Here is a 118,326-nt window from a genome sequence, read left to right as displayed (position 1 = left end):
GGTTAGAGAGAGGGGAAATCAGCCAGGGTTCCTGCTCCTGATCACTGCCCAGTGACTCCTGGGTTAGACAGAGGGGAAATCAGCCAGGGTTCCTGCTCCTGATCACTGCCCAGTGACCCCTGGGTTAGTGAGTGGGGAAATCAGCCAGGGTTCCTGCTCCTGATCACTTTCCAGTGACCCCTGGGTTAGAGAGAGGGGAAATCAGCCAGGGTTCCTGCTCCTGATCACTGCCCAGTGACCCCTGGGTTAGAGAGAGGGGAAATCAGCCAGGGTTCCTGCTCCTGATCACTGCCCAGTGACCCCTGGGTTAGAGAGAGCGGAAATCAGCCAGGATTCCTGCTCCCGATCACTGCCCAGTGACCTCTGGGTTAGAGAGAGAGGGGAAATCAGCGAGGGTTCCTGCTCCTGATCACTGTCCAGTGACCCTGGGGTTAGAGAGAGAGGGGAAATCAGCCAGGGTTCCTGCTCCTGATCACTGCCCAGTGACCCCTGGGTTAGAGAGGGAGGGGAAATCAGCCAGGGTTCCTGCTCCTGATCACTGTCCAGTGACCCTGGGGTTAGAGAGAGAGGGGAAATCAGCCAGGGTTCCTGCTCCTGATCACTGTCCAGTGACCCTGGGGTTAGAGAGAGAGGGGAAATCAGCCAGGGTTCCTGCTCCTGATCACTGTCCAGTGAGCCCTGGGTTAGAGAGGGGAAATCAGCCAGGGTTCCTGCTCCTGATCACTGCCCAGTGACCCTGGGGTTAGAGAGAGAGGGGAAATCAGCCAGGGTCCTGCTCCTGATCACTGCCCAGTGACCCTGGGTTAGAGAGAGAGAGGAAATCAGCCAGGGTTCCTGCTCCTAATCACTGCCCAGTGACCCCTGGGTTAGAGAGAGGGGGGAAATCAGCCAGGGTTCCTGCTCCTGATCACTGCCCAGTGACCTTGGGTTAGAGAGAGAGAGGAAATCAGCCAGGGTTCCTGCTCCTAATCACTGCCCAGTGACTCCTGGGTTAGAGAGAGGGGGGAAATCAGCCAGGGTTCCTGCTCCTGATCCCTGTCCAGTGACCCTGGGTTAGAGAGAGAGAGGAAATCAGCCAGGGTTCCTGCTCCTAATCACTGCCCAGTGACCCTGGGTTAGAGAGAGGGGGAAATCAGCCAGGGTTCCTGCTCCTGATCACTGCCCAGTGACCCCTGGGTTAGAGAGGGGAAATCAGCCAGGGTTCCTGCTCCTGATCAGTGCCCAGTGACCCCTGGGTTAGAGAGGGGAAATCAGCCAGGGTTCCTGCTCCTGATCACTGCCCAGTGACCCCTGGGTTAGAGAGAGGGGAAATCAGCCAGGGTTCCTGCTCCTGATCACTGCCCAGTGACCCCTGGGTTAGTGAATGGGGAAATCAGCCAGGGTTCCTGCTCCTGATCACTGCCCAGTGACCCCTGGGTTAGAGAGAGGGGAAATCAGCCAGGGTTCCTGCTCCCGATCACTGCCCAGTGACCCCTGGGTTAGAGAGAGAGGGGAAATCAGCCAGGGTTCCTGCTCCTAATCACTGTCCAGTGATCCCTGGGTTAGAGAGAGGGGAAATCAGCCAGGGTTCCTGCTCCTGATCACTGTCCAGTGACCCCTGGGTTAGAGAGAGAGGGGAAATCAGCGAGGGTTCCTGCTCCTAATCACTGTCCAGTGATCCCTGGGTTAGAGAGAGAGGGGAAATCAGCCAGGGTTCCTGTTCCTGATCACTGCCCAATGATCCCTGGGTTAGAGAGAGGGGAAATCAGCCAGGGTTCCTGCTCCTGATCACTGCCCATTGAACCCTGGGTTAGAGAATGGGGAAATCAGCCAGGGTTCCTGCTCCTGATCACTGCCCAGTGAGCCCTGGGTTAGAGAGGGGAAATCAGCCAGGGTTCCTGCTCCTGATCACTGCCCAGTGACCCTGGGGTTAGAGAGAGAGGGGAAATCAGCCAGGGTTCCTGCTCCTGATCACTGTCCAGTGACCCCTAGGTTAGAGAGAGAGGAAATCAGCCAACATTCCTTCTCCTGATCACTGCCCAGTGACCCCTGGGTTCGAGAGAGGGGAAATCAGCCAGGGTTCCTGCTCCTGATCACTGCCCAGTGACCCCTGGGTTAGAGAGAGGGGAAATCAGCCAGGGTTCCTGCTCCTGGTCACTGCCCAGTGACCCCGGGGTTAGAGAGAGAGAGGAAATCAGCCAGGGTTCCTGCTCCTGATCACTGCCCAGTGACCCCCGGGTTAGAGAGAGGGTGAAATCAGCCAGGGTTCCTGCTCCTGATCACTGCCCAGTGACCCCTGGGTTAGAGAGAGGGGAAATCAGCCAGGGTTCCTGCTCCTGATCACTGCCCAGTGACCCCTGGGTTAGAGAGAGAGGGGAAATCAGCCAGGGTTCCTGCTCCTGATCACTGCCCAGTGACCCCTGGGTTCGAGTGAGAGAGGAAATGCAGGGAGACAGAGGGGAACAAAATGGAGACAGAAGCAAAGGACAGAAAGGAGATGTGTAAAAGTGGAGCGCAGAGAAACCCAAGGCAAAAAACAAAACGGGCCAATGTATTGCAAAATTCTAAAGGATCAAAGTGTAATAAAAAGGCAAGCCTGAAAGCTCGGTGCCTCAATGCGAGGAGTATTCGGAACCCAGGAGAGGGCTCTGAGCTAGTTAGAGTGGGTGAGAGCGCAGATGAACACGACCCCAAGAAAGAATGCAAAAGGCAGGAGGCAACAGAGTAGAGTAGCACTGGGGTAAGTGTAAACCACAAGGTGATAGGAAGGGACAATATGTATGAATATAAAGGGGCTGCAGGAGGGGTCAAAACTAAAAATCAAGGTTTAAAAGCTAGTATTAAAACACTCTACCTAAACGCTAAGACCTTAAACAATTATTTTGCTTTGGTCTTCACAGTGGAAGACACAAAAACCATGCCAAAAATTGCTGGTCACGGGAATGTGGGAAGGGAGGACCTTGAGACAATCACTATCACTAGGGGGGTAGTGCTGGACAGGCTAATGGGACTCAAGGTAGACAAGTCCCCTGGACCTGATGAAATGCATCCCAGGGTATTAAAAGAGATGGCGGAAGTTATAGCAGATGCATTCGTTATAATCAACCAAAATTCTCTGGACTCTGGGGAGGTACCAGCGGATTGGAAAGCAGCTAATGTAACGCCTCTGTTTAAAAAAGGGGGCAGACAAAAGGCAGGTAACTATAGGCCGGTTAGTTTAACATCTGTAGTGGGGAAAATGCTTGAAACTATCATTAAGGAAGAAATAGCGGGACATCTAGATAGGAATAGTGCAATCAAGCAGACGGAACATGGATTCATGAAGGGGAAATCATGTTTAACTAATTTACTGGAATTCTTTGAGGATATAACGAGCATGGTGGATAGAGGTGTACCGATGGATGTGGTGTATTTAGATTTCCAAAAGGCATTCGATAAGGTGCCACACAAAAGGATACTGCAGAAGATAAAGGTACGCGGAGTCAGAGGAAATGTATTAGCATGGATAGAGAATTGGCTGGCTAACAGAAAGCAGAGTCGGGATAAATGGGTCCTTTTCGGGTTGGAAATCGGTGGTTAGTGGTGTGCCACAGGGATCGGTGCTGGGACCACAACTGTTTACAATATACATAGATGATCTGGAAGAGGGGACAGAGTGTAGTGTAACAAAATTTGCAGATGACACAAAGATTAGTGGGAAAGCGGGTTGTGTAGAGGACACAGAGAGGCTGCAAAGAGATTTAGATAGGTTAAGCGAATGGGCTAAGGTTTGGCAGATGGAATACAATGTCGGAAAATGTGAGGTCATCCACCTTGGAAAAAAAAACAGTAAAAGGGAATATTATTTGAATGGGGAGAAATTACAACAAGCTGCGGTGCAGAGGGACCTGGGGGTCCTTGTGCATGAATCCCAAAAAGTTAGTTTGCAGGTGCAGCAGGTAATCAGGAAGGTGAATGGAATGTTGGCCTTCATTGCGAGAGGGATGGAGTACAAAAGCAGGGAGGTCCTGCTGCAACTGTATAGAGTATTGGTAAGGCCGCACCTGGAGTACTGCGTGCAGTTTTGGTCACCTTACTCTAGGAAAGATATACTAGTCTTGGAGGGGGTACAGAGACGATTCACGAGGCTGATTCCGGAGATGAGGGGGTTACCTTATTGAGTAGACTGGGTCTTTACTCGTTGGAGTTCAGAAGGATGAGGAGTGATCTTATAGAAACATTTAAAATAATGAAAGGGATAGACAAGATAGAGGCAGAGAGGTTGTTTCCACTGGTCGGGGAGACTAGAACTAGGGGGCACAGCCTCAAAATACGGGGGAGCCAATTTAAAACCGAGTTGAGAAGGAATTTCTTCTCCCAGAGGGTTGTGAATCTGTGGAATTCTCTGCCCAGGGAAGCAGTTGAGACTAGCTCATTGAATGTATTCAAATCACAGATAGATAGATTTTTAACCAATAAGGGAATTAAGAATTACGGGGAGCGGGCGGGTAAGTGGAGCTGAGTCCACGGCCAGATCAGCCATGAACTTTTTAAATGGCGGAGCAGGCTCGAGGGGCTAGATGGCCTACTCATGTTCCTAATTCTTATGTTCTTATGTTCTATGAAATCAGCCAGGGTTCCTGCTCCTGATCACTGCCCAGTGAGCCCTGGGTTGGAGAGAGGGGAAATCAGCCAGGGTTCCTGCTCCTGATCACTGCCCAGTGACCCCTGGGTTAGAGAGAGGGGAAATCAGCCAGGGTTCCTGCTCCTGATCACTGTCCAGTGACTTCTGGGTTAGAGAGAGAGGGGAAATCAGCCAGTGTTCCAGCTCCTGATCACTGTCCAGTGACTCCTGGGTTAGAGAGAGAGGGGAAATCAGCCAGGGTTCCTGCTCCTGATCAGTGCCCAGTGACCCCTGGATTAGAGAGAGGGGAAATCAGCCAGGGTTCCTGCTCCTGATCACTGTCCAGTGACTCCTGGGTTAGAAAGAGAGGGAAATCAGCCAGGGTTCCCGCTCCTGATCACTGTTCTGTGATCCTGGGTTAGAGAGAGAGGGGAAATCAGCCAGCGTTCCTGTTCCTGATCACTGTCCAGTGACTTCTGGGTTAGAGAGAGAGGGGAAATAAGCCAGTGTTCCAGCTCCTGATCACTGTCCAGTGATCCCTGGGTTAGAGAGAGAGGGGGAAATCAGCCAGGGTTCCTGCTCCTGATCACTGTCCAGTGATCCCTGGGTTAGAGAGAGAGGGGGAAATCAGCCTGGGTTCCTGCTCCTGATCACTGCCCAGTGACCCCTGGGTTAGAGAGAGGGGAAATCAGCCAGGGTTCCTGCTCCTGATCACTGTCCAGTGACTTCTGGGTTAGAGAGAGAGGGGAAATCAGCCAGTGTTCCAGCTCCTGATCACTGTCCAGTGACTCCTGGGTTAGAGAGGGGAAATCAGCCAGGGTTCCTGCTCCTGATCAGTGCCCAGTGTCCCCTGGATTAGAGAGAGGGGAAATCAGCCAGGGTTCCTGCTCCTGATCACTGTCCAGTGATCCCTGGGTTAGAGAGAGAGGGGGAAATCAGCCAGCGTTCCTGTTCCTGATCACTGCCCAGTGACCCCTGGGTTAGAGAGAGGGGAAGTCAGCCAGGGTTCCTGCTCCTGATCACTGCCCAGTGACCCCTGGGATAGAGAGAGAGGGGAAATCAGCCAGGGTTCCTGCTCCTGGTCACTGTCCTGTGATCCCTGCTGGCAAGTATATGTGTGAGTGTGTGGACAATATGTGAGGGTATGTTCGGGGACAGTGTAATCCCCTCCAGGTCAAACATTGCACTTACCCCTCCTCGGCTGACATGTCGAATGTCCGATTGGTAAGGTTTCCGAGGGCTACTGCTGCCTGAAGATTCAGATCCCAGGAAGAAACGGCACACTCGGGGAGAAAAGAGAAAAGTATCAAAATTTCTCTGCACTTCCCCTGATAAAGATGGCAGGTTCTCTCTCTGTCCCTCCTGTCAGTTGGATGGTTAATCTTCACTTTTATTTACTTCATCTAAGGACAACCGCTCCTGTTTTTGGCTAGTTTGCTCTTTTTCCCTCTTTACTGTGCACAGTTTGGTCTCTTTACCCAAGGAAGGATATACTTACCTTTGAGGGGCTGCAACAGAGGTTCACTGGATTGATTCCACAGATGAGAGGATGAGGAGAGACGGCGTAGAATGGGCCTATATTGAAACGTTGCTGTCAGAGTTGAGCCACTACATTGTTAGCTTCACGAAAATGGCATAAGAACATAAGAAATAGGAGCAGGAGTGGGCCATTTTGGCCCCTCGAGCCTGCTCCACCATTTAATACGATCATGGCCGATCTGATCATGGACTCAGCTCCACTTCCCCGCCCGCTCCCCATAACCCTTCACTCCCTTATCGCTCAGCCTCCACAGCTCTCTGAGGCAGAGAATTCCACAGATTTACAACCCTCTGAGTGAAGAAATTCCTCATCTCAGTTTTAAATGGGCGGCCCCTTATTCTAAGACTACGTCCCCGAGTTTTAGTTTCCCCTATGAGTGGATTTACCCTCTCTGTATCTACCTTGTCGAGCCCCCTCATTATCTTATGTTTCAATAAGATCACCTTCTGAACTCCAATGTGTATAGGCCCAACCTTTCTTATAAGTTAACCCCCTCTTCTCCGGAATCAACCGAGTGAACATTCTCTGAACAGCCTCCAATGCAAGTATATCCTTCCTTAAATACGGAGACCAAAACTGTACGCAGTACTCCAGGTGTGGCCTCACCAATACCCTGTACAGGTGTAGCAGGACTTCTCTGCTTTTATACTCTATCCCCCCGGCAATAAAGGCCAACATTCCATTTCCCTTCCTGATCACTTGCTGGACCTGCATACTAACTTTTTGTGTTTCATGCACAAGGACCCCCAGGTCCCTCTGTACTGCAGCACTTTGCAATTTTTCTCCATTTAAATTATAATTAGCTTTTCTATTTTTTCTGCCCAAGTGGATAACCTCACATTTTCCCACATTATACTCCATCTGCCAAATGTTTGCCCACTCACTTAGCCTGTCTATATCCCTTTGCAGATTTTTTGTGTCCTCCTCACAATTTGCTTTCCCGCCCATCTTTATATCATCAGTAAACTTGATTCCATTACACTCGGTCCCTTCATCCAAGTCATTAATATAAATTGTATGTAGTTGAGGCCCCAGCACCGATCCCCGCGGCACCCCACTAGTCACTGTTTGCCTGGCTCATTAATCAAGATGTGGATTTCTATAGTGCCATTCACGACCACCAGATGTCTCAAAGCGCTTTACAGCCAATGAAGTACTTTTGGAGTGTAGTCATTGTTGTAACATGGGCAACCCGGCAGCCAATTTGCGCACAGCAAGCTCCCACAAACAGCTATGTGATAATGACGAGATAATCTGTTTTTGTTGTGTTGATTGAGGGATAAATATTGTCCCTAGAACACTGGGGATAACTCTTCTTCAGTAAGGTTCCTCACACTCTGGGGATCCATGGGATCTTTTATGTCCACCTGCGAGGGCAGACGGGGCCTCGGTTTAATGTCTCATCTGAAAGACGGCCCCTCTGACAGTACAGTGCAGCGCTCCCTCTGTACTGCACTGGAGTTTCAGCCGAGATTTTTTGTGCTCAAGTCCCTGGAGTGGGACTTGAACCCACAACCTTCTGACTCAGAGTTGAGTCTGCTATACACGAGCCACAGCTGACCCTAGATCGGAACTAAACTCACCACAGAAAGTTAAGACACGATCTATTACAGCCAGAGTGATCTCCTGGACTAGTTTCAATCGCCCAGATGAGTCGGAGAGGAATTTTCCCAGATTTTTCCCCGCAATTGGTGTGGGTTTTTAACTGTTTTTTGGCTTCTCCCAGGAGATCGCATGGCTCCGGGTGGGGTGGAGTGTAAAATGTTCCGATACAAGGGGTGTCGCAGTTGTGTGGAGTGGACTGGTTGGGCCGGGTGCTCTTTACCTTTCCGCCATTGTTCATTGTTCATGGGTTTATATGTAACCTTCAGGGCTGCTGACCCAGGGCCGTGCGGCTCTTTGTCGGCCGGTGGGACACAATGGGCTGAAATGGCCTCCTTCTGCGCCGTAAATTTCTATGTCATTTCATTTTAACGATGTGATGAGTGTCACCCTCTCTGGCACTGAAAATGAACTATTACAAGCGTGGAGTCTCATTCCTTCAGGATTTAATTGTTGTTGGAGATTTTTAAAAATTACTTTTCCTTTCTCTCTTTCTTAATCCAATCTTTCTTTCCCTCTCTTTATTTCTCTATCTGGACCCGATTGTTTAAAGAGACACCAGTTTATTGCCCTGTAGAAGGCAGGCCATGCTGCTTCCATCTCACGGTGACAGCGACTTCCAGGGCACAATATCGTCGACATTAAACGGGCACGGTGAGTCGAACTAGCCATGGCCGCTGTTCGCTGGCCTGCCACAGGATGCTCTGAGGTGATATATTTTACATGACATTATTCACAATAACATTTCCAATTTCTTCAAGCAACATATTTATTTAACCACCATGTTCCATTCATGTTCTTACAGAGAATCGAGAGATGAATAAGCTCAGAAGCACTACACAAAACAAACGGTTTGAGAAGCACCAGCCTCTGATGCCTGCCACAAGCAAGAAAGCAGCTTCCTTCATTAAACCCAGAACGCGAGACACAAACACATGTAACTCATTTCTTAATCTAATTCTAAAACATCTTTAAATTTAACTTTCCCCACAATGGTTGCTTCCAGGGACACAGACATTCACTACTGCTCTTTATCACAGTGGTGCTCACAGGACGACCTGTGGGCGATGTCTCTGGCCTTCAGTCGACCTGTTGCTCTGCACATTTCTGGCCTCCATTCATGCTTTGTCTGGCTGGGGATGCTGGCACAGTTTGAACTCAGCTTTATTCCATCTCTCTAGACCGTGACCTTTTACAGGTTGGGGTTTCCAGTGTTTGGGGTTTCCAGTGTTTGGGGTTTCCAGTGTTGGGGTTTCCAGTGTTTGGGGTTTCCAGCGTTGGGGTTTCCAGTGTTTGGGGTTTCCAGTGTTGGGGTTTCCAGTGTTGGGGTTTCCAGTGTTGGGGTTTCCAGTGTTTGGGGTTTCCAGTGTTGGGGTTTCCAGTGTTTGGGGTTTCCAGATTTTGGGGTTTCCAGTGTTGGGGTTTCCAGTGTAGGGGTTTCCAGTGTTTGAGGTTTACCGTGTTGGGGTTTCCAGTGTTTGGGGTTTCCAGTGTTGGGGTTTCCAGTGTTTGGGGTTTCCAGTGTTGGGGTTTCCAGTGTTTGAGGTTTCCAGTGTTGGGGTTTCCAGTGTTGGGGTTTCCAGTATTTGGGGTTTCCAGTGTTTGGGGTTTCCAGTGTTTGGGGGTTCCAGTGTTCGTGGTTTCCAGTGTTGGGGTTTCCAGTGTTGGGTTTTCCAGTGTTTGGGGTTTCCAGTGTTTGGGGTTTCCAGTGTTGGGGTTTCCAGTGTTGGGTTTTCCAGTGTTTGGGGTTTCCCGTGTTTGGGGGTTCCAGTGTTTGTGGTTTCCAGTGTTTGGGGTTTCCAGTGTTGGGGTTTCCAGTGTTTGGAGTTTCCAGTGTTTTGGGTTTCCAGTGTTGGTGTTTCGAGTGTTTGGGGTTTCCAGTGTTGGAGTTTCCAGTGTTTGGGGGTTCCCGTGTTGGGGTTTCCAGTGTTTGGGGTTTCCAGTGTTGGGATTTCCAGTGTTTGGGGTTTCCCGTGTTGGGTTTTCCAGTGTTTGAGGTTTACCGTGTTGGGATTTCCAGTGTTTGGTGTTTCCAGTGTTGGGTTTTCCAGTGTTTGAGGTTTCCAGTGTTTGGGGTTTCCAGTGTTGGGGTTTCCAGTGTTTGGGGTTTCCAGTGTTGGGGTTTCCAGTGTTTGGGGTTTCCAGTGTTGGGGTTTCCAGTGTTTGGAGTTTCCAGTGTTTTGGGTTTCCAGTGTTAGTGTTTCCAGTGTTGGAGTTTCCAGTGTTTGGGGTTCCCGTGTTGGGATTTCCAGTGTTTGGGGTTTCCAGTGTTGGGGTTTCCAGTGTTGGGATTTCCAGTGTTTGGGGTTCCCGTGTTGGGATTTCCAGTGTTTGGGGTTTCCCGTGTTGGGATTTCCAGTGTTTGGGGTTTCCCGTGTTGGGGTTTCCAGTGTTTGGGGTTTCCAGTGTTGGGGTTCCAGTGTTGGGGGTTCCAGTGTTTGGGGTTTCCAGTGTTGGGGGTTCCAATGTTTGGGGTTTCCTGTGTTGGGGTTTCCAGTGTTGGGGCTTCCAGTGTTGGGGTTTCCAGTGTTGGGGTTTCCAGTGTTGGGGCTTCCAGTGTTGGGGTTTCCAGTGTTGGGGCTTCCAGTGTTGGGGTTTCCAGTGTTTGGGGTTTCCAGTGTTGGGGTTTCCAGTGTTGGGGTTTCCAGTGTTGGGGTTTCCAGTGTTTGGGGTTTCCTGTGTTGGAGTTTCCTGTGTTTGGGGTTTCCCGTGTTGGAGTTTCCTGTGTTTCTCTTCACCCTTTGGTGTCCGTATAACTGAGAAACCCACTTTACTCAGGCTGATGTTTTGATTAACATCGATGAATAGTTTTTGTGGGAGTGCTTGACCATCACCCGCACATATTGGAGCAAACTTGTGGGGGAGGTTCGCAGGCACAGACCCCCATCCCGTGAGTATGGGGGCAGCGTATTGCTGCGTTCCTGGGAGTGGTCTTTGCGGAAGACACTGCCTGGGATCGTAGACCTTGACAGAAACAAAGAGTGAACGTTCCTGTTTTGCTGCTCTGTATTAACTCTGTGGACAGACGAGTCAATCTGGTATCACTGTGGCTCCCTCTGTCAATAATTATCGGCAAATTAAGTATTGTGGAAAAGCAACGCTCAGGTGCAGCATCCAGCCCCTGTAACACCAATATGGTAATTGAATGATCAATGTGCCATTGGTTTGGATGCACATGTACTCCAGATATTATTACCCCGCCCTCATTCGCGGTACGACAAAGACACCAATAAAAGAGGCCAGTAATAGTGAGCAGAGTAATCCCGTGCAGAAAACAAAGGAACTGCAGGGGGCAGAGGGCTGGCACTAAACAAAGTAAGTAACATAAGGAAAGGTTCAATCCAGCTCCACAGAGCGGAAGTAACAACAGGCACCCAGAAATTGCTGACACCTTATCCGATTGGACGGGTGTGTCTGCTGTCGGTGTGATTTGAGTAATACCCATTGTTCAGCAGGGTGTGGGGAATCTCACCGGCCCCCCGCCCCTCTCACAGGCACTCAGTGACGCCCCACTCCCACACTGAGGGGGGGACGGACGGGCAGGGGGTGCTGTTGAACTGAACAAAGCCGAGTTTATTTATTACCTCCTTTTCCACCTCTGCTGAAGACACCATGCTTGCTGGGGCACCGGATTCTAGGGGCACAGGCCACACTCGGTATCTCAGCCGTCTCAACAACCTTGAAGGAGCCTGGAGGAGTAGGCTATTTGACCATGGAGGTATCACTGCCATTCGCTGCTCATATCTACATACAGTTACTAGCAGGGGTATCTGGGCATGGTACTGTACTGGTCCAGCAATCCAGAGCAATAATAATAATCCAGAGAATTTCAGTACTTTTCAATTTGAATTCAGTTTTTAAAGAATCTGGAAATAAAAATCTGGGCTCAGTAACAGGGACCATGAAGCTGTCAGATTGTGGTAAAAACCCAACTGGTTCACTGATGTCCCTTTAAGGGAGGGAAACCTGCTCCCTTACCCAGTCTGGGCCTATAGGTGACTCCAGACCCACACCAGTGTGGCTGACTCGTACTGCCCTCTGAGCTGACTGAGCGACACATTCGGTCGTATCAAACTAGAGATGGATAACCAATGCCGGTCTTGCCAGCAATGCACACACCCTGGGAATGAGTGAAAAGAAGCAGCCTGGAGCAGGAACCCTGACTGATTCCCCCCTCACTCCCCACCGCCCCACAACATTTTAGGGGGTATTAAACTATGGCAAGGGAGATCAGCCTGTCAGTACTGCAGGCTCACTGAGCAGGAAGGCCCCAGGCTCCAGTCCCATTCCATGCTGTGGGACAGCTGCAGGAGAGGGATGAGGGCCCCTGGGATTGGTAAGTGAAAATCCAGCCAGCGTTCCCACTCCTTGTTGCTATCCAGTGAATCTGGAAAGAGCGCAGATGTTGGGGAGAATATCCAGCTCGGCTGTGAAGCCCCACAAGGTCGAACATCCTGCTAATATCCGCTGTCTCAGCTCACACAGGAAGAATGGTCACTTGAGGTACTGAAGGGCAATGGAACTCATGTAGAACCCGTACCCCAGTGAGAGTCAGTGTGTGTGGACCCGTACCCCAGTGAGAGTCAGTGTGTGTGGGACCCGTACCCCAGTGAGAGTCAGTGTGTGTGGGACCTGTACCCCAGTGAGAGTCAGTGTGTGTGGGACCTGTACCCCAGTGAGAGTCAGTGTGTGTGGGACCCGTACCCCAGTGAGACTCAGTGTGTGTGGAACCCGTAGCCCAGTGAGAGTCAGTGTGTGTGGGACCCTTACCCCAGTAAGAGTCAGTGTGTGTGGGACTGTACCCCAGTGAGAGTCAGTGTGTGTGGAACCCGTACCCCAGTGAGAGTCAGTGTGTGTGGGACTGTACCCCAGTGAGAGTCAGTGTGTGTGGGACTGTACCCCAGTGAGAGTCAGTGTGTGTGGGACCCATACCCCAGTGAGACTCAGTGTGTGTGGGACCTGTACCCCAGTGAGAGTCAGTGTGTGTGGGACTGTACCCCAGTGAGAGTCAGTGTGTGTGGGACCCATACCCCAGTGAGAGCCAGTGTGTGTGGGACCCATACCCCAGTGAGAGTCAGTGTGTGTGGGACCCGTACCCCAGTGACAGTCAGTGTGTGTGGGACCCGTACCCCAGTGAGAGTCAGTGTGTGTGGGACCCGTACCCCAGTGAGAGTCAGTGTGTGTGGGACCTGTACCCCAGTGAGAGTCAGTTTGTGTAGAAAGCAGGAGGGAGGGCAGTGAAACGCAGCCATCTTACTGATGTTTCAGTTGCTGCACTCGCTGTTGAGGATTTCCGGTGGGGTTGTGGCCGTGAGCAGTTTGTCACAAGGACACAGCTTTGTTTGCAGCTGCGAACATTGACTGTTGAACGACTCACTGTGCGGTGACATCCCTCCTTTAGCCTGTCGGAATGCCCTCTGATCCCCCCGGCCCCTCACTCCCCCAGCACTCACATCAATCACCACGGTCCAGGTTACTTTCTTGTCTTTCACACACAATTAACGGGGTGGGGACTGAGTCTGATTACAGCCCATGTGGGCGCGCTTGCTTCTTCTGATCTGCCCTCGGCTCCTCTGGGTCCGTTTGACTCTTTAATTGTTTCCACACTGAATTTCAGGCAAACAAAAAATTGAACAAAGTTATTGATAAACACCGAGAGATGGATCACGAGCACAAAGTGATGGACAGATTTTTGAGCAATAAGGGAGTGAAGGATTATGGGAAGGGGCGGGGAAGTGGAGCTGAGCCCAAGATCAGAACAGCCATGATCTCATTGAATGGCAGAGCAGGCTCGAGGGGCCGAATGGCCGACTCCGGGGTGTTTTTTATGTTCTTATGCAAGTGCGACAGCCAGCATCGTCATGTTATAACCAGGAGCAGCGTGGAGGCCCCGATCTGCGGGAGAACACCAGCGGCAGGACGGGGCCATATAAGGAGCGGTGAGCAGCAGCCTGGGAGCAGCCAGGAGGCATGCCACCTCAGGGAACAACAAGATCGGTGATTGGAGTGTGGGCAGATACAGCAGGTCGGGGCGGAGGAGCGGCGAGAGACTGTGGAGTGCCGTGATCGGGGCCCAGGGGAGGTGTGAGTGCGGGGCCAGGGGCCCAGGGGCAGCACGGGCCCAGCCCACACTGTGATATGTGAGCGCACTAGGTCCGTGCAGCAGAGCAGGTCTCCAGTCGTCCTGGTTAACCCTCGCCCCTGGACCAAGACCTAGCTCTGTCAAGCCCCGTGTGGTGACTGGTGTACAACGGTCACCCCACGTTAAAACAATCCACCCACAGGCATCTTCCACCCTTCAACATGCAGTTCAGGATCCAGAATATTAGGTCCTTCATTGGAACACCTGTGAACTTATCCTTTTTTGGCGTGGAAGTAAGTCATCCTCGATACGAGGGGCCACTTATGATGATGGTTATAATCAGGAACACAGCATGCTATTAGATAATACTGCTACATCAGCTGGAGCTCTGGTCGTGGGCAGCCCGCTGAGAGATTGTTTGGGTGGAGTGGAGCATTAGACGGAACAATGGAGAATGTGAGTTGTAGAATTATAACAAGATACATGTAAGCAATTGAAAATTGTGATAAAATTATAAGGTTTCTGTTGTGTATGAAGAAAGAGTCAGACTGAACACTGTGAGCTCAAAGTAAAGTGTGACCTTAGTCTTTTATTGCAGGTCTCCAGAGTACCTCTCCAACCTGTGAAGCCTCCTTAAATACCTGTGCTCCCAAGGGATTATGGGATCCCTTGGGACTCCAGGGGATGAGCCCTCTGGTGGCTGTACAGAGTAAATACAAGTATACATATATAACACTACCCCCCCCACCCCCCACAAAGTCAATAGTGTAACTATTTACAATGTGAGTCGATCTGGGGCCCTTCTTGCCCTGGTTGATCGTCTCGGTGTGAAAGCTGGTGTTGTTGAATCATTTGTTGGGCCCTCGCTGGGCTGCTGTGCAGCTGGCCTTGCTGGGCTGCCTGGTGTGTTGGGCTCTGCTGGTCTGCTGTGGATGATGGGTTTTGCTCCGTGGTCAACCGTGGTGTTGGTTGCCACTGGTGTGTATGTTGGGGGATCCAAAAAGGTCGGGCCCAAGGTGGGTTGCTCAGGGTAGTCCGTGAATCTGAGTTTGATTTGGTTCAAATGTTTCCGGTGAATGAGTCCATTTGAAAGTTTGACCCGAAACACCCTGCTCCCCTCTTTGGCCACGACAGTGCCGGGAAGCCACTTGGGACCTTGTCCATAATTTAATACAAATACTGAATCATTGACTTCAATCTCGCGTGACACATTTGCACTATCATGGTATGCACTTTGTTGAAACCGCCTGCTCTCTGCCTGTTCGTGTAGATCAGGGTTGAACTAACGAGAGCCTTGTCTTAAGTGCACTTTTCATGAACAGTTCAGCAGGTGGGATCCCAGTGAGTGAGTGGGGTCTCGTGCGGTAGCTAAGCAGGACTCGGGATAGGTGAGCCTGCAGTGAGCCTTCAGTTACCCTCTTCAAGCCTTGCTTGATGGTTTGCACTGCTCTCTCTGCCTGACCATTGAACGCTGGTTTAAACGGGGCAGATGTGACATGTTTGAACCCGTTACGGGTCATGAATTCTTTGAACTCAGCACTGGTAAAACATGGCCCGTTGTCGCTCACCAGGACATCGGGTAGGCCGTGTGTGGCAAACATGGCCCGCAGGCTTTCAGTAGCGGCAGCGGACGTGCTAGCCGATATTATCTCACATTCAATCCACTTGGAGTACGCGTCTACAACCACAAGGAACATTTTACCCAAGAACGGGCCTGCATAGTCGACGTGTACCCTCGACCACGGTTTGGAGGGCCCAGACCATAAACTTAGCAGCACCTCCCTGGGTACATTGCTTAACTGTGAACATGTATTACATCTGTGAACACAGGACTCTAAGTCCACATTGATACCGGGCCACCACACATGGGATCTGGCTATCGCTTTCATCATTACGATGCCTGGGTGGGTACTGTGGAGGTCATTGATGAAGGTGTCTCTGCCCTTCTTGGGGACCACTATTCGATTGCCCCACAGAAGGCAGTCTGCCTGTATAGACATTTCATCTTTGCGCCGCTGGAACAGCTTTATCTCTTCCTACATTTCCACTGGGACACTGGACCAGCTCCCGTAAAGCACACAGCTTTTGACTAGAGATAATAAGGGGCCCTGACTTGTCCAGGTTTTGATCTGCCGGGCAGTGATGGGTGATTGCTCACTCTCAAATGCTTCCATAACCATGGCTAGATCTGCGGGCTGCGGTATTTCCACTCCCGTGGTGGGCAATGGCAGCCTACTGAGAGCATCGGCGCAGTTTTCTGTGCCTGGCCTGTGGCGGATGGCCTAGTTGTATGCGGACAACGTGAGCGCCCATCTCTGGATGCGGGCAGATGCGTTGGTATTTATCCCTTTACTCTCGGAGAACAGGGATATAAGTGGCTTATGGTCAATTTCCAATTTGAATTTTAGCCCAAACGGGTATTGATGCATTTTCTTTACCCCATAAACACACGCTAATCCTTTTTTTTCAATCATGCTGTACGCTCTTTCGGCCTTAGACAGACTCCTGGATGCATAAGCAACCGGTTACAGTTTCCCGAAATCATTAGCTTGTTGCAATACACATATGACGATGCATCACATGCTAGTACCAAACGCTTACATGGATCATACAACACAAGCAATTTGTTTGAGCATAACAATTTTCTCGCTTTTACAAAGGCATTTTCTTGGCTTTTGCCCCAAACCTATTCGTCCCCTTTTCGGAGTAAGACAGGCAGTGGTTCCAGCAGTGTGCTGAGACCTGGTAAGAAGTTACCAAAGTAGTTCAGGAGTCCCAGAAACGACCGCAGCTCCGTCACGTTCTGTGGCCTCGGTGTGTTATCGATTGCCTCCGTCTTCACGTTGGTGGGCCTGATGCCGTCCGCCGCAATCCTCCTTCCCAGGAACTCCACTTCAGGCACCAAGAAAATGCACTTTGAGTGTTTTAACTTGAGCCTCACGCAGTTGAGTCAACTAAGAACCTCCTCCAGGTTCTGCAGGTGCTCGACTGTGTTCCGACCTGTGACCAAGATGTCGTCCTGGAAGACCATGGTGTGCGGGACTGACTTCAGTAAACTTTCCATGTTTCTCTGGAATATCGCCGCCGCTGATCGGATTCCAAACAGGCATCTGTTATAAACAAAAAGACCTTTGTGCGTGTTGATGCAGGTGAGGGCCTTCGATGATTCCTCCAGTTCCTGCGTCATGTAGGCTGAAGTCAGATCCAGCTTCATGAACATCTTTCCTCCCACCAGCATTGCATAGAGGTCGTCGGCCTTTGGTAGCGGGTATTGGTCCTGCAGGGAGAAATGATTGATAGTTACTTTATAATCACCACAGATTCTGACGGTGCCGTCTCCCTTGAGGACTGGGACGATAGGACTGGCCCACTCGCTGAACTCGATCGGGGAAATGATGCCCTCTCTTTGCAGCCGGTCTAGCTCGATCTCTACCCTTTCTCTCATCATGTACGGTACTGCTCTCGCCTTGTGATGGATGGGTCGTGCCCCCAGAATTAGGTGGATCTGCACTTTTGCTCCTTGGAATTTCCCGATGCCTGGTTCGAACAGCGAAGGAAATTTGTTTAAGACCTGGGCACACGAAGTGTTGTCAGCGGGCGATAGCGCTCGGACACTGTCCCAGTTCCAGCGTATATTCCCCAGCCAGCTCCTGCCGAGCAGCGTGGGACCATCACCCGGTACCACCCAGAGTGGTAGCTTGTGCACCGCTCCATCGTAGGAGACCTTTACAGTAGCACTGCCCATTACAGGAATCAGTTCTTTCATGTAAGTTATTCGTTTTGTGCGAACTAGAGTAAAGACTGGCCTTGAGGCCTTGTTGCACCACAACCATTCGAAAGTCTTTTTGCCCATGATGGACCGGCCTGTGTCCAGCTCCATTGACACCGGGAGTCCATTTAGTTCAACATTCAGCATTATCGGGGGACAATTCATGGTGAATGTGTGCACCCCATGTACCTCTGCCTCCTCTATCTGAGGCTCTGGTTCGTCGTGATCCTCCGTGGATCTGTCCTCCTCTGCAACATGGTGGTTTGCAGGTTTAACAGGCTTTGCAGCTCGCCTGCACACTCGTTGGAGGTGTCCCATTTTGAATCGGCATGAATGGAAATGATGATCACCCCCCTTGCATTCATCACCCTTGATGGTGTACTCTGAGACATCTGCGGACGTGTAGTTGCAGTTATGTGTGACCTGCCCTGTACCTTACGATTCGAAAACAACATCACTTTGTTCACAGTACTTGTAGCAACACTTGTGTGCTGAGAAATTTGCTTTATATTGTCACTGGTGGCAATGAACACCTGGGCTATCGCTATGGCCTTCTTCAAGGTTGGGGTCTCTACAGTCAAAAGTTTGCGAACTATGGTTTTGTGGCCAATGCCAAGTACGAAAAAGTCTCTGAGCATGTGCTCCATATATCCTTCAAATTCACAATGTCCTGCAAGGCATCTTAGCTCGGCGACATAACTCGCCACTTCCTGGCTTGCAGACCTTTTGTAGGTGTAGAACCGGTACCTCGCCATCAGAACGCTTTCCTTCGGGTTCAAATGCTCTCGGACTAGTGTGCACAAATCATCGTACGATTTCTCCGTGGGTTTCGCTGGAGTGAGCAGATTCTTCATGAGGCCATACGTTGGTGCCCCACAGACGGTGAGGAGGATCGCTCTGCGTTTGGCAGCGTTCTCTTCCCCATCTAGCTCATTGGCCACGAAGTATTGGTCGAGTCGCTCCACAAAAGTTTCCCAATCATCTCCCTCCGAGAATTTCTCCAGGATTCCCACTGTTCTCTGCATCTTTGGGTTTGCTACCTGTATCTCGTCGCCAGTTGTAGTGTATGGAGAAAGAGTCAGACTGAACACTGTGAGCTCAAAGTAAAGTGTGACCTTAGTCTTTTATTGCAGGTCTCCAGAGTACTTCTCCAACCTGTGAAGCCTCTTTAAATATCTGTGCTCCCAAGGGATTATGGGATCCCTTGCGACTCCAGGGGATGAGCCCTCTGGTGGCTGTACAGAGTAAATACAAGTAAACATATATAACAGTTTCTATATACGATAGCTCACATTTATATAGCACCTTTAACTTAGTAAAAATTCACAAGGTGCTTCACAAGAGCGTAATCAGACAAAATTTGACTCCAAGCGACATATTAGGATAGAAGACCAAAAACTTCATCAAAGAGGTATGTTTTAAGCAGCACCTCTGACAGTGCAGCGCTCCCTCAGTACTGCCCCTGACAGTGCAGCGCTCCCCTCAGTATTGCCCCTCCGACAGTGCAGCACTCCCTCAGTACTGCCCCTCCGACAGTGCAGCACTCCTTCAGTACTGCCCCTCCAACAGTGCAGTGTTCCCTCAGTACTGCCCCTCCAACAGTGCAGTGTTCCCTCAGTACTGCCCCTCCAACAGTGCAGTGTTCCCTCAGTACTGCCCCTCCAACAGTGCAGCGCTCCCTCAGTACTGGCCCTCCGACAGTGCAGCACTCCCTCAGTACTGCCCCTCTGACAGTGCAGCACTCCCTCAGTACTGTCCCTCCAACAGTGCAGCACTCCCTCAGTACTGTCCCTCCAACAGTGCAGCGCTCCCTCAGTACTGGCCCTCCGACAGTGCAGCACTCCCTCAGTACTGTCCCTCCGACAGTGCAGAACTCCCTCAGTACTGCCCCTCCGGCAGTGCAGTGTTCCCTCAGTACTGCCCCTCCGGCAGTGCAGTGTTCCCTCAGTACTGCACTGGTGTGTCAGTCTAGATTTTGTGCTCGAGTCTTTGGGGGGGGCTTGAACCCACGACCTTCTGACTCACAGTGGAGAGTGACACCTATTGAGCCATGGCTGTCACTCGGCTAGGGAGGAGATATAATTAGCTGGGATCCCCATGCCTGAATTTGTCTTACCTTTAAATAGCGATGGATCCCTCACTCCCACTCTGCTTGTGAAAGCATGTGTTGTGGATGGTGGATCCTGGGCGGACTGGGAGGTTGATTCTGAGCTGCTGACACAGCTCCGTGTACAGAGAATCCCATGGAGCTCCAGAGATTCTCCCAGGCACGAGCTTCTATTAAACAAAGCAATGTAGGCAGTGAGTGCCTGTCTCAAAGATTAGAACAAAAATACTTTCGACAGCTTTCGTGCTATTTACTGGCCGCTCTGCTGCCTCGTGTCCTAACTCACACCCAGTCCCGCTCACCCATCACCCCCTGTGCTCACTGCCCCGTGTCCTAACTCACACCCAGTCCCGCTCACCCATCACCCCCTGTGCTCACTGCCCCGTGTCCTAACTCACACCCAGTCCCACTCACCCATCACCCCCTGTGCTCACTGACCCCGTGTCCTAACTCACACCGAGTCCCACTCACCCATCACCCCCTGTGCTCACTGCCGTGTCCTAACTCACACCCAGTCCCACTCACCCATCACCCTCTGTGCTCACTGACCCCGTGTCCTAACTCACACCCAGTCCCACTCACCCATCACCCCCTCTGCTCACTGCCCCGTGTCCTAACTCACACCCAGTCCCACTCACCCATCACCCCCTGTGCTCACTGCCCCGTGTCCTAACTCACACCCAGTCCCACTCACCCATCACCCCCTGTGCTCACTGCCCCCGTGTCCTAACTCACACCCAGTCCCACTCACCCATCACCCCCTGTGCTCACTGACCCCGTGTCCTAACTCACACCGAGTCCCACTCACCCATCACCCCCTGTGCTCACTGCCCCGTGTCCTAACTCACACCCAGTCCCACTCACCCATCACCCCCTGTGCTCACTGCCCCCGTGTCCTAACTCACACCCAGTCCCACTCACCCATCACCCCCTGTGCTCACTGACCCCGTGTCCTAACTCACACCGAGTCCCACTCACCCATCACCCTCTGTGCTCACTGACCCCGTGTCCTAACTCACACCCAGTCCCACTCACCCATCACCCCCTGTGCTCACTGACCCCGTGTCCTAACTCACACCGAGTCCCACTCACCCATCACCCTCTGTGCTCACTGACCCCGTGTCCTAACTCACACCCAGTCCCACTCACCCATCACCCCCTGTGCTCACTGACCCCGTGTCCTAACTCACACCCAGTCCCACTCACCCATCACCCTCTGTGCTCACTGACCCCGTGTCCTAACTCACACCCAGTCCTACTCACCCATCACCCCCTGTGCTCACTGACCCCGTGTCCTAACTCGCACCCAGTCCCGCTCACCCATCACCCCCTGTGCTCACTGCCCCGTGTCCTAACTCGCACCGAGTCCCACTCACCCATCACCCTCTGTGCTCACTGACCCCGTGTCCTAACTCACACCCAGTCCCGCTCACCCATCACCCCCTGTGCCCACTGCCCCGTGTCCTAACTCGCACCAAGTCCCACTCACCCATCACCCCCTGTGCTCACTGCCCCGTGTCCTAACTCACACCCAGTCCCACTCACCCATCACCCCCTGTGCTCACTGCCCCGTGTCCTAACTCACACCCAGTCCCACTCACCCATCACCCCCTGTGCTCACTGACCCCGTGTCCTAACTCGCACCGAGTCCCACTCACCCATCACCCCCTGTGCTCACTGACCCGTGTCCTAACTCGCACCGAATCCCACTCACCCTTCACCCCCTGTGCTCACTGACCCCGTGTCCTAACTCACACCCAGTCCCACTCACCCATCACCCCCTGTGCTCACTGACCCCGTGTCCTAACTCGCACCGAGTCCCACTCACCCATCACCCCCTGTGCTCACTGCCCCCGTGTCCTAACTCACACCTAGTCCCACTCACCCATCACCCCCTGTGCTCACTGCCCCCGTGTCCTAACTCGCACCAAGTCCCGCTCACCCATCACCCCCTGTGCTCACTGCCCCGTGTCCTAACTCGCACCGAGTCCCACTCACCCATCACCCGCTGTGCTCACTGCCCCCCTGTCCTAACGCACACCAAGTCCCGCTCACCCATCACCCCCTGTGCTCACTGCCCCGTGTCCTAACTCACACCAAGTCCCGCTCACCCATCACCCCCTGTGCTCACTGACCCCGTGTCCTAACTCACACCAAGTCCCGCTCACCCATCACCCCCTGTGCTCACTGACCCCGTGTCCTAACTCGCACCGAGTCCCACTCACCCATCACCCCCTGTGCTCACTGCCCCGTGTCCTAACTCGCACCGAGTCCCACTCACCCATCACCCCCTGTGCTCACTGACCCTGTGTCCTAACTCACACCCAGTCGCACTCACCCATCACCCACTGTGCTCACTGCCCCGTGTCCTAACTCGCACTGAGTCCCACTCACCTATCACCCCATGTGCTCACTGCCCCGTGTCCTAACTCGCACCGAGTCCCACTCACCCATCACCCACTGTGCTCACTGCCCCGTGTCCTAACTCGCACCGATTCCCGCTCACCCATCATCCTCTGTGCTCACTGACCCCGTGTCCTAACTCACACCCAGTCCCGCTCACCCATCACCCACTGTGCTCACTGCCCCGTGTCCTAACTCACACCCAGTCCCACTCACCCATCACCCCCTGTGCTCCCGGTCCGGCAACACCTCGATTTCAAAATTCCCATCCTTGTTTTGAAGTACCTCCATGGCCTCGCCCCTCCCTATCTCTGTAATCCCCTACACCCTCCCTATCTCTGTAACCTCCTCCAGCCCCTACACCCCTCCCTATCTCTGTCACCCCCTCCAGCCCCACAATCCCCCCGAGATCTCTGCGCTCCTCTAATCCTCGCACATGCCCGACTTTTATCGTTCCATCATCAGTGGCCGTGCCTTCAGCTGCCTGGGCCACAAGCTCTGGAATTCCCTCCCTAAGCCTCTCCACCTCTCTCTCCTCCTTTAAGATGCTCCTTAAAACTTACCTCTTCCTGCCCTAATGTCTGCTTATGTGGCACGGTGTCACATTCTCACTGATTTACGCCCCTGTGAAGCGCCTTGCGACATTTTGCTGCGTTAAAGGAGCTGTATTAATACAAGTTGTTGCTGCTCTGATGGCTCGGGAACTATATGCACTGCCTGACGTGGGATAGAGTCGCATGGATCTGAAAGATGCTGGCTTCAATTCAACGTCCGTGCTGTTAGACGGCCTCCGATCGGTACATAGGTAGTGGCACTATATCGGGCTCAGTGCCCGGGATCAGGGAGAGAACATCAGTCAGGCGTCTGACTCCTGATCACTATCCGGCAGCTATGATGGACACTGCAGGTGTGTGGATGTCCAGGACAGGATCTCTTGTTATAAAATAACAAATTGAGATTGAGATTTTGCATTTGGTTTTCCAAACTTACGTCTCACTTTTTGAACTGCGCGCCAGATGAGATAAGCTGTGACAGTGAACTTGCACAATTCGATGAAATCCATGACACAGTGGCTCAGTGGGATCATTACTCTCGCCTCTGAGTCAAAAGGCCATGGGTTCAAGCCCCATTCCTGAGACTCAAGCACATAATCCAGACCGACACTCCCAGTGCAGTACTGAGGGAGTGCCACACTGTCTACTCCATTAAAACCCATCATAATATTGAACGCCTCGATCAAATCTTCCCATAACCTTCTCTGCTCTGAGGGTAACAACCCCCGATTGTTCCCAGAGAAAGAAAGAAGACTTGCATTTATATAGTGCCTTTCATAACCACCATACATCTCAAAGCGCTTTACAGTTAATAAAGTACTTTTGGAGTGTAGTCCCTGTTGTAATATGGGAAACGCGGCAGCCAATTTGCGCACAGCAAGCTCCCACAAACAGCAATATGATAATGACCAGATCATGTTTTGTTATGTTGATTGAGGGATAAATATTGGCCAGGACAACGGGGATAACTCCCCTGCTCTTCTTCGAAATAGTGCCGTAGAATCTTTTATGTCCACCTGAGAGGGCAGACGGGGCCTCGGTTTAACGTCTCATCCGAAAGAAGGTACATCCAACAGTGCGGCACTCCCTCAGTACTGCCCCGTCCACAGTGCGGCTTTCCCTCAGCACTGCCCCTCCGACAGTGCAGCACTCCCTCAGTACTGCCCCTCCGACAGTGCGGCACTCCCTCAGCACTGCCCCTCCGACAGTGCAGCACTCCCTCAGTACTGCCCCTCCGACAGTGCAGCACTCCCTCAGTACTGCCCCTCCGACAGTGCGGCACTCCCTCAGCACTGCCCCTCCGACAGTGCGGCACTCCCTCAGTACTGCCCCTCCGACAGTGCGGCACTCCCTCAGTACTGCCCCTCCGACAGTGCAGCACTCCCTCAGTACTGCCCCTCCGACAGTGCGGTACTCCCTCAGTACTGCCCCTCCGACAGTGCGGCGCTCCCTCAGTACTGCCCCTCCCACAGTGCGGCACTCCCTCAGTACTGCCCCTCCCACAGTGCGGCACTCCCTCAGTACTGCCCCTCCCACAGTGCGGCGCTCCCTCAGTACTGCCCAAGGCGTGCCTCAACTCATTGTTGCACGCGTTTTACGCCTGAAAATGGGGCCCTGTACCTAGTTTCGTGTCCCCCTAGTCTCATAACTTCGAGCCTAATTCAGAACTGGGACAGCCCCATCCTGTAGCAACAGCCGCGGTCTTTATCTGTGACACTGTGTGGTTACCTGGCCGCTTCCTGCTTTCCTCTGTGAATATCGGGCTGGGCGTTTGCAGAGTAGCTTTTCAGGGCTCAGAATAATGTATGGCTCAATGTTCAATCCGGGATCAATGCACGAAGACAGATGCATCCTGTTGCAAAAGTGTAGCAAAATACAGATTATTGACCAGTTGATAAGGCTGTTCAAAAAAGACGTATGGCACTTTGGGCTTTATAGAGTACAAAAGCCAGGAAGTTAAACCTCTCCGCCTCTCTCGCTCTTTAAAACCTGCCTCTTTGACCAAGCCTTTGGTCACCTGTCCTAGTATCTTCTTATGTGGCTCGAGGTCAAATTTTGTCTGATAACGCTCCTGTGAAGCACCTTGGGATGTTTAACTACGTCATGTGGGCTATATAAATGCAAGCTGTTGTAATTATGCGAAACCTTTTATAAAACCCTGGTTAGGCAACAGCTGGAGTATTGTGGACGATGGAGAAGAGGCGTTGGAGGAGGATGGTGAGGTCAACTGTGTCAAAGGTCACAGACAGGTCGAGAAAGAATAGTTTACCAAGGTCACAGTAACTTTGATAAGGGCTGTTCAGTGCTGTGGCAGGGGCGGAAACCTGATTGGAGGGGTTCGAACATGGAATTGTGGGAAAGGTGGCACGGATTTGGGAGGTAACGACACATTCAAGGATTTTGGAGAGGGAACTGAGTGGAAGATGGATGGTAGTTTGCAAGGAGAGAAGGGTCAAGGGTTGAGTTTTTTGAGGAGGGGTGATGAAGATTTGAAGGGGTGGGGGCCAGTACCTGAGGAGAGACCGTTAACAATATCAGCCAACATAGGGGACAGGAAGGGAAACTGAGAGAGTGTTATAACAGATCCTTATAACTGAGAGTGGGATGTAACAGAGAGAATGAATCATAGAAACTTACAGCACAGAAGTCGTGCCTGTGCTGGCTCTTTGTGAGAGCAGTGGTGCTCAGTCCCACATCACCGCTTTTTGTCTGTAATCCTGTCAGTTCCTCATCCTCAAGTACCTCTCCAACTCCCTTTGAAAATGATCAATGGAATCAGCTTTCACCGCCTTTTCAAGGCAGAGCGTTCCAGATCCCGACAATCTCTGAGTGAAGAAAGTTCTCCTGATCTCCCCTCCAGATCTTTTGGCAATGATTTTAAACCTAGGACCTCTGGTTATTGACCCAGTCGCCAGAGGGAATAGTTGCTAATACGGAGACCCTTCTAATGAGGGTGGATGTAAGAGAGATGTTATTGATGCACTTTAATGCCACATTCTCATCATCTGCTGCTGAAGCCCTCATTCATGCCTTTGTTAATTCTAGACCGACTATTCCAACACACTCCTGGCTGGCCTCCCACATTCTACCCTACGCAAACTAGAGGTGATCCAAAACTCGGCTGCCCTGTGTCCTAACTTGCACCAAGTCCGGCTCACACATCAACCCTGTGCTCACTGACCTACATTGGCTCCCAGTTAAGCAATGCCTCGATTATCAAAATTCTCATCCTTGTTTTCAAATCCCTCCCTGGCCTCGTCTCCCTATCTCTGCAATCTCTTTTGGCCTCACAACTCCAATGAGATGTCTGCACTCCTCTAATTCTGCCCTCCTGACCATCCCTGATTATAATCGCTCCACCATCGGTGGCCGTGCCTTCTGTTGCCTGGGCCCCAAGCTCTGGAACTCCCTCCCTAAACCTCTCCACCTCTCTATCCTCCTTCAAGACATTTCTTAAAACCTACCTCTTTGATCAAGTTTTTGGTCACCTGCTCTCATTTCTCCTTATGCGGCTTGGTGTAAAATCTTTTGTCTCATAATACTCCTGTGAAGCGCCTTGGGACATTTCACTATTTTAAAGGCGCTATATAAATACATGTTGTTGTAACAATAGCTGGCTAAACGTCTGTTTATTTCAATGCTATTCCTGACCCCCAGCCGAGATTTGAGCTGAGGTTCAGAGCTGGCTTTTTTTGTGCTCGAATCCCCCATTGTGACGACTGAATTTTCCCGAATGCTGCCCGACAGATTCAGTTCTGCGCTGTGTCTGCACGGTGCTGAGAAATGATTTTGTGCATCATGTGTGGAGAGGGAGAATCAGAAAGCAAGGTGCAGTACTGAGTTAGTTAGTGAGGCATTTAATAAAGTGTCATATGAGAGACTTGTTGCAAAAGTTAAATAAACATGGGAATGTAGTCACGTGGATGGCGGGATGGCTAGGCACAGAAAGCATAAAGACATGCATTTCTATAGTGCCTTTCACGTCCTCAGGATGTCCTAAAGGACTTCACAGCCAATGAAGTACTTTTGAAGTGTAGTCACGGTCGTAAAGTAGGGATACATGAATGTTTTTTTTTGATTGGTGGATAAGAGTATCAAGGGATTTGGATCAAAGGCGGATAAATGGGGTTGAGGTGCAGATCAGCCATGTCTGGATTGAATGCCGGAGCTGGCTCGAGGGGTCTCCTCCTGTTCCAATGTACCCAACACAGGCATGGTGATGCCGTCCATGAATTAAATGAAAGCAGAAAGGAACAGGCTGTATTAGGTTGGGGGCGCGTAAGATTCCAAACCTGGACATTTTGGAATTCGGTGATGAGTTATGTCATAAGAACATAAGAATTAGGAGCAGGAGTCCACCATTCAATTAGATCATGGCTGATCTTCTACCTCAACTCCACTTTCCTGCACTATCCTCATATCCCTTGATTCACTTAATATCCAAAAATCTATCAATCTCTGTCTTGAATATACTCAAAGACTGAGCCTCCACAGCCCTCTGGGGTAGAGAATTCCAAAAATTCACCACTCTGAGTGAAGAAGTTTCTCCTCATCTCAGTCCCAAATGGCTGACCCCTTATCCTGAGACTGTGACCCCTGGTTCTAGACTCCCCAGCCCGGGGGGAACACCATCCCTGTATCTACCCTGTCAAGCCCTGTAAGAATTTTGTACGTTTCAATGAGATCACCTCTCATTCTTCTAAACTCTAGAGAATATCGACCAAGTCTACTCAATCTCTCCTCATAGGACAATCCCCCCATCCCAGGAATCAGTCTGGTGAACCTTCGTTGCTCTCCCTCTATGGCAAGTATATCCTTCCGTAGGCAAGGAGACCAAAACTGTGCTCAATACTCCAGGTGTGGTCTCACCAGGGTCCGATATAATTGCAGTAAGACGTCTTTACTCTTATACTCAAATCCTCTTGTAATAAAGGCCAACATACCATTTGCTTTCTTAATTGCTTGCTGTACCTGCATGTTAACTTTCAGTGATTTGTGTACAAGGACACCCAGGTCCCTCTGAACACCAACATTCCCATAACTCTCAGCATCATGCGGTTGCGAGATGTGAAGTGATGACAGGACAGGAAGCGATCGATAGGCAAGAAGCTCTGGGATTACCTGGAGCATCCAAGATTATTGGGACTCGTGCTCATGGACATGCATATTTCTGCAGGTATGCAATTACTTGGACAGGTGTGTGTTTGTGCACATGTGTGAAGGTGTGTGCATGTGTACATAAATTTTGACATTTGAACACGTATGTATGCATATCAAAAGAAATAAGGAAAGAACTTGTATTTATATTGCACCATTCACTATGTTGTGACGCAGGAAAAGCAGCAGCAAATTTGCGCACAGCAAGATCCCACAAACAGCAATGTGATAATGAGCAGATAACCGGATTTAGTGATTAGGTTTGAGGAATAAATATTGACCTCAGGAGTACTCGCCTACTCTTCATCGAAATAGCGCCATGGGATCTTTTACATCCACCTGAGAGAGCAGACGAGACCTCAGTTTAATGTCTCATCCGAAAGACGGCACCAACAGTGCAGTGCTCCCTCAGTACTGCCCCTCCGACAGTGCGGCACTCCCTCAGTACTGCCCCTCCGACAGTGCGGCACTCCCTCAGTACTGCCCCTCCGACAGTGCGGCACTCCTTCAGTACTGCCCCTCCGACAGTGCAGCGCTCCCTCAGTACTGCCCCTCCGACAGTGCGGCACTCCCTCAGTACTGCCCCTCCGACAGTGCGGCACTCCCTCAGTACTGCCCCTCCGACAGTACGGCACTCCCTCAGTACTGCCCCTCCGACAGTGCGGCACTCCCTCAGTACTGCCCCTCCGACAGTGCGGCACTCCCTCAGTACTGCCCCTCCGACAGTGCGGCACTCCCTCAGTACTGCCCCTCCGACAGTGCGGCGCTCCCTCAGTACTGCCCCTCCGACAGTGCGGCGCTCCCTCAGTACTGCCCCTCCGACAGTGCGGCGCTCCCTCAGTACTGCCCCTCCGACAGTGCAACACTCCCTCAGTACTGCCCCTCCGACAGTGCAGTGCTCCCTCAGTACTGCCCCTCCGACAGTGCGGCGCTCCCTCAGTACGGCCCCTCCGACAGTGCAGTGCTCCCTCAGTACGGCTCCTCCGACAGTGCAGTGCTCCCTCAGTACGGCCCCTCCGACAGTGCACCCTCAGTACTGCCCCTCCGACAGTGCAGTGCTCCCTCAGTACTGCCCCTCCGACAATGCAGTGCTCCCTCAGTACTGTCCCTCCGACAGTGCAGTGCTCCCTCAGTACTGCCCCTCCGACAGTGCGGCGCTCCCTCAGTACTGCACCTCCGACAGTGCGGCGCTCCCTCAGTACTGCCCCTGCGACAGTGCAGCACTCTCTCAGTACGGCCCCTGCGACAGCGCAGCACTCCCTCATTACTGCCTCTCCGACAGTGCGGCGCTCCCTCAGTACTGCCCCTCCGACAGTGCGGCGCTCCCTCAGTACTGCCTCTCCGACAGTGCGGCGCTCCCTCAGTACTGCCCCTCCGACAGTGCGGCGCTCCCTCAGTACTGCCCCTGCGACAGTACAGTGCTCCCTCAGTACTGCCCCTGCGACAGTGCGGCACTCCCTCAGTACTGCCCCTGCGACAGTACAGTGCTCCCTCAGTACTGCCCCTGCGACAGTGCGGCACTCCCTCAGTACTGCCCCTGTGACAGTGCAGCACTCCCTCAGTACTGCCCCTGCGACAGTGCAGTGCTCCCTCAGTACTGCCTCTCCGACAGTGCGGCGCTCCCTCAGTACTGCCCCTCCGACAGTGCGGCGCTCCCTCAGTACTGCCCCTGCGACAGTGCAGCACTCCCTCAGTACTGCCCCTGCGACAGTACAGCGCTCCCTCAGTACTGCCCCTGCGACAGTGCGGCACTCCCTCAGTACTGCCCCTCCAACAGTGCGGCACTCCCTCAGTACTGCCCCTCCGACAGTGCAGCACTCCCTCAGTACCGCCCCTCCGACAGTGCGGCACTCCCTCAGTACTGCCCCTGTGACAGTGCAGCACTCCCTCAGTACTGCCCCTCCAACAGTGCGGCACTCCCTCAGTACTGCCCCTCCGACAGTGCAGCACTCCCTCAGTACCGCCCCTCCGACAGTGCGGCGCTCCCTCAGTATTGCCCCTGCGACAGTGCGGCACTCCCTCAGTACTGCCCCTCCGACAGTGCGGCACTCCCTCAGTACTGCCCCTCCGACAGTGCGGCACTCCCTCAGTACTGCCCCTCCGACAGTGCGCCACTCCCTCAGTACTGCAGTGGAGTGTCAGCCTGAATTGTGTGCTCAAATCCTGGAGGGAACCTTGAACTCATGACCTTCTGACACAGAAACAAGAGTACCCACTGTGTCACACCTAATTGTAAAAAGGCTTGAAAGTGTGGCTAGTCCCCGGGGGTGGGTGGGAGTCTGAGACCTGACCCACGGACTCCTGACTGCATCCATCTGCCGAGACATGCACACACCGGCGCCCCCTGGCTGCAGTGGGCACCATCTACAAGATGCACTGCAGCAACTCGCCAAGGCTTTTTCAGCAACACCTCCCAAACCCGCGACCTCTACCCCCTAGAAGGACAAGGGCAGCAGGTGCATGGGAACACCACCACCTCCACGTTCCCCTCCGAGTCACACACCATCCTGACTTGGAAATATATCGGTTGTTCCTTCATTGTCGATGGTTCAAAATTCTAGGTCTCCCTCCCTAACAGCACTGTGGGAGCATCTTAACCACACGGACTGCAGTGGTTCAAGAAGGCGGCTCACCACCACCTTCTCAAGGGCAATAAATGGCCTTGCCAGCGATGCCCACATCCCCAGAATGAATATAACATTTTGAAAAAAGCACACCTGCACACAGCAGCTGGATGCTCCCGGTTTTCTGCAATCCACTTATTCCATCGAAAATGTCATTTTCTGGCCCTGCACCTTGCCTGTTGGGTGCTGGTAGGTTGCTGTGTGTGTGGGCGGACGTCACTACAAGCCAGCAATGCAAATATTGCGCCATGGGGACAAAGACATGGAACAGAAAGATGGGCAGGCACCCTGCAGCACAACTACACGGCAAACATTCACCTCCACTGACGCACCGGAAAAGCACCTCGTGGGGGCCGCTGTGGCCCATTAGTTCCACCTTATTTATATCACAGCTTCACTGCCAGAGTCACGACCACCGTCAGTAATACAGCTTAACATAAATACAGCGAATGACGTGACGTGGGCGTCCTGTCTATTTATACAGGCGAGACTGCGGGCTGTATATTCACTGCCCGAGATGTAGGCTCACTGCCTGTGTAATTAACGGCCACCCGCAATTTTAACCCAGCAGCAGAAGATGCCCAAACGACAAAGGATGGACAGATTGAGACACGACTTTGTCCACAAGGAGGCTTGGTCGCTGATCAGCGGGCTATCTGTCACAACTATCAAATTCTATTTAGTGACAAACAGCGCAGTGTGAGGAGAGGACTGAATCTGACAGTGTGAAGTTGAGCTGCTGTCAAAACTTCACAGATTAAAAACAGAAATGATTAACCCCTTGAGCAGGATAGTTGTGTGGAGTTCAAAAAAGACTTGCATTTATATAGCGTCTTTCACGACCATCGTCATCATATGCAGTCCCTTGAAAGCGAGGAAGACTTGCTTCCACTTTAAAAGTGAGTTCCCAGGTACAGTCCAATACAGGAATTACAGTCTCTGTCACAGGTGGGGCAGGCAGTGGTTGAAGGAAAGGGTGGGTGGGACTGGTTTGCCGCACGCTCCTTCTGCTGTCTAGGCTTGTTTTCTGCATGCTCTCGGTGATCTCGAGGTGCTCAGTGCCCTCCCGGATGCTCTTCCTCCACTTGGGGCGGTATTGGGCCAGGGACTCCCTGGTGCCGGTGAGGCTGTTGCACTTTTATCAAGGAGGCTTTGAGAGTGTCCTTGAAACGTTTCCTCTGCCCACCTGGAGCTCGCTTGCTGTGTAGGAGTTCCGAGTAGAGCGCTTGCTTTGGGAGTCTCGTGTCGGGCATGCGGATGACGTGGCCCTGCCCAGCGGAGCTGGTCGAGTGTGGTCAGTGCTTCAATGCTGGGGATGTTGGTCTGATCGAGAACACTGACGTTGGTGCATCTGTCCTCCCAGTGGATTTGCAGGATCTTACGGAGGCAGAGCTGGTGCTACTCCAGCGCTTTGAGGTGTCCACTGTATATGGACCACGTCTCTGAGCCAGAAAGGAGGCGGATATCGCTACTGCCCTGTAGACCATAAGCTTGGTGCTTTCATGACCACCGGATGTATCAAAGCGCTCTACAGCCAACAAAGTACTTTTGGAGTGTAGTTACTGTTGTAATGTGGGAAACGCGGCAGCCAACTTACGCACAGCAAGCTCCCACAAACAGCAATGTGATAATGACCAGATAATCTGTTTTTGTTATGTTGATTGAGGGATATATATTGGCCCCAGGACACTGGGGATAACTCCCCTGCTCTTGTTCGAAATAGTGCCATGGGATCTTTCATGTCCACCTGAGAGGGCAGACGGGGCCTCAGTTTAACGTTTCATCCAAAAGACAGCACCTCCGACAGTGCAGCACTCCCTCAGCATTGGAATGTCAACCTACATTTTTCGTGCTCAATTTCCTGGAGTGGGATATGAACCCACTACCTTCTGACTCAGAGGCGAGGGTGTTGCCCACTGAGCCACGGCTGACACATTAGTGTGCGAAGTGTGACAGCTATCAGGACAGACCCGGGATTGACCCTGCTCTGTGTGACTCAGTACTGCACTGGCTGGTGTCTTTATTTTGTAAATCATTCAGACAGCTTGAATAGGCCGATCTTCAACGGGCATGATGACTCGTTATGTACTGACGAAAGCTCCTGAAACCATACCCACTCCTACACTATATCTATACAAGGTTTCACGAGTGATATTTATTCCACGTTCTCATCTCCATCTACCGTAGGGTGGAATTCTACTCGGGCTCTGCTTCTGATTCATTCTTTCTGACTTGGAATCCAGTAAAGGAGAATTAGAGAGCGAGGGAGCAGCAGACTAAGGGACAGCTGGCAGATGGACTGGGGAGAATCTGCCCCAGCAAGCACAGGAATAGCATTTAACAGCGGCCGACTGCATCATCCTCAGCATATTTAGCATCATCCCTGCTGATTGGATGGCGTCACTGCATTCCAACAGCAACGCCCACTTACTGTGCAGTGTCATTCCAACCCACAGGAAGTTGCTCAGATATCACAAACAGCCAGCTGTGTATACACCAGGTACAGTATCGGCCTCAGCTGCAGTCTGACCAGAACTGGACACAGGGCTCAAGGTGGGTCTGACCAGAACTGGACACAGAGCTCAAGGTGGCTCTGACCAGAACTGGACACAGAGCTCAAGGTGGGTCTGACCAGCACTGGACACAGTGCTCAAGGTGGCTCTGACCAGAACTGGACACAGTGCTCAAGGTGGCTCTGACCAGAACTGGACACAGTGCTCAAGGTGGGTCTGACCAGCACTGGACACAGTGCTCAAGGTGGCTCTGACCAGAACTGGACACAGTGCTCAAGGTGGCTCTGACCAGAACTGGACACAGAGCTCAAGGTGGGTCTGACCAGCACTGGACACAGTGCTCAAGGTGGGTCTGACCAGAACTGGACACAGTGCTCAAGGTGGCTCTGACCAGCACTGGACACAGTGCTCAAGGTGGCTCTGACCAGAACTGGACACAGTGCTCAAGGTGGCTCTGACCAGAACTGGACACAGTGCTCAAGGTGGCTCTGACCAGAACTGGACACACTGCTCAAGGTGGCTCTGACCAGCACTGGACACAGTGCTCAAGGTGGGTCTGACCAGCACTGGACACAGTGCTCAAGGTGGGCTGTGACCAGGAAACTAGAATTTAGTTATGACTTTCTCTGACTCGTATTCTACATTTTTATCTGTAGAGCTGAAATCTATCGGCTTGGTTGATTATGGCTCTGTGTTGATTGGACCAGTTGAATGTCAAGTTCACTAAGATTCCCAAGTCTTTTTCGGCCTCTCTTAGTTCACAGAGTATGTGTGTTGCTTATTTCTTCTGCCTTCAGTAGATCGAGTAGAATGGGACTATACTCTCTGAGGTTTAGAAGAATGAGAGGTGATCTCATTGAAACATGTAAGATTCTGAGGGTAGAGGTTGTTTTCCCTCGTGGTGGAATCTAGAACTAGGGGGCTTAGTCTCAGGATAAGGGGTCTTCCATTTAGGACTGAGATGAGGAGGAATTTCTTCAAAGGGTGGTGAATCTTTGGAATTCTCTATCCCAGAGGGCTGTGGATGCTGTCTTTGAGTATATTCAAGATAGAGATCGATAGATTTTTAGATTCTAAGGGAATCAAGGGATATGGAGATTGGCAGGAAAATGGAGTTGAGGTAGATCGACCATGATCTTATTGAATAACGGAGCAGCTCAAGGGGCTGTATGACCGACTCATGCTCCTTTTTCTTGTGTTCTTATGGCCCTATGCGTAGTGCTGTACAATTATACACACCTGTCCTTCATCTCGGGGGCAGGCAAGGAAAAAATAATCAGCCAGGGTTCCCGCTCCTGATCGTTGTCCAGGTGAGCCCTGCTGGAAAGTGAGGATATATGGAGATTGGGATTGGCTGTGGTTTCTTTCGTATTAGTGCCCACAGGATGAGCGGTCATTCGCGTAAGGTACTGGACATCACCCAGCACTTATGAAACCATGCTGGATTCAATCAATGAACGTCTGTCCTGACCTATATATGCAAAGTCTTTTTGTTCCCTCTTGTGGTTAGAATCATACGACACAGGCCTTTTGGCCCATGGTGCCTGTGCCAGCTCTTTGAAAGAGCGATCCAGTTAGTCCCACTTCCTGCTCTTTGCCCTTAGCCCTTCTCGGTCTGTGTTTTTCTTTACAGTCAGTGGCTATTGCAGAGCAGGAGATTAAAGAGAAAGAAAATTGCATTTTGCAATCTGTATGACTACCGATAGACCAGGCCAGAATAGCAAATGGGAAATCTTCATACACATTCAGAGAGGGGGAGAAGGAGGGAGGGGGAGAAGGAGGGAGGGAGAGAAGGAGGGAGGGAGAGAAGGAGGGAGGGAGAGAAGGAGGGAGGGAGAGAAGGAGGGAGGGAGAGAAGGAGGGAGGGAGAGAAGGAGGGAGGGAGAGAAGGAGGGAGGGAGAGAAGGAAGGGGGGGGGGTGGGGAAAGAGGGAGCAAACACAATGAACAAGTCTCCATAAGCTGCTAGGCCCAGGAGCAGCATCGACAAAGAACAGCCAACGTCACCGGTCCCAGTCTGTGCTATTTATTAGATAAATGCCATGAAGATGTGGAACTGTATAATTTAAATAATTTTCACAAATTTGTTAAAAAGTATGTGCATCAATATACCCCTCAGGCAAAAACGGAGGAGCAATTTCAACATCACAAGAAAATTTCACAAAACGCAAAAAATATTTGGCAACATATACACCAAAATGGAAGAATGATTAAAAACAGAAGATCGGAACAATTTTGCGCTGTCTGGGTTGGTGATGAAGAATGATAAGGAATTGGCGGTATCAGTGTTGTCACAGGTTTATGTCGAGTGTTTAGATCTTGATCAATGACGGGAGAATAGTCGCTCTCAGGACAATACACCAACGTTGCTGCAGGGTCGGTCTTACATCAGCCCCTTAAAATTGCTCCCGCTGCCAGTAACTGTCCCACAACCACCAGTACTTCATCCCGGTCCAACGTGGGGTCTCTGATCAGTGGGGGGGGGGTGGCAGGGCCCAGGAGATCCCTGAGTTGAACAGGTTTTCTGACTGTCTGTCTGTCACCTACAAGCACCTTGCTTCTGCTGCTGCACATTAACAGAAAACGATAGCGTTGTTTTGCTGTGTGTAGCTGTCGGGGTCTGCTGCATGTTTGGACGGGATAGGAGGGTCCCGGGAGTACGCTGATATTTCTCTGGGAGGGTCCCAAGAAGCGTGTCAATAGTTTCAGGGGAAATATACCCCCAAAAAATGTTTGAAATCACTACCCTAAATGTAAAACTGAAAATACTTTCTTCAGACACAATCAGAGTAGTGCTGCTGAGTATTCTTCAGCCTTTGGGCAATTACTGTATGTCACAAATCTTCTACCTGCCCACTGTCTCAGAACAATCCACACGCTTTACAAAATCTACTGTAGAAAGCACTTTCAGACAGTCTGGCGTGCGAAGGTGCTTTTTTAAGGCAAGTATTATTTAGTATTTTGCCTTACTGAAACCCTAGTGACAACACTGGAATAGAATGTATATAAGCAGGGGGAGGGCCTGGGATTTAGCAGAATAAAATGTGTCAGGCTTCACATACACAAGGAGCTAAGAAATAAAAAAAAAACCCTTGTTAAAATCAATGCCATCCTGTACTCTTAGAGTATGAACAGTCTGTACAGATTTCACATTTCAATATAAAATACACAGAAAAGGCAAAGAATTGTTTCCAGTGCATGCTTGTTCTGAGCCGGGAGCTGACATTCCCCTTAAAATCAAAAAATGTGTTTCACGCCTCTCCAATGTTCCCTCCAATTTTTTGGGGGTGTGCGGCCCATTCAAATGTCCCCACATTCACGGTTTCTCCATTGATAAGTCGGTGAGTGGCCTGTGCGGGACCCCCAGAGCGCTGTGCAGCTGAAGGGAAGTGTCGCTCCCCATCCCTCCCAAAGGGGGCTCTTTGCCGAGGTACTTTTCCCACTTCACACAGCGAGTGTCAGCAGGCTATTTTACTGCGGAGCGCACCACGGCCAAGCACAAGCCTGCCCTCAGCTGATGCCCGCCCAAGTGTCGCTGGACAGTGATCAGGAAAAAGTTCCCCAGCTGATATCCTGCCCCCCCCTCCCCCTTTCCCTGAGACAAACTGCAATGCCCCCCACCCCTTGCCCGAGCTCAGCGGACTCAGTACAAGCTGCGGAAAGACGGGGATTGTGTTCTTTAAAAACTACTTCCCCGCCGCTGCATATTGGAAAGCTCTCCGGGGTAACTTTTATAAAGTCAGATCTTCACTTCCCCAGAGACCCAGCATCTGGCTTCCTGAACTCAGCTGGATGCCGATTGTCTCCGTGGGCAGTTGTGGACCCTGTTCTTTTCCTAATGGAGTGACTCGAGGATACCCAGGACTGCATTGCAGAGGGTAAACGAGACCCAACTTCACACGCCAGCTGCAGGTAACATTCTTTAAAAAAAAAGGGCTGTACTTTAAATACAAATGATCAGAGCCCCCAGAATTCCCTCTTTAATGGCTGACCACAAATGATAATTCTACGAGGGCAAATCCTAGTGCACTGCACAGGGAAGACGGAGCAGAATGTGACTGGTAACGCTCCCTCTGGAACCGGGGATCAAATCCAGACGGATGGGATGCGAGTCAAATAAATTCCAGGCACCGACTGCCCTCAATCCGGCCAGAGAATCAGCAATCTCAACCCTGAGAGTCCACAAAGGATGCTGCTGTGTGGGAGATGGGAAGATCCCACAACTGGTCCGGTGGGTGAAAACATGAGGTTGGGGATTAAGGCACATTGTTGGGGACAATGTAGAAGGAGCTTTACCCTGTGTCTGGTTGTGCTGTACGTGACCTGGGAGCACTCTAGGCGCGGGAACCACAGGCTTAAAACTAAGGGGGGCAGGGGGGGGGGGGGGAATAAATGTTTTTTTTCTCCAGCATCAATATCCCTAACCTGAACGGACACACACACAAATAAATCCCCCTTGTCAGGGCCTGTCACACCAGTCCTTTCACCCCACCTCCCGGGGGCTGAAATCACTATTTGCTCCTAGTTTCAAATTAGAAATGCCATCTGTGCACCTCCTCGCCAGACAGACGGAGAAGGAAGGCCTGAATGCAGCATTCACCATCAGGGACCTATTGTGTGGGTCTGTGCAAGTGAGTTTAAAGTCTACGGGGCGTATTTTCTGTTCAAAGTATATTCCTCTATTGTCATTGCAAAAAAATATTTTATTCCCATGCACCACTCCACCCCCGTGTCTAGGCTTTCAATCCTTGCTGGATTATGGTCGCCCACCAGTACCGCACCCAACTGACTGTCATTCATATGCGAATCCACAAAGCTATTCAACCATGAGGGCCATCAGGAGCAGAGCCCACACCCCCCCCCCCCCCCCCATCCTGTCCCTTGAACAGGCTCTATAGCCATCAGGAGTGGAATCCCTGTCAGGAGCGGTGGCTGTGGATGATTTCCCCCCCCCCCCTCCCGCCCGTCTGACGTGCTCAGAGGTGCCGAGGCTGATCTGCGTCGCCCCAGCTCTGAGCAGACAACTCGGCAAAGACCAGGAATCGAACCCAGTGCGCCTCGCTGGTCCTGGTGGTGTACTGAGGTCGTGCCTGGGAGCGGGGCGTGTGCTGCAGTGGGCTTGATAACTGCAACGTGTGTTTGGGCAGGGACTGGGGGTGGGAGGGGGAAGTGCTGTAACTTCAGATCGAGCTGGGAGCAGGACAGAACTCTGCACCCTCCGGTAAACACACGGTGACTGGATTCCCCGGGGCGTGTCTCAGCTCTGGCAATGAAACACCTTTAAACAAAAGAACCGTGTTTTTGTTCGACCCATTTGCTTTGAATAGAGAATAAAGGGCATACTTTCAACAAAAGAAACATCTTCCCTTCACCTAGCATAACCTCCCCACCCCCCACCATCCCCCGAATTAACTTAAGCCACTTGTCACTATCCCAGTGTCTGCAACGTTGTGACTGCATCTTAAATAATGAAGAGGGAAGCTACTGTACAATGCCATACTTACACCTCAGCCTGTCCCTGGAGTCCTGCCCTGCCAGTGTCCACTCTACCTTCGTCCTCTGATTGCTCGCTAGAGTCATCGTAAAAGGCATCGGGACCTTTCCCCTCAGCTGCCTCTCCTGTTCCTGTGCCCCTGCTGCCTGGCTCCACATTCTCAGCTCCTGACAAAGCCTGGCTCAGCGACTGCCACTGAGGGGCTGGGGGAGTCTCACTGCCCGCTCTACCCGTGCTCTGGCTGCCGGCCTCCCCCGCAGGAACTCCCTCCGCACGCTCCATCTCTGCAGCGGTCTCGGGTCCTACACTGCGGCCCCTCTGCTCTATCCTGCCGGCCCCCTCCTCGTGGGGGGAGGGCGAGGGTCCCGTCACCTCGCACAGACGCTGTGTCGCGCCGCCGGGGCGCGACAGTCTAGCATCACGCTGCTCCCTCGCCTCGCTCCTCATTCCGCTCTGGTAATTGTGGTCGCTCTGCTCCTGCCTCGCCGTGCAGGGCAGGCCCCGTGCCCCGCCGGGGTAGGGACCGAGACTGACTGGCGGCACCAGAGACCCTAAAGGTTGGCCTGGATCCCCACCCGCCTTGCACCTCGTTTTATCGCTGCCTGTCCGGCCTACGTGGGAGTGAGCATTATCCGCGGCACGCGAGCTTGGGTCTGTACTGCACCAGAGACCTGACTGGCTGTCTCTGGGACACTCAGCCTCCCTGCAGGTCCCTTCCCCCCCATCTATGGGCACAGTGTCGCCGAACGGCTCAGCTGGAAAGTCACTCCACAGTTTCAATCTGTGCACAGTTTTCTCGGACAAGCTGCCGCGGACTGGTTTCAGGAGAAGCTGTCCTGTGCCCAGCAGTCCTGGGTCGGTGTATTGCACACTTTGCTCCCGAACCCAGGGTCGTGTTGTTTCTAAAGCACCGGCTGCCCCTTTCCCCTGGGCGAGGCAGCTGTCCGGGAGAGTGTTGACCCCTTTGTCCTGTGGGATATCACCAGGCCAGCCCGACGGGCAATTATCAGTCCCTTTCCCCGGACAGTCGGTGCTGCCAACTTGCAAGCGCTCCTCAAGGACTCCAGCTCTGGTTTCTGTTTGGGACGCTGCCAGTGATTCCCCAACCACCTGTCTCCGATCAGTCTGGTGCTGTGTGCGACAGGCACTGTGAACGTCCTGAAGCAAATCCTGCCCGTTAAACTCGGCCTTGCTTTCGGCGCCGGCCCACTCTGTACCTCTCCGCGAATATCCAGCTGTGGCCTCCTCTGCCAGGCGGCGTGACCCCTTCGTACCAGCGCTGCGAGACCCCCCAGCTTGCTGAGTGACGGGAGCCACCGTCCTGCCCTGGGCTGCTACTTCCGACAATCTGCTTTCTCCCCCTTGTTCTGTAAAACCTTGCACCTCGTCCTGATCTCTCAAGCGCTCTTCCGACCCGCTATTCACTCTGGCCTTTTCCGCCAGAAACCTCAGGATTTCCTGCTCGATCCCGTCGTCACTGTCCGCGGAGCTGCTGTCGCCCGCCCGCGCGGTTCGCCCAGTCGGACCCCGAGCAACGCTGGACGGAGCAGCGCCCGACAAACCCGCCTTGGGCTTTCCAATTCTGGCCACTTTGCCGCTGCTCTCACTTTCCGACGACTCCCCCGCCCTCTTGTTCCCTTTGCTCTTGAAGTCCAAGTAACTCCTGCAAGCTGCCTTGCTGCTTTTTGACAGGCAGCTTTTGAGCGGGCCGTGGCTCGCGGCGAGACCTTCCCCGGCGGCCCTGGGGGCTTGGTCGCCAATCCCCGTGCTTTGCTCGGAGTAAGTCAGCACCTCGGCTCCTGTGAACCGTACTCGCTTCTTGCACCGGTTCTTTGGATCCCGCGGCCTTTTCCCCAGTTTCTTTCGGGTTTTCAAGAGGTCCTTTGTGGCCGTGTCTAGGTCCTCGTCACTGTCCAGTGAGCTGCTCTTCTCATCTGTCTGCCAGGCATCACGGACAGGCTTTGCGCGGGACAGCTCCTTGGCAGCCCAACTGGTGGGAGGCGATGCCTCTCCGTCTCGGTTCACAGTCCTGCCGAGCCAGACGTTACCTACGTGAAAGGTGCCTTGATCCGACAAGCCAGCTTTAGGTTTAATCTTCAGGGCAACGGTGCCATTGTTAGCCGCTGCAACGGGGGGCCCAGTCGTCTCCTGCGGTTGGCTTCCTCTCAACTCCTCCTTTCCAAGCTCATGATCCGTGCCGACATTATTCTTCTGACTTCCTTTCTGCGACAACAACGAAGATGAAGACGAAGAAGAGAACAAGGACGGAGAGTCATTCAGACTGTTCAGTTCTGGGGGCAAGGTTCTGTCCGGCTCCCCCCTGGCTCTGCCCCCCTCTGGTTTCCCACCGCTTTGGTTTGCCTTCAGAGCCAAGTATCTCTGAATCTCTTTCTCAATGCTGTCGCTGCTGTCCACAGAACTGTTCTCGCTGTCTGACGACGATGCAGCTTGCCTGGAGTCAGCAGTGGGGCACTCGCTGGCTGCTTGGCTGCTGCTGCCTGTGTGCTCCTTCCTCCCCGAGGGAGCCACACCGACTGTGCCGTCTGCAGCAGGCTGCGCTTTGGCCGCAAGAGGCCCTTCCCGCTTTGGGGAAGATCCTGACGGGGTCTCAGCTTGAAAGCGTTTCTTCCCACTACATCTGGAGTCCGTGGTCTTTCTCTCCCTTTGCGTTACAAAGTCGTCGCTGGACTGGTCACTGGAGTCAGTATCGGAAAGGTTGAGGGGGCAAGGCGCCTTGAACTCTCCCGATCCGATCCCGCAGTGTTTCCCCTTCCTGCTCAGAGTTGCCTGCAGCGTCTCCTTCTGCGTGCTCTTCGCTCCACAGAGGCATGGGTCCGAAGCGGAATCGGCACATTTCTGGGTACAGGGCGGCTTGTGAGGCAACAAGCTGAGGACGAGGGCGTTGTCCTCGGTTTTCCCTTTCTTCTGTTCTAACTGGTAACGTTGAATGGCTTCCTCAATGCCGTCATCACTGCTGGAATCGGAGAGTTCAGCCCCTGCAGTGATGGGGTGAGTTCTTGGGTCGGAGAACGCTTGGTCGACGCTGCACTGGACATTGCTGCTTTTGTAGATCTCCTTAAAGCTCTGCATTGCTGTTGGTCTCTTCTCACTGGCCAGCTTTTTATTACCCTTGGGATTCCCTTCGCTGCCTTTCTCGGTCCTGCAGAGGGCCCTGGATTCCCTCAGCTGGGCGGGTTTAGAGCTGCCAACCTGAGTGTCCGCATTTATCAGCGCTGGTTTGCCGGGGTGTGCTTGGTTCCCCGTGCTGGGCTTGAGGCCCCTCTTCCTGACCTTTGGTCTCACCTTCACCAGATTGTCTCTCCGCTCCGGCCTCCCCCCGGGAGCGGGCTTGTTATCGGGGCCGCCGGTCCCCTTATCCCGCTTGTCCTGCAAGAACCGTTCGATCTCGGCCTGGATACTTAGCTCAAAGGAATCGTTGCTGCTCACGCTGGAGGGAGAAGAGCATCGGGTGGCTGCAGTGGCCTCCGGACCGACACCCCGAGGGTCAATGTTCACAAAGCCGAGTCCAAGCTGGGCGGGAACCGCCTCCCCTCCGAGCGCTGCACCATTACTGACTGTTGGAGCAGGGTCTTCGGAGGCTGGGCGTGACCCCGGGGGAGCTGTCTCCTTGTGGCCGCCCTTTGGTATCAAGCAACTATCTTCCGTCTTCTTCTTCAGGTATTCCTGAATTGCCTCTTCGATATCTCGGTCGATGGACTCGTCGCTGTCAGAGTCCGCAACGCAGCGGCCCGAGTTGGGTTCCTGTGCACCAAGCGCGCAGCCCGGATATCCGGTCTTCAGCTCCTCCACGGCCGGCCCTTTCAACACCCTGACGGAGGCGCCGTCCAGCGTGGCCTTGCTCGGCCGTTTCTCCACCGCGTTCGTCTGCGCGTTAGCGCCGGGGTCATTGTTCATGGCACAGGGCGAGTCATGGGGCTGCAGGTTCTCGATGATCATTTGCACATTCACGTTGACGGCGCGGCCCACGGCGGAGAACTCCTCGCCGGGGTCAGAGAAGCTGATGGGCAGGCTGAAGCTCTGGGACGCACCAAAGGGCTGCCAATCCGTCTGTACCGCAGAGACAGGAGCCAAATTCATTAAGAACATTATAGCAGAAAGGCGACAGCTCGGACATGTGACCCGTGTTGCTGCTCCACTCACATCCTGAAAATAAACCAGCACAGAACAAAAAAAGTCAAAATGGCTGCAGCAAAAACTGAACCAATCCTTGTATTTACAGAAACAATCTGCTTCTCCCACATGGTTTTCAGAAGAACTTACATTTATATAGCGCCTTTCACAACCTCAGGACGTCCCAAAGAGCTTTACAGCCAATGAAATACTTTTGAACTGTTGTAACGTAGGAAATGCAGCAGCCAATTTGCGCACAGCAAGCTCCCACAAACAACAGTGAATTAAATTGCCTCATCATGTTTTGGATGTTGATTGAGGGATAAATATTGGCCCCAGGACACCGGGGAGAACTCCCCTGCTCTTCTTCAAAATAGTGCCCTGGGATCTTTTACATCCACCTGAGAGGGCCTTGGATTAATATCTCATCCAAAAGGTAACATCTCCGACAGTGCGGTGTTCCCTCAGTACCACCCCTCTGACAGTTCAGCACACCCCCCTCCCCCACCACTGCCCCCAGTACTGCCCCTCCCGATAGTGCAGCACTCCCTCAGTACTGCCCCTCCGACAGTGCAGCACTCCCTCAGTACTGCCCCTCCGACAGTGCGGCACTCCCTCAGTACTGCCCCTCTGACAGTGCAGCACTCCCTCAGTACTGCACCTCCGACAGTGCAGCACTCCCTCAGTATTGCCCCTCCGACAGTGCAGCACTCCCTCAGTACTGCCCCTCCGACAGTGCAGCACTCCCTCAGTACTGCACCTCCGACAGTGCGGCACTCCCTCAGTACTGCACTGGGAGTGTCAGCCTAGTGCTCAAGTCTCTGGAGTGGGACTTGAACCTACGACCTTCAGAGGCCAGAGTTCTATCATTGATCCTTGGTGAGGGACAGCGGCCTTGTGGCAATTGTTCATGTGTGCTTTGACAGTGAGTGCCTGCACAATATTTGACCAGGGAGGGCATCACCAAGCTCGACGATGTCTCACCTGCTCTCTACACACATGCACTTTAGGGCAGAAGCCACTACATACAGTCACTGCAATCAGGAGGGGGAACATTGGCTGATTTTTTTCCTGGCAAGATCACCTGTCAGATCAGCAGCAGCTCGAAGAAATAGATGTCTGCACTCGCCCACTTTGCAGAAACCCAGCCACACAATCGCACTTTGCTGACATGAGCAAGTTAGTATCGCACATCTCGCACAAGCGGAGACATTAACGCAGAAACTGGGGACGGCTGCACATCACCAACCAATCTGCCGATTACCTCCAGCACCGCTAAACTAATTCACAAGTCTACAAACAGTTCCACATGACTCCTCACTCCCTCCAAACCCCCCACCCCCGATAACTGCTGCCCGTGTCCTAACTCACACCAAGTCCCGCTCACCCATCACCTCTATGCTCGCTCACCTACATCGGCTCCCGGTCCGGCAACACCTCAATTTAAAAATTCTCATACCTAGCTTTATAATCTCCTCCAGCTGTACAACCCTCCGATCTCCGCATTCCTCCAATTCTGGCCTCTTGAACATCCCTGATTATAATCGTTCCAGCATTGGTGGCCGAGCCTTCAGCTGCCTGGGCCCTAAGCTCTGAAATTCCTTCTCTAAACCTCTCCGCCTCTCTTGCCTCCTTAACACCAAAGCTTTTGGTCACCTGTCCTAATATCTCTTTATGTGGCTTGGTGTTAAATTTTGTTTTATAGCACTCCTGTGAAGCGCCTTGGGACGTTTTATTACGTTAAAGGCACTATATAAATGCAAGTTGTCGTTGAAAATAAAACTTCTGGTAATTTTGCATCAATCATCTCACAGAATAATTCTAAAGTGCGGACACACCTGGATGTCAATACTGGTTCTGGCATATGCTGCTTAAAACAATGACCTTTAACTCAATAATAAAACAGGAGAGATAAGCTCATTTTAAAAATAGTACCACGTAAATACTCTCTCCCTGCTCCCATGGTCACAGTGGGTAACTGCGTTGCCCGGTGTGGTACTGACCCATTCCCAGGGTCTGTGCAGGTTTAAAATAAATTGCAAACTAGTTTAAAGGCAAGTTTAAGACGGATATCAGGAGGTTCTCCACTCAAATGGAACATCCAATGTAACGAAGTGGCGGTTCAACCATGGAACCAGTTAAGAACCAACTGGAGGGTATGAGAGTGGGGAAAGTAGATGGGCCTAATGGTCATGCTCGTCCCCGATTCAGGGCAACAACTGGACGCTGCATCCCCAGCTTAAGGAGGGGGATATTCAGCCGGGCTTCCTGCTCGCTATCCCGGGACCCCCGTGTGTGCACCGGAGAGGGGGGTGGGGGCAGCAATGGGGCAGTCTGTGAAGCCCCACACAGTTAAATTGCTGACTGGCACTCACTGCTGGGACATGAGCCGGGCACGGTGCCTTGACCCCTGGAGGTCAGTGTCCGTGGTGCCCGCACTGCCCAGTGAGGGTCAGTGCCATCGGTGACGGTCAGTGCCCACAGTGAGGGTCAGTGCCCACGGTGCCCAGTGACGGTCAGTGCCCGCGGTGACAGTCAGTGCCTGGTGACAGTGTCTGCGGTGCCCGGTGAGGGTCAGTGCCCGCGATGACGGTCAGTGCCCGGTGAGGGTCAGTGCCCGGTGACGGTCAGTGCCCGCGGTGAGGGCCAGTGCCCGGTGACAGTGTCTGCGGTGCCCGGTGAGGGTCAGTGCCCGCGGTGACAGTCAGTGCCCGGTGAGGGTCAGTGCCCGCGGTGACGGTCAGTGCCCGGTGACGGCCAGTGCCCAGTAACGGTCAGTGCCCGCGGTGACGGTCAGTGCCCGGTGATGGTCAGTGCCCGCGGTGAGGGCCAGTGCCCGGTGACGGTCAGTGCCCGGGGTGACGGTCAGTGCCCGGGGTGACGGTCAGTGCCCGCAGTGAGGGTCAGTGCCTGGTGAGGGTCAGTGCTCACGGTGACGGTCAGTGCCCGGTGACGGTCAGTGCCCGGGGTGACGGTCAGTGCCCGCGGTGAGGGTCAGTGCTCACGGTGAGGGTCAGTGCCCGGTGACGGTCAGTGCCCGCGGTGAGGGTCAGTGCTCATGGTGAGGGTCAGTGCTCACGGTGAGGGTCAGTGCTCACGGTGAGGGTCAGTGCCCGGTGACGGTCAGTGCCTGGTGAGGGTCAGTGCCCGCGGTGAGGGTTTGTGCCCGGTGATGGTCAGTGCCTGGTGACGGTCAGTGCCCGCTGTGAGGGTCTGTGCCCGCGGTGATGGTCAGTGCCCACGGTGACGGTCAGTGCCCGCGGTGAGGGTCAGTGCTCACGGTGAGGGTCAGTGCTCACGGTGAGGGTCAGTGCCCGGTGACGGTCAGTGCCCGCGGTGAGGGTTTGTGCCCGGTGATGGTCAGTGCCCGGTGACGGTCAGTGCCCGCGGTGAGGGTTTGTGCTCGGTGACGGTCAGTGCCCGGTGTGGGTCTGTGCCCGGTGATGGTCAGTGCCCGGTGACGGTCAGTGCCTGGTGAGGGTCAGTGCCCGGTGACGGTCAGTGCCCGGGGTGAGGGTCAGTGCCCGGGGTGAGGGTCAGTGCTCGCGGTGAGGGTCAGTGCCTGGTGAGGGTCAGTGCTCACGGTGAGGGTCAGTGCCCGGTGACGGTCAGTGCCCGCGGTGAGGGTTTGTGCCCGGTGATGGTCAGTGCCCGGTGACGGTCAGTGCCCGCGGTGAGGGTCAGTGCCCGGTGATGGTCAGTGCCCGCGGTGAGGGTTTGTGCCCGGTGATGGTCAGTGCCCGGTGACGGTCAGTGCCCGCGGTGAGGGTTTGTGCCCGGTGATGGTCAGTGCCCGGTGATGGTCAGTGCCCGCGGTGAGGGTCAGTGCCCGGTGACGGTCAGTGCCCGCGGTGAGGGTCAGTGCCCGGTGAGGGTCTGTGCCCGCGGTGAGGGTCTGTGCCCGGTGAGGGTCAGTGCTCACGGTGAGGGTCAGTGCCCACGGTGACGGTCAGTGCCTGGTGAGGGTCAGTGCCTGGTGAGGGTCAGTGCCCGGTGAGGGTCAGTGCCTGGTGACGGTCAGTGCCCGGTGACGGTCAGTGCCTGGTGAGGGTCAGTGCCCGGTGACGGTCAGTGCTCGCGGTGAGGGTCAGTGCCCGCGGTGACGGTCAGTGCCTGGTGAGGGTCAGTGCCTGGTGACGGTCAGTGCCCGGTGACGGTCAGTGCCCGCGGTGAGGGTCAGTGCCTGGTGACGGTCAGTGCCCGCGGTGACGGTCAGTGCCTGGTGAGGGTCAGTGCCCGCGGTGAGGGTCAGTGCCCGGTGACGGTCAGTGCCTGCGGTGACGGTCAGTGCCTGGTGAGGGTCAGTGCCTGGTGACGGTCAGTGCCCGCGGTGACGGTCAGTGCCTGGTGAGGGTCAGTGCCTGGTGACGGTCAGTGCCCGCGGTGAGGGTCAGTGCCTGGTGACGGTCAGTGCCCGCGGTGAGGGTCAGTGCCTGGTGACGGTCAGTGCCCGTGGTGAGGGTCAGTGCCTGGTGACGGTCAGTGCCCGCGGTGAGGGTCAGTGCCCGGTGACGGTCAGTGCCCGCGGTGAGGGTCAGTGCCCGGTGACGGTCAGTGCCCGCGGTGAGGGTCAGTGCCTGGTGACGGTCAGTGCCCGCGGTGAGGGTCAGTGGTCAGACTCCGCCCTCTGCCCTCAGCAGCCGCCCGCTCGCCTCCAAACCTGAGCCCGGGGCCCAGGCCTCTCCCCGCGCCTCCCCATCCCCGGCCTGCCGCACGGTGGCGGCCCGGGACTGAGTGAGGGGAAGCCGGGGCCGGGGGCCGGGGGCCGGGGGCCGGGGGCCGGTCACTTCACTCACACCCCCCCCCCCCCTTCAGGCCACTCATCCCCGATGAAACGGGAAAGCGGGGACGGGAAATAATAAAAATCCAGCGGCGGCGACTAGGCCCGGAGCCTGAGGCCTCGGGTTGGAGGCCGCCGGACAGCCGCCGGAGCGCGGGCGCCAAAGCCCGGCTTTGATTGACAGCTGGCGGGGTCCCCGGGTTTGATTGGCAGCTGAGACCCCTCGTGGGTTTGATTGACAGCTGGGGACCCCTCGTGGGTTTGATTGACAACCGAGTCCCCCCATGGCTTTGATTGACAGCTCTGTCCCCGGGCCCCCGGGCTCGCTGCCTACCTGCTGCACCGCCGCTCCCTGTCTCCGACTGCAGCCCCGCACCGCTGCGGCCCCGCTCGCTCACTGACTCCCCTCCCACCCTCTCACCGGCTGCAGGCAAAGTTCAGCAGCAGCGGCGAGGAGGAGCCGGCAGGAAGCCCCCAGAAAGAAAAGAAATAAAACGTGTGCAGATCCGGCCAGCGGTCCGCCAGACATTGGAACCCAAAACACACAGAGAGGGGGAGAGAGCGCGCCCCAAATGCACTGGTCACCAGTTGTGCTTTTTGCAAAAAGAATAAAGGCAACATGGTGCGGGGGAAGAGGCTGCAAGTCTGGCTCGGTGCAGCCTGGACTCGAAATGCTGCAGGTCTGCACGAGAGCGGGAGCGAGCAACAAGCAACAATATTTAAACACTTGGTGCACAACCACAGAGAGTTTGCAGACAAGTGCTGATGGAGATCAGAGCTCGCTCGGTGCTAACTGCTTTCTGATTTAGCCTCCACTCATTGGTGATTCCCCACCTCCTCTTGACAGATTTCTGCTCTCCTGAAAGTGCTGCTACTTGCTTGGGTATCACCAACAGGCACCACCCACTGCAACCCACCCCAGTGCCAGCCCTGGTTCATTCCGTGTCTCTCACACGCCTCTGAGTGGCAAGGTGGTGTGGTCAAATCCTGCTCCAGAGACTTGAACATTTAACCAAGGCTGACACTCCGGTGCAGTACTGTGAGAGTGCTGCACTGTCGGAGGGGCAGTACTGAGGGAGTGCCGCACTGTCGGAGGGGCAGTACTGAGGGAGTGCTGCACTGTCGGAGGGGCAGTACTGAGGGAGTGCCGCACTGTCGGAGGGGCAGTACTGAGGGAGTGCCGCACTGTTGGAGGGGCAGTACTGAGGGAGTGCTGCACTGTCGGAGGGGCAGTACTGAGGGAGTGCCGCACTGTCGGAGGGGCAGTACTGAGGGAGTGCCGCACTGTCAGAGGGGCAGTACTGAGGGAGTGCTGCACTGTCGGAGGGGCAGTACTGAGGGAGTGCTGCACTGTCGGAGGGGCAGTACTGAGGGAGAGCTGCATTGTCAGAGCTGCAGTACTGAGGGATCATTGCATAATCGGGGGGTTGGGCAGTACTGAGGGAGCACTGCACTGTCGGAGGGGCAGTCATCGTCATCATTGGCAGTCCCTCGAAATTGAGGGAGACTTGCTTCCACTCTAAAAATGAGTTCTCAGGTGGCTGAATAGTCCAATACGCGAATTACAGTCCCCGTCACAGGTGGGACAGACAGTGGTTGAGGGAAGGGGAGGGTGGGACTGGTTTGCCGCACGCTCCTTCCGCTGCCTGCGCTTAGTTTCTGCATGCTCTCGGCGACGAGACTCGAGGTGCTCAGCGCCCTCCCGGATGCTCTTCCTCCACTTAGGGCGGTCTTTGGCCAGGGACTCCCAGGTGTCAGTGGGGATGTTGCACTTTATCAGGGAAGTTTTGAGGGCGTTACAGACAGCTCAAGGCTGAGGTCCAACAAAAAACCCGGGACCTAAAGAACAGGTGGTGGATGGAGAAAGCGCAGGAGATACAACAACTGGCCGACAGCCACGATATGTGAGGATTCTTCACTGCAGTCATGGCCACCTACGGTCCAAACTCCCAAAGCCCCATCCCACTGCTGGCCAAGAACGGGGAAACACTCATCAAGGACACTGAGGCTGTCAGGGCCCGATGGAAGGAGCACTTTGAAGATCTCCTCAATCGAGACTCTGCCTTTGACTCGAGTGTTCTCGACTCCATCCCACAGCATGCGACCCACCACCACCTCAGTGAGACCCCAACACTGCACCAGGTAGAAAAAGCCATAAAACAGCTCAAGAATAACAAGGCTATGGGAGCGGACGGAATCCCCGCTGAGGCATTGAAGTATAGCGGAGAGGCACTGTTGGCGCGAATACACGACCTCATCGCTCTCATCTGGAGGGAGGAGAGTATGCCGGAGATCTCAGAGATGCAGTGATTGTGACCATCTTTAAAAAAGGGGACAAGTCTGACTGTGGCAACTACAGACTTCCCGTGGCGAGGAGCTCCTCCCGGAGTCACAGTGTGGATTTCGTCCCCTCTGGGGCACAACGGACATGATTTTTGCAGCGCGACAGCTGCAGGAAAAATGCAGGGAACAGCACCAGCCCTTATACATGGCCTTCTTTGACCTTTGACACTGTCAACCGCGAGGGTCTATGGAGCGTCCTCCTCCATTTCAGATGCCGGCAAAAGTTCGTCACCTCCGCCTGCTCCACGACAACATGCAGGCCGTGATCCTTACCAACGGATCCATCACAGACCCAATCCGGACCGGGGTCAAACAGGGCTGCGTCATCGCCCCAACCCTCTTCTCAATCTCCCTCGCTGCCCTGCTCCACCTCACAGTCAACAAGCTCCCCGCTGGAGTGGAACTAAACTACAGAACCAGTGGGAAGCTGTTCAACCTTCGCCATCTCCAGGCCAGGTCCAAGATCACCCCAACCTCTGTCGTCGAGCTACAGTACGTGGACAACGCCTGCGTCTGTGTACATACAGAGGCTGAACTCCAGGACATAGTCGACGTATTTACTGAGGTGTACGAAAGTATGGGCCTTACACTAAACATCCATAAGACAAAGGTCCTCCACCAGCCTGACCTCACCGCACAGCACTGCCCTCCCAGTCATCAAGATCCACGGCCTGGCCCTGGACACCGTGGACCACTTCCCACACCTCGGGAGCCTCTTATCAACAAGAGCAGGCATTGACAATGAGATCCAACACCGCCTCCAGTGCGCCAGTGCAGCCTTCGGCCACCTGAGGAAAAGAGTGTTTGAAGACCAGGCCCTCAAATCCACCACCAAGCTCATGGTCTACAGGGCTGTAGTGATACCCGCCCTCCTGTATGGCTCAGAGACATGGACCATGTACAATAGACACCTCAAGTCGCTGGAGAAATACCACCAGCGATGTCTCCGCAAGATCCTACAAATCCCCTGGGAGGACAGACGTACCAACATTAGTGTCCTCGCCCAGGCCAACATCCCCAGCATCGAAGCACTGACCACACTCGATCAGCTCCGTTGGGCAGGGCCACATTGTTCACATGCCCGACTCGAGACTCCCAAAGCAAGCGCTCTACTCAGAACTCCTTCACGGCAAACGAGCCCCAGGTGGACAGAGGAAACGTTACAGGGACCACCCTCAAAGCCTCCCTGATAAAGTGCAACATCCCCACTGACACCTGGGAGTCCCTGGCCAAAGACCGCCCTAAGTGGAGGAAGTGCATCCGGGAGGGCGCTGAGCACCTCGAGTCTCGTCGCCGAGAGCATGCAGAAACCAAGCGCAGGCAGCGGGAGGAGCGTGCGGCAAACCAGTCCCACCCTCCCCTTCCCTCAACCACTGTCTGTCCCACCTGTGACAGGGACTGTGGCTCTCGTATTGGACTGTTCAGTCACCTAAGGACTCATTTTAAGAGTGGAAGCAGGTCTTGCTCGATTCCGAGGGACTGCCTGTGATGATGATGATGATTTGAGGGTGTCATTGAAACATTTCTTCTGTTACCTGGAGCTCGCTTGCTGTGTAGGAGTTCTGAGTAGAGTGCTTGCTTAGGGAGTCTCGTGTCGGGTATGCGGACAATGTGGTCCACCCAACGGAGCTGATCGAGTGTGGTCAGTGCTTCAATGCTGGGGATGTTGGCCTGAGCGAGAACACTGACGTTGGTGCGTCTGTCCTCCCGGGGGATTTGCAGGATCTTGCGGAGACATCGCTGGTGGTATTTCTCCAGCACTTTGAGGTGTCTGCTGTACATGGTCCATGTCTCTGAGTCATACAGGAGGGCGGGTATCACTACAGCCCTGTAGACCATAAGCTTGGTGCCGGGTTTGAGGTCCTGGTCTTCAAACACTCTCATCCTCAGGCGACCGAAGGCTGAACTGGTGCACTGGAGGCAGTGTTGGATCTTGTCGTCGATGTCTGCCCTTGCTGATAGTAGGCTCCCGAGGTATGGGAAATGGTCCACGTTGTCCAGGGCCGCGCCGTGGATCTTGATAATCGGGGGGCAGTGCTGTGTGGTGGGGTCAGGTTGGTGGGGGACCTTTATCTTACGGATGTTTAGTGTAAGGCCCATGCTCTCGTACGCCTCGGTGAAGATGTTAACGATGGCTTGGAGTTTAGCCTCTGAGTGTACACAGACGCAAGCGTTGTCTGCGTACTGTAGTTCAACGACAGAGGATGGGACGGTCTTGGGTCCAGCCTGGAGGCGACGAAGGTTGAACAGGTTCCCATTGGTTCGATAGTTTAGTTCCACTCCAGCGGGGAGCTTGTTGAGAGCGAGATGAAGCATTGCAGCGAGGAAGATCGAGAAAAGCGTTGGTGCGATGACCCTGGTCCGGGCGTGGATTGGGTCTGTGATGGATCCGTTGCTCAGGATCACGGCCTGCATGTTGTCGTGGAGCAGGCGGAGGTTGGTAACAAACTTTTGAGGGCAGCTGAAACAGAGGAGGACGCTCCATAGTCCCTCGCGGTTGACGGTCTCTAAGACCTTTGTGAGGTCAAAGAAGGCCATGTACAAGGGTTGGTGCTGTTCCCTGCATTTCTCTTGTAGTTGTCGTGCGGTGAAGATAATGACCGTTGTACCCATAGTGGACGGAATCCGCACTGTGACTCCGGAGGAGCTCCTCAGCCACAGGGAGAAGACGCTTGAGGAGGATTTTAGCGATGACTTTCCCAGTGGCCGACAGCAGGGAGATTCCTCTGTAGTTGCTGCAGTAAGACTTGTCCCCTTTTTTGAAGATGGTCACGATTACTGCATCTCTGAGATCTCCCGGCATGTTCTCCTCCTTCCAGAGAAGAGAGATGAGGTCATATATTCATGCCAATAGTGCTTCTCCGCCATACTTCAGTGCCTCAGTGGGGATTCCATCTGCTCCTGATGCTTTGTTATTCTTGAGCTGACAGAGTACTGAGGGAGTGCTGCACTGTCGGAGGGGCAGTACTGAGGGAGTGCCGCACTGTCGGAGGGGCAGTACTGAGGGAGTGCTGCACTGTCGGAGGGGCAGTACTGAGGGAGTGCTGCACTGTCGGAGGGGCAGTACTGAGGGAGTGCTGCACTGTCAGAGGGTCAGTACTGAGGGAGTGCCGCACTGTCGGAGGGGCAGTACTGAGGGAGTGCCGCACTGTCGGAGGGGCAGTACTGAGGGAGCCCCGCACTGTCGGAGGGGCAGTACTGAGGGAGTGCCGCACTGTCAGAGGGGCAGTACTGAGGGAGTGCCGCACTGTCGGAGGGGCAGTAATGAGGGAGTGCCGCACTGTCGGAGGGGCAGTACTGAGGGAGTGCCGCACTGTCGGAGGGGCAGTACTGAGGGAGCGCCGCACTGTCGGAGGGGCAGTACTGAGGGAGCCCCGCACTGTCGGAGGGGCAGTACTGAGGGAGTGCCGCACTGTCGGAGGGGCAGTACTGAGGGAGTGCCGCACTGTCGGAGGGGCAGTACTGAGGGAGTGCCGCACTGTCGGAGGGGCAGTACTGAGGGAGTGCTGCACTGTCAGAGGGTCAGTACTGAGGGAGTGCCGCACTGTCAGAGGGTCAGTACTGAGGGAGTGCCGCACTGTCGGAGGGGCAGTACTAAGGGAGTGCCGCACTGTCGGAGGGGCAGTACTGAGGGAGTGCCGCACTGTCAGAGGGTCAGTACTGAGGGAGTGCTGCACTGTCGGAGGGGCAGTACTGAGGGAGTGCAGCACTGTCGGAGGTGCAGTACTGAGGGACAGCTGCACTGTCGGAGGTGCCGTCATTCAGATGAGACGTTAAACCGAGGCCCCGTCTGCTCTCTCGGGTTTATGTAAAGTTCCCACTGCTGCTATTTGGAAGAAGAGCAGGGGGAGTTCTCCCCGGTGTCCTGACCACTATTTATCCCTCAACCAACATCACTAAAATGGGTTGTTTATCTCATTGCTGTTTGTGGGAGCTTGCTGTGTGCAAACTTGTTGCCGTGTGATTTACTTTACAACAGTGACTGCACTTTGACAGTAATTCGATGGTTGTCAAGTGCTCTGGGGCATCCCAAGGTGGTGAAAGGCTCTATTGAAATGTAAGTGGGGATGAAAGGTTGAAAACAGGTGTTAAATGGGTGCTGTGTAAATACAACAGTCTGATTTTAGCCCACAATCTTGGCCCGAATGACCAAGATTTGAAATGTCTCGGAGGTGCTGTATCAGACAGCTGCAGGTTTGGCTCGAGTGCTGGTTGGATGCAGTGTTCAGGGGGCAGTATCTGTGGGCTCCTCCCACACACTGGCACTGACGGTGTGGTGTGTGCAGGCTGGCACCGAGTGTGAGGGCCCACAGCTTCTGGGACGCGACACTGGGGGTCCTGGGGAGGGGGGACAGAGGAGGAGGGAGGACCTGTACTTGCAGGGGAGGAATAGTCCACCTCACCCTCCTGTCCCTCGCTCCTGCAGCAGCTGGTGCTGTGCCGGCCTCCTGTCTGTTTTGTATACATGTCAATGGTGTACGGGCTCCCGGCGGTGGGTCTCTACTTCCCCCGCAGCGCTCCAGGCGTGGTCTAGCCAGGGCTTTGTACATCGTGGGAGTGCATTCAGCACTCCGGGTCACCTCAACCAGCCTCGCACTCCGGGTCTCCTCAACCAGCCTCGCACTCCAGGTCTCCTCAACCAGCCTCGCACTCCAGGTCACCTCAACCAGCCTCGCACTCCAGGTCCAGGTCTCCTCAACCAGCCGGCCCAGCCCAGCCTCGCACTGCGGGTCACCTCAACCAGCCTCGCACTCCAGGTCTCCTCAACCAGCCTCGCACTCCAGGTCTCCTCAACCAGCCTCGCACTCCGGGTCACCTCAACCAGCCTCGCACTCCGGGTCACCTCAACCAGCCTCGCACTCCGGGTCACCTCAACCAGCCTCGCACTCCAGGTCTCCTCAACCAGCCTCGCACTCCAGGTCTCCTCAACCAGCCTCGCACTCCAGGTCTCCTCAACCAGCCGGCCCGGCCCAGCCTCGCACTCCAGGTCTCCTCAACCAGCCTCGCACTCCGGGTCACCTCAACCAGCCGGCCCGGCCCAGCCTCGCACTCCAGGTCTCCTCAACCAGCCGGCCCGGCCCAGCCTCGCACTCCAGGTCTCCTCAACCAGCCTCGCACTCCAGGTCTCCTCAACCAGCCGGCCCGGCCCAGCCTCGCACTCCAGGTCTCCTCAACCAGCCTCGCACTCCGGGTCACCTCAACCAGCCTCGCACTCCGGGTCACCTCAACCAGCCGGCCCGGCCCAGCCTCGCACTCTGGGTCACCTCAACCAGCCGGCCCGGCCCAGCCTCGCACTCCAGGTCACCTCAACCAGCCTCGCACTCTGGGTCACCTCAACCAGCCTCGCACTCTGGGTCACCTCAACCAGCCTCGCACTCTGGGTCACCTCAACCAGCCTCGCACTCCAGGTCACCTCAACCAGCCTCGCACTCTGGGTCACCTCAACCAGCCTCGCACTCCAGGTCTCCTCAACCAGCCTCGCACTCCAGGTCTCCTCAATCAGCCTCGCACTCTGGGTCACCTCAACCAGCCTCGCACTCTGGGTCACCTCAACCAGCCTCGCACTCTGGGTCACCTCAACCAGCCTCGCACTCTGGGTCACCTCAACCAGCCTCGCACTCCAGGTCTCCTCAACCAGCCTCGCACTCCAGGTCTCCTCAACCAGCCTCGCACTCTGGGTCACCTCAACCAGCCTCGCACTCCAGGTCTCCTCAACCAGCCGGCCCGGCCCAACGACGGGCTGTACCTGCCCTGGGTCACTAGCGGTGAACACTAACTTTTAAACAACTTGATTTACATTTTAGACTTTCTACATCTTTTACTTTTTAACAACCTTTAGAAACTTTTAAAATAAATTGCGAATTTTTATCAACTCTTAGTCAACTCTTAATCTTTTTAAACAATTTGGAAATAATTTTAAACTTCTGAAATACATCTTAGACTTTTTAACAACTCTTAGAAACTTTTTAAACAAATTGGGAATCTTTATTAACTTTTAACTCTTAAAATAACTTTGGAAGTGACCTTCCTAAGGCCTGCCCCCAACCCAGCCTCGGGCCATCTACCACCAATGGCACTACACGCCGCCGAACTTGCGACCAACACCTCGCCGGAGGCAATTAGGTTTATCGAGCGGTGCCTGGTCTCCAGGTGTCTTGGACCCCTTGGCCACTGGACCAAGACCTTGCTCGGCTAAGCCCGTGTGGTCGTGGGTGTGCAGCGGCCACCACATGTTAAAAGAACTCACGCACAGGCATCTTCCACTTGGTCAGTATGAAGTTCTGGACCTGGAACGTCAGGACCCTCATGGACAATCCCAACAGCGACAGGCCGGAACGCCGCACTGCCATAGTTGCCCGGGAACTCAGACGTTTTGACATTGACATCGCCGCCCTAAGCGAGACCCGGTGGGCAAGGGAAGGCCAGCTCAAGGAACAAGGTGGAGGTTACACCTTCTTCTGGAAAGGGAAACCAGAGACAGAACGCCGCCTTCATGGAGTCGGCTTTGCCGTCAAGAATGAGCTGGTCGAACGCCTCATGACTCTCCGTATTACCCTATCCCGGAACCAATGTGCCACAGTCATCAGTGCATACGCCCCTACACTCGATGCAACGGATGAGGTTAAAGAGGGTTTTTATTCCAACCTCGAGACATCCTTGTCCCATGTCCCCACGGGCGATAAATTGATCCTCCTGGGTGACTTTAATGCCAGGGTCGGCAAAGACACAGCCCTCTGGGGAGGTGTGATTGGCAGAGAGGGGGTAGAGAAAGCCAACTCCAGCGGTACCCTACTCCTGACAAAATGTCTAGAACATGAGCTCCTCATCACCAACACCCTGTTCCTCCAGAGGGACAAATACAAGGCATCGTGGCAACACCCTCGCTCCAAACACTGGCACCTGCTCGACTATGTCATCGTCCGAGCCAGGGATCGCAAGGATGTGCGCATCACCCGCGCCATGACAGGAGCTGACGACTGCTGGATGGACCACCGCCTAATCCCATCCATCATCGACATCAACATTGCCCCAAAGCAGGGGGGACAGCAGAAGCAGTGCCGCAAAAAAATTAATGCCGGAGCACTTAGAGACCCAGCTAAGGGAGCCCTATACAGTCAGCGCCTCACAGCTAACCTGGCGTGTCTTGATGACCCTGAGATGCTGAATCCCCACAGTGCTTGGTCTGCCCTCCAGGCCTCTATAACCAGTGCCTGTGAAGAGACACTTGGTCACTCAACCAGGAAACACCAGGACTGGTTTGATGAAACTGATCAGGAGATCGAAGAACTAATAGATCGCAAGCGCAAAGCATTTCTGAGCCTCAAGCAACAACCCAACTCGGGAGCAGCAAGGCAGCATTACAGACAGCTCAAGACTGAGGTCCAACAAAAAACCCGGGACCTAAAGAACAGGTGGTGGATGGAGAAAGCGCAGGAGATACAACAACTGGCCGACAGCCACGATATGTGAGGATTCTTCACTGCAGTCATGGCCACCTACGGTCCAAACTCCCAAGGCCCCACCCCACTGCTGGCCAAGAACGGGGAAACACTCATCAAGGACACCGAGGCTGTCAGGGCCCGATGGAAGGAGCACTTTGAAGATCTCCTCAATCGAGACTCTGCCTTTGACTCGAGTATTCTCGATTCTATCCCGCAGCATGTGACCTGCCACCACCTCAGTGAGACCCCAACACTGCACCAGGTAGAAAAGCCAAAAAACAGCTGAAGAATAACAAGGCTACGGGAGCGGATGGAATCCTTTCTGAGGCATTAAAGTATGGTGGAGAGGCGCTGTTGGCGTGAATACACAACCTCATCTCTCTCATCTGGAGGGAGGAGAGCATGCCGGAGATCTGAGAGATGCAGTGATCGTGACCATCTTTAAAAAGGGGGACAAGTCTGACTGCGGCAACTACAGGGGAATCTCCCTGCTATCAACCACTGGGAAAGTTGTCGCTAGAGTTCTCCTCAACCGTCTTCTCCCTGTGGCCGAGGAGCTCCTCCCGGAGTCACAGTGTGGATTTCGTCCCCTACGGGACACAACAGACATGATCTTTGCAGTGCGACAGCTGCAGGAAAAATGCAGGGAGCAGCGCCAGCCCTTATACATGGCCGCCTTCGATCTTACAAAGGCCTTTGACACTGTCAACCGCGAGGGTCTATGGAGCGTCCTCCTCCGTTTCCGATGCCCCCAAAAGTTCGTCACCATCCTCCGTCTGCTCCACGACAACACGCAGGCCGTGATCCTTACCAACGGATCCATTACAGACCCAATCCACATCCGGACCGGGGTCAAGCAGAGCTGTGTCATCGCTCCAACCCTCTTCTCAATCTTCCTCGCTGCCATGCTCCACCTCACAGTCAACAAGCTCCCCGCTGGAGTGGAACTAAACTACAGAACCAGTGGGAAGCTGTTTAACCTTCGCCGTCTCCAGGCCAGGTCCAAGATCACCCTAACCTCTGTGGTCGAGCTACAGTACGCGGACAACGCCTGCGTCTGTGTACATACAGAGACTGAACTCCAGGATATAGTTAATGTATTCACTGAGGCGTACGAAAGCATGGGCCTTACGCTTGTCCCTGCCGCACAGCACTGCCCTCCAATCATCAAGATCCACGGCGCGGCCCTGGACAACGTGGACCATTTCCCACACCTCGGGAGCCTCTTATCAACAAAGACAGACAGTGATGCGGAGAGCCAATATCACCTCCAGTGCGCTAGTACAGCCTTCGGCCGTCTGAGGAAAAGAGTGTTTGAAGACCAGGCCCTCAAATCTATCACCAAGCTCATGGTCTACAGGGCTGTAGTAATACCCGCCCTCCTGTATGGGTCTGAGGCATGGACGATGTATAGAAGGCACCTCAAGTCGCTGGAGATATATCACCAACGATGTCTCCGCAAGATCCTGCAAATCCCCTGGGAGGACAGACGCACCAACATCTGTGTCCTCGATCAGGCCAACATCCCCAGTATTGAAACACTGACCACACTCGATCAGCTCCGCTGGGCAGGCCACATAGTTCGCATGCCAGACACGAGACTCCCTAAGCAAATGCTTTATGTGGAGCTCCTTCATGGTAAACGAGCCAAAGGTGGGCAGCGGTAACGTTATAAGGACACCCTCAAAGCCTCCCTGGTAAAGTGCGACATCACCACTGACACCTGGGAGACCCTGGCCGCAGACCGCCCGAGGTGGAGAAAGTCCATCCGGGAGGGCGTTGAGCTCTGAGTCTCAACGCAAAAAGCGTGAAGAGGTCAGACGCAGGCAGCGGAAGGAGCGCGCGGCAAACCAGTCCCACCCACCCCTTCCCCCAATGAATGTCTGTCCCACCTGTGACAGGGTCTGTGGCTCTCGTATCGGACGGTTCAGCCACCAGAGAACTCACTTTGGGAGTGGAAGCAAGTCTTCCTCGATTCCGAGGGACTGCCTATGATGATGATGATGTAACACTAGACCTGAATGTGTCTTCACCCTGTATATACCCTACCTGTACACCAGAGGGTGCTGCTGCTGGAGACCTAAGGTAACCCAGTATAAAAGGGAGCTCACCTCTTGGTGTCCTCACTCTAGGAGCTGCGATAAAGGACTCCAGTCTGTACAGTTCAGTGCCATACCCCTGCCTGGTGGAGTCATTAACAGAGTGCCTACATACACAATAACTGGTGATGAGGTCACGAGTCCCACTCACAACATGTCTAACCTCAGCAACTTCCAACAATTCACTGATGGGGAAGATTGGGACGCCTTCGTGGAAAGGCTAGAACACTTCTTCATCGCGAACGACCTGGATGGGAACTCACCGGCCACACTGGCGAACAAGCGCAGGGCCATCCTGCTCAGAGGTTGTGGGCCCACTATCCACGGCCTCGTCAGGGACCTGCTAGCCCCAGCGAAGACAACAACCAAGAGCTATGTGGAGCTTGTAACTTTGATACAAGAGCGACTGAAACCCAAAGAGAGCATCCTCACAGCCGGGCACCGGTTTTACACTCACCGGCGGCCCGAAGGCCAAGAAATTGCTAAGTATGCTGCAGACCTGAGAAGATTGGCTGCACCGTGTGATCTTGGCGACCACCTCACTGAAGCCCTAAGGGACATTTTCGTTATTGGGATCGGTCACGAGGGCCTCCTCCACAAACTGCTCTCTGCAGACATCACAGTCACCCTGCAGAAGGCAATCAAAGTGAGCCAGGCCGACATGATTTTGGTCTGCGACTCCAAACCCACACCCAGGACACTAAACCGACGAGCACAGTGAACAGAATGGCTACTTCTAAAGGCAGAAATGCTGCCCCGAGTCCCGCCACATGGGGCCAACTGGCTAGCCCCGTGCTGGCGCTGTGGAGGAAACCACAGGGCCCACCAGTGCCGCTACAAAGACTATACCTGCAAAGGCTGCAACGCGAAAGGTCACCTTCAGAGAATGTGCAGAAAAAGCTTTACTCACCGCGTTGCTGAAGAGTTGGCTGATCACCGGGGCTCCGACAATGATGAAGGCCAAGCTGCTCAGCCCCTGGAAGAAGAGTACGGAATATATACCTGCTCCAGCGAGAGTTCCCCGTGGAAGATGGAAGTGGATATCAGCGGGGTTCCAGTTTTGATGGAGATCGACACCGGGGCGAGCCAGTCGCTGATGAACCAGACGACCTTTGAAAAACTCTGGAACAATCCCGCCGAACGACTAAAACTGTCTCCTATCCAGACAAAGCTGCTCACCATCGCAGTCATTGGCAGTGTGGAGGCCCAGGTGTCTCAGGGCACCGCGATGAACAAGCTCCCCTTGTGGAGCGTTGCTGGTGATGGTCCAATGCTGCTGGGAAGAAGTTGGATGAAGCAGGTCCAAATCGGTGGGAGTGACGACGGCCTCCGGGCCCCGGCGATCGACATCCCACGCGGCCCCAAACTTGGATCCATCGCAGCACCGACAAATCCTACCGTCCAGCTCGACCGCGTGGTGATGACACAGACTGCACAACACCTCGGCAAGATCATCCAATCCGGGACGTGGCAGGACTCCGAGGGAAGAAGATCGGTGAAAAAGGTGGATTCCCGGCATCCGTGGCCGAACCTGGGAAAAAAAGGATCACCACAGCCGACCTCGAGGAGGGGGAGAAGATGGCGGCCACATCACGAGGTGAAGAACCTGGAATCAAAATGGCCGCGACCAGACCACGAGGGGCAGCGTTGGAGGAGCGACACGTGGCACCGAGCGGCCAATCGGATTGGAAGGCCCTCTTAAAGGAGACTGGAAACCCAAGGCAATTAAAGGGACAGTTCCACACGATGCACAGCGCTGCCAAGGACATTAAAGTTAAAAGTGCAGTAAGCGAATGCAGGTATGCAAATGTAATATTTAATGGTGATGCCGGAAAAACTAATGAAAAAATGTAATGAATGCTTTTAAAAGTGATGTAAGTAACAAGTTTGTACTGTTAAATAATGATGCCAGAAATGCTAATATGATAAATGTAACCCTGTATGGAGACACTGATACACAAGGAAGTGTTGTAAGTGCTAAATGTGATAATGTGAAGAGAGATAACAGTGTTGAGTCGACCAGTTGCGATCGGAGCCAATGTGAAATGCATATAAAAAGCAAAGGACACCGGGTTCCACAGGGACAATGTAAATGCCAGAGGAAACCCCCAGTGGGAGACCCCCAGGTCCAGCGGGCTACCTGACCATGTAGCCTGGACTTTTGGGACAAATGTGATGTCCCAGGAAGGGCTCACACACACCCAGTGGGAGCAGACCCACTGCAGGGACAGTGGTCAATGGGCAGCCCAGCCAACACCACTGGCAACCTGCCCCAGACCAGCCCTACACCCGCTGACCACCAGGGCCAGCACCAGGAGTGAGAGGCCAGTACCCTCCAGCTTTCCCGACGGACCCTGGGATGACCAGACTCCCATCACCAATGGAGGACAAGGAGCCCACACAGCCCTGTGGCCCTGCCCACCACCAAATACCACCACCTACCCATTCTACAGAGTGTGTACCCTACCCATTGCACTGGCTCCACCACTGAGGAATCCTCCAACAGTGACACCCACACGGTCTGTATGTGAGAGAGGGGGGGGGGGAATGGATGAGGGCAACCTCAAGTACAGGGGTCACACCTGGCACCCACACAACCCTCACCACGACCTCCCACAGCCCCCTACTGATCACCTCCCCAGGTCATGGTAATAAGGACTTGGGAAAGGCTTAGGGGAGAGTGTTGTTAGGTATGCATGTCAATGATGTACTGTAACACTAGACCTGAGTGTACCTTCACATTGTATATACCTTACCTGTACACCAGAGGGTGCTGCTGCTGGAGACCTAAGGGTCGCCTGCACACTGCAGGTAACCCAGTATAAAAGGGAGCTCACCTCTTGGTGTCCTCACTCTAGGAGCTGCAATAAAGGACTCCAGTCTGTACAGTTCAAGTGTCATACCCTGCCTCGTGGAGTCATTAACAGAGTGCCGACATATACAATAATGTCTTCATCCCATTTCTCATCCAGACCGAGGGGGCCCCGAACGAGATGCTGATGACCCTTTCTCTGGATGACTTCTATTAGGTATCCAATAAGGTGGAGTAGCACAGCACTTATTCTTTTTAAGTGAAGTCCTTATAGAATTTCCGGAATAAATGTTGATAGAGCGTTGGTGAAGTCTTGACAAAGTGTCCCAGAAAGTCTCTCGATGTGTTTCAAAAGTCCGCTTCAAACTGTGAACAGGGAAAGGTGACAGAACAACAACAACAACTTGTAGTTATATAGCGCCTTTGATGTAGTGAAACGTCCCAAGGTGCTTCACAGGAGGATTATGAGATAAAACAACCTGATACCGAGCCACATAAGTCGAAATTAGGGCAGGTGACCAAAAACTGGGTCAAAGAGGTTGGTTTTAAGGAGCGTCTTGAAGGAGGAAAGAGAGGTAGAGAGGCGGAGAGGTTTAGGGAGGGAGTTCCAGAGCTTGGGGCCCAGGCAACAGAAGGCACGGCCACCGATGGTGGAGCGATTATAATCAGGGATGGTCAGGAGGGCAGAATTAGAGGAGCGCAGACATCTCGGGGGGTTGTGGGGCTGGAGGAGATTACAGAGATAGGGAGGGGCGAGGGCCATGGAGGGATTTGATAATAAGGATGAGAATTTTGAAATCGAGGCGTTGTTTAACCGGGAGCCAATGTAGGTCAGCGAGCACAGGGGATGATGGGTGAGTGGGACTCGGTGCGAGTTAGGACACGGGGCAGTGAGCACAGGGGGTGATGGGTGAGCGGGACTTGGTGTGAGTTAGGACACAGTCAGCGAGCACAGGGGGTGATGGGTGAGTGGGACTTGGTGCTAGTTGGGACACGGGTCAGCGAGCACAGGGGGTGATGGGTGAGCGGGACTCGGTGCGAGTTAGGACACGGGTCAGCGAGCACAGGGGGTGATGGGTGAGCGGGACTCGGTGCGAGTTAGGACACGGGTCAGCGAGCACAGGGGGTGATGGGTGAGCGGGACTTGGTGCTAGTTAGGACGGGGCAGTGGGTACAGGGGGTGATGGGTGAGTGGGACTTGGTGCTAGTTAGGACACGGGGCAGTGAGCACAAGGGGTGATGGGTGAGTGGGACTGGGTGTGAGTTAGGACACGGGGCAGTGAGCACAGTGGGTGATGGGTGAGTGGGACTGGGTGTGAGTTAGGACACGGGGCAGTGAGCACAGTGGGTGATGGGTGAGTGGGACTGGGTGTGAGTTAGGACACGGGGCAGTGAGCACAGGGGGTGATGGGTGAGTGGGACTGGGTGTGAGTTAGGACACGGGGCAGTGAGCACAGGGGGTGATGGGTGAGTGGGACTTGGTGCTAGTTAGGACACGGGGCAGTGAGCACAGGGGGTGATGGGTGAGTGGGACTCGGTGCGAGTTAGGACACGGGGTCAGTGAGCACAGGGGGTGATGGGTGAGTGGGACTTGGTGCTAGTTAGGACACGGGGCAGTGAGCACAGGGGGTGATGGGTAAGTGGGACTTGGTGCTAGTTAGGACACGGGGCAGTGAGCACAGGGGGTGATGGGTGAGTGGGACTTGGTGCTAGTTAGGACACGGGGCAGTGAGCACAGGGGGTGATGGGTAAGTGGGACTTGGTGCTAGTTAGGACACGGGGCAGTGAGCACAGGGGGTGATGGGTGAGCGGGACTGGGTGTGAGTTAGGACACGGGTCAGTGAGCACAGGGGGTGATGGGTGAGTGGGACTCAGTGTGAGTTAGGACACGGGGCAGCGAGCACAGGGGGTGATGAGTGAGCGAGACTCGGTGTGAGTTAGGACACGGGGCAGTGAGCACAGGGGGTGATGGGTGAGCGGGACTGGGTGCTAGTTAGGACACGGGGCAGTGAGCACGGGGGGTGATGGGTGAGTGGGACTTGGTGCTAGTTAGGACACGGGGCTGCCGAGTGTTGGATCACCTCAAGTTTACATCTGAGAAGGTTAAAAACAACAGGTTAAAGTGTCAGATGAACAGTGCTCGGCACACAAGCCCGTCTGAAACATTCACCTTTCACACACTGTTATGTGACTGTCCCTCCCTCCATCTTATACACACAGCACTGCGTGCAGTTCTGGTCACATTACAGGAGAGATGTGATTGCACTAGAGAGGGTGCAGAGGAGATTTACGAGGATGTTGCCTGCACTGCAGACATGGGCAGCCGAGTTTTGGATCATCTCCAGTTCGCGCAGTTTACTCAATATACCTTTATGTATCGCTCAAAAAAGTCTGCAATGCCTGGGACTCCTGTTCAGCTGGTTGCTGTTACGAGAGGGCGTTGGGTCAAGTGTTAGCTTCCAAAATGCCGTGCAGCCTGTTTAATGAGCGATAGTTTATTGATGTCCTTTAGGGAAGGAAATCTGCAGCCCTTACCCGGTCTGGCCAATATGTGACTCCAGACCCACAGCAATGTGATTGACTCTTAACTTCCCTCTGAAATGGCCCAACGGACTGCAGTGGTTCAAGAAGGCGGCTCACCACCACCTTCTCAAGGCCAATTAAGGATGGGCATTGATACGTCCTTACTACCCAGTATAAATGCACACGAGGCCCATGCTTGAGAGAAGGTCAGTCTGTGACTTGTCCTTTATTCCTTAGCACTCAAGTGATGAAGGTGGGTGGAGCTTCCCCTTTTATACCTGAAGGTCCAGGTTAGGAGTGTCTCCCACAAGTTCACCACCTAGTGGTCAGTGTTCTCACGGTGTACAACTTAGGTCAGTTTATACATGGGTTACAATGCTGGTTGAATACATGACATCACCTCCCCCCAAAGACTTATTGGGATCACAGGTTGAGTCTCTCTGGTGGTTTACGCTCCCTTGTAGAGCGCCTGAGTTGGGGCTCCGGTTGTTGGGCGCTGGCCTGAGTGTCTGCTGTTTGCGGTGCCTCAGGCCTGTCCGGACTGCCCACAGTGACTGGGCTCTCCTCCCTTTGGTTCCGGTGTTCGGTCACCTGTGGTGGAGTGAACTCTACATCGTGTTCTTCCTCTGCTTCTTCTATGGGGTTGCTGAACCTCCTTTTAGTTTGATCCACGTGTTTGCGGCAGATTTATCCATTGGTAAGTTTAACTACCAGAATCCTATTTCCCTCTTTGACAACCACAGTGCCTGCGAGCCATTTGGACCCTGCAGCGTAGTTGAGGACAAAAACAGGGTCATTTACATCAATACATCGCGCCCTCGCATTCCTGTCATGGTAGTCACATTGTGACTGGCGCCTGCTCTCAACAATTTCTTTCATGGTGGGGTGTATAAGGGATAACCTGGTTTTGAGCGTCCTTTTCATTAGCAGCTCTGTGGGTGGAACCCCTGTGAGTGAGTGTGGTCGGGATCTATAGGCCAACAGGAGGCGTGATAAGTGGGTTTGTAGGGAACCCCCTTGGATTCTGAGCATCCCCTGTTTGATTATCTGCACTGCTTGTTCTGCCTGGCCGTTTGAGGCCGGCTTGAACGGTGCCGTTCTGACATGGTTAATTCCATTGCCTGCCATGAAGTCCTGGAATTCAGTGCTTGTGAAGCACGGGCCATTGTCGCTGACCAAGATGTCCGGTAGACCGTGGGCGGCGAACATTGCCCGTAGACTTTCTACCGTGGCAGAGGATGTGCTTGAATTTAAAATGTCACACTCAATCCATTTGGAGTAGGCGTCTACTACAACCAAAAACATTTTCCCATGAAAGGACCTGCGTAGTCCACATGGATGCGTGACCATGGCTTGGCGGGCCAGGACCAGGGGCTAAAGGGGGGCTTCCCTGGGCGCATTGCCCAGCTGAGCACACGTGTTGCACCTGCGAACACAAAGTTCCAGATCTGCGTCTATCCCTGGCCACCAAATGTGTGACCTGGCAATTGCCTTCATCGTGACAATGCCCGGGTGCCCATTGTGGAGTTCTCTGATGAACACCTCTCTGCCCATCTGGGGCATGACTACGCGGTTTCCCCACAGTAGGCAATCGGCCTGAATCGAGAGTTCATCCCTGCGCCTGTGAAATGGTTTAAGTTTCTCAGGGCATGCCCTGTACGTGGCTGCCCAGTCCCCATTCAGGACACATTTCTTGACGAGAGACAATAGCGGGTCTCTATTTGTCCAGACTTTAATCTGACGGGCTGTCACGGGTGAGCCTTCACTTCCGAAAGCTTCAACAGCCATGACCATCTCAGCACCATGCTCGGTAGCCCCTTCAGTGGTGGCTAGTGGGAGCCTGCTGAGTGCATCGGCGCAGTTTTCGGTGCCCGGTCTGTGCCGAATTGTGTAGTCATAGGCAGCTAACGTGAGTGCCCACCTCTGTATGTGGGCCGATGCGTTTGCATTTATGGCCTTGTTGTCGGCCAAAAGGGACGTTAGGGGTTTGTGATCTGTCTCCAGCTCAAATTTCCTGCCAAACGGGTACTGGTGCATTTTCTTTACCGCATACACACATGCGAGCGCCTCCTTTTCTACCATCCCGTAGCCCCTTTCTGCCTGGGACAGACTTCTGGAGGCATAAGCTTCCTGCTGTAACTGACCCTTGGCATTAACATGCTGCAACACACACCCGACACCATAGGACGACGCATCGCACGTTAACACAAGTTTCTTACATGGGTCATATAGCGTTAACAGATTGTTGGAACATAACAAATTGCGTGCTCTATTAAAAGCCCTTTCCTGGCTGTCCCCCCAGACCCATTCACGACCTTTGCGTAGGAGCACGTGTAGCGGCTCTAGCAGCGTGCTCAATTTGGGAAGAAAGTTACCAAAATAGTTCAGGAGCCCCAGGAATGAACGCAGCTCCGTCATGTTACGGGGTCTGGGTGCTCTCTGGATCGCTTCCGTCTTGGATGCAGTAGGTCTGATCCCGTCTGCTGCTACCCTCATCCCAGGAATTCTACCTCTGGAGCTAGGAAGACGCACTTTGCCTTTTTCAGTCACAGCCCTACCCGGTCCAGTCTGCGTAGCACCTCCTCCAGGTTGTGGAGGTGTTCTTCAGTATCGTAACCCGTAATGAGGATGTCGTCCTGAAAAACCACCGTCCCTGGAATCGACTTGAGGAGGCTTTCCATATTTCGTTGGAAGATCGCGGCGGCCGAGTGAATCCCGAACGGACACCTGTTGTACTCAAACAACCCCTTGTGTGTCGTGATGGTGGTCAGCTTCTTCGACTCACTCGCCAGCTCCTGGGTCATGTAAGCTGAGGTCAGGTCCAATTTTGAAAAAAAAGTTTGCCACCGGATAGCGTCACAAAGAGGTCCTCCGCTCTCGGTAGCGGGTACTGGTCTTGGAGTGACACCCGATTGATGGTGGCCTTGTAATCACCACATATCCTGACCGACCCATCCGCCTTGAGCACCGGCACAATCGGGCTCGCCCAGTCACTGAATTCGACTGGCGAGATGATGCCTTCCCTCAGCAGGCGATTCAATTCGCATTCTATCTTTTCCCGCATCACGTACAGCACCGCTCTGGCCTTGTGGTGTACTGGCCTGGCGTCCGGGTTTATGTGAATCACTACCTTGGTCCCCATGAAAGTGCCAATGCCGGGTTGAAATAATGAGTCAAATTTGTCCAGGACCTGTGAGCATGATACTCGCTCCACAGAGGAAATTGCATTGACATCGCCCCATTTCCAGTTAATGACAGCAAGCCAACTCCTCCCCAGTAGTGCGGGACCGTCCCCCGGGACAATCCAGAGTGGCAACCTGTTCTCCGAATCTTTGTGGGTCAGGACTACCGTGGCACTGCCTAGCACCGGAATGATCTGCTTTGTGTAAGTCCATAGCTGTGCGTCAATCAGCGATAATTTTGGCCTCCTGGCCTTGGATGCCCACAACCTTTCAAACTGTTTGATACCCATCAGGGACTGGCTGGCCCCCGTGTCTAACTCCATTGATACTGGGATGCCATTGAGGAGCACTTTCATCATTATCGGTGGCGTCCTGGTGTATGAACTGTATACGTGCTCCACATGAACTCGCTGAACTTCAGCTTCCAGCGATTTCCCCCAGAGTCCATTTCTGCAATTTCTGCAGGTATTTTGCTCATCTCTGCAAACTCCGGCTGAGTGTGTGCCTCCACGCCTCCAGCATGAGTTGCGGTTTGAAACAAAAGGTCCCTTGCCAGTCGATCGTCCCTGACTGCCCCTGTTATTGTCCTTGAGTGCGCCATTAACAGGTGTTGATGGCCCCATTACTGGCCGCATTGTCCCTTGCAATGGCGTGAATCGCTGTTCAGCTTGCCATTGTCTCTGCCGAACTCCCCCTCTGGGTTCGACTACATGTTGGGGCATGCCTGACTGCCCTTGTCTGCCTGGAGAACTGTGTGCTGCTTTAACAATGTTGAATCTCTGTCCCAACTATTCCTTAACACAGTACCTCTCGTCTGTTCTGCTAGTGGCCATGCTCGCGTGATTTAAATCCCAGTTTCTCGTCGCCATTGATACGTCCTTACTACACAGTATAAATGCACACGAGGCCCATGCTCGAGACAAAGTCAGTCTGTGACCTGTCCTTTATTCCTTAGCACTCAAGTGCAGGAAGTGGGTGGAGCTTCCCCTTTTATACCTGAAGGTCCAGGTTAGGAGTGTCTCCCACAAGTTCACCACCTAGTGGTCAGTGTTCTCACGGTGTACAACATGGGTCAGATTATACATGGGTTCCAATGCTGGTTGAATACATGACAGGCAATAAATGCTGGAATGTATTTGCTTCACGGGTTCTTTGCTCCAGGATTCACAGCAACACATGGCTGTTAAGAACTAGTTGGTTTATTAGCAAAGGTTTAACAATCACACCACACATTACCAGTTCAACTATTCTAGTTGTGCACTTTAAACAAATGCCTCCTGCAGGGGGAGGAGGAGGGGGCACACTCCAAAATACATTTTTTTCCAGTGACCCTTTTTTATTTTGTGTTTTTTTTGAGGGCACCAACACACAAATTATACAAGTGCCCCCTGGTTAAAAGGGGGGGGGGGGGCACTAAAACCAGAAAATTAAACAAATTAAACTTTAAACTTAAATGAACAAATTAAAATGTGGTTGCCGGGGGCGATGAAGCACTCCAGTCCCTCCGGTGCCCACCTCTCGCGGAAGGCCGCGAGCGTACCGGTGGACACCGCGTGCTCCATCTCCAGGGACACCCTGGCCCGGATGTAACCGCGGAAGAGAGGCAGGCAGTCAGGCTGAACGACCCCCTCGACCGCCCGCTGCCTGGACCGGCTGATGACACCCTTGGCCAGGCCCAGGAGCAGTCCTACGAGGAGGCCTTCGGACCTACCCGCTCCCCTCCGCACAGGGTGCCCAAAGATCAGGAGTGTGGGACTGAAGTGCAGCCAGAAATTGAGGAGCAGCCCCTTCAAATATTGAAACAGGGGGCTGCAACCTCACACACTGAACATAGACGTGGAACATGGACTCCTCCAGACCGCAGAAATTACAGGCGGCCTGAGAGCCCTTGAACCGAATTAAAAAACGATTGCACGGGACTGCTCCATGCACCACCCTCCAGGCCAAGTCCCTGATAAACAGTGGGAGGACTCCCGCGTAGAGTGCCCTCCATCAGGGACCCCCGCCTCCTCCGGACGGCAAGATGGTGCGCCATGGTGTGTCCGGACGGTAAACGAGAATGGTAAAGTGGAGAGTGTGCAGGAACAGCCCGTACAGGAAGCCCCTCTGTGCAGAACCGAAAGGCACGGAGGGGATCTCCTGCAGGAGGCTCAAGTTGTGAGGCGCGGCTCCCAAGAGAGATTTTGGGGCTTGGCACCGATGAGAAAATTCCGTCCAGATGGAGGTCTGTTTGGATGGGATCGCCCCACGTGCTCTACAAACCTGTGAGCATACTCACAGGGGCATACTTTACACGGGCCTTGCCAGCGACGCCCACATTCCGTGAAGAAATTAAAAAATAAAGAATTAACCAGCCCTTAACCAGTGAGCAGCAGGGAGTCCGGGTTCGGAGGTCGGAGGTCAGCCGGTGCAGCTGCAGCAGGGAGTTCGGAGGTCAGAGGTCGGAGGCCAGCCGGTGCAGCTGCAGCAGGAAGTCCGGAGGTCGGAGGCCAGCCGGTGCAGCTGCAGCAGGGAGTTCGGAGGTCGGAGGTCGGAGGCCAGCCGGTGCAGCTGCAGCAGGGAGTCCGGAGGTCGGAGGTCGGAGGCCAGCCGGTGCAGCTGCAGCAGGGAGGTCGGAGGCCAGCCGGTGCAGCTACAGCAGGGAGTCCGGAGGTCGGAGGTCGGAGGTCGGAGGCCAGCCGGTGCAGCTGCAGCAGGGAGGCAAAAAGAAGTAGAAAGAAATCGAAAGGTGACGTCACAGCCAAGGGGGTAAGTGATTGGCAGGTGATTGGTGAGTAGTTTTTCTTTTTCTCTTCTATATCGGTAAGTAACATTTAACATTGTTGTTGCCAATTTAAGTGTATCTAAGGTTTAAAACATGGCAGGAGAGCTCAGACACGTGTTATGCTCCTCCTGTACCTTGTGGGAACTCAGGGACGCTTCCAGTGTCCCTGCCGACTATGTGTGCGGAAAGTGTGTCCGCCTGCAGATCCTGACGGACCGCATTGCGGAATTGGAGCTGCGGGTGGATGAACTCTGGAGCATCCACGATGCTGAGAATGACGTGAGTAGCACGTGTAGTGAGTTGCTCTTACCGCAGGAGAAGGGTCCACAGCCAGATAGGGAATGGAAGACCAGCAGGAAGAGCAGTGCAAGGAAGGTAGTGCAGGGGTCCCCTGCGGTCATCCCCCTGCAAAACAGATACACCGCTTTGAGTACTGTTGGGGGGGATGACTCATCAGGGGAGGGCAGCAGCAGCCAAGTTCATGGCACCGTGGCTGGCTCTGCTGCACAGGAGGGTAGGAAAAAGATTGGGAGCGCGATAGTGATAGGGATTCAATTGTAAGGGGAATAGATAGGCGTTTCTGCGGCCGCAACCGAGACTCCAGGATGGTATGTTGCCTCCCTGGTGCAAGGGTCAAGGATGTCTCAGAGCAGGTGCAGGACATTCTGAAAAGGGAGGTTGAACAGCCAGTTGTCGTGGTGCACATTGGTACCAACGATATCGGTAAAAAAAAGGGATGAGGTCCTACGAGACGAATTTTCGGAGCTAGGAGCTAAATTAAAAGTAGGACCTCAAAAGTAGTAATCTCGGGATTGCTACCAGTGCCACGTGCTAGTCAGAGTAGGAATCGCAGGATAGCTCAGATGAATACGTGGCTTGAGCAGTGGTGCAGCAGGGAGGGATTCAAATTCCTGGGGCATTGGAACCGGTTCTGGGGGAGGTGGGACCAGTACAAACTGGACGGTCTGCACCTGGGCAGGACCGGAACCAATGTCCTAGGGGGAGAGTTTGCTAGTGCTGTTGAGGAGGAGTTAAACTAATATGGCAGGGAGATGGGAGCCAATGCAGGGAGACAGGGAAATAAAATGGAGGCAGAAACAAAAGATAGAAAAGAGAATAGTAAAAGTGGAGGGCAGAGAAACCCAAAACAAAGTACAAAAAGGGCCACATTACAGCAAAATTCTAAAGGGGCAAAGTGTGTTAAAAAGACAAGCCTGAAGGTTCTGTGCCTCAATGCGAGGAGTATTCGGAATAAGGTGGATGGATTAACTGCGCAAACAGCAGTTAACAGATATGATGTAATTGGCATCACGGAGACATGGCTCCAGGGTGACCAAGGCTGGGAACTCAACATCCAGGGGTATTCAACATTTAGGAAGGATAGGCAGAGAGGAAAAGGAGGCGGGGTGGCATTGCTGGTTAAAGAGGAAATTAATGCAATAGTAAGGAAGGACATTAGCCTGGATGATGTGGAATCGGTATGGGTGGAGCTACGGAATACCAAAGGGCAGAAAGCGCTGGTGGGAGTTGTGTACAGACCACCAAACAGTAGTAGTGAGGTTGGGGACAGCATCAAACAAGAAATAAGGGATGTGTGCAATAAAGGTACAGCAGTTATCATGGGCGACTTTAATCTACACATTGATTGGGCTAACCAAACTGGTAGCAATACGGTGGAGGAGGATTTCCTGGAGTGTATTAGGGATGGTTTTCTCGACTAATATGTCGAGGAACCAACCAGGGAGCTGGCCATCCTAGACTGGGTGTTGTGTAATGAGAAGCGACTAATTAGCAATCTTGTTGTGCGAGGCCCCTTGGGGAAGAGTGACCATAATATGGTAGAATTCTTTATTAAGATGGAGAGTGACACAGTTAATTCGGAAACTAGGGTCCTGAACTTAAGGAAAGGTAATTTCGACGGTATGAGGCGTAAATTGGCGAGAATAGACTGGCAAAGGATACTTAAAGGGTTGATGGTGGATAAGCAATGGCAAACATTTGAAGACCACATGGATGAACTTCAACAATTGTACATCCCTGTCTGGAATAAAAATAAAACAGGGAAGGTGGCTCAATTGTGGCTAACAAGGGAAATTAAGGATAGTGTGAAAACCAAGGAAGAGACATATACTGTTTTGTAGAACAGTATGTTACAGAACCTACAAGGGAGCAAGCTATCTTAGATCTGGTCCTGTGTAATGAGACAGGAATAATAAACGATCTACTAGTAAAAGATCCTCTCGGAATGAGTGATCACAGTATGGTTGAATTTGTAATACAGATTGAGGGTGAGGAAGTAGTGTCTCAAACGAGCGTACTATGCTTAAACAAAGGGGACTACAGTGGGATGAGGGCAGAGTTGGCTAAAGTAGACTGAAAACACAGACTAAACGGTGGCACAATTGAGGAACAGTGGAGGACTTTTAAGGAGCTCTTTCACAGTGCTCAACAAAAATATATTGCAGTGAAAAAGAAGAGCGGTAAGAGAAGGGATAACCAGCCGTGGATAACCAAGGAAATAAAGGAGAGTATCAAATTAAAAACCAATGCGTATAAGGTGGCCAAGGTTAGTGGGAAACAAGAAGATTGGGAAAATTTTAAACGACAGCAAAGAATGACTAAGAAAGCAATAAAGAGAGGAAAGATAGATTACGAAATAAACTTGCGCAAAACATAAAAACAGATAGTAAAAGCTTTTACAGATATATAAAACGGAAAAGAGTGACTAAAGTAAATGTTGGTCCCTTAGAAGATGAGAAGGGGGATTTAATAATGGGAAATGTGGAAATGGCTGAGACCTTAAACAATTATTTTGCTTCGGTCTTCACAGTGGAAGACACAAAAACCATGCCAGAAATTGCTGGTCACAGGAATGTGGGAAGGGAGGACCTGGAGACAATCACTGTCACTAGGGAGGTAGTGCTGGACAGGCTAATGGGACTCAAGGTAGACAAGTCCCCTGGTCCTGATGAAATGCATCCCAGGGTATTAAAAGAGATGGTGGAAGTTATAGCAGATGCATTAGTTATAATCTACCAAAATTCTCTGGACTCTGGGGAGGTACCAGCGGATTGGAAAGCAGCTAATGTAACGTCTCTGTTTAAAAAAAGGGAGCAGACAAAAGGCAGGTAACTATAGGCCGGTTAGTTTAACATCTGTAGTGGGGAAAATGCTTGAAGCTATCATTAAGGAAGAAATAGCGGGATATCTAGATAGGAATAGTGCAATTAAGCAGACGCAACATGGATTCATGAAGGGGAAATCATGTTTAACTAATTTACTGGAATTCTTTGAGGATATAATGAGCATGGTGGATAGAGGTGTACCGATGGATGTGGTGTATTTAGATTTCCAAAAGGCATTCGATAAGGTGCCACACAAAAGGTTACTGCAGAAGATAGAGGTACGCGGAGTCAGAGGAAATGTATTAGCATGGATAGAGAATTGGCTGGCGAACAGAAAGCAGAGAGTCGGGATAAATAGGTCCTTTTTGGGTTGGAAATCGGTGGTTAGTGGTGTGCCACAGGGATCGGTGCTGGGACCACAACTGTTTACAATATACATCGATGACCTGGAAGAGGGGACAGAGTGTAGTGTAACAAAATTTGCAGATGGCAGAAAGATTAGTGGGAAAGCAGGTTGTGTAGAGGACACAGAGAGGCTGCAAAGAGATTTAGATAGGTTAAGCGAATGGGCTAAGGTATGGCAGATGGAATACAATGTCGGAAAATGTGAGGTCATCCACCTTAGAAAAAAAAACAGTAAAAGGGAATATTATTTGAATGGGGAGAAATTACAACATGCTGCGGTGCAGAGGGACCTGGGGGTCCTTGTGCATGAATCCCAAAAAGTTAGTTTGCAGGTGCAGCAGGTAATCAGGAAGGCGAATGGAATGTTGGCCTTCATTGCGAGAGGGATGGAGTACAAAAGCAGGGAGGTCCTGCTGCAACTGTATAGGGTATTGGTGAGGCTGCACCTGGAGTACTGCGTGCAGTTTTGGTCACCTTACTTAAGGAAGGATATACTGGCTTTGGAGTGGGTACAGAGACGATTCACTAGGCTGATTCCGGAGATGAGGGGGTTACCTTATGATGATAGATTGAGTAGACTGGGTCTTTACTCGTTGGAGTTCAGAAGGATGAGGGGTGATCTTATGGAAACATTTAATATAATGAAACGGATAGACAAGATAGAGGCAGAGAGGTTGTTTCCACTGGTCGGGGAGACTAGAACTAGGGGGCACAGCCTCAAAATACGGGGGAGCCAATTTAAAACCGAGTTGAGAAGGAATTTCTTCTCCCAGAGGGTTGTGAATCTGTGGAATTCTCTGCCCAAGGAAGCAGTTGAGGCTAGCTCATTGAATGTATTCAAATCACAGATAGATTTTTAACCAATAAGGGAATTAAGGGTTATGGGGAGAGGGCGGGTAAGTGGAGCTGAGTCCACGGCCAGATCAGCCATGATCTTGTTGAATGGCGGAGCAGGCTCGAGGGGCTAGATGGTCTACTCCTGTTCCTAATTCTTATGTTCTTATCTTAAATTGGCTAGAAAAAGTAACAAACCTGAGGACTGGGAGAAATTTAGAATTCAACAGTGGAGGACTAAGGGTTTAATTAAGGTTGGGGGGAAATAGAATATGAGAGGAAGCTTGCAGGGAACATAAAAACTGACTGCAAAAGCTTCTATAAATATGTGAAGAGAAAAAGATTAGTAAAGACAAACGTAGGTCCCTTGCAGTCAGATTCAGGTGAATTTATAATGGGGAACAAAGAAATGGCAGACCAATTGAACAAATACTTCGGTTCTGTCTTCATGAAGGAAGACACAAATAACCTTCCGAATGTACTAGGGGACATTGGGTCTAGTGAGAAGGAAGAACTGAAGGATATCCTTATTAGGCGGGAAATTGTGTTCGGGAAATTGATGGGATTGAAGGCCGATAAATCCCCGGGGCCTGATAATCTGCATCCCAGAGTACTTAAGGAAGTGGCCCTAGAAATAGTGGATGCATTGGTGATCATTTTCCAACAGTCTATTGACTCTGGATCAGTTCCCATGGATTGGAGGGTAGCTAATGTAACACCACTTTTTAAAAAAGGAGGGAGAGAGAAAACGGGTAATTATAGACCGGTTAGCCTGACATCAGTAGTGGGGAAAATGTTGGAATCAATCATTAAGGATGAAATAGCAGCGCATTTGGAAAGCAGTGACAGGATCGGTCCAAGTCAGTATGGATTTATGAAAGGGAAATCATGCTTGACAAATCTTCTGGAATTTTTTGAGGATGTAACTAGTAGAGTGGACAAGGGAGAACCAGTGGATGTGGTGTATTTGGACTTTCAAAATGCTTTTGACAAGGTCCCGCACAAGAGATTGATGTGCAAAATCAAAGCGCATAGTATTGGGGGCAATGCACTGACGTGGATAGAGAACTGGTTGGCAGACAGGAAGCAGAGAGTCGGGATAAACGGGTCCTTTTCAGAATGGCAGGCAGTGACTAGTGGGGTACCGCAGGGCTCAGTGCTGGAACCCCAGCTATTTACAATATACATTAACGATTTGGATGAAGGAATTGAGTGTAATATCTCCAAGTTTGCAGATGACACTAAGCTGGGCGGCGGTGTGAGCTGTGAGGAGGATGCTAAGAGGCTGCAGGGTGACTTGGACAGGTTAGGTGAGTGGGCAAATGCATGGCAGATGCAGTATAATGTGGATAAATGTGAGGTTATCCATTTTGGGGGCAAAAACACGAAGGCAGAATATTATCTGAATGGCGGCAGATTAGGAAAAGGGGAGGTGCAACGAGACCTGGGTGTCATGGTTCATCAGTCATTGAAGGTTGGTGTACAGGTACAGCAGGCGGTGAAGAAGGCAAATGGTATGTTGGCCTTCGTAGCTAGGGGATTTGAGTATAGGAGCAGGGAGGTCTTACTGCAGTTGTACAGAGCCTTAGTGAGGCCTCACCTGGAATATTGTGTTCAGTTTTGGTCTCCTAATCTGAGGAAGCACGTTCTTGCTATTGAGGGAGTGCAGCGAAGGTTCACCAGACTGATTCCAGGGATGGCTGGACTGTCATATGAGGAGAGACTGGATCGACTGGGCCTGTATTTACTGGAGTTTAGAAGGATGAGAGGGGATCTCATAGAAACATATAAGATTCTGACAGAACTGGACAGGTTGGATGCAGGAAGAATGTTCCCGATGTTGGGGAAGTCCAGAACCAGGGGACACAGTCTTAGGATAAGGGGTAAGCCATTTAGGACTGAGATGAGGAGAAACTTCTTCACTCAGAGAGTTGTGAACCTGTGGAATTCCCTGCCGCAGAGAGTTGTTGAGGCCAGTTCATTGGATATATTCAAGAGGGAGTTAGATATGGCTCTTACGGCTAAAGGGATAAAGGGGTATGGAGAGCAAGCAGGAAAGGGGTACTGAGGGAATAATCAGCCATGATCTTATTGAATAGTGGGGCAGGCTCGAAGGGCTGAATGGCCTACCCCTGCATCTATTTTCTATGTTTCTATGTTTCTATGTTTCTAACGACCCTCCGGGCATCCATTCCGAGCGTAATCTTCAACTCCTTTACCAAGGTGGCACCTCACACTAAACAGGGCTAAACCGATGTTTCAGCGCGCCGGCTCTTTAATACCGAAAGTACCCGGGGAAAATCGCCCCAAGTTCTGTCTAAGGGGCCATCAGTTGCACGCAAGCCTTGATGTGGAGCAGGATAATTAACGGTGGTGGAAGGCACTGATCCTGTGCCCGGTGATATCTGTGTATTTGCTCTCCAGTAACTTTCACTGGACAATGATCAGGAGCAAGAAACCCTGCCTGACTTCCTCCAACAACAACTGGCATTTATATAGTGTCTTTAACGCAGTAATTTGTCCCAAGGTGCTTCACAAGAGCGCAAATCAGAAAACATTTGATACCGAGCCACTTAAGGAGATTTTCGAACAGGTGACTGGATGGTTTTGGGAGCTTAGGGCCCAGGTGACTGAAGGCACAGCCGGCAATGGTGGACCGATGGGAATCAGCGATGTGCAAGAGACCAGAATTGGAGGAGTGCAGAGAGATCTCAGAGGGGTGTAGGGGCTGGAGGAGGTTACAGGGATAGGGAGGGGTGTAGGGGCTGGAAGAGGTTACAGAGCTAGGGAGGGGTGTAGGGCTGGAGGAGGTTACAGAGATAGGGAGGGGTGTAGGGGCTTGAGGAGGTTACAGAGATAGGGAGGGGTGTAGGGGCTTGAGGAGGTTACAGAAACAGGGAGGGTTGTAGGGGCTGTAGGATGTTACAGAGATAGGGAGGGGTGTAGGGCTCGGGGAGGATAGGGAGGGATGTGGGGCTGGAGGTGGTTACCAAGATAGGGAGGTACGAGGCCATGGAGGAATTTGAACCTGAGGATGAGGATTTTAAAATGAGGCATTGCCGGACCGGGAGCCAATGTAGGTCAGCGAGCACAGGGGGTGATGGGTGAGTGGGACTCGGTGCGAGTTAGGACACGGGGCAGCCGAGTTTTGGATCACCTCTAGTTTACGTGGGGTAGAATGTGGGAGGCCAGCCAGGAGTGTGTTGGAATAGTCAAGTCTCGAGGTAACAAAGGTGCGGATGAGGGCTTCAGCAGCGGATGAGCTGAGGCAGGGACAGAGACGGGCGATGTCACGGAGGTGGAAATAAATGGTCTTAGTTATGCTGTGGATATGTGGTCAAAAGCTCATTTCAGGGTCAAAGCTGACACCCAGGTTGCGAACAGTCTGGTTCACCCTCAGACAGGAGTTGGGGAGAGGGATGGAGTCAGTGGCCGGGGAACGCAGTTTGTGGCGGGGACTGAAAACAATGGCTTCGATCTTCCCAATATTTAATTGGAGGAAATTTCTGCTCATCTGGTATTGGATGTGGGACAGGCAGTCTGACAATTGAGAGACGGAGGAGGGGTGGAGAGATGTGGGGGTGAGGTAGAGCTGGGTGTCTCAGCGTACATGTGGAAACTGACGCTGTGTTTCCGGATGATGTCACCGAGGGGCAACATGTAGATGGGGAATAGGAGGGGGCCAAGGATAGATCCTGGGGGGACACCAGGGGTAACGATGTGGGGGGGGGGGGAAGAGAAGTCGTTGCAGGAGATTCTCTGACTACGATTAGATGGATAAGAATGGAACCAGGCGAGTGCAGTCCACCCAGCTGGACCATGGTGGAGAGGTTGGAGGAGGAGGGAGTGGTCAACCGTGTCAAAGGCTGCAGACAGGTCCAGGAGGACGAGGAGCGATAGTTTACCTTGGTCACAGTCATAAAGGATGTGATTTGTGACTTTGATGAGAGCCGTTTCAGTACCGGGGCAGGGCGGGAACCGGATCGAAGTGATTCAAACATTGAGTTGTGGGAAAGATGGTCACGGATTTGGGAGGTGACAACACGTTGAAGGACTTTGGAGAGGAAAGGGAGTTTGGAGATGGGGCAGTAGAGGGGTCTGTTACGTATGTAAACATTACCAATGTGTAAGACTTGCCACCAGGAGACCCATCTGTGGGAGACCCAAGGGTCACCTGCACACCCCGGGTAAGCAGGTATAAAAGGCAGTCTCCCATGCTGCCTCCTCACTCTAGAGTTACATTAATGTGAGGTTATCCACTTTGGTTGCAAAAACAGGAAGGCAGATTATTATCTGAATGGTGACAGATTTGTAAAAGGGACCTGGGTGTCATGGTTCATCAGTCACTGAAAGTTGGCATACAGGTACAGCAGGCGGTGAAGAAGGCAAATGGTATGTTGGCCTTCATAGCGAGGGGATTTGAGTATAGGAGCAGGGAGGTCTTACTGCAGTTGTACAGGGCCTTGGTGAGGCCTCACCTGGAATATTGTGTTCAGTTTTGGTCTGAGGAAGGACATTCTTGCTATTGAGGGAGTGCAGCGAAGGTTCACCAGACTGATTCCCGGGATGGTGGGACTGACATATGAAGAAAGACTGGATCAACTAGGCTTATATTCACTGAAATTTAGAAGGATGAGAGGGAATCTCATAGAAACATATAACATTCTGACGGGATTGGACAGGTTAGATGCAGGAAGAATGTTCCCAATGTTGGGAGAGTCCAGAACCAGGGGACACAGTCTGAGGATAAGGGGTAAGCCATTTAGGACTGAGATGAGGAGAAACTTCTTCACCCAGAGAGTGGTGAACCTGTGGAATTCTCTACCACAGAAAGTTGTTGAGGCCAGTTCGTTAGATATATTCAAAAGGGAGTTAGATGTGGCCCTTACGGTTAAAGAGATCAAGGGATATGGAGAGAAAGCAGGAATGGGGCACTGAGGTGAATGATCAGCCATGATCATATTGAATGGCGGTGCAGGCTCGAAGGGACAAATGGCCTACTCCTGCACCTATTTTCTATGTTTCTATGTTTCTATGTTAAAGAGACCAAGGTCACAACAGTTTGAGCTTACAGCACACAGTCTTGTGGAGTTATTCTGAACATAACAACTGGCGACGAGTAACAGATCACAAACTTTCACACGGTAATGGCTGCTGTTGGTATTCTTGAGAGATTTGTTGAGGGTGATGATTGGGAAGCCTTCGTTGAGTGTCTTGACCAGTACTTCGTGGCCAACGAGCTGGATACAGACATTTGCTTTCTTAACCGCGGTTAAGACAGTAACGCGGTCAAGTGCAGGGCGATTCTCCTCACCGTTTGCGGGCCCACGATATATGGCCTCATCAAAAATCTGCTAGCACCGACGGAACCAACGGAGAAGACGTATGAAGAGTTGTGCATGCTGGTCCGGGAACACCTCAAGCCGAAGGAGAGCATCTTAATGGCCAGGTATCACTTTTATACGCACCATCGCTCCGAGGGCCAGGATGTGGTGAGCTATGTCGCTGACCTAAGACGCCTTGCAGGACCGTGTGAATTTGGTGGATCTTTGGGGGAAATGTTGCGGAACTTTTTCGTGCTTGGAATCGGCCACGAGGTCATTCTTCACAAACTGCTGTCTGCTGAATCCCCAGATCTGAGCAAGGCCATCACGATAGCCCAGGCTTTCATGTCCACGAATGATAACTCTAAGCAGATATCTTTGCAGCATCGAAGCTCACTGGCAAGTACTGTGCATAAAATAATACCTTCAGCCGGCAGAACAGTACAAGGCAGGGCCTACACGCCTGCAGAGGCCAGACCTCGGGTGACTCAGAGTCCACCGTGGGGCGTGAATGTGAATCCATTAGCACCATGCTGGCACTGCGGGGTAATCATCGAGCCCATCGATGTCGATTCAAGCACTACGTGTGCAAAGGCTGCGGAACGATGGGACACCTCCAGCGAATGTGCAGACATGCTGTGACTCACCACGTGGCAGGGTCGGCAGAAGATGAGCGATCCGGCATGGTCAGAATCTGCGGAGACTACAAGGTGACAATTAACCGAGTCTCGTTACAGGATCAGTACCCACTACCTAAAGCAGATGATCTGTTCACAACACTAGCAGGGGGGAAGTCGTTCACCAAGCTGGATCTAACCTCTGCTTACATGACACAGGAGCTGGCTGAATCTCAAAGAAATTGGCGTGCATCAACACGTACAGAGGACTGTTCATATACCACAGGTGCCCCTTTGTGATTCGCACGGCTGCAGCCATCTTCCAGAGGAACATGGAGAGTTGCTGAAATCGGTTCCGCGCACTGTGGTGTTTCAAGACGACATCCTGATCACTGGTCGCTACACCAGCGAACACTTGCACAACCTGGAAGAGGTTCTAAAGCGGCTGGACAGAGTGGGACTCAGGCTGAAACACTCCGTGTGTTTTCCTGGTGCCAGAGGTCGAATTTCTGGGGAGAAAGATTGCGGCGGACGGCATCAGACCCACGGACTCCAAGACAGAGGCCATCAAGAATGCACCCAGACCACAGAATGTGACGGAGCTGTGTTCATTCCTGGGACTCCTCAACTGGGATTGAGCACTTTGCTGGAACCCTTGCATTTATTGCCAAGCAAGGGCGACGACTGGGTTTGGGATAAATCTCAAGAGACAGCCTTTAATAAGGCCAGAAACCTGCTATGCTCTAACAAGTTACTTGTATTGTATGACCCGTGTAAACGTTTAGTACTAGCTTGTGATGCATCTTCATCCGGGGTCAGTTGTGTGTTACAGCAAGCCAATGTGTCGGGCAAACTGCAACCAGTTGCACATGTGTCCAGAAGTTAATCCAAGGCTGAAAGAGCTCACAGTGTGGTTGAGAAAGAAACATTAGCATGTGTATACGGGGTTAAGAAAATGCACCAATACCTATCTGGTCTCTGGTTCGAGCTCGAAACTGACCACAAACCGCTTACTTCACTGCTCTCAGAAAGCAAAGGTATTAACACCAATGCCTCGTCCCACATCCAAAGATGGGCACTAACGTTATCTGCGTATGATGATGTAATCCGCCACAGACCAGGCACTGAGAACTGTGTCGATGCCCTCAGTCGGCTACCATTGCCCACTCCAGGGGTGGAAATGGCACAACCCGCAGATTTGCCTCTGGTAATGGATGTTTTTGAGAGCGAGGGGTCACCTGTCACGGGCTCGCCAGACCAGGACCTGGACTAGCCAGGGCCCGGTGCTATCACTAGTAAAAAACTGCGTCCTTAATGGGAGCTGGTCGGCTGTTCCCAGGGAAATGCAAGATGAAATTAAGCCGTTCCACCGACGTAAGGATGAAATGTCCATCCAGTCGGATTGTCTCCTATGGGGGAATCATGTGGTTTTGCCAAAAAAAGGCAGCGAAACGTTTATACGTGACCTTCACAGTACCCCCCCAGGCACAGTCATGATGAAGGCTATCGCCAGGTCGCACGTTTGGTGGCCCGGAATTGACTCGGAATTGGAGTCATGCATTCACCAATGTAACACTTGCTCCCAGGTGAGCAACGCACCCCGGGAGGCCCCACTGAGCCTGTGGTCATGACCCTCCAAACCGTGGTCCAGGGTGCACGTAGATTTCGCTGGCCCCTTTCTAGGAAAGATGTTTCTAGAAGCAGTGGACGCTTACTCAAAATGGATTGAATGTATAATAATGTCGTTGTGTACGTCCACTGCCACCATTGAAAGCCTCCGGGCCATGTTCACCACTCATGGTTTGCCCGAGGTCCTTGTTAGTGACAATGGACCGTGTTTCACCAGCTCGGAATTCAACGAGTTCCTGACCCACAATGGCACCAAACATGTCAGGTGTGCGCCGTTTAAGCCCGCATCCAATGGTCAATCCAAACCATCAAGCAGAGCTTGAAACGCGTGATGGACGGTTCCCTGCAGACCCGGTTATCTCGGATCCTGCTCAGCTACCACACGCGACCCCACTCACTCACCGGGGTTCCCCCGGCAGAATTGCTAATGAAGAGAGCACTCAAAACCAGGCTCTCCTTAGTCCACCCGGATCTCAATGATCATGTAGAAACCCGGTGTCACCGGTACACGTGTACCATGATCGTGCGGCTGTGTCACGTGACATTGAGGTTAATGACCCTGTGTTTGTTCTTAATTACGGTCATGGTCCCAAATGGGTTGCTGGCACTGTGTTGGCCAAGGAGGGGAATAGAGTGTTTGTTGTTAAACTGTTGAATGGACAAACGTGCAGAAAGCACTTGGATCAGACCAAACTGCGGTTCACTGACAACCAGGAACAGTTTGAAGAGGACATTACCATCATTGATCCACCCACACACCCAACCAGCAATCGACCTCGCGGTCAACCACGATGAACCCACCGTGCCCCACAGACCGATCAGACCAGCCTCACCGCAGGGCAGCAATGGTCCAACCAACTCACCCAGGCCAGGACTTCACCTCAGGCGATCGACCCGGGAACACAGAGCCCCGGATCGTCATAACTTGTAAATAACTTGTATCTCAGACTTTGGGGGTGGGGGGGGGGGAGTGATGTTATGTATATAAACATTACCAATGTGTAAGACTTGCCACCAGGGGGTGCACCTGTGGGAGACCCAAGGGTCACCTGCACACCCCGGGTAAGCAGGTATAAAAGGCAGTCTGCAATACTGCTTCCTCACTCTGGAGTTACATTAAAGAGACCAAGGTCACAACAGTTTGAGCTTACAGCACACAGTCTTGTGGAGTTATTCTGAACACAATAGGGTCGAGGGTTATATTTTTGAGGAGAGGGGTGATGATGGCAGATTTGAGGGAGAGGGGGGACAGTACCTGAGGAGAGAGAACCGCTAACACTGTCAGCTAACATGCGGGCACTGAGGCCTGTTACAGCTTGCTTGTCTCTGCCCAGCTTTGCTCAGACTGCGGCCAAGCCCCGGGGACTGTGTGGCTCAGTCCCTGCCCCGGGTGAAGCACCTCCCCAACTGGACCACCAGGGGGAGCCATTGGTGTGGTCCATGGTTCGGCCAGCAGAGGGCAACAGGTGGTGGCAATAACATCAGAATTAGGAGCAGGGGCCGGCCATTCGGCCCCTCGAGCCTGCTCCCCCAGCCAATGAGATCACGGCTGATCTTCCACCTCAACTCCACTTTCCTGCACTGTTTCCATATCCCTCGATTCCCTTAATATCCAAAAATCTATCGATCTCAGGCTTGAATATACTCAAAGACTGAGCCCCACAGACCTCTGGGACAGATAATTCCAAAGATTCACCCCCTCTGTGGGAAGAAATTCCTCATCTCAGTCCTAAATGACTGACCCCTTATCCTGAGACTGTGACCCCTGGTTCTAGACTCCCCAGCCCGGGGGAAACATCCTCCCTGCATCTACCCTGTCAAGCCCTGTAAGAATTTTGTATGTTTCAATGAGATCACCTCTCATTCTTCTAAACTCTAGAGAATATCGGCCTAGTCTACTCAATCTCTCCTCCTAGGACAATCCCCCCATCCCAGGAATCAGTCTGGTGAACCTTCGTTGCTCTCCCTCTATGGCAAGTGTATCCTTCCTTAGGTAAGGAGACCCGAACTGTACACAGTACTCCAGGTGTGGTCTCACCAGGGCCCGATATAATTGCAGTAAGACGTCTTTACTCTTTGCTCAAACCCTCCTGTAATAAAGGCCAACATACCATAAACATGGTCAGTTGGTAAATAAACACCCCGAGCGAGAGCACCGGGGGGCAGCTGGCCATTGGGGACGTGGTGGGGGGCAGGGCAGGGAGGTGGGGGGGAGGGACAGTGGGAGGGGGGGTGGGGAACAGTGGGAGGGGGTGTGGGCCCTGCTCTCAGCCAGACTGCTGTGGACCCCGGGAGGTTATCCAGCCTCTCCTGACTCCACGTGAATTCTGAAAGAGTTTGTGTGATGGTATCCAGGAATGCCCCAAGCACAGATTGGCAACCCCACTGCCCGCACCTGGGCCACATTCCCTGCCCCGGTCAATCCAGCTCCCCATGGGGGCAACAGGTTCCTGAAAAGGGGAAGGGGTCTTAAATCAGGCATTGGCCCCCGCTTGGAGCTCTGTCTTAGGACACCCCCCACCCTCTTCGGGAAACTGGTGCCGTGGGCGGGTGGGCCTGGATATACCAACCTATAGCCCCCGGCCTCTCCACCGTCCAACACCACTGATTCCAGCTCGACGAGTCTGTGTGTTACTGCGTGCCTCACATTTGAAAGGGGGTGCAGGGACCGAGAGACGGGGGGCGGGGTATATACAGAACTCTCTGAAGGCGGAAGACAAGTGGAGACGGCTGTGTAAAAAGTATTCAGGATCCTGGGCTTTTCAATAGAGGCACAGAGAACAAACAGCAGCAATAGCAACAACAACGTGTTCATACAGCAGCTTTAACGCACTGAAATGTCCCAAGGTGCTTCACAGGAGTGTTACAAGGCAAAGGAAATAGATTTGACAGCGAGCTGGTGTGGGTGCTGAGTGTTTGGGTGGCTGCTGTTGCAGCACGTCGCCAGCAGGTGGTGGAGGTGAGTCACGGACCGGCCATTGGCCCAGAGACAGACACAACCACAGGCCGCACTATCGAGGGTCAGTCACACAGTGAGGGGTCGCACTATCGAGGGTCAGTCACACAGTGAGGGGCCGCACTATCGAGGGTCAGTCAGTCACACAGTGAGGGGCCGCACTATCGAGGGTCAGTCACACAGTGAGGGGCCGCAATATCGAGGGTCAGTCACACAGTGAGGGGTCGCACTATCGAGGGTCAGTCACACAGTGAGGGGCCGCACTATCGAGGGTCAGTCACACAGTGAGGGGCCGCACTATCGAGGGTCAGTCAGTCACACAGTGAGGGGCCGCACTATCGAGGGTCAGTCACACAGTGAGGGGTCGCACTATCGAGGGTCAGTCACACAGTGAGGGGCCGCACTATCGAGGGTCAGTCACACAGTGAGGGGCCGCACTATCGAGGGTCAGTCACACAGTGAGGGGTCGCACTATCGAGGGTCAGTCACACAGTGAGGGGCCGCACTATCGAGGGTCAGTCACACAGTGAGGGGCCGCACTATCGAGGGTCAGTCACACAGTGAGGGGTCGCACTATCGAGGGTCAGTCACACAGTGAGGGGCCGCACTATCGAGGGTCAGTCACACAGTGAGGGGTCGCACTATCGAGGGTCAGTCAGTCACACAGTGAGGGGCCGCACTATCGAGGGTCAGTTACACAGTGAGGGGCCGCACTATCGAGGGTCAGTCACACAGTGAGGGACCGCACTATCGAGGGTCAGTCAGTCACACAGTGAGGGGCCGCACTATCGAGGGGTCAGTCAGTCACACAGTGAGGGGCCGCACTATCGAGGGTCAGTCACACAGTGAGGGGTCGCACTATCGAGGGTCAGTCACACAGCGAGGGGCCGCACTATCGACGGTCAGTCACTCAGTGAGGGGCCTCACTATCGAGGGTCAGTCAGTCACACAGTGAGGGGTCGCACTATCGAGGGTCAGTCACACAGTGAGGGGCCGCACAATCGACGGTCAGTCACTCAGTGAGGGGCCTCACTATCGAGGGGTCAGTCACTCAGTGAGGGGCCTCACTATCGAGGGGTCAGTCACACAGTGACGGGCCGCACTATCGAGGGTCAGTCACTCAGTGAGGGGCCGCACTATCGACGGTCAGTCACTCAGTGAGGGGCCTCACTATCGAGGGGTCAGTCAGTCACACAGTGAGGGGCCGCACTATCGAGGGTCAGTCACACAGTGAGGGGCCGCACTATCGAGGGGTCAGTCAATCACACAGTGAGGGGCCGCACTATCGAGGGTCAGTCACACAGTGAGGGGCCGCACTATCGAGGGTCAGTCAGTCACACAGTGAGGGGCCGCACTATCGAGGGTCAGTCACACAGTGAGGGGCCGCACTATCGAGGGTCAGTCACACAGTGAGGGGCCGCACTATCGAGGGTCAGTCACACAGTGAGGGGCCGCACTATCGAGGGTCAGTCACACAGTGAGGGGCCGCACTATCGAGGGTCAGTCACACAGTGAGTGGCCGCACTATCGAGGGTCAGTCACACAGTGAGGGGCCGCACTATCGAGGGTCAGTCACACAGTGAGGGACGGCACTATCGAGGGTCAGTCACACAGTGAGGGGCCACACTATTGAGGGTCAGTCACACAGTGAGGGGCCGCACTATCGAGGGTCAGTCAGTCACACAGTGAGGGGCCGCACTATCGAGGGTCAGTCACACAGTGAGGGGGCCGCACTATCGAGGGTCAGTCACACAGTGAGGGGCCACACTATCGAGGGTCAGTCACACAGTGAGGGGCCGCACTATCGAGGGTCAGTCAGTCACACAGTGAGGGGCCGCACTATCGAGGGTCAGTCAGTCACACAGTGAGGGGCCCACTATCGAGGGTCAGTCACACAGTGAGGGGCCGCACTATCGAGGGTCAGTCACACAGTGAGGGGCCGCACTATCGAGGGTCAGTCACACAGTGAGGGGCCGCACTATCGACGGTCAGTCACTCAGTGAGGGGCCGCACTATCGAGGGTCAGTCACTCAGTGAGGGGCCGCACTATCGAGGGTCAGTCAGTCACACAGTGAGGGGGCCGCACTATCGAGGGTCAGTCACACAGTGAGGGGCCGCACTATCGAGGGTCAGTCACACAGTGAGGGGTTGCACTATCGAGGGTCAGTCAGTCACACAGTGAGGGGCCGCACTATCGAGGGGTCAGTCAGTCACACAGTGAGGGGCCGCACTATCGAGGGTCAGTCAGTCACACAGTGAGGGGCCGCACTATCGAGGGTCAGTCAGTCACACAGTGAGGGGCCGCACTATCGAGGGTCAGTCACACAGTGAGGGGCCGCACTATCGAGGGTCAGTCAGTCACACAGTGAGGGGCCGCACTATCGAGGGTCAGTCAGTCACACAGTGAGGGGCCGCACTATCGAGGGTCAGTCACACAGTGAGGGGCCGCACTATCGAGGGTCAGTCACACAGTGAGGGGCCGCACTATCGAGGGTCAGTCACACACTGAGAGGCCGCACTATCGAGGGTCAGTCACACAGTGAGGGGCCGCACTATCGAGGGTCAGTCAGTTGCACAGTGAGGGGCCGCACTATCGAGGGTCAGTCACACAGTGAGGGGCCGCACTATCGAGGGTCAGTCACACAGTGAGGGGCCACACTATCGAGGGTCAGTCACACAGTGAGGGGGCCGCACTATCGAGGGTCAGTCAGTCGCACAGTGTAGGGGCCGCACTATCGAGGGTCAGTCACACAGTGAGGGGCCGCACTATCGAGGGTCAGTCACACAGTGAGGGGTCGCACTATCGAGGGTCAGTCAGTCACACAGTGAGGGGCCGCACTATCGAGGGGTCAGTCAGTCACACAGTGAGGGGCCGCACTATCGAGGGTCAGTCAGTCACACAGTGAGGGGCCGCACTATCGAGGGTCAGTCAGTCACACAGTGAGGGGCCGCACTATCGAGGGTCAGTCACACAGTGAGGGGCCGCACTATCGAGGGTCAGTCAGTTACACAGTGAGGGGCCGCACTATCGAGGGTCAGTCACACAGTGAGGGGCCGCACTATCGAGGGTCAGTCAGTTGCACAGTGAGGGGCCGCACTATCGAGGGTCAGTCACACAGTGAGGGGCCGCACTATCGAGGGTCAGTCACACAGTGAGGGGCCGCACTATCGAGGGTCAGTCACACAGTGAGGGGCCGCACTATCGAGGGTCAGTCAGTCACACAGTGAGGGGCCGCACTATCGAGGGTCAGTCACACAGTGAGGGGCCGCACTATCGAGGGTCAGTCACACAGTGAGGGGCCACACTATCGAGGGTCAGTCACACAGTGAGGGGGCCGCACTATCGAGGGTCAGTCAGTCGCACAGTGAGGGGCCGCACTATCGAGGGTCAATCACACAGTGAGGGGCCGCACTATCGAGGGTCAGTCACACAGTGAGGGGTCGCACTATCGAGGGTCAGTCAGTCACACAGTGAGGGGCCGCACTATCGAGGGGTCAGTCAGTCACACAGTGAGGGGCCGCACTATCGAGGGTCAGTCAGTCACACAGTGAGGGGCCGCACTATCGAGGGTCAGTCAGTCACACAGTGAGGGGCCGCACTATCGAGGGTAAGTCAGTCACACAGAGAGGGGCCGCACTATCGAGGGTCAGTCACACAGTGAGGGGCCGCACTATCGAGGGTCAGTCACACAGTGAGGGGCCGCACTATCGAGGGTCAGTCACACAGTGAGGGGCCGCACTATCGAGGGTCAGTCACACAGTGAGGGGCCGCACTATCGAGGGTCAGTCAGTTGCACAGTGAGGGGCCGCACTATCGAGGGTCAGTCACACAGTGAGGGGCCGCACTATCGAGGGTCAGTCAGTCACACAGTGAGGGGCCGCACTATCGAGGGTCAGTCACACAGTGAGGGGCCGCACTATCGAGGGTCAGTCACACAGTGAGGGGCCGCACTATCGAGGGTCAGTCACACAGTGAGAGGTCGCACTATCGAGGGTCAGTCACACAGTGAGGGGCCGCACTATCGAGGGTCAGTCAGTCACACAGTGAGGGGCCGCACTATCGAGGGTCAGTCACACAGTGAGGGGCCGCACTATCGAGGGTCAGTCACACAGTGAGGGGCCGCACTATCGAGGGTCAGTCACACAGTGAGGGGCCGCACTATCGAGGGTCAGTCACACAGTGAGGGGCCGCACTATCGAGGGTCAGTCACTCAGTGAGGGGGCCGCACTATCGAGGGTCAGTCAGTCACACAGTGAGGGGCCGCACTATCGAGGGTCAGTCAGTCACACAGTGAGGAGCCGCACTATCGAGGGTCAGTCAGTCACACAGTGAGGGGCCGCACTATCGAGGGTCAGTCAATCACACAGTGGGTGTCCGCACTATCGAGGGTCAGTCACACAGTGAGGGGCCGCACTATCGAGGGTCAATCAGTCACACAGTGAGGGGCCGCACTATCGAGGGTCAGTCAGTTACACAGTGAGGGGCCGCACTATCGAGGGTCAGCCAGTCACACAGTGAGGGGCCGCACTATCGAGGGGTCAGTCAGTCACACAGTGAGGGGCCGCACTATCGAGGGTCAGTCAGTCACACAGTGAGGGGCCGCACTATCGAGGGTCAGTCAGTCACACAGTGAGGGGCCGCACTATCGAGGGTCAGTCAGTCACACAGTGAGGGGCCGCACTATCGAGGGTCAGTCAGTCACACAGTGAGGGGCCGCACTATCGAGGGTCAGTCACACAGTGAGGGGCCGCACTATCGAGGGTCAGTCACACACTGAGATGCCGCACTATCGAGGGTCAGTCACACAGTGAGGGGCCGCACTATCGAGGGTCAGACACTCAGTGAGGGGGCCGCACTATCGAGGGTCAGTCACACAGTGAGGGGCCGCACTATCGAGGGTCAGTCACACAGTGAGGGGCCGCACTATCGAGGGTCAGTCACACAGTGAGGGGCCGCACTATCGAGGGTCAGTCAGTCACACAGTGAGGGGCCGCACTATCGAGGGTCAGTCACACAGTGAGGGGCCGCACTATCGAGGGTCAGTCACACAGTGAGGGGCCGCACTATCGAGGGTCAGTCAGTTACACAGTGAGGGGCCGCACTATCGAGGGTCAGTCACACAGTGAGGGGCCGCACTATCGAGGGTCAGTCACACAGTGAGGGGCCGCACTATCGAGAGTCAGTCACACAGTGAGGGGCCGCACTATCGAGGGTCAGTCACACAGTGAGGGGTCGCACTATCGAGGGTCAGTCACACAGTGAGGGGCCGCACTATCGAGGGTCAGTCACACAGTGAGGGGCCGCACTATCGAGGGTCAGTCACACAGTGAGGGGTCGCACTATCGAGGGTCAGTTACACAGTGAGGGGCCGCACTATCGAGGGTCAGTCACACAGTGAGGGACCGCACTATCGAGGGTCAGTCAGTCACACAGTGAGGGGCCGCACTATCGAGGGGTCAGTCAGTCACACAGTGAGGGGCCGCACTATCGAGGGTCAGTCACACAGTGAGGGGCCGCACTATCGAGGGTCAGTCACACAGTGAGGGGTCGCACTATCGAGGGGTCAGACAGTCACACAGTGAGGGGCCGCACTATCGAGTGGTCAGTCACACAGTGAGGGGCCGCACTATCGACGGTCAGTCACTCAGTGAGGGGCCTCACTATCGAGGGGTCAGTCAGTCACACAGTGAGGGGCCGCACTATCGAGGGTCAGTCAGTCACACAGTGAGGGGCCGCACTATCGAGGGTCAGTCACACAGTGAGGGGCCGCACTATCGAGGGGTCAGTCAGTCACACAGTGAGGGGCCGCACTATCGAGGGTCAGTCACACAGTGAGGGGCCGCACTATCGAGGGTCAGTCAGTCACACAGTGAGGGGCCGCACTATCGAGGGTCAGTCACTCAGTGAGGGGCCGCACTATCGAGGGTCAGTCAGTCACACAGTGAGGGGCCGCACTATCAAGGGTCAGTCACACAGTGAGGGGCCGCACTATCGAGGGTCAGTCAGTCACACAGTGAGGGGCCGCACTATCGAGGGTCAGTCACACAGTGAGGGGCCGCACTATCGAGGGTCAGTCACACAGTGAGGGGCCGCACTATCGAGGGTCAGTCACACAGTGAGGGGCCGCACTATCGAGGGTCAGTCACACAGTGAGGGACGGCACTATCGAGGGTCAGTCACACAGTGAGGGGCCACACTATCGAGGGTCAGTCAGTCACACAGTGAGGGGCCGCACTATCGAGGGTCAGTCACACAGTGAGGGGCCGCACTATCGAGGGTCAGTCACACAGTGAGGGACGGCACTATCGAGGGTCAGTCACACAGTGAGGGGCCGCACTATCGAGGGTCAGTCAGTCACACAGTGAGGGGCCGCACTATCGAGGGTCAGTCACACAGTGAGGGGGCCGCACTATCGAGGGTCAGTCACACAGTGAGGGGCCACACTATCGAGGGTCAGTCACACAGTGAGGGGCCACACTATCGAGGGTCAGTCACACAGTGAGGGGCCGCACTATCGAGGGTCAGTCAGTCACACAGTGAGGGGCCGCACTATCGAGGGTCAGTCAGTCACACAGTGAGGGGCCCACTATCGAGGGTCAGTCACACAGTGAGGGGCCGCACTATCGAGGGTCAGTCACACAGTGAGGGGCCGCACTATCGAGGGTCAGTCACACAGTGAGGGGCCGCACTATCGACGGTCAGTCACTCAGTGAGGGGCCGCACTATCGAGGGTCAGTCACTCAGTGAGGGGCCGCACTATCGAGGGTCAGTCAGTCACACAGTGAGGGGGCCGCACTATCGAGGGTCAGTCACACAGTGAGGGGCCGCACTATCGAGGGTCAGTCACACAGTGAGGGGTCGCACTATCGAGGGTCAGACACTCAGTGAGGGGGCCGCACTATCGAGGGTCAGTCACACAGTGAGGGGCCGCACTATCGAGGGTCAGTCACACAGTGAGGGGCCGCACTATCGAGGGTCAGTCACACAGTGAGGGGCCGCACTATCGAGGGTCAGTCAGTCACACAGTGAGGGGCCGCACTATCGAGGGTCAGTCACACAGTGAGGGGCCGCACTATCGAGGGTCAGTCACACAGTGAGGGGCCGCACTATCGAGGGTCAGTCACACAGTGAGGGGGCCGCACTATCGAGGGTCAGTCAGTCGCACAGTGAGGGGCCGCACTATCGAGGGTCAGTCACACAGTGAGGGGCCGCACTATCGAGGGTCAGTCACACAGTGAGGGGTCGCACTATCGAGGGTCAGTCAGTCACACAGTGAGGGGCCGCACTATCGAGGGGTCAGTCAGTCACACAGTGAGGGGCCGCACTATCGAGGGTCAGTCAGTCACACAGTGAGGGGCCGCACTATCGAGGGTCAGTCAGTCACACAGTGAGGGGCCGCACTATCGAGGGTCAGTCACACAGTGAGGGGCCGCACTATCGAGGGTCAGTCAGTTACACAGTGAGGGGCCGCACTATCGAGGGTCAGTCACACAGTGAGGGGCCGCACTATCGAGGGTCAGTCAGTTGCACAGTGAGGGGCCGCACTATCGAGGGTCAGTCACACAGTGAGGGGCCGCACTATCGAGGGTCAGTCACACAGTGAGGGGCCGCACTATCGAGGGTCAGTCACACAGTGAGGGGGCCGCACTATCGAGGGTCAGTCAGTCACACAGTGAGGGGCCGCACTATCGAGGGTCAGTCACACAGTGAGGGGCCGCACTATCGAGGGTCAGTCACACAGTGAGGGGCCACACTATCGAGGGTCAGTCACAGAGTGAGGGGGCCGCACTATCGAGGGTCAGTCAGTCGCACAGTGAGGGGCCGCACTATCGAGGGTCAGTCACACAGTGAGGGGCCGCACTATCGAGGGTCAGTCACACAGTGAGGGGTCGCACTATCGAGGGTCAGTCAGTCACACAGTGAGGGGCCGCACTATCGAGGCGTCAGTCAGTCACACAGTGAGGGGCCGCACTATCGAGGGTCAGTCAGTCACACAGTGAGGGGCCGCACTATCGAGGGTCAGTCAGTCACACAGTGAGGGGCCGCACTATCGAGGGTCAGTCACACAGTGAGGGGCCGCACTATCGAGGGTCAGTCAGTTGCACAGTGAGGGGCCGCACTATCGAGGGTCAGTCACACAGTGAGGGGCCGCACTATCGAGGGTCAGTCAGTCACACAGTGAGGGGCCGCACTATCGAGGGTCAGTCACACAGTGAGGGGCCGCACTATCGAGGGTCAGTCACACAGTGAGGGGCCGCACTATCGAGGGTCAGTCAGTTGCACAGTGAGGGGCCGCACTATCGAGGGTCAGTCACACAGTGAGGGGCCGCACTATCGAGGGTCAGTCAGTCACACAGTGAGGGGCCGCACTATCGAGGGTCAGTCACACAGTGAGGGGCCGCACTATCGAGGGTCAGTCACACAGTGAGGGGCCGCACTATCGAGGGTCAGTCACACAGTGAGGGGTCGCACTATCGAGGGTCAGTCACACAGTGAGGGGCCGCACTATCGAGGGTCAGTCAGTCACACAGTGAGGGGCCGCACTATCGAGGGTCAGTCACACAGTGAGGGGCCGCACTATCGAGGGTCAGTCACACAGTGAGGGGCCGCACTATCGAGGGTCAGTCACACAGTGAGGGGCCGCACTATCGAGGGTCAGTCAGTCACACAGTGAGGGGCCGCACTATCGAGGGTCAGTCACACAGTGAGGGGCCGCACTATCGAGGGTCAGTCACACAGTGAGGGGCCACACTATCGAGGGTCAGTCACACAGTGAGGGGGCCGCACTATCGAGGGTCAGTCAGTCGCACAGTGAGGGGCCGCACTATCGAGGGTCAGTCACACAGTGAGGGGCCGCACTATCGAGGGTCAGTCACACAGTGAGGGGTCGCACTATCGAGGGTCAGTCAGTCACACAGTGAGGGGCCGCACTATCGAGGGGTCAGTCAGTCACACAGTGAGGGGCCGCACTATCGAGGGTCAGTCAGTCACACAGTGAGGGGCCGCACTATCGAGGGTCAGTCAGTCACACAGTGAGGGGCCGCACTATCGAGGGTCAGTCACACAGTGAGGGGCCGCACTATCGAGGGTCAGTCACACAGTGAGGGGCCGCACTATCGAGGGTCAGTCAGTTGCACAGTGAGGGGCCGCACTATCGAGGGTCAGTCACACAGTGAGGGGCCGCACTATCGAGGGTCAGTCAGTCACACAGTGAGGGGCCGCACTATCGAGGGTCAGTCACACAGTGAGGGGCCGCACTATCGAGGGTCAGTCACACAGTGAGGGGCCGCACTATCGAGGGTCAGTCACACAGTGAGGGGCCGCACTATCGAGGGTCAGTCACACAGTGAGGGGGCCGCACTATCGAGGGTCAGTCACACAGTGAGGGGCTGCACTATCGAGGGTCAGTCAGTCACACAGTGAGGGGCCGCACTATCGAGGGTCAGTCAGTCACACAGTGAGGGGCCGCACTATCGAGGGTCAGTCACACAGTGAGGGGCCGCACTATCGAGGGTCAATCAGTCACACAGTGAGGGTCCGCACTATCGAGGGTCAGTCAGTTACACAGTGAGGGGCCGCACTATCGAGGGTCAGTCAGTTACACAGTGAGGGGCCGCACTATCGAGGGTCAGTCAGTCACTCAGTGAGGGGCCGCACTATCGAGGGTCAGTCACTCAGTGAGGGGCCGCACTATCGAGGGTCAGTCACACAGTGAGGGGCCGCACTATCGAGGGTCAGTCACACAGTGAGGGGCCGCACTATCGAGGGTCAGTCACACAGTGAGGGGCCGCACTATCGAGGGTCAGTCAGTCACACAGTGAGGGGCCGCACTATCGAGGGTCAGTCACACAGTGAGGGGCCGCACTATCGAGGGTCAATCAGTCACACAGTGAGGGGCCGCACTATCGAGGGTCAGTCAGTCACACAGTGAGGGGCCGCATTATCGAGGGTCGGTCACACAGTGAGGGGCCGCACTATCGAGGGTCAGTCATTTACATAGTGAGGGGCCGCACTATCGAGGGTCAGTCACACAGTGAGGGGCCGCACTATCGAGGGTCAGTCAGTTACACAGTGAGGGGGCCGCACTATCGAGGGTCAGTCACACAGTGAGGGGCCGCACTATCGAGGGTCACTCAGTCACACAGTGAGGGGCCGCACTATCGAGGGTCAGTCACACAGTGAGGGGCCGCACTATCGAGGGTCAGTCACACAGTGAGGGGCCGCACTATCGAGCGTCAGTCACACAGTGAGGGGCCGCACTATCGAGGGTCAGTCATACAGTGAGGGGTCGCACTATCGAGGGCCAGTCACACAGTGAGGGGCCGCACTATCGAGGGTCAGTCACACAGTGAGGGGCCGCACTATCGAGCGTCAGTCACACAGTGAGGGGCCGCACTATCGAGGGTCAGTCACACAGTGAGGGGCCGCACTATCGAGGGTCAGTCACACAGTGAGGGGCCGCACTATCGAGGGTCAGTCACACAGTGAGGGGCCGCACTATCGAGGGTCAGTCAGTCACACAGTGAGGGGCCGCACTATCGAGGGTCAGTCACACAGTGAGGGGGCTGCACTATCGAGGGTCAGTCACACAGTGAGGGGCCGCACTATCGAGGGTCAGTCAGTCACACAGTGAGGGGCCGCACTATCGAGGGTCAGTCACACAGTGAGGGGCCGCACTATCGAGGGTCAGTCAGTCACACAGTGAGGGGCCGCACTATCGAGGGTCAGTCAGTCACACAGTGAGGGGCCGCACTATCGAGGGTCAGTCAGTCACACAGTGAGGGGCCGCACTATCGAGGGTCAGTCATTTACATAGTGAGGGGCCGCACTATCGAGGGTCAGTCACACAGTGAGGGGCCGCACTATCGAGGGTCAGTCAGTTACACAGTGAGGGGGCCGCACTATCGAGGGTCAGTCACACAGTGAGGGGCCGCACTATCGAGGGTCACTCAGTCACACAGTGAGGGGCCGCACTATCGAGGGTCAGTCACACAGTGAGGGGCCGCACTATCGAGGGTCAGTCACACAGTGAGGGGCCGCACTATCGAGCGTCAGTCACACAGTGAGGGGCCGCACTATCGAGGGTCAGTCATACAGTGAGGGGTCGCACTATCGAGGGCCAGTCACACAGTGAGGGGCCGCACTATCGAGGGTCAGTCACACAGTGAGGGGCCGCACTATCGAGCGTCAGTCACACAGTGAGGGGCCGCACTATCGAGGGTCAGTCACACAGTGAGGGGCCGCACTATCGAGGGTCAGTCACACAGTGAGGGGCCGCACTATCGAGGGTCAGTCACACAGTGAGGGGCCGCACTATCGAGGGTCAGTCAGTCACACAGTGAGGGGCCGCACTATCGAGGGTCAGTCACACAGTGAGGGGGCTGCACTATCGAGGGTCAGTCACACAGTGAGGGGCCGCACTATCGAGGGTCAGTCAGTCACACAGTGAGGGGCCGCACTATCGAGGGTCAGTCACACAGTGAGGGGCCGCACTATCGAGGGTCAGTCAGTCACACAGTGAGGGGCCGCACTATCGAGGGTCAGTCAGTCACACAGTGAGGGGCCGCACTATCGAGGGTCAGTCAGTCACACAGTGAGGGGCCGCACTATCGAGGGTCAGTCAGTCACACAGTGAGGGGCCGCACTATCGAGGGTCAGTCACACAGTGAGGGGCCGCACTATCGAGGGTCAGTCAGTCACACAGTGAGGGGCCGCACTATCGAGGGTCAGTCACACAGTGAGGGGCCGCACTATCGAGGGTCAGTCACACAGTGAGGGGGCTGCACTATCGAGGGTCAGTCACACAGTGAGGGGCCGCACTATCGAGGGTCAGTCACACAGTGAGGGGCCGCACTATCGAGGGTCAGTCAGTCACACAGTGAGGGGCCGCACTATCGAGGGTCAGTCAGTCACACAGTGAGGGGCCGCACTATCGAGGGGTCAGTCAGTCACACAGTGAGGGGCTGCACTATCGAGGGTCAGTCAGTCACACAGTGAGGGGCCGCACTATCGAGGGTCAGTCACACAGTGAGGGGGCTGCACTATCGAGGGTCAGTCAGTCACACAGTGAGGGGCCGCACTATCGAGGGTCAGTCACACAGTGAGGGGCCGCACTATCGAGGGTCAGTCACACAGTGAGGGGCCGCACTATCGAGGGTCAGTCACACAGTGAGGGGCCGCACTATCGAGGGTCAGTCAGTCACACAGTGAGGGGCCGCACTATCGAGGGTCAGTCACACAGTGAGGGGGCCGCACTATCGAGGGTCAGTCACACAGTGAGGGGCCGCACTATCGAGGGTCAGTCAGTCACACAGTGAGGGGCCGCACTATCGAGGGTCAGTCACACAGTGAGGGGCTGCACTATCGAGGGTCAGTCACACAGTGAGGGGCCGCACTATCGAGGGTCAGTCAGTCACACAGTGAGGGGCCCGCACTATCGAGGGTCAGTCACACAGTGAGGGGCCGCACTATCGAGGGTCAGTCACACAGTGAGGGGGCTGCACTATCGAGGGTCAGTCAGTCACACAGTGAGGGGCCGCACTATCGAGGGTCAGTCACACAGTGAGGGGCCGCACTATCGAGGGTCAGTCACACAGTGAGGGGCCGCACTATCGAGGGTCAGTCACACAGTGAGGGGCCGCACTATCGAGGGTCAGTCACACAGTGAGGGGCCGTACTATCGAGGGTCAGTCAGTCACACAGTGAGGGGCCGCACTATCGAGGGTCAGTCAGTCACACAGTGAGGGGCCACACTATCGAGGGTCAGTCACACAGTGAGGGGCCGCACTATCGAGGGTCAGTCACACAGTGAGGGGCCGCACTATCGAGGGTCAGTCAGTCACACAGTGAGGGGCCGCACTATCGAGGGTCAGTCACACAGTGAGGGGCCGCACTATCGAGGGTCAATCAGTCACACAGTGAGGGGCCGCACTATCGAGGGTCAGTCAGTCACACAGTGAGGGGCCGCATTATCGAGGGTCGGTCACACAGTGAGGGGCCGCACTATCGAGGGTCAGTCATTTACATAGTGAGGGGCCGCACTATCGAGGGTCAGTCACACAGTGAGGGGCCGCACTATCGAGGGTCAGTCAGTTACACAGTGAGGGGGCCGCACTATCGAGGGTCAGTCACACAGTGAGGGGCCGCACTATCGAGGGTCACTCAGTCACACAGTGAGGGGCCGCACTATCGAGGGTCAGTCACACAGTGAGGGGCCGCACTATCGAGGGTCAGTCACACAGTGAGGGGCCGCACTATCGAGCGTCAGTCACACAGTGAGGGGCCGCACTATCGAGGGTCAGTCATACAGTGAGGGGTCGCACTATCGAGGGCCAGTCACACAGTGAGGGGCCGCACTATCGAGGGTCAGTCACACAGTGAGGGGCCGCACTATCGAGCGTCAGTCACACAGTGAGGGGCCGCACTATCGAGGGTCAGTCACACAGTGAGGGGCCGCACTATCGAGGGTCAGTCACACAGTGAGGGGCCGCACTATCGAGGGTCAGTCACACAGTGAGGGGCCGCACTATCGAGGGTCAGTCAGTCACACAGTGAGGGGCCGCACTATCGAGGGTCAGTCACACAGTGAGGGGGCTGCACTATCGAGGGTCAGTCACACAGTGAGGGGCCGCACTATCGAGGGTCAGTCAGTCACACAGTGAGGGGCCGCACTATCGAGGGTCAGTCACACAGTGAGGGGCCGCACTATCGAGGGTCAGTCACACAGTGAGGGGGCTGCACTATCGAGGGTCAGTCACACAGTGAGGGGCCGCACTATCGAGGGTCAGTCACACAGTGAGGGGCCGCACTATCGAGGGTCAGTCAGTCACACAGTGAGGGGCTGCACTATCGAGGGTCAGTCACACAGTGAGGGGCCGCACTATCGAGGGTCAGTCACTCAGTGAGGGGCCGCACTATCGAGGGTCAGTCACACAGTGAGGGGCCGCACTATCGAAGGTCAGTCACACAGTGAGGGGCCGCACTATCGAGGGTCAGTCACTCAGTGAGGGGCCGCACTATCGAGGGTCAGTCACACAGTGAGGGGCCGCACTATCGAGGGTCAGTCACACAGTGAGGGGCCGCTCTATCGAGGGTCAGTCAGTCACACAGTGAGGGGCCACACTATCGAGGGTCAGTCAGTCACACAGTGAGGGGCCGCTCTATCGAGGGTCAGTCAGTCACACAGTGAGGGGCCGCACTATCGAGGGTCAGTCACACAGTGAGGGGCCGCTCTATCGAGGGTCAGTCAGTCACTCAGTGAGGGGCCGCACTATCGAGGGTCAGTCACACAGTGAGGGGCCGCACTATCGAAGGTCAGTCAGTCACACAGTGAGGGGCCACACTATCGAGGGTCAGTCACACAGTGAGGGGCCGCACTATCGAGGGTCAGTCACAAAGTGAGGGGCCGCACTATCGAGGTCAGTCACACAGTGAGGGGCCGCACTATCGAGGGTCAGTCACACAGTGAGGGGCCGCACTATCGAGGGTCAGTCACAAAGTGAGGGGCCGCACTATCGAGGGTCAGTCACACAGTGAGGGGCCGCACTATCGAGGGTCAGTCACACAGTGAGGGGCCGCACTATCGAGGGTCAGTCAGTCACACAGTGAGGGGCCGCACTATCGAGGGGTCAGTCACACAGTGAGGGGCCGCACTATCGAGGGTCAGTCACACAGTGAGGGGCCGCACTATCGAGGGTCAGTCAGTGAGGGGCCGCACTATCGAGGGTCAGTCACTCTGTGAGGGGCCGCACTATCGAGGGTCAATCAGTCACACAGTGAGGGGCCGCACTATCGAGGGTCAGTCACACAGTGAGGGGCCGCACTATCGAAGGTCAGTCACACAGTGAGGGGCCGCACTATTGAGGGTCAGTCACACAGTGAGGGGCCGCACTATCGAGGGTCAGTCAGTCACACAGTGAGGGGCCGCACTATTGAGGGTCAGTCACACAGTGAGGGGCCGCACTATCGAGGATCAGTCACACAGTGAGGGGCCGCACTATCGAGGGTCAGTCACACAGTGAGGGGCCGCACTATCGAGGATCAGTCACACAGTGAGGGGCCGCACTATCGAGGGTCAGTCACACAGTGAGGGGCCGCACTATTGAGGGTCAGTCACACAGTGAGGGGCCGCACTATTGAGGGTCAGTCACACAGTGAGGGGCCGCACTATCGAGGGTCAGTCACACAGTGAGGGGCCGCACTATCGAGGGTCAGTCACACAGTGAGTGGCCGCACTATCGAGGGTCAGTCAGTCACACAGTGAGGGGCTGCACTATTGAGGGTCAGTCACACAGTGAGGGGCCGCACTATCGAGGGTCAGTCAGTCACACAGTGAGGGGCCGCACTATCGAGGGTCAGTCAGTCACACAGTGAGGGGCTGCACTATTGAGGGTCAGTCACACAGTGAGGGGCCGCACTATCGAGGGTCAGTCACACAGTGAGGGGCCGCACTATCGAGGGTCAGTCACACAGTGAGGGGCCGCACTATCGAGGGTCAGTCACACAGTGAGGGGCCGCACTATCGAGGGGTCAGTCACACAGTGAGGGGCCGCACTATCGAGGGTCAGTCAGTCACACAGTGAGGGGCCGCACTATCGAGGGGTCAGTCAGTCACACAGTGAGGGGCCGCACTATCGAGGGTCAGTCAGTCACACAGTGAGGGGCCGCACTATCGAGGGTCAGTCAGTCACACAGTGAGGGGGCCGCACTATCGAGGGTCAGTCACACAGTGAGGGGCCGCACTATCGAGGGTCAGTCAGTCAGTGAGGGGAGCGGGAGGTAATTGTCGGAACTGGCGACCTGTGGGTGCACTGCCCGCTCCCTGGGCACTGTCCTGGCACACACCGTGCCATCTGTCGCCACATTCGCGTCTGAACATCGAGGACCAACTCAAAATAAACAAGGTATTTTTATATGCAAATGAGTTTGCAGTGATCGCGAAGCTCAGGAGAGCAACGATTGAGTTAATTTGCATAATTACAATCCAAATGAGCTGTTTTATTTTGGAGAGACGGAATTGCTGGGAACATTGTGTTTCCCGCAGGAGCCTGGTTGTGCAGCTCACCTCCAATCCCCGGGCCACCGTGTCGCGCAGAGACTCGTGTGGGTTTGAAGTTGAACAAATATTCAGTTCATATTTAAAAATAAATGTGTTCATTAAAAATTAAACAAATAATGGAGAGAAAGGATGAGTGTTGCCGCAGAGAGAGAGAGAGAGACAGATAGAAAGAAAGCCAGAGAGAGAGAGAGAAAGGGACAGAGAGAGAGAGAGAGAGATAGATAGACAGACAGAAAGAGAGACAGTGAGAGAGAGAAAAGGACAGAAAAAGAGAGAGTGACATGGAAAGCGAGAGACAGAGACAGAGAGAGAGAGAAACAGGAAGAGAGTCAGAGAGAGAGAGAGACACACAGAGTGAGAGAGAGAGAGAGAGATAGAGAGCGAGTGAGTGAGAGCGAGACGGACAGAGAGAGAGAGACAGAGAAAGAGAGTAAGAGAGAGAGACGGAAAGAGAGAGAAAATTCTTCACCCGGAGTGGTGAATCTCTGGAATTCTCTGCCCCAGAGGGCTGTGGAGACTCAGTCTTTGAGTATATTCAAGACACTGATCGATAGATTTTTGGATTTTAAGGAATTCAAGGGATATGGGAATGGGGCAGGAAAATGGGGTTCAGGTAGAAGATCAGCCATGATCTCATTGAGTCGCGGAGCAGGCTCGAGGGGCCGTATGGCCAACTCCTGCTCATAATTTTTATGTTCGTATGCTCAGGAGCAGGAACGCTGGCTGATTTCCTCTCTCTCTAACCCAGGGGTCACTGGGCAGTGATCAGGAGCAGGAACCCTGGCTGATTTCCCCTCTCTCTAACCAGGGGTCACTGGGCAATGATCAGGAGCAGGAACCCTGGCTGATTTCCCCTCTCTCTAACCCAGGGGTCACTGGGCAGTGATCAGGAGCAGGAACCCTGGCTGATTTCCCCTCTCTCTAACCCAGGGGTCACTGGGCAGTGATCAGGAGCAGGAACCCTGGCTGATTTCCCCTCTCTCTAACCAGGGGTCACTGGGCAATGATCAGGAGCAGGAACCCTGGCTGATTTCCCCTCTCTCTAACCCAGGGGTCACTGGGCAGTGATCAGGAGCAGGAACCCTGGCTGATTTCCCCTCTCTCTAACCAGGGGTCACTGGGCAGCGATCAGGAGCAGGAACCCTGGCTGATTTCCCCTCTCTCTAACCCAGGGGTCACTGGGCAGTGATCAGGAGCAGGAACCCTGGCTGATTTCCCCTCTCTCTAACCAGGGGTCACTGGGCAATGATCAGGAGCAGGAACCCTGGCTGATTTCCCCTTTCTCTAACCCAGGGCTCACTGGGCAGTGATCTGGAGCAGGAACCCTGGCTGATTTCCTCTCTCTCTAACCCAGGGCTCACTGGACAGTGATCAGGAGCAGGAACCCTGGCTGATTTCCTCTCTCTCTAACCCAGGGGTCACTGGGCAGTGATCAGGAGCAGGAACCCTGGCTGATTTCCCCTCTCTCTAACCCAGCGGTCAATGGACAGTGATCAGGAGCAGGAACCCTGGCTGATTTCCCCTCTCTCTAACCCAGGGGTCAATGGACAGTGATCAGGAGCAGGAACCCTGGCTGATTTCCTCTCTCTCTAATCCAGTGGTCACTGGACAGTGATCAGGAGCAGGAACCCTGGCTGATTTCCACTCTCTCTAATCCAGTGGTCACTGGACAGTGATCAGGAGCAGGAACTATTAAGTATGCAATAAAGGTTCAAACTGAGTACTGTTTAACTAAGCAAGGTACAACCTTGGTTCTGCTTTATTTAGGCCCAAAGTGCCTGACTCTCTAAATGGCTGGCCTTTTATACTAGAGCAGCACCATGTGCGTGCTGTTCAGTGGCCTCCAACAATGACACCATCTGGTGGCTACAAACAGCATGTACATACATGACAGTACCTTCCTCTGAGATCTTATCACAGTCTTTCACAGGTTGAGATGGTCCGGTGCTTTACACTCCCGGGTTGAGCGTCTCAGTTCGATTCCGGCCTTGGGTGAATGTGCGGGGTCTGTTGTGGCCGGTGGCTGGATGACTGAATGTTGGGGGTGGCAGTGGCCATGTCAGGAATTGCAAGTCCGTTTTTATTGAACAAGTCCGTGATGGAAATTCCGGGTTCACTGATGACCCTTGAACCCACTGAAGGCTGCTGGTAGGTTGGTTGGTCGTCGACGGTTTCTTTGTCCGACTGCTCTGGCTCATCTGTGTGTCTCAGCTTTGTCTGATCCATGTGTTTCCTGCAAGTTTGCCCATTCTTGAGCTTAATAACAAATACTCTGTTGCCCTCTTTGGCCATGACCGTACCAGCGATCCATTTGGGACCCTGACCATAATTCAACACATATACAGGATCATTAACAGAAATCTCGCGTGACACAGTTGCGCGATCGTGGTACCCTTGTTGACTTTGTCTTCTGTATTCAACATGATTACTTAAATCTGGGTGTACCAGAGATAACTTGGTCTTAAGACTTCTTTTCATCATGAGTTCAGCAGGCGAGACCCCTGTGAGTGTGTGGGGTCTTGTCCTGTAACTCAGCAGTACACAGGACAAGCGGGTCTGCAGTGACCCTTGGGTTACTCTCCTCATGCTTTGCTTGATAATTTGTACTGCACGTTCTGCTTGCCCATTGGACGCAGGCTTGAATGGTGCTGACCTTATATGTTTTATGCCGTTAAAGATAAACTCCTGAAACTCCTGACTGGTGAAGCACGACCCATTGTCACTCACCATTATGTCAGGCAGACCATGTGTCGCGAACATGACATTGAGATTCTCTATGGTTGCCGTGGACGTGCTGGATGACATGATTATGCATTCTATCCACTTCGAATAAGCATCCACCACCACTAAAAACATCTTGCCCAGGAAGGGACCTGCAAAATCTACATAGATCCTGGACCAAGGTTTGGATGGCCATGACCACAGACTCAGCGGCGATTCCGTTGGTGCTTTGCTGAGCTGCATGCAGGTGTTGCACTGATGCACGCATGCTTCTAGCTCAGAATCAATTCCTGGCCACCTTACGTGGGACCTGGCGATGGCCTTCATCATCACTATACCAGGATGTGTGCTATGTAACTCACGCACAAACTTCTCTCTCCCTTTCTTAGGCATTACAACTCGATTGCCCCACAATATGCAATCTGCTTGAATAGACAGTTCGTCCTTGTGACGAATGTACGGTTTGGCCTCCTCGCACATTTGCTTAGGTATGGCAGACCAATCCCCTTTGCGGATGCAACCCTTTACCACCGATAATATCGGGTCCTGGCTGGTCCAGGTCTTAACTTGTTGAGCCGTGACAGGGGTAGCTTCACTCTCAAAAGCTTCTATGATTAACATTAAATCTGCCGGTTGTGGCGTTTCCACCTCCGGTGTGGGCAACGGCAACCGGCTCAAAGCATCGGCACAATTCTCTGTGCCAGGTCTGTGGTAAATGACATAATCATAGGCAGATAATGTCAGCGCCCATCTTTGGATGTGGGATGAAGCGTTGGTATTGATACCTTTTCTCTCGGAAAACAATGAAATGAGCGGCTTGTGATCAGTCTCTAATTCAAAGCTCAGACCGAATAGGTATTTGTGCATCTTTTTAACACCGTACACACACGCTAAAGCTTCTTTTTCTACCATTCTGTAGGCTCTTTCTGCTTTAGACAAACTTGGATGCATACGCGACAGGTTGAAGTTTCCCCGACTCATTGGCTTGTTGAAATACGCAACCAGTTCCATATGACGATGCGTCACAGGCCACAAATAAATGTTTACATGGGTCATAATGTACTAGCAGCTTGTTCGAGCAAAGCAGATTGGTGGCTTTCTCGAAATCTCTGTCTTGCGATGCGCCCCACACCCAGTCATCGCCTTTTCTCAATAGCATGTGCAGTGGTTCTAGTAAGGTGCTCAATTTAGGTAGGAAGTTACCAAAGTAGTTGAGTAGACCCAGGAACAAATGCAGCTCCATCACATTCTGCGGCTTGGGTGCATTATTGATGGCCTTGGTTTTCACATCAGTAGGTCTGATGCCATCAGCAGCAATTTTCCTCCCGAGGAATTCGACCTCCGGTGCTGTGAAGATGCACTTTGAGCGTTTCAGTCTGAGTCTCACTCTGTCCAAACGCAGTAGAACCTCTTCCAGGTTGTTCAGATGTTCCTTGGAGTCATGACTGGTGATCAGGATGTCATCTTGGAACACGACGGTTCTGGGAACAGACTGCGGTAGACTTTCCATATTCCTCTGGAATATTGCTGCAGCCGAGCGAATTCCGAAAAGGTACCTGTGGTAAATAAACAGTCCTTTGTGCGTGTTAATGCACGTAAGTCTCTGCGACGTCTCGACCAACTCCTGTGTCATGTAGGCTGACGTCAAATCCAGTTTTGTGAACGACTTCCCTCCGGCTAGCATTGCAAACAAGTCATCAGCCTTCGGTAACGGGTACTGATCCTGTTTCAAAACCCTGTTGATCGTAGCCTTGTAGTCTCCACAGATTCTGACTGTGCCATCACTTTTCAGCACAGGAACAATGGGACTGGCTCATTCATTAAATTTGACCGGTGATATGATCCCTTCACGCTAGAGTCTGTCCAGTTCAATTTCGACCTTCTCCCTCAGCATATATGGCACTGCCCGAGCTTTATGATGGACGGGTCTTGCATCTGAATCCACGTGGATCTGCACCTTGGCTCCCGTGAAGTTGCCGATACCCGGTTCGAACAGCGAGGGGAACTTGCTCAATACTTGGGCACATGTATCTTCCTCCGATGACAATACCTTTGTGTCGTTCCAGTCGCATCTGATTTTCTCCAACCAGCTCCTGCCGAGCAGCGTTGGGCCATTGCCTGGAACAATCCACAGCGGTATCTCGTGAACCGCACCGTTATACGACACATTAATTTGTGCACCGCCAATCACCTTTATCAGTTCTTTGGTGTACGTGCGCAGCTTGGCGTTAACAGGGCTCAGCCTGGACCTCACAGTCTTAGTATCCCACAGCTTATTAAATGCCCTCTCATTCATGATCGACTGACTTGCCCCCGTGTCCAGTTCCATCGATACCGGTATCCCGTTAAACTTCACATTAATCAAAATCGGTTTGCTCTTGATTATGAAGGAGTACAGTCCATACACTTCCTCCTCTGGCTTCTCGGATTGCGTATCCGGATCCGCGCTAGTCTGATTCTCATCCTCCACGTGGTGTGTCGCAGCACGCTTGCTCATCTGCGGACACTTGCGCTGGAGATGCCCCACTCTCAGACAGCCTTTGCAACTATATTGCTTAAATCAGCACTGCTGGTGCCGGTGATTTCCCCCACAACGCCAACACGGAGAAGTTGGATACATTCCCGCTGGTGGACTTTGGACAGCCACAGGTTTCATGAACGCAGCCGGATAGGCCCTGCCATGTGCCGCTCTGCCGATCGCTGAATCAATTGTATTTACCGTACTTGCCGAGGTTCGGTTCTTCACCGATATTTGCTTTAGACTCCTGTCCATCGTCATACATGATTGAGCGATCTGGATGGCCCTTTTTAAATCCAACTCCTCCACCACCAGAGGTTTGTGCAGGATCACCTCGTGGTTGATACCGATAACAAAGAAGTCCCGCAGCATGTCTGCCAACACCGTCCCGAACTTACACGGCCCCGCTAGACGTCTCAGGTCGGCAACGAATTCCGCCGCGCTCTGGCCCTCCGATCGAACGTGTGTATCAAACCTGTATCTCGAGATGATGATGCCGTCATCTGGCCTCAGGTGCTCCCGTACCAATGTACACAACTCCTGTACGTTTTCTCTGTTGGATCACTAGGCATGAGTAGATTCTTTATCAGACCGTAGATCTTCGAACCGCACACAGTGAGGAACACGGCCCGGTGCTGATCTGCATCGTCGACCCTCTGCATTTTGTTGGCCACAAAGTACTGGTTCAAACAGCTCACAAAGTCTGCCCAATCTTCTCCCTCCACGAATCGCTCTAAAAATCCAATCGTGCTCATTTTGCAAACAAAGGTTCTTGTATTCTCGTAGCCAAATGTTACGAATGCAATAAAGATTCAAACTGAGTACTGTTTAACTGAACAAGGTACAACCTTAGCTCTACTTTATTTAGGCACAAAGTGCCTGACTCCCAAAATGGCTGGACTTTTACACCACAGCAGCACCATGTGCATACTGCTCAGTGACCTCCAACAATGACGCCATCTGGTGGCTACAAACAGAATGTACATATATGACAGGAATCCTGGCTGATTTTCGCTCTCTCTAACCCAGGGGTCACTGGGCAGTGATCAGGAGCAGGAACCCTGGCTGATTTTCCCCCTCTCTCTAACCCAGGGGTTACTGGGCAATGATCAGGAGCAGGAACCCTGGCTGATTTTCCCCCTCTCTCTAACCCCGGGGTCACTGGACAGTGATCAGGAGCAGGAACCCTGGCTGATTTCCTCTCTCTCTCTAACCCAGGGGTCACTGGGCAGTGATCAGGAGCAGGAACCCTGGCTGATTTCCCCCTCTCTCTAACCCAGGGGTTACTGGGCAATGATCAGGAGCAGGAACCCTGGCTGATTTTCCCCCTCTCTCTAACCCCAGGGTCACTGGACAGTGATCAGGAGCAGGAACCCTGGCTGATTTCCCCCTCTCTCTAACCCAGGGGTCACTGGACAGTGATCAGGAGCAGGAACCCTGGCTGATTTCCTCTCTCTCTCTAACCCAGGGGTCACTGGGCAATGATCAGGAGCAGGAACCCTGGCTGATTTTCCCCCTCTCTCTAACCCCAGGGTCACTGGACAGTGATCAGGAGCAGGAACCCTGGCTGATTTCCCCCTCTCTCTAACCCAGGGGTTACTGGGCAATGATCAGGAGCAGGAACCCTGGCTGATTTTCCCCCTCTCTCTAACCCCGGGGTCACTGGACAGTGATCAGGAGCAGGAACGATTGTGTTCCTAACACAGATGAGGCTGCACACAGGGAGGTTAAAGTAACAGTGACCTCAGTCTTTAATAAAACACTCCAGAGTGAGGAACAGGCCTTAGGGGCCGGCTTATATACAGTGCTCCCAAGGGATGCTGGGATCCCTTGGGACTTCAGGGGATGCGCTCCCTGGTGGCGGAACATGGGAGTGCATGCTTTACAGATACACAACATCACTCCCCCCCAAAGTCAAAGTGAAAACTATTTACAAGGTGAGGCGGCCGGGAGCCTTTCTCTCCCTGGTGGACCGCCTCGGTCTGTTCTGGTGTGTTGGCTGTGCCCTCGCTGGGCTGGCGTGTTGTTGGCCCTGCAGGGCTGCTGGGTGAGCCTGGCCTTGCTGTTGGGTGTGATGGGTTCGATTTCCTGGTCCGGCGTGGTGTCGTTGATCCTTTGGCTGTGTGTTGTGGGCTCGAAAAAGGTGGTGTCTGCTGTGGGTTGTTCAGGGCAGTCTGTGAACCACAGCCTCGTTTGGTCCAGGTGCTTTCTGCAAATGTGTCCATTGTCTAGTTTGACTACAAACACCCTATTCCCTTCTTTAGCTATCACCGTGCCCGCGATCCACTTGGGACCATGTCCATAGTTTAGCACATAAACAGGACTCGAAGTCAGAGTCGATACCGGGCCACCACACGTGGGATCTGGCTATCGCTTTCATCATTACTATACCCGGGTGTGTGCTGTGGAGATCCGAGATGAACGTCTCCCTGCCCTTTTTGGGTAGCACTACGCGGTTACCCCACAGCAGGCAGTCTGCCTGAATGGACAGCTCGTCCTTTCGCTGCTGGAACGGTTTGATTAGCTCTTGCATTTCAACGGGGATGCTGGCCCAGCTCCCATGCAGTACACAGTTTTTTACTAGGGACAGCAGAGGATCTTGGCCGGTCCAAGTCCTAATCTGGCGGGCCGTGACAGGTGATTTATCATTTTCAAACGTTTCCATGACCATTAACAAGTCTGCGGGCTGTGCCACCATCAACAAGTTTGCAGGCTGTGCCATTTCCATCCCCGTGGTGGGCAATGGTAGCCGACTGAGAGCATCCGCACAGTTCTTGGTGCCTGGCCTGTGGTGGATGGTATAGTTATACGCTGATAGCACGAGTGCCCACCTTTGTATGTGGGCTGAGGCATTAGTATTTATCTCCTTGTTTTCAGCGAACAGGGATATGAGGGGCTTGTGATCAGTTTCCAGCTCAAATTTGAGGCCAAACAGGTACTGATGCACTTTCTTTACCCTGAACACACACGCTAATGCCTCTTTCTCAATCATGCTGTAGGCTCTCTCAGCCTTCGACAAGCTCCTGGAAGCATAGGCGACAGGTTGCAACTTCCCCGCAACATTAGCTGGTTGTAATACACACCCGACTCCGTACGACGACGCATCACATGCTAGCACAAGTCTTTTACACGGGTTATACAATACATGCAGCTTGTTGGAGCATAAAATGTTTCTGGCTTTCTCAAAAGCAATTACTTGGTTTTTTTCCCCATACCCAGTTCTCACCTTTACGCAATAACACATGTTGGGTCTCTAAGAGGGTGCTTACCCCGGTAGGAAGTTACCAAAATAGTTGAGGAGTCCCAGGAACGGCCGCAGCTCCGTGACGTTCTGTGGCCTGGACACGTTCCTGATAGCCTCTGTCTTGGCATCTGTGGGCCGAATGCCGTCCGCCGCGATCTTTCTCCAAAAACTCCACTTCTGTTGCCATGAAGACGCATTTCGACCTCTTCAGCCAAAGCCCTACGCGATCCAGTCGCTGGAGGACCTCCTCCAGGTTTTGTAGGTGCTCGACGGTGTCCCGACCTGTGACCAATATGTCGTCCTGAAAAACCACCGTGTGTGGTACCGACTTGAGTAGGCTCTCCATGTTTCTCTGGAAGATCGCTGGGATCCGACCGAATTCCAAACGGGCATCTGTTGTAGATGAACAGTCCCTTGTGCGTGTTGATGCAGGTGAGGCCCTTCGAAGACTCCTCCAGCTCCTGCGTCATGTAGGCCAAAGTCAGGTCGAGCTTGGTGAACGTCTTGCCTCCTACCAGCGTCGCAAATAGGTCGTCTGCCTTAGGTAGCGGGTATTGGTCCTGTAGCGAGAAACGATTAGTTGTTACTTTATAATCGCCGCAAATCCTGACCATGCCATCACTTTTGAGTACTGGAACAATCGGGCTGGCCCACTCGCTGAATTCCACTGAGGAGATGATGCCCTCACGTTGCAGTCTGTCCAGCTCGATTTCCACTCTCTCCCTCATCATGTGTGGTACCACTCGCGCCTTGTGGTGAATGGATTGTGCCTCTGGGACCAAGTGGATCCGTACCTTCGCCCCAGAAAAGTTTTCAATGCCTGGCTCAAAAAGGGAAGGAAATTTGTTAAGAATCTGGGTACATGAGGCCTCATCGACATGTGATAGCGCTCGGATGTTATCCCAGTTCCAGCGGATTTTGCCCAGCCAGCTCCTTCCAAGCAGTGTGGGGCCATCGCCCGGGACAATCCAGAGTGGCAGTATGTGCACTGTGCCCTCGTAGGTGACCTTGACCATGACGCTGCCCAGGATAGTGATAAGCTCTTTGGTGTACGTTCTCAGTTTCATGTGGATGGGGCTCAGGGCTGGTCTGAGTGCCTTGTTGTACCACAGTCTCTCAAACATCTTTTTATTCATGATCGATTGGCTAGCGCCAGTGTCCAGTTCCATGGCTATGGGTAAGCCATTCAATTTTACGTTTAGCATTATAGGTGGACATTTTGTCGAAAATGTGTGCACCCCGTGTACTTCAGCATGTGCCTCCTCTCTGAGGCTCGAAATTGCTTTGAACCACCATCTTCCTCTGCCACGTGGTGGTTAGCAGGTTTTGCAGAGCTTGCAGCTCGTCTGCAAGCTCGTTGGAGGTGCCCCATTGTTCCACAGCTCTCGCAAACATACCCTTTGAAGTGGCATGAATAGGCTGAATGGAAGCCTCCACAACGCCAACAAGGTGTGAATTGCCTTGCATTCATCCTTTGTTGGGACTCTGAGTCATCTGGGTCACCTGAGGCCTGCTGGCAGTTGCAGACTCGTGGTTTCTGCCCTGTACATTTCTGCTCGCAAACACAGTTCCAGTTAATTTATGAACATTGCTAGTACTTGTGTGCTGAGAGATTTGTTTGGTGTTATCACTGGTGGGCATAAACGCCTGTGCTATCGCAATGGCCTTACTGAGGGTCGGTATCTCGACAGTCAAAAGTTTTCGTAGGATGATCTCGTGGCCAATGCCCAGTACAAAAATGTCTCTGAGCATCTGCTCCAGATAGCCATCAAACTCACATTGTCCTGCAAGTCGCCTTAGCTCGGCGACGTAGCTCGCCACTTCCTGACCTTCAGATCGCTGGCACGTGTAGAACCGATACCTCGCCATCAGCACGCTCTCCCTCGGGTTAAGATGCTCCCGAACCAGTGTACACAGCTCCTCATACGACTTATCTGTGGGTTTCACCGGAGCCAGAAGATTCTTCATGAGGCTGTAGGTCGGTGCCCCGCAGACCGTGAGGAGGACCGCTCTCCTTTTTGCAGCGCTTCCTTCTCCGTCCAGCTCGTTGGCTACAAAGTACTGGTCTAGCCGTTCGACATAGGCTTCCCAGTCCTCACCCTCCGAGAACTTCTCCAGGATGCCCACAGTTTGCTGCATCTTTGCGTTGGATTCGTATACTCGTCGCCAGTTATTGTGTTCCTAACACAGATGAGGCTGCACACAGGGAGGTTAAAGTAACAGTGACCTCAGTCTTTAATAAGATACTCCAGAGTGAGGCACGGGCCTTAGGGGCCGGCTTATATACAGTGCTCCCAAGGGATGCTGGGATCCCTTGGGACTTCAGGGGATGAGCTCCCTGGTGGTGGAATATGGGAGTGCATGCTTTACAGATACACAACAGGAACCCTGGCTGATTTCCCCTCTCTCTCTAACCCAGGGGTCACTGGGCAGTGATCAGGAGCAGGAACCCTGGCTGATTTCCCCCTCTCTCTAACCCAGGGGTCACTGGGCAGTGATCAGGTGCAGGAACCCTGGCTGATTTCCCCTCTATCTAACCCAGGGGTCACTGGGCAGTGATCAGGAGCAGGAACCCTGGCTGATTTCCCCACTCTCTAACCCAGGGGTCACTGGGCAGTGATCAGGAGCAGGAACCCTGGCTGATTTCCTCTCTCTCTAACCCAGCGGTCACTGGGCAGTGATCAGGAGCAGGAACCCTGGCTGATTTCCCCTCTCTCTAACCCTGAGGTCACAGGACAGTGATCAGGAGCAGGAACCCTGGCTGATTTCCCCTCTCTCTCTAACCTAGGGGTCACTGGGCAGTGATCAGGAGCAGGAACCCTGGCTGATTTCCCCTCTCTCTAACCCAAGGGTCACTGGACAGTGATCAGGAGCAGGAACCCTGGCTGATTTCCCCCTCTCTCTAACCCAGGGGTCACTGGGCAGTGATCAGGAGCAGGAACCCTGGCTGATTTCCCTCTCTCTAACCCAAGGATCACTGGGCAGTGATCAGGAGCAGGAACCCTGGCTGATTTCCCCTCTCTCTAACCCAGGGTTCAATGGGCAGTAATCAGGAGCAGGAACCCTGGCTGATTTCCCCTCTCTCTCTAACCCAGGGGTCACTGGGCAGTGATCAGGAGCAGGAACCCTGGCTGATTTCCCCCTCTCTCTAACCCAGGGGTCACTGGGCAGTGATCAGGAGCAGGAACCCTGGCTGATTTCCCCTCTCTCTCTAACCCAGGGGTCACTGGGCAGTGATCAGGAGCAGGAACCCTGGCTGATTTCCCCTCTCTCTACCCCAGGGGTCACTGGACAGTGATCAGGAGCAGGAACCCTGGCTGATTTCCCCTCTCTCACCCAGGGGTCACTGGGCAGTGATCAGGAGCAGGAACCCTGGCTGATTTCCCCTCTCTCTAACCCAGGGGTCGCTGGGCAGTAATCAGGAGCAGGAACCCTGGCTGATTTCCCCTCTCTCTAACCCAGGGGTCACTGGGCAGTGATCAGGAGCAGGAACCCTGGCTGATTTCCCCTCTCTCTAACCCAGGGGTCACTGGACAGTGATCAGGAGCAGGAACCCTGGCTGATTTCCCTCTCTCTAACCCAGGGGTCACTGGGCAGTGATCAGGTGCAGGAACCCTGGCTGATTTCCCCTCTCTCTAACCCAGGGTTCAATGGGCAGTGATCAGGAGCAGGAACCCTGGCTGATTTCCCCTCTCTCTAACCCAGGGGTCACTGAGCAGTGATCAGGTGCAGGAACCCTGGCTGATTTCCCCTCTCTCTAACCCAGGGTTCAATGGGCAGTGATCAGGAGCAGGAACCCTGGCTGATTTCCCCTCCTTCTCTAACCCAGGGGTCACTGGGCAGTGATCAGGAGCAGGAACCCTGGCTGATTTCCCCTCTCTCTAACCCTGAGGTCACAGGACAGTGATCAGGAGCAGGAACCCTGGCTGATTTCCCCTCTCTCTCTAACCTAGGGGTCACTGGGCAGTGATCAGGAGCAGGAACCCTGGCTGACTTCCCCTCTCTCTCTAACCTAGGGGTCACTGGACAGTGATCAGGAGCAGGAACCCTGGCTGATTTCCCCTCTCTCTCTAACCTAGGGGTCACTGGGCAGTGATCAGGAGCAGGAACCCTGGCTGATTTCCCCTCTCTCTAACCCAGGGTTCAATGGGCAGTGATCAGGAGCAGGAACCCTGGCTGATTTCCCCTCTCTAACCCAGGGCTGTCCTGGTCTATGAAGCCCAGTATTGCATTGGGTCGAGGAAAAGTGTTTCAAGGTTGCCCTTATATCAGCGTATGTTTGGTGGTAGTGGGGGATGTGGGACGGGGCCAGAATCGAATGATAGTACAATAAACACAAGGAGGGTTTGGAGTCCCAGCCCACTGATACCTCCAGACTTCCAAAGTTGCAAAGGGACATTGATCGATTCAGTGAGTGGGCAAAACTGTGGCAGATGCAGTTCAGTGTGGGGAAAGTGTGAGGTCACTCACTCTGGACCCAAGAACGAGAGATCAGAGTATTTTATAAACAGCGAGAAGCTGGGGACTGTGGGGAGCCGAGAGATTTAGGAGTTCAAGTACAGAAATCACTAAAAGTCAGTGGACAGAAATAATTAAAAAGGTCAATGGAATGTCAGGCTTTATCTCGAGGGCTGGAATACAAAGGACAGGAAGTTATGTTCCAGTTTATATAAAGCTCGGGTCAGAGCCCGCCTGCAGTAACTGCGTTCGGCCCTGGGCCCCGCCCCTCAGGGAGGGTATATCGGCCTCGGAGAGGGAGCTGCACAGATTCACCAGAATAGTACCGGGGATAAAAGGGTTAAATTACGAGGACAGGCTGCACAGACTGGGCTTGTGTTCCCTCGAGTGTAGAAGGTTAAGGGGCGATCTAATCGAGGTGTTTAAGATGATTAACGGATTCGATCGGGTCGAGAGAGAGAAACTATTCCCTGGGGTGGGGGGAAGTCCACAACAAGGGACAAAATCTTACAATTAGAGCCCGGCCGTTCCGGGGTGATGTCGGGAAACACTTCTTCACACAAAGGGCAGTGGGAATCGGGAACTCTCTCAGAAAGCTGTCAAGGCCGGGGGTCAATTGGAAATTTCAAAACTGAGATAAATGGATTTTTGTTGGGTAATGGTATTAAGAGTTACGGAACCAAGGCGGGGAAATGGAGTTAAGATACAGATCAGCCATGAAAGGGCAGTGGGAGCTAATTCAACAGTAACTTTCAATCGGGAATTGGATAAATATTTGAAGGGGAAAGATTTGGGCCGCGGGGACAGAGCGGGGAGTGGGACTGATGGGATCGCTCGCTCACAGAGCCGGCACAGGCTCGATGGGCCCAATGGCCTCCTCCTGGTCCTACGTGTATCTCAGTGCTAGTTTTGGGATCTTGCTGTGTGCAGAATGGCCGGAGGCTGGGCCGATGGAGCAGAGATCCCTGAATTGTCAGCACTGACATGGAGCTGGGAGTTGGGAGTTGTCGCTGGGATCAGCTCCGAGGCCGGGGATGGCCCTCAGTATCAAAATGTCTTTAATTTCTCACAAGCCCTCGCGCCGTTTAAATTTCTCACCAGCCCTGAGCAATGAAATGAGGTTTCTGCAATGGTTGGTTCTTGGAAATGGAAGAGAGCGGCAGAGAGGAAGTGAAAGGAAGGTGGATAACAGGAAAAAGATCATTCAATCCGTGTGTAAAATCTGGGCAGAATTTCTGATATCTAAAGATTACGAACTGCGGCGTTCCTGTCAATACTGTGCGGTGTGACGTGGGGCTGTACAGACCCGGTACTGGAGCAGGAATCCGGTCCACCACAGCAGCTTGAGAATCTGAACTCAGTTTATAAAACCTAGAAATTAAAGACAAACTTGCATTTATATAGCGCCTTTCACCACCTCAGGACATCCCAATGCGCTTTACAGCCAATGAAGTACTCAGGCTAAGGAGCTGCCCATTTAAAACTGAGATGAGGAGGAATTTCTTCTCTCAGAGGGTTGTAAATCTGTGGAATTCTCTGCCCCAGAGAGCTGTGGAGGCTGGGTCATTGAATATATTTAAGGCGGAGATAGACAGATTTCTGAGTGATAAGGGAGTAAAGGGTTATGGGGAGCGGGCGGGGAAGTGGAGCTGAGTCCATGATCGGATCAGCCATGATCTTATTGAATGGTGGAGCAGGCTCGAGGGGCCGTATGGCCGACTCCTGCTCCTATTTCTTATGTTCTTATGTTCTCATGTACTTTTGGAGTGTAGTCACTGTTGTAATGTAGGAAACACGGCAGCCATTTTGGGCACAACAAGCTCCCACAAACAGTGATGTGATAATGACCAGATCATCTGTTTTGTGATGATGGTTGAAGGATATATATTGGCCCCAGGACTCCGGGGAGAGCTCCCCTGCTCTTCTTGCACTAGTGGCCATGGGATCCTTTACGTTGGAGATTGCGGACAATTCTGGAGGATTGGTAACTCCGATGTCTCACCGTACACCCAGTGTTGGTGTCCACAAACTGCGAGCCACACTGTCGATGGCAACTTCCTCCTCTCTCCTCTTTGTCCTGACACGTCAACACTCCTCATTGCTTCAACTGATAGAATCTCTTCAGCCGTACTGATCCTCGAAGGAATCCGGGTCACTCACTTTCCGTTAATCTTCAGGAGCCTGTCTCCTCTCCAGCACCACCGCTGAAAACAGAAAGCTCACAACACAGCTGCATTCCCGAGATAAACATCCCTCACAGGGTCTCCATTGGAGAAACTAAAGCAAGAAAGATTTGCATTTCTATAGCGCCTTTCACTACCTGGGAACCTCCCAAAGCACTTTACACCCAATGAAGTACTTTTGGAATGTAGGAAACGTGGCAGCCAATTTGCGCACAGCAAGCTCCCACTAACAGGAATGTGATAATGACCAGATAATCTGTTTTAGTGATGTTGGTTGAGGGATAAATATTGGCCCAGGACACCGGGGAGAACTCCCCTGCTCTTCTTCAAAATAGTGCCCTAGGATCTTTTACATCCCCAGGAGAGCAGACCGGGCCTCGGTTTAATGTCTCATCCAAAAGACGGCACCTCCGATACTGCAGCACTCCCTCAGTACTGCCCCTCCGACAGTGCGGCACTCCCTCAGTACTGCCCCTCCGACAGTGCGGTACTCCCTCAGTACTGCCCCTCCGACAGTGCGGCACTCCCTCAGTACTGCCCCTCCAACAGTGCAGCACTCCCTCAGTACTGCACTGGAATGTCAGCCTAGATTTATGTACTCAAGTGTCTGGAGTGTGACTTGAACCCACGACCTCCTGACTCAGAGGTGAGAGTGCTGCCTATCATCCATCATCATTATAGGCTGTCCCTCTAAAAGTGAGTTCCTATGTGGCTGAACAGTCCAATACAGGAATATCATTATCATCATAGGCAGCCCCTCGGAATCGAGGAAGAGTTCCACTCTTAACATGAGTCATTAGGTGGCTGAATAAACCAATACGAGAACCACAGTCTCTGTCACAGGTGGGACAGACAGTGGTTGGGGGAAGGGGAGGGTGGGACAGAGAGTGGTTGAGGGAAGGGGAGGGTGGGACTGGTTTGCCGCACGCTCCTTCCGCTGCCTGCGCTTGGTTTCTGCACGCTCTCGGCGACGAGACTCGAGGTACTCAGCGCCCTCCCGGATGCACTTCCTCCACTTAGGGCGGACTGGTCTTTAGGCCAGGGACTCCCAGGTGTCGGTGGGGATGTTGCACTTTATCAGGGAGGCTTTGAGGGTGGTCCCTTGTAACGTTTCCTCTGCCCACCTTTGGCTCGTTTTGCCGTGAAGGAGTTCCGAGTAGAGCGCTCGCTTTGGGAGTCTCGTGTCGGGCATGCGGACAATGTGACCCTGCCCAGCGGAGCTGGTCGAGTGTGGTCAGTGCTTCGATGCTGGGGATGTTGGCCTGGTCGAGGACACTGAGTGCTACCCACTGAACTGCTGGCTCACAAACTAATTTCCTCTGGTGTGTGGTAGGGGCACAAGCTTTAAAATTTGTCCAAAGTTTGCGGATGACACAAAACTTCCACTCTCGTAAACGCTGTAAATAGTGAGCAGGACAGAGACAGACTGGTGAATGGGCAGACACGGGGCAGGTACAATTTAATAAGTGTGAAGTGGGGGGGCGGGGGAACGCCATGGAGAGGCAGGATCACCTAAACGGTGGTATTTTGAGGGGGTGCAAGAGCAGAGGGTCCTGGGGGAGCAGATTCACAAATCCTTGCAGGTGGCACGGCAAGTTGAGAATGTGGTTCAGAAAGCGTCTGGGATACTGGGCTTTGTAAATAGAGACATTGAATACAGAAACAAGGACGTCACACTAAACCTTCACAATTCACTGGTCCGGCCTCAGCTGGAATACTGTGTCCAATTCTGGGCACCACACTTTCGGAAGG

General features: G+C 53.8%; 1 protein-coding gene across 9 annotated transcripts; it reads right to left on the bottom strand.

Annotated features, from left to right (window-relative positions):
• Positions 1 to 5,795: 5,795 nt before the first annotated feature.
• On the bottom strand, positions 5,796 to 48,194 carry ppp1r26 (protein phosphatase 1, regulatory subunit 26). Of its 9 annotated transcripts, none has more exons than XR_011588138.1 (6): positions 44,396 to 47,493; positions 38,437 to 42,590; positions 24,368 to 24,491; positions 19,692 to 19,852; positions 13,178 to 13,330; positions 5,809 to 5,865 (listed from the first exon to the last, which is right to left on the bottom strand). XR_011588138.1 is itself a non-coding variant. In XM_070863629.1 (5 exons), exons 2-4 carry the CDS (start codon positions 42,531 to 42,533, stop codon positions 19,694 to 19,696), a joined length of 4,380 nt encoding a protein of 1,459 aa, XP_070719730.1. In that variant the 5' UTR covers positions 42,534 to 42,590; positions 44,396 to 47,493; the 3' UTR covers positions 5,796 to 5,865; positions 19,692 to 19,693. The 9 variants fall into 9 exon arrangements, 7 of the variants coding, with proteins under 7 accessions (XP_070719730.1, XP_070719728.1, XP_070719727.1 ...); XR_011588137.1 differs by lacking the exon at positions 5,809 to 5,865 and adding an exon at positions 10,635 to 10,845; XM_070863629.1 differs by lacking the exon at positions 13,178 to 13,330 and having other exon boundaries at positions 5,796 to 5,865.
• Positions 48,195 to 118,326: the final 70,132 nt, after the last annotated feature.

This window comes from Pristiophorus japonicus, chromosome 20 (genome assembly GCF_044704955.1).
Source record: "Pristiophorus japonicus isolate sPriJap1 chromosome 20, sPriJap1.hap1, whole genome shotgun sequence".
Taxonomy (NCBI): Eukaryota; Metazoa; Chordata; class Chondrichthyes; family Pristiophoridae; genus Pristiophorus; species Pristiophorus japonicus.
This window is presented reverse-complemented; position numbering and strand designations above follow the sequence as displayed.

What these genes read in the sequence shown, in the direction of transcription:
- ppp1r26 (XM_070863627.1), bottom strand. Translation starts at nt 42,533, where the DNA reads ATGTTCTTAATGAATTTGGCTCCTGTCTCTGCGGTACAGACGGATTGG. An exon ending in CTCCAGGGACAGGCTGAGGT is followed by an intron (nt 24,492 to 38,436) that starts GTAAGTATGGCA and finishes CTTTTGCAACAG; the next exon opens with GATGCATCTGTCTTCGTGCA. An exon ending in GGAAAGCAGGAAGCGGCCAG is followed by an intron (nt 19,853 to 24,367) that starts GTAACCACACAG and finishes TTTGTTTAATAG; the next exon opens with AAGCTCGTGCCTGGGAGAAT.